At 48.3% G+C, this 144,179-nt stretch overlaps 4 protein-coding genes across 14 annotated transcripts in view; all 4 read left to right on the forward strand.

Annotated features, from left to right (window-relative positions):
* The first annotated feature begins 6,929 nt into the window (after positions 1-6,929).
* Positions 6,930-25,929, forward strand: LOC130204739 (janus kinase and microtubule-interacting protein 3-like). The gene is made up of 13 exons (XM_056431688.1): positions 6,930-7,091; positions 8,578-8,649; positions 9,337-9,441; positions 15,150-15,278; positions 15,373-15,456; positions 16,224-16,286; positions 17,922-18,020; positions 18,537-18,635; positions 19,044-19,097; positions 19,509-19,574; positions 22,282-22,350; positions 24,359-24,436; positions 25,584-25,929. Exons 1-13 carry the CDS (start codon positions 7,032-7,034, stop codon positions 25,827-25,829), a joined length of 1,224 nt encoding a protein of 407 aa, XP_056287663.1. The 5' UTR covers positions 6,930-7,031; the 3' UTR covers positions 25,830-25,929.
* Positions 25,930-33,814: 7,885 nt separating this feature from the next.
* si:ch1073-416j23.1 (rac GTPase-activating protein 1) lies at positions 33,815-50,983 on the forward strand. 11 transcript variants are annotated; one of them, XM_056431503.1, is made up of 19 exons: positions 33,820-34,027; positions 37,822-37,922; positions 38,018-38,220; positions 39,778-39,911; positions 43,107-43,179; positions 43,753-43,806; positions 43,878-43,967; positions 44,928-45,060; positions 45,302-45,393; positions 45,557-45,712; positions 45,831-45,926; positions 46,000-46,195; positions 47,257-47,362; positions 47,445-47,577; positions 47,770-47,884; positions 48,221-48,332; positions 48,565-48,675; positions 50,630-50,669; positions 50,795-50,983. In XM_056431503.1, the coding sequence occupies exons 2-17, from the start codon at positions 37,832-37,834 to the stop codon at positions 48,608-48,610; spliced, it is 1,830 nt and encodes a 609-aa protein (XP_056287478.1). In that variant the 5' UTR covers positions 33,820-34,027; positions 37,822-37,831; the 3' UTR covers positions 48,611-48,675; positions 50,630-50,669; positions 50,795-50,983. The 11 variants fall into 11 exon arrangements, with proteins under 11 accessions (XP_056287486.1, XP_056287478.1, XP_056287477.1 ...); XM_056431502.1 differs by having other exon boundaries at positions 48,565-48,671; positions 50,598-50,669; XM_056431500.1 differs by having other exon boundaries at positions 48,565-48,671.
* An 805-nt stretch (positions 50,984-51,788) lies between these two features.
* LOC130204767 (rho GTPase-activating protein SYDE1) lies at positions 51,789-117,047 on the forward strand. The gene is given in 14 exon segments (XM_056431737.1): positions 51,789-51,978; positions 57,430-57,684; positions 62,232-62,391; positions 62,393-62,541; positions 63,150-63,512; positions 63,733-63,928; positions 68,188-68,351; positions 70,386-70,475; positions 70,885-70,973; positions 97,693-97,830; positions 99,495-99,638; positions 113,996-114,368; positions 115,071-115,334; positions 115,567-117,047. Coding segments are annotated over 14 exon segments (2,652 nt in total). The 5' UTR covers positions 51,789-51,899; the 3' UTR covers positions 115,755-117,047.
* Positions 117,048-125,770: 8,723 nt separating this feature from the next.
* LOC130204768 (transcription factor COE3-like) overlaps positions 125,771-144,179 on the forward strand; it is a 38,404-nt gene continuing 19,995 nt past the window's right edge. Inside the window, exons 1-6 of the mRNA XM_056431738.1 lie at positions 125,771-125,796; positions 131,848-132,004; positions 134,688-134,751; positions 134,873-134,928; positions 135,607-135,680; positions 141,323-141,391. Coding sequence (XP_056287713.1) covers positions 125,771-125,796; positions 131,848-132,004; positions 134,688-134,751; positions 134,873-134,928; positions 135,607-135,680; positions 141,323-141,391 — 446 coding nt within the window. The remainder of the gene's footprint in view (positions 125,797-131,847; positions 132,005-134,687; positions 134,752-134,872; positions 134,929-135,606; positions 135,681-141,322; positions 141,392-144,179) is intronic.

Genomic DNA, 144,179 nt, shown 5'->3' on the forward strand with positions numbered 1-144,179 from the left:
GTTATATATATATATATATCTATAGACCAAACGAAATAGGTTAACCCTGTTTACTGTGACTTAGTGTTTTGTTATGTCATCTTTATTCTTCTAGCCAACATGTTTCTATACAACATTCTTCGAGCCAACATGTTTCTCGACAACATTCTTCTACCCAACATGTTTCTATACAACATTCTTCTAGCCAACATGTTTCTATACAACATTCTTCTAGCCAACATGTTTCTATACAACATTCTTCTTGCCAACATTCTTCTCCCCAACATGTTTCTATACAACATTCTTCTAGCCAACATGTTTCTATACAACATTCTTCTCCCCAACATGTTTCTAAACAACATTATTCTACCCAACATGTTTCTATACAACATTCTTCTAGCCAACATGTTTCTATACAACATTCTTCTCCCCAGCATATTTCTATACAACATTCTTCTCCCCAACATGTTTCTATTCAACATTCTTCTAGCCAACATGTTTCTTGACAACATTCTTCTAGCCAACATGTTTCTATACAACATTCTTCTTGCCAACATGTTTCAAGAGAACATTCTTCTAGCCAACATGTTTCTATACAACATTCTTCTTGCCAACATGTTTCTATACAACATTCTTCTAGCCAACATGTTTCTATACAACATTCTTCTTCCCAACATGTTTCTATACAACATTCTTCTCCCCAACATGTTTCGATACAACATTCTTCCAGCCAACATGTTTCTATACAACATTCTTCTAGCCAACATGTTTCTATACAACATTCTTCTAGCCAACATGTTTCTATACAACATTCTTCTAGCCAAAATGTTTCTATGCAACATTCTTCTAGCCAACATGTTTCTATACAACATTCTTCTAGCCAACATGTTTCTATACAACATTCTTCGAGCCAACATGTTTCTAAACAACATTCTTCTACCCAACATGTTTCTATACAACATTCTTCTAGCCAACATGTTTCTATTCAAGATTCTTCTAGCCAACATGTTTCTATACAAGATTCTTCTAGCCAACATGTTTGTAAACAACATTCTTCTCCCCAACATGTTTCTAGACAATATTCTTCTAGCCAACATGTTTCTATACAACCTTCTAGCCAACATGTTTCTATACAACATTCTTCGACCCAACATGTTTCTATAAAACATTCTTCTAGCCAACATGTTTCGATACAACATTCTTCTCGCCAACATGTTTCTATACAACATTCTTCTAGCCAACATGTTTCTAGACAACATTCTTCTAGCCAACATGTTTCTATACAACATTCTTCTCCCCAACATGTTTCTATACAACATTCTTCGACCCAACATGTTTCTATACAACATTCTTCTAGCCAACATGTTTCTACACAACATTCTTCTAGCCAACATGTTTCAAGACAACATTCTTCTCCCCAACATGTTTCTATAAAACATTCTTCTAGCCAACATGTTTCTATACAAGATTCTTCTAGCCAACATGTTTCTATACAACATTCTTCTCACCAACATGTTTCTAAACAACATTCTTCTCCCCAACATGTTTCTATAAAACATTCTTCTAGCCAACATGTTTCTATACAAGATTCTTCTAGCCAACATGTTTCTATACAACAGTCTTCTCCCCAACATGTTTCTATACAACATTCTTCTCCCCAACATGTTTCTATACAACATTCTTCTCCCCAACATGTTTCTATACAACATTCTTCTGCCAAACATGTTTCTATACAACATTCTTCTAGCCAACATGTTTCTATACAACATTCTTCTCGCCAACGTGTTCCTAAACAACATTCTTCTCGCCAACATGTTTCTAAACAACATTCTTCTCGCCAACATGTTCCTAAACAACATTCTTCTCGCCAACATGTTTCTATACAACATTCTTCTCGCCAACATGTTCCTAAACAACATTCTTCTCGCCAACATATTTCTATACAACATTCTTCTAGCCAACATGTTTCTATAAAACATTCTTCTAGCCAACATGTTTCTATACAACATTCTTCTACCCAACATGTTTCTATAAAACTTTCTTCTAGCCAACATGTTTCTAGACAACATTCTTCTACCCAACATGTTTCTATACAACATTCTTCTCCCCAACATGTTTCTATACAACATTCTTCTCCCCAACATGTTTCTATACAACATTCTTCTACCCAACATGTTTCTATAAAACATTCTTCTAGCCAACATGTTTCTATACAACATTCTTCTAGCCAACATGTTTCAAAACAACATTCTTCTCCCCAACATGTTTCTAAACAACATTCTTCGACCCAACATGTTTCTATACAACATTCTTCTAGCCAACATGTTTCTATACAACATTCTTCTCGCCAACATGTTTCTATACAACATTCTTCTAGCCAACATGTTTCTAGACAACATTCTTCTAGCCAACATGTTTCTATACAACATTCTTCGACCCAACATGTTTCTATAAAACATTCTTCTAGCCAACATGTTTCTATACAACATTCTTCTACCCAACATGTTTCTAGACAACATTCTTCAAGCCAACATGTTTCTATACAACATTCTTCTACCCAACATGTTACTATACAACATTCTTCTCCCCAACATGTTTCTATTCAACATTCTTCTCGCCAACATGTTTCTATACAACATTCTTCTCCCCTACATGTTTCTATAAAACATTCTTCTAGCCAACATGTTTCTATACAAGATTCTTCTAGCCAACATGTTTCTATACAACATTCTTCTCCCCAACATGTTTCTATTCAACATTCTTCTCGCCAACATGTTTCTATACAACATTATTCTCGCCAACATGTTTCTATACAACATTCTTCTAGCCAACATGTTCCTATACAACATTCTTCTCGCCAACATGTTTCTATACAACATTCTTCTCCCCAACATGTGTATATACAACATTCTTCTCCCCAACATGTTTCTATACAACATTCTTCTACCAAACATGTTTCTATACAACATTCTTCTAGCCAACATGTTCCTATACAACATTCTTCTCGCCAACATGTTTCTATACAACATTCTTCTCCCCAACATGTTTATATACAACATTCTTCTCCCCAACATGTTTCTATACAACATTCTTCTACCAAACATGTTTCTATACAACATTCTTCTAGCCAACATGTTTCTATACAACATTCTTCTCGCCAACATGTTCCTAAACAACATTCTTCTCGCCAACATGTTTCTAAACAACATTCTTCTCGCCAACATGTTCCTAAACAACATTCTTCTCGCCAACATGTTTCTATACAACATTCTTCTCGCCAACATGTTCCTAAACAACATTCTTCTCCCTAACATGTTTCTATACAACATTCTTCTGCCAAACATGTTTCTATACAACATTCTTCTAGCCAACATGTTTCTATACAACATTCTTCTACCCAACATGTTTCTATAAAACTTTCTTCTAGCCAACATGTTTCTAGACAACATTCTTCTACCCAACATGTTTCTATACAACATTCTTCTCCCCAACATGTTTCTATACAACATTCTTCTCCCCAACATGTTTCTATACAACATTCTTCTAGCCAACATGTTTCTATAAAACATTCTTCTAGCCAACATGTTTCTATACAACATTCTTCTAGCCAACATGTTTCAAAACAACATTCTTCTCCCCAACATGTTTCTAAACAACATTCTTCGACCCAACATGTTTCTATACAACATTCTTCTAGCCAACATGTTTCTATACAACATTCTTCTCGCCAACATGTTTCTATACAACATTCTTCTAGCCAACATGTTTCTAGACAACATTCTTCTAGCCAACATGTTTCTATACAACATTCTTCTCCCCAACATGTTTCTATACAACATTCTTCGACCCAACATGTTTCTATAAAACATTCTTCTAGCCAACATGTTTCTATAAAACATTCTTCTACCCAACATGTTTCTAGACAACATTCTTCAAGCCAACATGTTTCTATACAACATTCTTCTACCCAACATGTTACTATAAAACATTCTTCTAGCCAACATGTTTCTACACAACATTCTTCTAGCCAACATGTTTCAAGACAACATTCTTCTCCCCTACATGTTTCTATAAAACATTCTTCTAGCCAACATGTTTCTATACAAGATTCTTCTAGCCAACATGTTTCTATACAACATTCTTCTCCCCAACATGTTTCTATTCAACATTCTTCTCGCCAACATGTTTCTATACAACATTCTTCTCGCCAACATGTTTCTATACAACATTCTTCTAGCCAACATGTTCCTATACAACATTCTTCTCGCCAACATGTTTCTATACAACATTCTTCTCCCCAACATGTGTATATACAACATTCTTCTCCCCAACATGTTTCTATACAACATTCTTCTACCAAACATGTTTCTATACAACATTCTTCTAGCCAACATGTTCCTATACAACATTCTTCTCGCCAACATGTTTCTATACAACATTCTTCTCCCCAACATGTTTATATACAACATTCTTCTCCCCAACATGTTTCTATACAACATTCTTCTACCAAACATGTTTCTATACAACATTCTTCTAGCCAACATGTTTCTATACAACATTCTTCTCGCCAACATGTTTCTATACAACATTCTTCTCGCCAACATGTTTCTAAACAACATTCTTCTCGCCAACATGTTTCTAAACAACATTCTTCTCGCCAACATGTTCCTAAACAACATTCTTCTCGCCAACATGTTTCTATACAACATTCTTCTCGCCAACATGTTTCTATACAACATTCTTCTCGCCAACATGTTCCTAAACAACATTCTTCTCGCCAACATATTTCTATACAACATTCTTCTCGCCAACATATTTCTATACAACATTCTTCTAGCCAACATGTTTCTATAAAACATTCTTCTAGCCAACATGTTTCTATACAACATTCTTCTCGCCAACATGTTCCTAAACAACATTCTTCTCGCCAACATATTTCTATACAACATTCTTCTAGCCAACATGTTTCTATAAAACATTCTTCTAGCCAACATTTTTCTATACAACATTCTTCGACCCAACATGTTCCTAAACAACATTCTTCTCGCCAACATGTTTCTATACAACATTCTTCTCGCCAACATGTTTCTATACAACATTCTTCTCGCCAACATGTTCCTAAACAACATTCTTCTCGCCAACATATTTCTATACAACATTCTTCTAGCCAACATGTTTCTATAAACATTCTTCTACCCAACATGTTTCTATACAACGTTCTTCTAGCCAACATGTTTCTATACAACATTCTTCTACCCAACATGTTTCTATACAACATTCTTCAACCCAACATGTTTCTATACAACATTCTTCTCCCCAACATGTTTCTATACAACATTCTTCTCCCCAACATGTTTCTATACAACATTCTTCTACCCAACATGTTTCCATAAAACATTCTTCTAGCCAACATGTTTCTATACAACATTCTTCTACCCAACATGTTTCTATAAAACTTTCTTCTAGCCAACATGTTTCTAGACAACATTCTTCTACCCAACATGTTTCTATACAACATTCTTCTAGCCAACATGTTTCTATACAACATTCTTCTACCCAACATGTTTCTATACAACATTCTTCAACCCAACATGTTTCTATACAACATTCTTCTCCCCAACATGTTTCTATACAACATTCTTCTCCCCAACATATTTCTATACAACATTCTTCTAGCCAACATGTTTCTATAAAACATTCTTCTAGCCAACATGTTTCAAGACAACATTCTTCTCCCCAACATGTTTCTATAAAACATTATTCTAGCCAACATGTTTCTATACAACATTCTTCTAGCCAACATGTTTCTATACAACATTCTTCTACCCAACATGTTTCTCGACAACATTCTTCTAGCCAACATGTTTCTATACAACATGTTTCTATACAACATTCTTCTCCCCAACATGTTTCTATAAAACATTCTTCTACCCAACATGTTTCTAGACAACATTCTTCTAGCCAACATGTTTCTATACAACATTCTTCTAGCCAACATGTTTCTATACAACATTCTTCTCCCCAACATGTTTCTATAAAACATTCTTCTACCCAACATGTTTCTAGACAACATTCTTCTAGCCAACATGTTTCTAGACAACATTCTTCTAGCCAACATGTTTCTATACAACATTCTTCTAGCCAACATGTTTCTATACAACATTCTTCTACCCAACGTGTTTCTCGACAACATTCTTCTAGCCAACATGTTTCTATACAACATGTTTCTATACAACATTCTTCTCCCCAACATGTTTCTATAAAACATTCTTCTACCCAACATGTTTCTAGACAACATTCTTCTAGCCAACATGTTTCTATACAACATTCTTCTAGCCAACATGTTTCTATACAACATTCTTCTCCCCAACATGTTTCTATAAAACATTCTTCTACCCAACATGTTTCTAGACAACATTCTTCTAGCCAACATGTTTCTAGACAACATTCTTCTAGCCAACATGTTTCTATACAACATTCTTCTAGCCAACATGTTTCTATACAACATTCTTCTACCCAACGTGTTTCTCGACAACATTCTTCTAGCCAACATGTTTCTATACAACATGTTTCTATACAACATTCTTCTCGCCAACATGTTTCTATAAAACATTCTTCTACCCAACATGTTTCTAGACAACATTCTTCTAGCCAACATGTTTCTATACAACATTCTTCTAGCCAACATGTTTCTATACAACATTCTTCTCCCCAACATGTTTCTATAAAACATTCTTCTACCCAACATGTTTCTAGACAACATTCTTCTAGCCAACATGTTTCTAGACAACATTCTTCTAGCCAACATGTTTCTATACAACATTCTTCTAGCCAACATGTTTCTATACAACATTCTTCTACCCAACGTGTTTCTCGACAACATTCTTCTAGCCAACATGTTTCTATACAACATGTTTCTATACAACATTCTTCTCGCCAACATGTTTCTATACAACATTCTTCTAGCCAACATGTTCCTCTTCTCTTAGAGGAGGCCGAGCTCTCTGAACGACCTGGACCGGAGCCTCTCCACCAGCCAGGAGGAGAGGGAGATGGAGTTTCTACGTCTACAAGTTATGGAGCAAAAACACATCATCGACGACTTGTCCCAGGTACTTATACTGCTACTACGACTACGACTAATAGTAATACTTTAAATACTGCTACTTCAACCACACATCATCGACGACATGTCCAAGGTACTACTACTTCTATTTAATTCAGTTTATTTTGTACTGCCTTAAATCACAAATTACAAGATTGAAGGTTTACAATCTGTACACCTTCGACATCCCTGACCTTTGACCTTTGGCCTCACATCGGATCAGGAACAACTTACAAAAAAACAGGTAAGAAACCTTCAGGAGAGCAACAGAGGATGAACAATAGATGTCATGTGACCAGGTGAACAATAGATGTCATGTGACCAGGTGAACAATAGATGTCATGTGACCAGATGAACAATAGATGTCATGTGACCAGGTGAACAATAGATGTCATGTGACCAGATGAACAATAGATATCATGTGACCAGATGATCAATAAATGTCATGTGACCAGATGAACAATAGATGTCATGTGACCAGATGAACAATAGATGTCATGTGACTAGATGAACAATAGATGTCATGTGACCAGATGAACAATAGATGTCATGAGACTAGATGAACACTAGATGTCATGTGACTAGAATAAATCATGACTCAATGCATGAATACATGAATCATGACTCCATGAATGAATACATGAATCATGACTCAATGCATGAATACATTAATGACTCAATGCATCATGACTCAATGAATGAATACATGAATCATGACTCAATACATGAATCATGACTCAATGAATGAATACATGAATGACTCAATGCATAATGACTCAATGCATGAATACATGAATCATGACTCAATGCATGAATACATGAATGACTCAATGCATCATGACTCAATGAATGAATACATGAATCATGACTCAATGCATGAATACATGAATCATGACTCCATGAATGAATACATGAATCATGACTCAATGCATGAATACATGAATGACTCAATGCATCATGACTCACTGAATGAATACATGAATCATGACTCAATGAATGAATACATGAATGACTCAATGCATAATGACTCAATGAATGAATACATGAATCATGACTCCATGAATCAATGCATGAATACATGAATCATGACGCAATGCATGAATACATGAATGACTCAATGCATCATGACTCAATGAATGAATACATGAATCATGACTCAATGCATGAATACATGAATGACTCAATGCATCATGACTCAATGCATGAATACATGAATCATGACTCCATGAATGAATACATGCATCATGACTCAATGAATGAATACATGAATCATGACTCAATGAATGAATACATGAATGACTCAATGCATAATGACTCAATGAATGAATACATGAATCATGACTCAATGCATGAATACATGAATGACTCAATGCATCATGACTCAATGAATGAATACATGAATCATGACTCAATGCATGAATACATGAATGACTCAATGCATCATGACTCAATGCATGAATACATGAATGACTCATGCATCATGACTCCTCCAGGAGAGAGACATGTTCCTGAGGTACCGGCGGCAGGAATCAGTCGTGAGGAAAGGAACCTTCAAAGCCTGCCGGGTAAGAACGTCTTCTCCTTCTCTATTGTTCTCCTGCTTTATTGTTTTATTGTTCTCCCGCTCTATTGTTCTCCCACTATATTGTTCTGCCGCTCTATTGTTCTCCTGTTGTATTTGTTCTCCTGCGCTATTGTTCTATTGTTCTCATACTTTATGGTTCTCCTACCCCATTGTTTTCCTGATCTATTGTTCCCATGTTCTGCTTTACTGATCTCTTGTACCCCTGCTCTATTGTTCTCTTGCTCTATTGTTCTCCTGTTCTCTTGTCCCCCTGCTCTATTGTTCTCTTGCTCTATTGTTCTCCTGTTCTCTTGTACCCCTGCTCTATTGTTCTATTGTCCCCCTGCTCTATTGTTCTCTTGCTCTATTGTTCTCCTGTTCTCTTGTCCCCCTGCTCTATTGTTCTCCTGCTCTCTTGTTCTCCTGTTCTCTTGTCCTCCGGCTTTATTGTTCTCCTGCTCTATTGTTCTCCTGTTCTCTTGTCCTCCTGCTCTATTGTTCTCCTGCTCTATTGTTCTCCTGCTCTCTTTTTCTCCTGCTCTCTTTTTCTCCTGCTCTCTTGTCCTCCTGCTCTATTGTTCTCCTGCTCTATTGTTCTCCTGTTCTCTTGTCCCCCTGCTCTATTGTTCTCTTGCTCTATTGTTCTCCTGCTCCATTGTTCTCCTGATCTATCGTGTCCTCCTCATAGGTCATCGAGACGTTCTATGGCTATGATGAGGACGTGTCTGTGGATTCTGATGGATCATCTTTGTCCTTCCACACCGACAGAACTCCTGAAACCGAACCAGATGAGGTACACGGAGCCTCTGGACCCGGGTCAGGTCTCTGGGTCAGAGACCTGACCCAGAGACCTGACCCGGGTCTCTGTAGTCATTACATTACATGTCATTTAGCAGACTCTTTTATCCAAAGCGACTTACAATAAGTGCATCAACCTAGAGTACAAAACAAGAACAACAAGAACACAGGAAGCAACACTTCCTCAACTCAGTCGAACCACAAAAGCACCACAATAAATGCCATCCCAGTGCCACTGAAATGCAAATCTGTGTTTTAATCCAGATAGTCGGAAAAGATGTGTTTTCAGTCTCAGGCGGAAGATGTAGAGACTTTCTGCTGTCCTGATGTCAGTGGGGAGCTCGTTCCACCACTGAGGAGCCAGGACAGCAAACAGTCTGGATGTAGAGTGATGAGCTCGAGGTGCAGGAGGCACAAGACGGTTGGCTGTTGCCGAGCGGAGCGAACGTGCCGGGGTGTACGGTGTGACCATATCCCGGATGTAGACGGGGCCCGATCCGTCTAGAGCACGGTACGCCAGAACCAGTGTTTTGAAGCGGATGCTGCTCCACCGGTAACCATGGAGAGTGGAGGAGCGGAGTGGTGTGGGTGAATTTCGGGAGGCTGAAGACCAGTCAAGCTGCTGCATTCTGGACGAGCTGCAGAGGTCGGATGGCCTTAGCAGGTAGACCAGCCAGGAGGGAGTTGCAGTAGTCGAGGCGTGAAATGACCAGAGCCTGGACCGGAGCCTGGACCAGAACCTGTGCCGCCTTCTGAGTAAGAAGAGGCCGTATTCTCCTGATGTTGTGCAGCATGTACCTACAGGAACGCGTCATCACAGCGATGTTGGCCGTCAGGGAGAGTTGACTGTCTAGTGTCACCCCGAGGTTCCTGGCAGTCGGGGGCGGGGCCAACACAGAGCTGTTGAAGGTGGTAGTCAGGTCATGGGTTTCAAGATTCAAGATTCAAGATTCAAGATGTTTTATTTGTCACATACACACACAGGGTGTGCAGTGAAATGAAAGTGGCAATGCTCAGCAGGAATGTGCAAGCAACAAGTACACTATTTACAAATAAAAACAACACAATATTTACAGTAAGTGTGTGTGTGTGTGTGTGTGCCTAAGAGGGGCAGTTGTGTGGGTCTATGTGGGGGTCCTGGTGAGGTCGGAGTTCACAATCCTGATGGCCTGAGAGCCTTTCCCTGGAAGGAATAGTAGCTCGGTCTTGTCAGGGTTGATCTTCAGGTGGTGAGCAGACATCCACTGAGAGATGTCGGTCAGACAGGCAGAGATTCTGCTACCTGTGTTTCAGACGGTGGAAACGAGAAGATCAGTTGGGTGTCGTCAGCATAGCTATGGTAGGAGAAGCCATGCGAACGAATGACAGAGCCGAGAGAATTTGTGTACAGAGAGAAGAGGAGGGGACCCAGGACGGAGCCTTGAGGAACCCCATAGTGAGAGGAAGAGCAGGGGACCCAGGACGGAGCCCTGAGGAACCCCAGTAGTGAGAGGACAAGGATCAGACACAGATCCTCTCCAAGTTACCCGGTAAGTGCGGTCGTTAAGGTAGAAAGAGAAAAGAGCGAGTGCAGTGCCTGAGATCCCAGGTCCTGAAGGAAAGAGATCAGGATCTGGTGGTTCACGGTGTCAAATGCTGCAGAAAGGTCTAGAAGGATAAGGACAGAGGAGAGAGAGGATGCTCTAGCAGAGTGAAGGATAAGGACAGAGGATAGAGAGGCTGCTCTAGCAGAGTGAAGGATAAGGACAGAGGAGAGAGAGGCTGCTCTAGCAGAGTGAAGGATAAGGACAGAGGAGAGAGAGGCTGCTCTAGCAGAGTGAAGGATAAGGACAGAGGAGAGAGAGGCTGCTCTAGCAGAGTGAAGGATAAGGACAGAGGAGAGAGAGGCTGCTCTAGCAGTGTGAAGCTGCTCAGAGACAGCAAGGAGGCCAGTCTCTGTCGAGTGGCCTTGTCTCCAGACTGGTGAGGGTCAAGAAGGCTGTTACTGTGGAGATAGGAGGACACTTGGCTCAAGATAGCTCGCTCCAGAGTTTTGGAGAGAAAAGGAGGAAGAGAGACCGGTCTGTAGTTGCTGACTCCAGACGGGTCGAGGTGGGTTTCTTCAGGAGAGGGTTGACTCTCGCCTCCTTCAGAGGGAAACAGCCAGTTGAGAGGGAGCTGTTAATAAGATGGGTGAGGAAGGTCAGAAGGTCAGGAGCAATAGCCTGGAGAATGGGAGAAGGGCGCAGGTGGTCGGTCGAGCGGAGGTCACCAAGCTAAGAACTTGATTGGGAGACAAGGGGGTGAAAGAGGAAAGAGAGGGGGATGAAGAAGTTAGTGTTGGTGAGGAGATAGAAGATGGATTAGTAAAGGAGGAGCGGATGTCGTCCATCTTGTTTGTAACGTAGTCACAAAGTGGCAGAAGGGTGGAAGGAGGAGGGGCCAGGGGGGATCAAGGAGGTTGGAAAAGATAGAGAAGAGTTGTTTGGGGTTAGAGAAGGAAGACTGAATTTTGGTCAGGTAGAACGAGCTTTTGGCTGCAGATATAGAGGAAGAGAAGGAGGAGAGGAGAGATTGATAGAAGAGCAAGTCTTCCGCTTGATTCGTTTTTCGCCATTTCCTTTCCGTCGCTCGCAGGGTGGCTCTCTCGGCACGCACCGAGTCCGACAACCACGGAGAGGAGAGGATTACCGAACCGGTCGTGTCTTAAAAGGACAAAGAGAATCAAGAGATGAAGACAGGGAAGAGAGGAGAGTGTCTGTGGCAGAGTTAGGCTGCATGAGTGAGAAGGAGGCAGTTGAGGGGAGAGCAGATAGGACAGAGGAGGCCAGAGAGGAGGCCAGAGGGTGAGAATGTTGCGCCGTACAGGTGCAGAGTCTGTAGATATGGGTGGGTTGTCAGTACCATAGAGCGAGAGAGAGTAAGAGATGAAGAAGTGGTCAGAGACATGGAGAGGAGTTACAGTGAGGTTAGAGGTAGAGCAGCTTCTAGTGGACATGGAGTCAAGGCGGTTGCCGGCTTTGTGAGTAGGAGGGGAGGGACTGAGTGAGAGGTCAAAGGAAGACAGGAAGAGTCACAGGTCACATGACTTCTGTCTGGATGTTGAAGTCGCCCAGAAGGATGAGCGGGGGGCCGTGTTCAGAGAAGTTCGACAGGAGGACGTTGAGCTCTTCCAAGAAATCTCCCAAAGAACCAGGGGGTAGAGAACAACCATGTGGAGTTGAACCGGATGAGTCACCGTCACAGCATAGAACTCAAGTCAGTGGGATAAAGAGTGGCAGCGGGTAGGGAGAGAAACACCATTTAGGTGAGATGAGTAAACCTGTACCTCCACCCCGACCAGAGGGTCTGGTGTGTGGCTGAAGGCCGAGGAGACGTGTTGTCTGCTGTGATCCAGGTCTCAGTGAGAGCCAGGAAGTCAAGCGACTGCTCCATAGCAAAGAGATGAAACCGGCCTTGCGGTTGGCTGACTGACAGTTCCAGAGGCCTCCTGTGACCAGGTGCTGGGTGTGAGTAGAACGGATAGGAAGGAGAACAGAGGAGGGGTTCCGGTACAGGAATGAACGAGTCCTATAGTAACTACGAGTAGAGATACGCACAGGTATGGAAAGTACACACATATTCACTAAATGGTGGAATACACAGCCACGAAGACTCCAAGGGAAGACTCCTATGTCTTTGTCCTCCGAGTCTTGACTCCAACGGAAGACTCCTATGTCTTTGTCCTCCGAGTCTTGACTCCAACGGAAGACTCCTATGTCTTTGTCCTCTGAGTCTTGACTCCAAGGGAAGACTCCGATGTCTTTGTCCTCCGAGTCTTGACTCCAAGGGAAGACTCCGATGTCTTTGTCCTCCGAGTCTTGACTCCAAGGGAAGACTCCTATGTCTTTGTCCTCCTAGTCTTGACTCCAAGGAAGACTCCGATGTCTTTGTCCTCCGAGTCTTGACTCCAAGGGAAGACTCCTATGTCTTTGTCCTCCGAGTCTTGACTCCAAGGGAAGACTCCTATGTCTTTGTCCTCCGAGTCTTGACTCCAACGGAAGACTCCTATGTCTTTGTCCTCCGAGTCTTGACGCCAACGGAAGACTCCTATGTCTTTGTCCTCCGAGTCTTGACTCCAACGGAAGACTCCTATGTCTTTGTCCTCTGAGTCTTGACTCCAACGGAAGACTCTATGTCTTTGTCCTCCAGTCTTGACTCCAAGGGAAGACTCCGATGTATTTGTCCTCCAGTCTTGACTCAAGGAAGACTCCTATGTCTTTGTCCCTCGAGTCTTGACTCCAACGGAAGACTCCTATGTCTTTGTCCTCCGAGTCTTGACTCCAACGGAAGACTCCTATGTCTTTGTCCTCCGAGTCTCGACTCCAAGGGAAGACTCCTATGTCTTTGTCCTCCGAGTCTCGACTCCAACGGAAGACTCCTATGTCTTTGTCCTCAGTCTCGACTCCAAGGAAGACTCCTATGTCTTTGTCCTCCGAGTCTTGACTCCAAGGGAAGACTCCGATGTCTTTGTCCTCCGAGTCTTGACTCCAAGGGAAGACTCCTATGTCTTTGTCCTCCGAGTCTTGACTCCAACGGAAGACTCCTATGTCTTTGTCCTCCGAGTCTTGACTCCAACAGAAGACTCCTATGTCTTTGTCCTCCGAGTCTTGACTCCAACGGAAGACTCCTATGTCTTTGTCCTCCGAGTCTTGACGCCAACGGAAGACTCCTATGTCTTTGTCCTCCGAGTCTTGACTCCAACGGAAGACTCCTATGTCTTTGTCCTCTGAGTCTTGACTCCAACGGAAGACTCCTATGTCTTTGTCCTCCGAGTCTTGACTCCAAGGGAAGACTCCGATGTCTTTGTCCTCCGAGTCTTGACTCCAAGGAAGACTCCTATGTCTTTGTCCTCCGAGTCTTGACTCCAACGGAAGACTCCTATGTCTTTGTCCTCCGAGTCTTGACTCCAAGGGAAGACTCCTATGTCTTTGTCCTCCGAGTCTTGACTCCAACGGAAGACTCCTATGTCTTTGTCCTCCGAGTCTTGACTCCAACGGAAGACTCCTATGTCTTTGTCCTCCGAGTCTTGACTCCAAGGGAAGACTCCTATGTCTTTGTCCTCCGAGTCTTGACTCCAACGGAAGACTCCGATGTCTTTGTCCTCCGAGTCTTGACTCCAAGGGAAGACTCCTATGTCTTTGTCCTCCGAGTCTTCGTCCGATGACGCTAAAGACCCGATCCGGTTATGAGCCCAAGTTGGTGCCAATTACCTCCAGCCGCGTTGACACCACCCCTTGCTCGTTGGTATTCAAATGACACTCAATTGAAACCAGGTGATGAGCGCTCGTCCAATCAGTGAAGATTCAGGTGTCAGTAATCAGGACACACCTCTCTACCAAAACAAATCCTAAAACAGTACAGACCAACAATCCAGCAGCTCTAAACAACAAATACAACAGTAACTCAGCAGATAAACTAATTTAAAGAAGACACTTAGCAGTATCCAAGTAGTCAGTAGTCTCGCCTCACAGGTAGAAAATGCACACTGTCCTGGTCTCTCTCTTCACTGGAGACTTCATAGCAGAATATTCTGCTCCATGTGTTAATGTCTGAGAAATATCCTCTTTCTCTGATGTATCGTGATGTCTCTAAGCCATCCGCACAAAGACCAGGACCAGGACCAGGACCACTGAAGAACAGCTGGTCCTGTGGTTCTTCTACTGACTTGTTTGTGTGTTTCAGGTGTGTGTGCGCGAGGAGGCGGAGTTTCGTTACTGTCAGCTGACTCAGGAATACCAAGCGCTGCAGCGAGCCTACGCCCTGCTGACGGAGACCAGCGGAGGCCACTACGACGCCGAGAAGGAGATCCAGGTCAGCAGAGCAAGGCAGCAACAGGTTGAGGGTTCTATTCTGTGTAATAAAGCAAGGCACCAACAGGTTGATGGTTCGATTCCCTGTCTTACAGACCAGAGAGCAGTTGCTGACTGAAATCAGTCAATATCAAACTAGAGTAGCAGACCTGGAGTCTGCACTGAAACAACAAGGACAGGTAACACACACACACACACACACACACACACGTGTACTACAATAGAGCAGGATTTGGGGTTACCGAGGTAACCCTGTGTTTTTGAAAACGCGATACAAGTTCATTGACGCTTTATCATGTCAGTCCTTGTTGGAGATGAAAGTGATGACAATAAATACTTCATTGATCATAAATACTTTATTGACAATAAATACTTCATTGATAATAAATACTTAATTGATAATAAATACTTTATTGATAATAAATACTTTATTGACAATAAATACTTCATTGATAATAAATACTTCATTGATAATAAATACTTTATTGACAATAAATACTTCATTGATAATAAATACTTTATTGATAATAAATACTTTATTGACAATAAATACTTCATTGATAATAAATACTTTATTGACAATAAATACTTCATTGACAATAAATACTTTATTGATAATAAATACTTCATTGATAATAAATACTTTATTGACAATAAATACTTGATTGATAATAAATACTTCATCAGGGTCAGCTCTAACCCTGACCCCATCAGCCAATCAGGGTCAGCTCTTACCCTGCCCCTGACCCCATCGGCCAATCATCATCTATCATTCATCACACAGCATTTTAGTAATGAATGACCAATTAGAACTTCTTGTTTTACTATGTCTACTGACACTGCTGTCTATCTGTATGTCTGTCCTGTCTGTCTCTCTATCTGTCTGTCTGTCTGTCTGTCTGTCTATCTGTCTGTCTGCCTGTCTTTCTGTCTGCCTGTCTCTCAGGATGTGAAGTGGGTGGAGGAGAAGCAGGCGTTGTATCAAAGGAATCAGCAGCTGGTGGAGAAGGTGAAGAAACATCTTGATATCATCCAGAGTGACGAGTAAAGCCCTGTGTCCCCTCAACGTCCCCTCAACGTCCTCACTGTCCCCTCAACGTCCCCTCAACGTCCTCACTGTCCCCTCAACATCCTCACTGTCCCCTCAACGTCCTCACTGTCCCCTCAACGTCCTCACTGTCCCCTCAACATCCTCAATGTCCCCTCAACGTCCTCACTGTCCCCTCAACGTCCTCACTGTCCCCTCAACGTCTTCAATGTCCCCTCAACGTCCTCACTGTCCCCTCAACGTCCTCACTGTCCCCTCAACGTCCTCACTGTCCCCTCAACGTCCTCAATGTCCCCTCAACGTCCTCACTGTCCCCTCAACGTCCTCAATGTCCCCTCAACGTCCTCACTGTCCCCTCAACATCCTCACTGTCCCCTCAACGTCTTCAATGTCCCCTCAACGTCCTCAATGTCCCCTCAACGTCCTCACTGTCCCCTCAACATCCTCACTGTCCCCTCAACGTCCTCACTGTCCCCTCAACGTCCTCACTGTCCCCTCAACGTCCTCAATGTCCCCTCAACATCCTCACTGTCCCCTCAACGTCCTCAATGTCCCCTCAACGTCCTCAATGTCCCTCAACGTCCTCACTGTCCCTCAACGTCCTCACTGTCCCTCAACTTCAATGTCAACGTCCTCAACGTCCTCAACGTCCTCACTGTCCCCTCAACGTCCTCAATGTCCCCTCAACGTCCTCAATGTCCCCTCAACGTCCTCACTGTCCCCTCAACGTCCTCATTGTCCCCTCAACGTCCTCACTGTCCCCTCAACGTCCTCAATGTCCCCTCAACATCCTCACTTCCCCTCAACGTCCTCAATGTCCCCTCAACGTCCTCAATGTCCCCTCAACGTCCTCACTGTCCCCAACGTCCCCTCAACGTCCTCACTGTCCCCTCAACGTCCTCACTGTCCCCAATGTCCCCTCAACGTCCTCACTGTCCCCTCAACGTCCTCACTGTCCCCTCAACATCCTCAATGTCCCCTCAACGTCCTCACTGTCCCCTCAACGTCCTCACTGTCCCCTCAACGTCCTCAATGTCCCCTCAACATCCTCACTCTCCCCTCAACGTCCTCACTGTCCCCTCAACGTCCTCAATGTCCCCTCAACATCCTCACTGTCCCCTCAACGTCCTCACTGTCCCCTCAATGTCCCCAATATCCCCTCAACGTCCTCACTGTCCCCTCAACGTCCCCTCAACGTCCTCAATATGTATATACATATGTTTATATGTATATACATGGTGGAGTTCATGGTGGACAAAGAGAAACATGTTCTGTTTAAACATTCTGTTTAGGATGAAGATATATGCATGTTCCATATGGAAGAGAACTGATAAATAACTGCTGAGTTGCAGCACCATTGTGAATTAAACAATAATGTATAAATGTATATATCCGTCTTTTGTCATAAATCTTTATGTTCTCAGAGAAATATACCGAGAATATGGGTAATATGTGATTAATCATGATTAATCCACAGAAACCTGTGATTAATTTGATTAACATTTGTAATCGTTTCACAGCCCTAATATATATATACACATATATTTGTGGACCCAATGTTCTGGGTCTTGTGAACCTGTATTCTAACCCCTGCAGGTGAAGCAGGTGGAGGGGGCGGAGCTGCAGCTGGAAGATGAGATCCAGGACGTCAGAGATCAAAACGAACTGCTGGAATTTCGGATTTTAGAGCTTGAGGTAAAAACAGAGTAAACTAGAATGGGCACTCGGTAGAGCGCATACCTTCGCATATCACAAGATTGGGCATTGAATTATGAACATTTTGGCATTAGTTGCATGCCAATTGGATATAAATTGACCGTGCTATGGTAAAAAGATGTTGACCTTTTCATGACCTTGACCTTTGACCCGATCGATCCCAAAATCTAATCAAATGGTCCCCGGATAATGACCAATCATCCCACCAAATTCCATGTGATTCAAGAAGATTTGACCTGTTCATGACCTTTGACCTTGACCTTTGACCCGATCGATCCCAAAATCTAATCAACTGGTCCCCGGATAATAAACAATCATCCCACCAAATTGCATGCGATTCGGTTCAATACTTTTTGAGTTTTGCGAATAACACGCATACAAATAAATAAATAAATACACGGCGATCAAAACATAACCTTCCGGCATTTTCAATGCGAAGGTAACAACAACAAAAACACAATGACAAGGGTGTCTTTTTCTATGCCTGCTGCTCAGGAGAGGGAGCGACGCTCACCTGCCATCCACTTCCAACAACTCCATTTCCCAGAAGGCCTCAGTCCCCTACAGATCTACTGCGAGGCTGAAGGGGTCCCTGTGAGTAACCCTACACCTGTGTACACCTGTAAACACACCTGAGGACATTTGGGGCCATTGCCTTTTTTTAGTTTCTGCATCCTCGATTCCTTTCCTTACCTCCTCTCCTCTCAACAATGTCTCAAAGGACACATTGTTGCCTCACAACGTAAATTGATATATAGACCATGAATATATATACATATATATGTGTGTATATATATATATATATATATACACACGTATATATATGTATCACAACTGTAGCATATATGGTAGCATGGTATCTCATGGTAGCTCCTCCCATCATGGTGGCTCCTGTCGGGTTAAAGCGCTTATTGAAAGGAGACATAGAAGTCCAGTCCACACACCTGAAGACACCTCCCATCACCTGAGTCGTTCCTCTGACCGTGTCTCCTGCTCCCTCAGGACATCGCGATCAGTGAGTTGATGAAGCAGCTGGACATTCTGGGGGATAACGCCGTAAGTGTATGTTGAATTTCATTTGTACATGTATGTGTTTTCAATTGTAATCATCAGGCAGGAGGCGTGAGTTGAGTTCACAGCTGACACGTTGTGGTGTTGTTAGCATGTTGCTAACGGTGTGTTGTTGTGTTCTTGACAGGTTGCTGACGTGTTGTTAGCATGTTGCTAACGGTGTGTTGTTGTGTTCTTGACAGGTTGCTGACGTGTTGTTAGCATGTTGCTAACGGTGTGTTGTTGTGTTCTTGACAGGTTGCTGACGTGTTGTTAGCATGTTGCTAACGGTGTGTTGTTGTGTTCTTGACAGGTTGCTGACGTGTTGTTAGCATGTTGCTAACGGTGTGTTGACATTATGTTGGTTGATATCATTCTATTTTCGTGATGTGTCGCTGTTGGCTGGTTTTCTTGCAGAATCTGTCCAATGAGGAGCAGGTGGTGGTGATCCAGGCCAGGACGGTTCTAACGCTAGCAGAAAAGGTAAGAGTCCAGGCCTCTGTGAGCCTGCTTCAGGGTCCAGGTCCAGGCCTCTGTGAGCCTGCTTCAGGGTCCAGGCCTCTGTGAGCCTGCTTCAGGGTCCAGGTCCAGGCCTCTGTGAGCCTGCTTCAGGGTCCAGGCCTCTGTGAGCCTGCTTCAGGGTCCAGGCCTCTGTGAGCCTGCTTCAGGGTCCAGGCCTCTGTGAGCCTGCTTCAGGGTCCAGGTCCAGGCCTCTGTGAGCCTGCTTCAGGGTCCAGGCCTCTGTGAGCCTGAGGTCCAGGCCTCTGTGAGCCTGCTTCAGGGTCCAGGCCTCTGTGAGCCTGCTTCAGGGTCCAGGTCCAGGCCTCTGTGAGCCTGCTTCAGGGTCCAGGCCTCTGTGAGCCTGCTTCAGGGTCCAGGCCTCTGTGAGCCTGCTTCAGGGTCCAGGCCTCTGTGAGCCTGCTTCAGGGTCCAGGCCTCTGTGAGTCTGCTTCAGGGTCCAGGTCCAGGCCTCTGTGAGCCTGCTTCAGGGTCCAGGCCTCTGTGAGCCTGCTTCAGGGTCCAGGTCTCTGTGAGCCTGCTTCAGGGTCCAGGCCTCTGTGAGCCTGCTTCAGGGTCCAGGTCCAGGCCTCTGTGAGCCTGCTTCAGGGTCCAGGCCTCTGTGAGCCTGCTTCAGGGTCCAGGCCTCTGTGAGCCTGCTTCAGGGTCCAGGCCTCTGTGAGCCTGCTTCAGGGTCCAGGTCCAGGCCTCTGTGAGCCTGCTTCAGGGTCCAGGCCTCTGTGAGCCTGCTTCAGGGTCCAGGCCTCTGTGAGCCTGCTTCAGGTCCAGGCCTCTGTGAGCCTGCTTCAGGGTCCAGGTCCAGGCCTCTGTGAGCCTGCTTCAGGGTCCAGGCCTCTGTGAGCCTGCTTCAGGGTCCAGGCCTCTGTGAGTCTGCTTCAGGGTCCAGGTCCAGGCCTCTGTGAGCCTGCTTCAGGGTCCAGGCCTCTGTGAGCCTGCTTCAGGGTCCAGGTCCAGGCCTCTGAGCCTGCTTCAGGGTCCAGGCCTCTGTGAGCCTGCTTCAGGGTCCAGGCCTCTGTGAGCCTGCTTCAGGGTCCAGGCCTCTGTGAGCCTGCTTCAGGGTCCAGGCCTCTGTGAGCCTGCTTCAGGTCCAGGCCTCTGTGAGCCTGCTTCAGGGTCCAGGCCTCTGTGAGCCTGCTTCAGGGTCCAGGCCTCTGTGAGCCTGCTTCAGGGTCCAGGTCCAGGCCTCTGTGAGCCTGCTTCAGGGTCCAGGCCTCTGTGAGTCTGCTTCAGGGTCCAGGTCCAGGCCTCTGTGAGCCTGCTTCAGGGTCCAGGCCTCTGTGAGCCTGCTTCAGGGTCCAGGTCCAGGCCTCTGTGAGCCTGCTTCAGGGTCCAGGCCTCTGTGAGCCTGCTTCAGGGTCCAGGCCTCTGTGAGCCTGCTTCAGGGTCCAGGTCCAGGCCTCTGTGAGCCTGCTTCAGGTGTCTGTCTCTTGGTCTCTTCTCTCTGCTTGTCGTTGATGTTGTCTGTTTCCCCTTGGAAGACCCTCTGAGACCCCTCCCCCGTCTCTCTCCCCGTCTCTCTCCCCATCTCTCTCCCCCGTCTCTCTCCCCGTCTCTCTCCCTGTCTCTCTCCCCCGTCTCTCTCCTCGTCTCTCACCCATCTCTCTCCCCCGTCTCTCTCCCCCTCCTCTCTCCCCCTCTCCCCTCTCCCCCGTCTCTCCCCGTCTCTCTCCCCTCTCTCGTCTCTCTCGTCTCTCTCCCCTCTCTCCCCGTCTCTCTCCCCTCTCTCCCCGTCTCTCTCCTCGTCTCTCTCCCCCTCTCTCTCCCCCTCTCTCCCCTCCCCCCTCTCCCCCCTCTCTCTCTCCCGTCTCTCCCCGCCTCCCCTCTCCCCTGCCTCTCCCCGTCTCCCTCCTCTCCCCCTCTCCCGCCTCTCTCCTGCCTCTCCCGCTCTCTCCTCGTCTCTCCCCTCTCCCCATCTCTCTCCCGCCTCTCCCCGTCTCTCTCCCTCGTCTCTCTCCCCGTCTCTCTCCCCCGTCTCTCTCCCCCGTCTCTCTCCCCCTCCTCTCTCCCCGTCCTCTCTCCCCGTCCTCTCTCCCCGTCTCTCTCCCCCTCCTCTCTCCCCCGTCTCTCTCCCCGTCTCTCTCCCCCGTCTCTCTCCCCGTCTCTCTCCCCCTCTCTCTCCTCCTCTCTCCCCGTCTCTCCCCTCTCTCTCCTCTCTCCCCTCTCTCCCCGTCTCTCTCCCCCCTCTCTCCCCCCTCTCCCCTCTCTCTCCCTCTCTCTCCCTCTCTCTCCCCTCTCTCCTCTCTCTCTCCCCTCTCCCCGTCTCTCTCGTCTCTCTCCCCTCTCCCCGTCTCTCTCCTCTCTCTCTCGTCTCTCTCCCCGTCTCTCTCCCCGTCTCTCTCCCCTCTCCCCGTCTCTCTCCCCGTCTCTCTCCCCCTCTCTCCCGCCTCTCTCCCTGCCTCTCTCCCGCCTCCCGTCTCTCCCCTCCTCTCCCCTCTCTCCCTGTCTCTCCCCCTCTCTCCCGTCCTCTCCCCTCTCTCCTCCTCTCCCCGTCTCTCCCGCCTCTCTCCTCGTCTCTCTCCCCGTCTCTCTCCCCCGTCTCTCCCCTCCTCTCTCCCCGTCTCTCTCCCCCGTCTCTCTCCCCCTCTCTCTCCCCCCTCTCTCCCCTCCTCTCCCCTCTCCCCTCTCCCCGTCTCTCTCCCCCGTCTCTCTCCCCCTCTCTCTCCCCGCTCAGTGGTTGGAGTCCATTGAGGTGACAAAGTCGGCTCTGCAGCAAAAGATGTTGGACATTGAAAGTGAGAAGGTAAAGAAATGTACTTCACCTCAGCCTCTTGTCTATAAAGTCAAATATATGAAACCCCAAGAACAATCCTGGAATAGAAGGTGACAGCAGAGAGGGATCCAACAGGGATGTGGAGTCGTCTGACCCCTGAAGCACTCACACACACACACTCACACACTCACACACACACACACACGTAACATGTGACATGTGGGGAATGCCTCCTGAAGGCGCTGGGTGTTCACCCTGGAGCATCGTGTTGTCTGGTGGATCCACCACATGAAGCTGATTGTGGCTGAAGTACACAGACAACAGACAGACAACACAAAGGCAACAGACAGACAACACACATACAACAGACAGACAAGACAGACAACACACAGACAACAGACAACAGACAATAGACAGACAACAGACAGACAACACACAGACAAGACAGACAACACACAGACAACAGACAGACAACACACAGACAACACACATATATAGACAATAGATAGACAAATATAAGACAGACAATATAGATAATAGATAGATAATATATATATAAGATAGATAACACATAGACAACAGACAGACAACACAGACAACAGACAGACAATAGACAGACAACACATAGACATACAGACAACACAGACAACAGACAACACACATACAAGATAGATAACATATTAGATATAACATACAGATAACATATAAGATAATAATAGATAGACAATATTAGATAATATATAGACAATACATAGATAACGATAATATATAGATAATATAGACAATAGACAATATAATATATAGACAATAGACATATATATAATAGATAGATAATATTAGATAACATATAATACATAGATAATATATATAGACAATAGATAATAGACAACAGACAGACAATAGACAGACAATAATATACAATATAGATAGACAATAATATATAATAATATTAGACAATAGATAGACAATATACAGACAAGATAGATAACACATACAATAATAGACAATAGATAGACAATAGATAGAACCTTACATAACACAGATAATAGATATAAGATAGATGAATAGATAGACAATAGATAGATAATAGATAGATAATAGATAGATAATATATAGATAAATATACAATAGACAATAGATAGATATTACATAGACAATATAATATATATATAATATATAGATAATAGATAGACAATTAATAACATACATAATATATAGACAATAGACAGAATACAGCCAGATACACACATAGACAGATAAGATAACAGATAGATAGACAATAGATAGACAATAGATAGAATAACATAGATAATAATAGACAGACAATAGACAGATAATATAGAGATAGAGACATACATATTATTAGATAATAGATAGACAACACATACAGCACATAGATAGATATAACATATATACAATAGACAGACAACATACAAACAACATTATAGACAATAGATAGACTAATATTAAATAGATAGACAATAATATGACAGACAACATAGACAAATACACACATAGACAGATAACACATACAACAATAGATGACACAAATACAGACAATAGATAGACAAGACACAGACAAACAGACGATAACACATAGACAACACACAATATTATTAGATAACACACAGACAATAGACGACAACACATAAATAATAGACAATAGACAGACAATACAGACACACACAGACAATAGATAGACAACATAGACAACACACGACAGACAAACACATATATGACAACAACACAGACATAGATAAGACAGACAATAGACAGACAATAGACAGACAACACACAGACAACAGACAGACAACACACAGACAATAGACAGACAACACACAGACAACACACAGACAACAGACAGACAACACAGACAACAGACAGACAGACAACACACAGACAACAGACAGACAACATACAGACCCTCAGCTCTCGTCAGCTGGTCCTCCTGATCGGTTCCAGTGGAGAAACAACAAGTTGAGTCTGAGAGCAGCAGCAGAACCTGTAGTTGACCTTTGACCTCTGTGTTGCTTACCAGGATCTGTTCAGGAAACAGAAAGTTTATCTGGATGAAGAGTTGGACTACCGGAGGCAGTCGATGGAGCAGAATCACAAGGTCAGGCTCCACAACACAGGCAGCTGGTCAGAAGGGGGGGGGGGGTGTGAGGTGTGGTGTGTGTGTGGTGTGTGTGAGGTGTGTGAGGTATGTGGTGTGTGTGTGGTGTGTGAGGTATGTGGTGTGTGTGTGTGAGGTATGTGGTGTGTGTGTGTGAGGTGTTTGTGTGGTGTGTGAGGTATGTGGTGTGTGTGAGGTATGTGGTGTGTGTGTGTGAGGTGTTTGTGTGGTGTGTGAGGTGTGTGTGTGTGGTGTGAGTGTGTGTGGTGTGAGGTGTGTGTGTGGTGTGTGTGTGGTGTGTGTGTGTGGTGTGTGTGGTAGGTGTGTGTGTGTGTGTGTGTGTGTGGTGTGTGTGTGTGTGTGGTGTGTGTGTGGTGTGTGTGTGGTGTGTGTGGTGTGTGTGTGTGTGTGTGGTGTGTGTGTGTGTGTGGTGTGTGTATGTGAGGTGCCTCCTGCTCCGCGTGAGAACAGGTGTGTGTGAAACGTCCTCCTAGGAAACTCAATCCATCACAGATAGAAGCAGGAACAGAACTCCTGCTCTCCTCCTCATGGTGCCATGATCTCCTTGTTGCTGGAGACAGGCAGAGCCCCCCCCCCCCCCCTCATCCTGTCTGCTCTGGAGGCCTTTAGGATCCTGGGATCCACCATCTCAGGATCTCAAGTCCACTTCCAGTTCTAAAGCCAGAGGATCCGGTTGGTTCTGTGTGCTTTGGACCAGCACCAATCAGGACAGCACATACACACCAATGGAGAACATGGCTGGTGGGCCCGCCTCCAGGCTGACCGTCACACCTGAGCTCAGCGCCGGCTCCTCCCCTTCTGGGAACGCCACACAGGCAGAGAAGAGGTCCCCCTGCAGGATGCCCCTCCCAGTCAGACAGATACTTCACACACTTCATGTCATCATCAGTTACCTGAATACGAGCAACAGGTTCATGACATTCAATATGAACTCAGGTATGCAGGACCCCCACAGCAGCACCAGGCACTGATTCATATTATATTACATTTTTAAAAGCATAAATAAATGAAAACAGTTGTTGTCACGACAAATTTCCCCTTGGGGATTAATAAAGTATATATCTATCTATCTATCTATCATGTATTCTTCTGATCGTTTCCTTATCTTCAAATGTTGTTGCCTCAGAGGATCCTGGAGCTGGAGGCCATGCTGTTTGAGGCTCTGCAGCAGGAGGAGGAGTTCAGGATGGAGGGCCTGAAGGCGGAGCAGCGCCGCCTCTCTGCCACGCTGACGGAGGACGAGAAGGACGGCCTGAAGAGAGCCATGGACCAATGGAAACGCTCCGTGATGTGCGAGCTGAGAGAGAGAGACGCCCAGATCCTCAGAGAGAGGATGGAGCTGCTGCACCTCATACAGCAGGTATGCTGCTGAGCCACATGCTGCTGAGCCACAGGCTGCTGAGCCACAGGCTGCTGAGCCACAGGCTGCTGAGCCACATGCTGCTGAGCCACAGGCTGCTGAGCCACATGCTGCTGAGCCACAGGCTGCTGAGCCACATGCTGAGCCACATGCTGCTGAGCCACAGGCTGCTGAGCATGCTGGAGCCACAGGCTGCTGAGCCACATGCTGCTGAGATGCTGCTGAGCCATTACGCTGCTGGAGCCACAGGCTGCTGGAGCCACATGCCATGGAGCCACAGGCTGCTGAGCCACATGCTGCTGAGCCACATGCTGCTGAGCCACATGCTGCTGAGCCACAGGCTGCTGAGCCACATGCTGCTGAGCCACAGGCTGCTGAGCCACATGCTGCTGAGCCACATGCTGCTGAGCCACATGCTGCTGAGCCACATGCTGCTGAGCCACAGGCTGCTGAGCCACAGGCTGCTGAGCCACAGGCTGCTGAGCCACATGCTGCTGAGCCACAGGCTGCTGAGCCACATGCTGCTGAGCCACAAACCCATGCTGTCCCAGGCTGCTGAGCCATGCGCGAGCTGATGGTGTTGAGCCAAGGCCAGCCCAGGGTGCTGAGCCACACCTTGGCCTCAGGGCCGCTGAACCAGACCTGGTCCTCAGGGTGCTGAGCCACACTCGGCCTCAAATACGGTGCTGAACCACACCATGGCCTCAGGGTAGTTGAACCAGACCTTGGCCTCAGGTAGGGAACCACCCCGTCCTCAGGGTAGTTGAACCAGACCTCGGTCCTCAGGATGGGAACCAGACCTCGGTCCTCAGGGTGGGAACCAGACCTTTGTCTCAGGGTAGTTGAACCAGACCTCGTCCTCAGGATGGGGAACCAGACCCCGGCCCAGGGGTGTGTAGTTAAAAACTTTTAACCTCGTCCTCAGGGTAGTTGAACCAGACCCCGGCCTCAGGATGGGGAACCAGACCGGTCCTCAGGGTATTTAAAACCAGACCTCGTCCTCAGGGTGTTGAACCAGAGGTAGGAACCAGACCTCGTCCCTCAGGGTAGGAACCAGACCTGGGTCTCAGGGTAGTTGAACCAGACCGTCCTCAGGATGGATCCAGACCGGTCCTCAGGGAAAGAATCATGACCCTGTAGTTAAACCAGACCTCGGTCCTCAGGGTAGTTGAACCAGCCCCTGTCCTGTGATGGGGAACCAGACCTCGGTCCTCAGGGTAGTTGAACCAGACCTCGGTCCTCAGGGTAGTTGAACCAGACCTCGGTCCTCAGGGTAGTTGAACCAGACCTCGGTCCTCAGGGTAGTTGAACCAGACCTCGGTCCTCAGGATGGGGAACCAGACCTCGGTCCTCAGGGGGGCCCCCAACCCTCCCGGCCTTTTTTGGAGGGGCCCGCCTTTGGCCTTTAGGGAAGTTAACCAATTTGGCCCCAAATAATTTCCCAACCCCTTTCAGGATGGGAAAAGAAAAACCCGGGTTTCGGGTAGTTAAAACCAAGGGCCCGGTTCCCCGGGTATTGGCCAGCCTCCCGGTTTCCCCCCAGGGGGGGGAACCCGGCCTCCCGGGCCTCAGGGTAGTTAACCGGGGCCCCGGTTTCCTCAGGGTTTTGTTGAACCAGGGGGCCCCGGCCCGGGGTTGGGTTTAACCCGATGGTCCCAGGGGAACCCAAGGCCCCAGGGAAAAATTGAACCAGAAAAACCTGGTTAGGGAAGGGGAAACCGACCTCTCCCATGGAACCGGGGCCCCTTTCCCCGGGTTTAACCAGACCTTCCTTTTCCTTCCCGCACCCCAACCTTTTCCTTTCCTTTCCCCTTTTGGCCTGGGAGCTGGTGTGGCCCGGAAGTTCTCCAAGAAAACTCAAATAACCCCAATCCAGGAAGAGCAAATGAAAAAGGGAAAGGTTTTTGGATATGGGAAAAATTTGAGAACCTCATGAAAGGGCGGCACGGTGGCCCCGGGCCCTTTGGCCCCCGCTCCCAAAAAGCTTCCCCAAGGGAGGGGACAGGGAACATTTCCGCCTTCCTCTTAGGGGCCATCATTTTGGGACTGGGGGTTCCCGGGGCAGGGGAACCCCGGTTTAACCTTTGGGGCGGGGTGGAGCTCTTCCCCCGGGGGGGTGTTTACCCAATAAAGTTTTGGTGCTTCCCAGGGGAAAAAGGGCCTTAAAAAGGGATGAACCCCCAGGGGGCAAAGATAAAATTGGGGAAAGGTAAAAGGAAAAAGGGCGGCTCCTTCACCGGCAAAAAACCCGGGGATTCCTGGGTTTCCAACTCCTGACTGTTCCTTTCTTCCGGGGTTTCCTTAATTCCTGGGGGTTTCCTTAATTTTTCTCCTTTTTCCTTAATCCTCTGGGTTTCCCCGGTGGAAGGTTTTAAAAAGGGTTCCCGGGGAAAATCTCCTACGGGTTCCTTGGGGGAAATTCCCGGGGTTGGGTACCGTGGGTAAAAAAAGGGGTAAAAAGTGGGGATTTTGGGTATTGGGTCAATTGGAGTGGGGTCACCTGTCACGTGGGCCCCCGGGCCCCTGTGGGTCCCCGGGGGGCACCGGGGGTCCCGGGGTCACGGGGCTCCCGTGGGCCCCCTGTGGGTTTAGGGGGGTTTTTACCTTGGGGTTTACCTTTTGGGTCACCTTGGGACTTTTGGGGTTTCCCGGGGTCCCCGGGGGCCCCCCCTGTGGGCCACCGTGGGTCCTTTTGGGGTCCCTTGGGTTGGGGGGCTCCCTTGGGGCTCCTTTTCCCTTCTCATTCTCACCTGTTTGGTTGTGGGCTCCACCTGGGGCCACCGTCTTTAAAATGGTGGGCCCCCCTGGGGGTCCAAAAATTGGGCCCCTGGTGGGTCCCCAGGGCCCCGGGGTCCCTTGGGCCCCCGGGGTTACCCCGGGGGTCCTTTTGGGGTTCCCCGGGGAGGGGTCCCTGGGGTTTCCCGGGGGGGCTCACGGGGTTCCCCGGGGAGGGGCTCCCTGGGGTTTCCCGGGGGGGGTCCCTGGGGTTCCCCGGGGGGGGTCCCTGGGGTTCCCCGGGGGGGGTCCCTGGGGTTTCCCGGGGGGGGTCCCTGGGGTTCCCCGGGGGGGGTCCCTGGGGGCTCACCTGTGGGCTCACCTGTGGGCTCACCTGTGGGCTCACCTGTGGGGTCACCCGGGGCTCACCTGTGGGCTCACCTGTGGGCTCACCTGTGGGCTCACCTGTGGGCTCACTTGTGGGCTCACCTGTGGGCTCACCTGTGGGCTCACCTGTGGGCTCACTTGTGGGCTCACTTGTGGGCTCACCTGTGGGCTCACCTGTGGGCTCACCTGTGGGCTCACCTTTTGGGCTCACTTTGGGGGTCCTTGGGCTCACCCGGGGGTCACCTGTGGGCTCACCTTGGGGGTCACCTTTTGGGCTCACCTTTTGGGCTCACTTTGGGGGTCACCTGTGGGCTCACCCCGGGGGTCACCTGTGGGCTCACCTTTTGGGCTCACCTTTTGGGGTCACCCGGGGGTCACCTGTGGGCTCACCTTTTGGGGTCACCTGTGGGCTCACCCGGGCTCCCACCGGGGCTAAAATTTTGGGGGCCAAAATGTGGGGCTCAACTTGGGGCCACCCTTTGGGGCCCACCTGTGGGCCCCCTTTGGGTCACCCAGGGTCACCTGGGGTCCCCGGGGGTCCCTGTCCCCCCGTGGGTTCCCCGTGGCCCCCACCTTTTGGGCCCCCCTTTTTTTGGGCTCACCTTGGGGCCACCCGGGGCTCACCCGTGGGCCCAAACCCGGGGCCCACTTTGGGGCTCACCCGGGCCACCCAGGGGCCCCCTTTTGGGGGGCACCGGGGTCACCGGGGCCACCGGGGGGTCCCCGGGGCTCCTTGGGGCCACCGGGGCCCCGGGGTCACCTGGGGGCCACCGGCTCAACTCCGGGCCACCCGTGGGGGCCACTCGTGGGCTTACCCGGGGTACCCGTGGGTTCATGTTGGGCTAAATGCGGGCTACCTGTGGGGTCCGGGGGGCCCCACCTGTGGGGTCACCCAGGGGAAGGGGGGCTTTATTCCCACTCTGGGCTCCCTTGGGATAGGTTCCCCCTTTTTGGGCTCCCTGTTGGGGTACCCAGGGCTAAAATCCGGACTTTGGGGTTACCCGGGTTTACCGGGGGTCACCCCGGGGCCACCTGTGGGAAAATTGTGGGCCAAAACCTTGGAAACCGGGCTAAACCTCCCGGGGGGGTTTGGGGGCCCCGGGGGCCTCGGGGTCAATTTGGGCCACCCCCGGTTCCCGTTATTGTGGGTTTTACCTTCTATTTTAAGAAAAAAAAGGGGAAAAAAAGGTAGAAGTTTCCCCCGGCAACAAAAATTGGAAAAAGAAGATAACAATTAAAAAAGGGGGAAACAAAAATTTTAAAAAAAGAATTTTTCGTTTTGGCACCCCAGAAAGGGTTTTTTCCTAAATCCCGAACGGTTTTCCTGTGTTTTTTTGCTTTTTCCTTTCACAAACCTGGGGCCCCGGGCCCGGGTTTTTCACCTCCAATCCACTGGGGGACAGGTGCTCCGGCCTTTTTGGGCCCCGGAAAATGAGGAAAAGGACCCCCGGGCTAAAAAAGGCGTTTTTCCACCCTGGGCCGCCCACGGGCCCCCTCTGGAAAAAGGCCCCACGGGCCCTCGGAACCGGTCCTCCCCGGGCCCTCCCCCGGGGAAAAAGGCCCCACCCGGGGCCCCTCCGGAAAAGGCCCCCGGGCCCCTCTTGGAAAAGGGTTTGGGTGCCCACCCCCAATTTACCATTTTACCCCGGGGGTTTCCCAATAAACCCAAACCTTTCAGTGTTTGTAGTTTAACAAAAACCGAGCGGAAAGGGCCCCCTGGGGCGGTGGGGCCTGGTTTCTGGGGGTTGAGGCCCGGAGGGGAAGGGCTTCTCCCCTCTGGCCCCCCTCTTGGGTTTCCTTTTTGCCCCCTTCCCCCTTTCTGTCCCCTCTTCCTCCTTCTCCCCCTTCTGTCCCCCTCCCCTTCCCCCTGTCTGCCCCCTCGGGCCCCCGGGCTGCCTCCTTGGGGTTTGCCCTCTCCCCCTCTGGCCCCCGTTTGTCCCCTTTCCTTTTGTTTTTTCCTCCTTCCCCCTTTCTGGGCCTTTCTGTTTCCGTTGCCTTTGGCCTTTTTTTCCTTTTTTTGTTCTTTTTCTTTTTGTTTTTCCTTTGGTTCCTTTTCCTTTTTTTTTCCTCCTCTCTGCCCTTTTTCCCCTGTTTTTTTTTGTCCCCCTTTTCCTTTTCCCCTCCCCCGGGCCCCTCTTCCCCCCCCCTCCCCTGTTCCTTGTTTTCCCCCTCTTCCTTTTGTCCCCTTTTTCCGCCCCGTCTGGCCCCCTTTTCTTTTCCTCTTTCCTCCCGGCTGCCCTCCGGGCCCCTCTGCCTCCTCCGGGGGCCCTTTTGGCCCGGTCCTCCGTTTTCCTCCCCGGGCCCCCGGGGGCCCTTTTGGCCTCCTCCGGGGCCCCCTCTCGGGGTTTTTTGTTCTTCCTTCCCCTTTGTCCCCCTTTTTCTGGGGCCTTCCCCTTCCTCCTTTCGTTCCCCCCCTTTTTTTGTTTCCGCCCCCTCTCCCCCTCCTGGGTTTCCTTCTGTTCCTGCCCTTCCCCCCTCCTCTCTGTCCTCCTCTCTGTCCTCCTGTCTGTCCTCCTCTCTGTCCTCCTCTCTCTCCTCTCTCTCCTCCTCTCTCTCCTCCTCTCTCTCCTCCTCTCTCTCCTCCTCTCTGTCCTCCTCTCTGTCCTCCTCTCTGTCCTCCTGTCTGTCCTCCTCTCTGTCCTCCTCTCTGTCCTCCTCTCTCTCCTCCTCTCTGTCCTCCTGTCTGTCCTCCTCTCTCCTCCTCTCTGTCCTCCTCTCTGTCCTCCTCTCTGTCCTCCTCTCTCCTCCTCTCTGTCCTCCTCTCTGTCCTCCTCTCTCTCCTCCTCTCTGTCCTCCTCTCTGTCCTCCTCTCTGTCCTCCTCTCTCCTCCTCTCTGTCCTCCTCTCTCTGTCCTCCTCTCTCTCTCCTCCTCTCTGTCCTCCTCTCTCCTCCTCTCTGTCCTCCTCTCTGTCCTCCTCTCTCCTCCTCTCTGTCCTCCTCTCTCCTCCTCTCTGTCCTCCTCTCTGTCCTCCTGTCTGTCCTCTCTGTCCTCCTCTCTCTCCTCCTCTCTGTCCTCTCTGTCTGTCCTCTCTGTCCTCCTCTCTCCTCCTCTCTGTCCCTCCTGTCCTCTCTGTCCCCCTCTCTGTCCTCTCTCTCCTCCTCTCTGTCCTCCTGTCTGTCCTCCTCTCTCTCCTCCTCTCTGTCCTCCTCTCTGTCCTCCTGTCTGTCCTCCTCTCTGTCCTCTCTCTCCTCCTCTCTGTCCTCTCTCTCTCCTCCTCTCTCTGTCCTCTCTCTCTCCTCCTCTCTGTCCTCCTCCTCTCTGTCCTCTCTCTCTCCTCCTCTCTGTCCTCTCTGTCCTCCTGTCTGTCCTCCTGTCTGTCCTCCTCTCTCCTCCTCGCTGTCCTCCTGTCTGTCCTCCTCTCTGTCCTCCTCTCTGTCCTCCTGTCCTCCTCTCTCTCCTCCTCTGTCCTCCTCTCTGTCCTCCTGTCCTCCTCTCTCTCCTCCTCTCTGTCCTCCTCCCTCTCTCCTCCTCTGTCCTCACTCGCTCTCTCGTCCTCCCTCTCTCCTCCTCTCTCCTCCCTCTCTGTGCCTCCTCTCTCGCCTCCTCTCCTCGCCTCCTCTCTCGCCTCCTCTCTGTGCCTCCTCTCTCGCCTCCTCTCCTCCTCTCTCTGTCCTCCTCTCTCTCCCTCTCTCCTCTCTCTCCTCTCCTCCTCCTCTCTCTCTCTCTCTCTCTCCTCTGTCCTCCTCTCTCTCCTCTCTCCTCCTCTCTCTCCTCTCCTCTCCTCTCTCGCCTCCTCTCCTCTCCTCCTCTCGGCGCCTCCTCTCTGTGCCTCCTCTCCTCTCCTCCTCTCTCGCCTCCTCTCCTCTCCTCCTCTCTCTCTCTCCTCCTCTCTCTCTCCTCTCTCTCCTCTCCCTCTCTCTCTCTCCTCCTCTGTCCTCTCTCTCTCTGTCCTCCTCTCTCTCCTCTCTCTCTCTCCTCTCTCCTCCTCCTCTCTCTCTCTCTCTCTCTCCTCTGTCCTCCCCTCTCTCTCCCTCCTCTCTCTCCTCCTCTCTGTCCTCTCCTCTCTCTCTCCCCTCTCTCTTCTCCTCTCTGTCCTCCTCTCTCTGTCCTCTTCTGCTCTATCAGATGAACTAATAGAAGTTTCCAATCACTTAATTGGAATACAAATAGTTATATATGTGCAAAAAATATTTGCCAACAAATGAAAATTGTGTCTGCAGTTAATCTGTTTAGCACTGAATATATTTTAAAGTTAATAATAGTTCAGTGCAACAAAACAAGTTCAAATATTTGGCAATAAAGAGTTTTACTTAGTTGTACACTGCATATCTGTTCAAAACGACAATAATGTGCAACCTTTGCAAAACTAAACGAGTGCAGAGATGTGAGAGTCCTCCCGTGTCCTCATGATGAAACGCTGCAGTGGGCTTTCCGCTATACACCTCTCTTTAAAACGGGTGGCAGGCTGGATATGGCCACTCTCAATAAGGCTCAATGTTGAGCTCTTATTTTGAAGGGCAACAGCAGTGACGCCACTCTCAATAAGGCTCAATGTTGAGCTCTTATTTTGAAGGGCAACAGCAGTGACGCCACTCAATAAGGCTCAATGTTGAGCTCTTATTTTGAAGTGCAACAGCCGGAACGCCACTCTCAATAAGGCTCAATGTTGAGCTCTTATTTTGAAGTGCAACAGCCGGAACGCCACTCTCAATAAGGCTCAATGTTGAGCTCTTATTTTGAAGGGCAACAGCCGGAACGCCACTCTCAATAAGGCTTAATGTTGAGCTCTTATTTTGAAGGGCAACAGCCTGAACGCCACTCACGAAGACACCAGACAAGTCGCCAATAATCTCGGTCGTCGCGCACGCGCAGCGTAACTTGTTAGCACCGTCACGTAAACATTTATGAACGACGATGTTGTATGTCTCTGTACTTTGTAAGATGTTAAGTTGTCAATAAAGCTCTTGAAATAACAGATCGTTCGCCTCGCGCTGCTCCTGAACACTGAAGTAAAGCTTTCACAAGTAGCACGTGTCGGCTGAGGTCTACGCATGCGCAGAAGCCCAGGTTCGCGATCAGGACGCGGTGCGCCAAGCGGCTGCAGCTCGGAGGAGGCTCGGCCTCTCAGCGTTGCTCTGCCGCACGCAGTGCTCTGAGGAGCGGTGAGGTAAGAGCAACTCACGGTGGAGCATGTTTAGTGGTTCTTACTGCTGCTAATGTTAGCTAGCGGGAGTTTGCTAACGGTAGCTAGCCAACGCTAGCTGACTTAGCTTGATCTTACCGTGACATGAGTTTATTGGCCATGTGTTGGCGGTCGCCTCAGGGCTCGATCACACCAAGCGCGCCTCTCAAAAGCGCAGCCGCACCAAAAACGTCTTGTCAAAAACGTGCCGGGCCAAACAGCGCGGCGCTGTGGAGCGGACCTGCGTGCGCAACCAACCGTTGATTTTGGCTTCAAGATATTTAAAAAAGAAAGGAAAGAGTTCGGCGAACACCAGCATCTACTCTGTGAGTTGTGTCTCATGACGAGGTTCAGCTCCCTTCCTGAGCACGAGTCAGTTTGAGTTCAGATTTAGAATGATAAAGATCTTGAAGCCTGAAGTGCCTCTGTAGACAGGAAGTGCCGCTCTACTGACGTTTCGGTGCTTGTAGTTGTTGTAGAATGAATGCAGCTGGCATTATGCCAGCAGTGTAACATAATAAATAGCATTTGGTTTTGTAAATAAGTCAGAGCTGCCAGCTTTTCAAAAAACCTTGGAGTGAGATTTTGTCGGGGGTGACCAAAATGTTGCCGGGCACGCAGCTACACACGTTGGTGGCTCAAAAATCAGGAAATTTGAATTAATGTGGCGTTGTCCCCATGTTGTCCCCATGTTGTACCCACGTTGTCCCCACGTTGTACCCACGTTGTCCCCATGTTGTACCCATGTTGTACCCACGTTGTACCCACGTTGTCCCCACGTTGTACCCACGTTGTACCCATGTTGTACCCATGTTGTACCCACGTTGTCCCCATGTTGTACCCATGTTGTACCCATGTTGTCCCCATGTTGTACCCACGTTGTCCCCATGTTGTACCCATGTTGTACCCATGTTGTACCCACGTTGTCCCCATGTTGTACCCATGTTGTACCCATGTTGTACCCATGTTGTACCCATGTTGTACCCATGTTGTCCCCATGTTGTCCCCACGTTGTACCCACGTTGTCCCCACGTTGTACCCATGTTGTACCCATGTTGTACCCATGTTGTACCCACGTTGTCCCCACGTTGTACCCACGTTGTCCCCATGTTGTACCCATGTTGTCCCCATGTTGTCCCCATGTTGTACCCATGTTGTCCCCATGTTGTCCCCATGTTGTCCCCATGTTGTACCCATGTTGTCCCCATGTTGTACCCACGTTGTCCCCATGTTGTCCCCATGTTGTACCCATGTTGTCCCCATGTTGTACCCATGTTGTCCCCATGTTGTCCCCATGTCCCCATGTTGTACCCATGTCCCCATGTTGTCCCCATGTTGTCCCCACGTTGTCCCCATGTTGTACCCATGTTGTCCCCACGTTGTACCCATGTTGTCCCCATGTTGTCCCCATGTTGTCCCCATGTTGTCCCCATGTTGTCCCCATGTTGTCCCCATATTGTACCCATGTTGTCCCCATGTTGTACCCATGTTGTCCCCATGTTGTACCCATGTTGTCCCCATGTTGTCCCCATGTTGTCCCCATGTTGTCCCCATGTTGTCCCCATGTTGTACCCATGTTGTCCCCATGTTGTCCCCATGTTGTCCCCATGTTGTCCCCATGTTGTACCCATGTTGTCCCCATGTTGTCCCCATGTTGTCCCCACGTTGTACCCACGTTGTACCCATGTCCCCATGTTGTCCCCATGTTGTACCCATGTTGTCCCATGTTGTACCCATGTTGTCCCCATGTTGTCCCCATGTTGTCCCCATGTTGTCCCCATGTTGTCCCCATGTTGTCCCCATGTTGTACCCATGTTGTCACCATGTTGTCCCCATGTTGTCCCCATGTTGTCCCCATGTTGTACCCATGTTGTCCCCATGTTGTCCCCATGTTGTCCCCATGTTGTCCCATGTTGTCCCCATGTTGTCCCCATGTTGTCCCCATGTTGTACCCATGTTGTCCCCATGTTGTACCCATGTTGTCCCCATGTTGTCCCCATGTTGTCCCATGTTGTACCCATGTTGTCCCCATGTTGTCCCCATGTTGTCCCCATGTTGTCCCCATGTTGTCCCCATGTTGTACCCATGTTGTCACCATGTTGTCCCCATGTTGTCCCCATGTTGTCCCCATGTTGTACCCATGTTGTCCCCATGTTGTACCCATGTTGTCCCATGTTGTACCCATGTTGTCCCCATGTTGTCCCATGTTGTCCCCATGTTGTACCCATGTTGTCCCCATGTTGTCCCCATGTTGTCCCCATGTTGTACCCATGTTGTACCCACGTTGTCCCCATGTTGTCCCCATGTTGTCCCCATGTTGTACCCACGTTGTCCCCATGTTGTCCCCATGTTGTACCCATGTTGTCCCCATGTTGTACCCATGTTGTACCCATGTTGTCCCCATGTTGTACCCATGTTGTCCCCATGTTGTACCCACGTTGTCCCCACGTTGTACCCACGTTGTCCCCACGTTGTACCCACGTTGTCCCCATGTTGTCCCCATGTTGTACCCTGCATTCTGACCTGGCAAAAGTCTTTTACGAGGCATCTTTGCTACCGTAAATAGTTAAAATGTTTTTTAATAACTCGACTCATTTACAAAAACATGCCTAATTCTATTGCACAAATGTCCTGTCTTTATGTTAAATTCTTTATAATACATCTTCCTTGTTCAAAGAGCTGTTAGGAACATTTTTGAGAGGGTCCTTTTCCTATGCCTGTAAATAAAGAGATAAATGCTCTGTGGGCCGCCTTAACAAACAATGCTCTGATGTTTTGAGCATGCAGGATACCAAGAGGTTAACAAGGTGCTCTCCTGCTGCTTGTTATGATAGCTGAGTTTACATCACCACACAAAATCACACGCACAAACACAACACATTATTTCAAGATTTAAAGTTTAAGAGAGTGAGAACTTAATTGAACCACATGTCATTAACAGGGCTCTTATGTTTTGAAGACAGGCAAGAGTGACATATCTATCCAGGATGCTTTATTTTCATTGGTTGCTGGATTAAATCTTACCCAGATACAACAGATACGTTTTTTTCTGATTGGCTGATAAGTGGCTCCTCACAGCAGAACTCCAGGGGAGCGCTTGATTCCTCCACGGTGAGGGCAGTGCGGCTCATGTTTGCGTGCTGCGGCACATTAAAACATTAAATAGCCGAGAGTTTTTTCAGCGTGAGAAATACGATATGTGGCGGGAGTGCGTGACGTAAGACCGAAATGCGTGACTGTCCCGCTCAATGCGTGACACTTGAGAGCCCTGCTTTAACACACCGTAGTCTCTGCTGGTTGTGTCTGTTTGAAAATCTTCTTCTGTTGCTGACTCCGGGACTCTTTGGGGTGAATAGGATGTCTATGCAGCGAACAGGTTTATAGATGCGCTCCTTATCTATCGTCGCGGAGTTTGAAAATTAACCAACGTGCCTCGACCCCAAATCAGAATTTATTTTGCCGTGATTTATTGGTTCTGTGGCGTGAGAAAACATGCATAGCGTGTCACACGGCAAAACCGTGAGAGTTGGTAGCTCAGAATAAGTTTTACACTTGACGACATTTAAAACTGCTGCGATACCGAGAGCCAGGAGAACGTCCCCGGAGACAGAAGGTCATGGCGCGGGATGAACAGGGTCACCTCATGACCAATAGCATCAGCAGAAGACCCGCACAGGTCTACTGCTGTGACCTGGGCGATGGGGAACATGACGGGGGGGGGGGGGGGGGAGACAGACAGGTGTGTGTGTGTGTGTGATAACTGTCCCTTCCTGTTGCAGCTGGAGGCTGATGGAGAGCTCTCGGCTCATGGTGGAGGAGGTGTTGGCTCTTTGTCTCCACAGGATCACGATGGAGGACGCCAGCATGAGCACCGAGCGGGGTGAGCCGGCCGGGCCCGACCCGAGCCCCGCATGCTGGTTCTGTGGGGATGGAGCCCGGGCCGCCGGAGGATGACGACACGGTTCCTTCTTTCAGAGACGATGCAGGTGGTGAAGAACCTGGAGGCCGTGAGGAGGCGCTGGCTGCACGCCGAGCTGGAGCTGAAGAAGTACAAGGAGCTGCTGGTGAACTCCGACGTGTCCAAAGCGGCTCTGGAGGTCAAACTGAAACACGCTCGCAACCAGCTGGACGTGGAGATGAGGAAGCGCTACAAGATGGAGGGAGACTTCCACTACCTGGTGAGTCCACGAGCGCTGAGCGCCGCCGCGGCATTAGGACGTCACGCAGAGGACGTCACGCAGAGGACGTCACGCAGAGGACGTCACGTAGAGGACGTCACGTAGAGGACGTCACGTAGAGGACGTCACGTAGAGGACGTCACGTAGAGGACGTCACGTAGAGGACGTCACGTAGAGGACGTCACGTAGAGGACGTCACGTAGAGGACGTCACGTAGAGGACGTCACGTAGAGGACGCACGAGGACGCCACGTGAGGACGCCGTAGAGGACGTCACGTAGAGGACGTCACGTAGAGGACGTCACGTAGAGGACGTCACGTAGAGGACGTCACGTAGAGGACGTCACGTAGAGGACGTCACGTGAGGACGCCACGTGAGGACGTCACGTGAGGACGTCACGTGAGGACGCCACGCAGAGGACGCCACGAGAGGACGCCACGTAGAGGCGCCACGTAGAGGACGCCACGTGAGGACGTCACGTGAGGCGCCACGTGAGGACGCCAGAGGACGTCAAGTAGAGGACGTCACGTAGAGGACGTCACGTAGAGGACGTCACGTAGAGGACGTCACGTAGAGGACGTCACGTAGAGGACGTCACGTAGAGGACGTCACGTAGAGGACGTCACGTAGAGGACGTCACGTAGAGGACGTCACGAGGACGCCAGAGGACGTCACGCAGAGGACGTCACGCAGAGGACGTCACGCAGAGGACGTCACGTAGAGGACGTCACGTAGAGGACGTCACGTAGAGGACGTCACGTAGAGGACGTCACGTAGAGGACGTCAAGTAGAGGACGTCACGTAGAGGACGTCACGTAGAGGACGTCACGTAGAGGACGTCAAGTAGAGGACGTCAAGTAGAGGACGTCACGTAGAGGACGTCACGTAGAGGACGTCACGTAGAGGACGTCACGTAGAGGACGTCACGTAGAGGACGTCACGCAGAGGACGTCACGCAGAGGACGTCACGCAGAGGACGTCACGCAGAGGACGTCACGTAGAGGACGTCACGTAGAGGACGTCACGTAGAGGACGTCACGCAGAGGACGTCACGCAGAGGACGTCACGTAGAGACCATGTGATGAACCTGTTAACCACGTTTTCTACGTTATACTCTTGTGGAAATGCCACACACCTCGTGACATGTAGCGCCCTGGTGTCTGGGGTCATGACGTCACCCGGAGGCGCACTTAGCTCCGTGAATGTCTCCGACGACGTGAAGGACTTCCGCATCCAGCGCCACGTGAGCAGCAGCAGCCAATTAGATTCATCAACAGAGGAGCAGCTCAGCGCTGATTGGCTCTCACAACGCAGCGTTCCGTCTCTCCCTCCGCTCTGGTTTCTCCTGCGCCGCTCTGCGCTTTGTTTATACTCCGTGACTTATTGAGCGCCGTAATAATCGCACGACACAACGAATCGATAATGAAATTCGTTGCCAACTATTTTAATAATCGATTTTATCGATTCGTTGTTGCAGCCCTAGTTTAGACCATCTTGTCTGTAATGCAGTGTGCGGCCTGTAGGGGGCGCTGACTCCCCCTCCTCTCTGATTGGCAGCAGAGGCAGATGCAGCTGATGTGTGACGTCCTGGTCCAGGACAGCCGGGCCAGCTGCCTGAACGCAGAGCAGAAGTCTCTGCTGGCCACCTTCCACCACCAGGGGAACGCCACCCTGCAGCGCAGCAGCAGACGGTCAGTACCCACAGGTAGGCCCCACAGGTAGACCCCACAGGTAGACCCCTCACCCCCACAGGTAGGCCCCACAGGTAGACCCCACAGGTAGACCCCTCACCCCCACAGGTAGGCCCCACAGGTAGACCCCACAGGTAGACCCCTCACCCCCACAGGTAGGCCCCTCAGCCCCACAGGTAGACCCCACAGGTAGACCCCACAGGTAGACCCCTCACCCCCACAGGTAGACCCCACACCCCCACAGGTAGACCCCACACCCCCACAGGTAGACCCCTGGCTACATGAGTGTAGAAGGTTCTCCCAGGTGATGGTCTCGGGCCTTCCAGATGTCCTTGTTGAGGAGTTGTAGACAGGACACTGAGGGGACAACTCACTGTCTACAGACACTGAGGACAACTCAGTGTCTGTAGACAGTGAGTTGTCCCCTCAGTGTCTGTAGACAGTGAGTTGTCCTCTCAGTGTCTGTAGACAGTGAGTTGTCCTCTCAGTGTCCTGTAGACAGTGAGTTGTCCCCTCAGTGTCTGTAGACAGTGAGTTGTCCCCTCAGTGTCCTGTAGACAGTGAGTTGTCCTCTCAGTGTCTGTAGATAGTGAGTTGTCCTCTCAGTGTCTGTAGACAGTGAGTTGTCCTCTCAGTGTCCTGTAGACAGTGAGTTGTCCTCTCAGTGTCCTGTAGACAGTGAGTTGTCCTCAGTGTCTGTAGACAGTGAGTTGTCCTCTCAGTGTCTGTAGACAGTGAGTTGTCCTCTCAGTGTCTGTAGACAGTGAGTTGTCCTTTCAGTGTCTGTAGACAGTGAGTTGTCCTCAGTGTCTGTAGACAGTGAGTTGTCCTCTCAGTGTCTGTAGACAGTGAGTTGTCCTCTCAGTGTCCTGTAGACAGTGAGTTGTCCTCTCAGTGTCCTGTAGACAGTGAGTTGTCCTCTCAGTGTCTGTAGACAGTGAGTTGTCCCCTCAGTGTCCTGTAGACAGTGAGTTGTCCTCTCAGTGTCCTGTAGACAGTGAGTTGTCCTCTCAGTGTCCTGTAGACAGTGAGTTGTCCTCTCAGTGTCTGTAGACAGTGAGTTGTCCCCTCAGTGTCCTGTAGACAGTGAGTTGTCCTCTCAGTGTCTGTAGACAGTGAGTTGTCCTCTCAGTGTCCTGTAGACAGTGAGTTGTCCTCTCAGTGTCTGTAGACAGTGAGTTGTCCCCTCAGTGTCCTGTAGACAGTGAGTTGTCCTCAGTGTCTGTAGACAGTGAGTTGCCCTCTCAGTGTCTGTAGACAGTGAGTTGTCCTCTCAGTGTCTGTAGACAGTGAGTTGTCCTCTCAGTGTCTGTAGACAGTGAGTTGTCCCCTCAGTGTCCTGTAGACAGTGAGTTGTCCTCTCAGTGTCTGTAGACAGTGAGTTGTCCTCTCAGTGTCTGTAGACAGTGAGTTGTCCTCTCAGTGTCCTGTAGACAGTGAGTTGTCCTCTCAGTGTCTGTAGACAGTGAGTTGTCCTCTCAGTGTCTGTAGACAGTGAGTTGTCCCCTCAGTGTCCTGTAGACAGTGAGTTGTCCCCTCAGTGTCTGTAGACAGTGAGTTGTCCTCTCAGTGTCCTGTAGACAGTGAGTTGTCCTCTCAGTGTCCTGTAGACAGTGAGTTGTCCTCTCAGTGTCTGTAGACAGTGAGTTGTCCTCTCAGTGTCCTGTAGACAGTGAGTTGTCCCCTCAGTGTCCTGTAGACAGTGAGTTGTCCCCTCAGTGTCCTGTAGACAGTGAGTTGTCCTCTTAGTGTCTGTAGACAGTGAGTTGTCCTCTCAGTGTCTGTAGACAGTGAGTTGTCCCCTCAGTGTCCTGTAGACAGTGAGTTGTCCCCTCAGTGTCTATAGACAGTGAGTTGTCCTCTCAGTGTCCTGTAGACAGTGAGTTGTCCCCTCAGTGTCCTGTAGACAGTGAGTTGTCCTCTCAGTGTCTGTAGACAGTGAGTTGTCCTCTCAGTGTCCTGTAGACAGTGAGTTGTCCTCTCAGTGTCCTGTAGACAGTGAGTTGTCCTCTCAGTGTCCTGTAGACAGTGAGTTGTCCTCTCAGTGTCTGTAGACAGTGAGTTGTCCTCTCAGTGTCTGTAGACAGTGAGTTGTCCCCTCAGTGTCCTGTAGACAGTGAGTTGTCCTCTGTGTCTGTAGACAGTGAGTTGTCCTCAGTGTCTGTAGACAGTGAGTTGTCCCCTCAGTGTCTGTAGACGGTGAGTTGTCCTCTCAGTGTCTGTAGACGGTGAGTTGTCCTCTCAGTGTCTGTAGACGGTGAGTTGTCCTCTCAGTGTCTGTAGACGGTGAGTTGTCCTCTCAGTGTCTGTAGACGGTGAGTTGTCCTCTCAGTGTCTGTAGACGGTGAGTTGTCCTCTCAGTGTCTGTAGACGGTGAGTTGTCCTCTCAGTGTCTGTAGACGGTGAGTTGTCCTCTCAGTGTCTGTAGACGGTGAGTTGTCCTCTCAGTGTCTGTAGACGGTGAGTTGTCCTCTCAGTGTCCTGTAGACGGTGAGTTGTCCTCTCAGTGTCTGTAGACGGTGAGTTGTCCTCTCAGTGTCTGTAGACGGTGAGTTGTCCTCTCAGTGTCCTGTAGACGGTGAGTTGTCCCCTCAGTGTCCTGTAGACGGTGAGTTGTCCTCTCAGTGTCTGTAGACGGTGAGTTGTCCCCTCAGTGTCTGTAGACAGTGAGTTGTCCTCTCAGTGTCCTGTAGACAGTGAGTTGTCCTCTCAGTGTCTGTAGACAGTGAGTTGTCCCCTCAGTGTCCTGTAGACAGTGAGTTGTCCTCTCAGTGTCTGTAGACAGTGAGTTGTCCTCTCAGTGTCTGTAGACAGTGAGTTGTCCTCTCAGTGTCCTGTAGACAGTGAGTTGTCCTCTCAGTGTCTGTAGACAGTGAGTTGTCCTCTCAGTGTCTGTAGACAGTGAGTTGTCCTCTCAGTGTCTGTAGACAGTGAGTTGTCCTCTCAGTGTCCTGTAGACAGTGAGTTGTCCTCTGTGTCTGTAGACAGTGAGTTGTCCTCTCAGTGTCTGTAGACAGTGAGTTGTCCTCTCAGTGTCCTGTAGACAGTGAGTTGTCCTCTCAGTGTCCTGTAGACAGTGAGTTGTCCTCTGTGTCCTGTAGACAGTGAGTTGTCCTCTGTGTCTGTAGACAGTGAGTTGTCCTCTCAGTGTCTGTAGACGGTGAGCTGAGGTTCTGAAGCTGTTCTCTGGTCCAGGTTGTGTGTGATCGACGAGTCCTCTTTCCTGTCCCACTCCGATATCAGCTACGACCGGACCGACGACGACGTGGTACGGGACCGTCTCCGTGTTGACGTCTGAGATACCGTCTGTCTGCTTTCACTTTGATTTGTTTCCTCATATTGAACTCGAGTTGAGACGCATTCCAGATTAGGGTTGGGTATCGACCGGCGCCACCCGGACCGGAACGCATGTCGGGGCTTCCTCTCGGCGCCTGAGCCGATCGCAATTGAAGAAAAACTATTCTGAACTTCTCGGTGAACTCTGAGCGGAGGCGTGCTCCGTGAGCCGGAGCCCAGCGGGTCAGGCCGGGCGCCACGGGGAGACGATGAAGAGCCGCCTGAACTCAGAGTAGCACCGGGACTAAATTAGCCATTCTAACCATGTGGAAGCTAGCTCGTAGCTAGCGCTAGCTAAGCGCTCCATGAGAACGGCTTTCACAGGGAAACTGGACGAAGAGGTTTTTAAGGTCGTCGTTTTGTGCTTGTTTTTGTTAAAGTATGGGTTCAGGCACCGTTTAGCCCCGGCATCGTAGAAACCCACCGATACCCACCCTCCTCCGGAGAGCGCCCATGAGACACTCGGGTGGCTCCAGGCTCTTGAGTCCGAACTGTGTCGTTTCAGGATCTGGACACGACGTCCTTGAAACCCCTGAGGTCTCGAGCCAGAGAGCGGAGGGTGAGTGTCCCCCCTCTTCCTCACGCTCAGCTACTCTTCGTCTGTTCTGACGTTCTCTTGGGTCTATGCAGCGGTCGTCCATGGGACTGCCCGCCGGACCTCCGGTCGGGAAGCGAGGCGGGGACGTTTGTGCAGAGCTGCTGGAGAGGAAGCCCATCGAGGTGAGCTCATGGGAACCACCTCATGGGAAGCTCTTCCACATGTCCCCACCAACACCTTCCACTTCCTCCTTCGGGGACCAGTCCACCACGGGGTCCTGAGGCATCGGGCCCCTTTGACACAAAGGAGCAGCAGCTGGTCCTCTGGGGCCCGGTCTCTGGGGCTCGGCCCTTGTAGCTTAGTCTCTGGGGCCTGGTCCTCTGGGGCCCGGTCTCTGGGGCTCGGCCCTTGTAGCTTAGTCTCTGGGGCCTGGTCCTCTGGGGCCCGGTCTCTGGGGCTCGGCCCTTGTAGCTTAGTCTCTGGGGCCTGGTCCTCTGGGGCTCGGCCCTTGTAGCTTAGTCTCTGGGGCCTGGTCCTCTGGGGCCCGGTCTCTGGGGCTCGGCCCTTGTAGCTTAGTCTCTGGGGCCTGGTCCTCTGGGGCTCGGCCCTTGTAGCTTAGTCTCTGGGGCCTGGTCCTCTGGGGCCCGGTCTCTGGGGCTCGGCCCTTGTAGCTTAGTCTCTGGGGCCTGGTCTCTGGGGCTCGGCCCTTGTAGCTTAGTCTCTGGGGCCTGGTCCTCTGGGGCCCGGTCTCTGGGGCTCGGCCCTTGTAACTTAGTCTCTGGGGCCTGGTCTCTGGGGCCTGGTCTCTGGGGCTCGGCCCTTGTAGCTTAGTCTCTGGGGCCTGGTCCTCTGGGGCCCGGTCTCTGGGGCTCGGCCCTTGTAGCTTAGTCTCTGGGGCCTGGTCCTCTGGGGCCCGGTCTCTGGGGCTCGGCCCTTGTAGCTTAGTCTCTGGGGCCCGTATTGCCACAGAACCCCCCCAACAGGAGACAGGATGAGCAAATTCCCATCACTCCTCCAACAGCGCTGCACCAGGACAGACCCCCCCATGAGTCGTGGCGGGGCCCTCCTGTGAGGACGGGGCCCCTCCTCCTGTGGGTCTCTTGTTGGAGCAGTGGGAGACTGAAGATGACTGTGCCCCTCAGGAGGTCAACACGTTGGTGAAGCAGCTGTCGATGGCCCCTGAGACTTGGATCAACGTGATGGGAATCGCACCAGAGACCCCCAAAGAGCCCGTCTGTACCCCCACCCGGGAGAGTGCCGGTCCAGTGGCAGCAGGTGAGACCCGGTGGACCTCCTGACCTCTGCATGTGGGCTTCTCTTCCTGTGCTTTACCAGAAAGACGTCCGTGTTGGTAGCCGCAGCACTCGGTGAGGCCGGTGCCATGCTGTACGTGAATAAAAGCCCACATGCTCACTGCATGACGAGACCGTCATGGTCCCAGAAGGTCCTTCACCAGCCACCATGTGTGTGTGTCGAGGTCCTGGTCCTCAGCTCCAGGCCTGTGTTTCTGTTCCAGACCAAACCTCCGTGTGGTTTCCCCGTGACGAGACGGAGGCGTCGATGGAGAGAGCGCAGAAAGCCGTCGCACACGTCCTCCTCTCCAAAACCGTACGAGCACGAGTACTTCTGCTGTCGGGCGGCGGATCTGACAGGACCCTCTGTGGGCAAACAGTGACCGCTGAAGCCTCAGGAAGCGGACCGGGTAGACCGCTCGATGTGAAGTGGCCGAGGTCACAGCTGTAAGACGCTCCTCTTCCTCTGCGCCCTCCAGGTGATCCGGCCCGAGATGTGCCTGCCGTGCGGGAAGAGGATGCGCTTTGGGAAGATGGCCGTGAAGTGCAGAAACTGCGGCGCAGTCGCTCACCCAGAGTGCAAACTGAAACTAAGTGACCGCTGCTCGTCCCCCACGGGAAGCTCGGCTCAACAGGTACGCCGGAGGGAGGAGTCCCAAGGGGGCGGGGCATGCAGGCTTCAATGAGCGAACACGCGTTAGACCAGCGCCGGTTGGGCCTCTCATAAGAAAGCTTTTATTCCATTGTCTTCAGAACTCGTTGGAGGACTTTGCCCCGGCGACGGAGCCCAAAGTGCCTCTTCTGATGGTGGAGTGCGTGGCTGAGATCGAGAGGAGGGGCCTGGAGGAGGTGAGCTGGTCCGCCGCCGCTTCTCCAGCAGGCATTGCTCAGGCGGCTTCACGAGGGGTCCTGCTGTCTGCAGAGAGGACTGTACCGGGTTCCTGGAGGGGAGCGTCTGGTGAAGGAGCTCCGGGAGCGCTTCCTCCAGGGGAAGACTCCGCCGCTCAGGAAGGTCCACGACGTCCACGTGCTGTGTGGCCTGCTGAAGGACTTCCTGAGGAGGCTGAGGGAGCCGCTCGTCCCCTTCAGCCTGCACCGCACCTTCATGCAGGCTTCAGGTTGGAACTCCTCTTTCAGAACTAGTCTGTTAGAACGAGTCTGTTAGAACGAGTCTGTTGGAACTAGTCTGTTAGAACGAGTCTGTTAGAACGAGTCTGTTAGAACGAGTCTGTTGGAACGAGTCTGTTGGAACGAGTCTGTTGGAACGAGTCTGTTGGAACGAGTCTGTTAGAACGAGTCTGTTGGAACTAGTCTGTTAGAACGAGTCTGTTGGAACGAGTCTGTTGGAACGAGTCTGTTGGAACGAGTCTGTTGGAACGAGTCTGTTGGAACGAGTCTGTTGGAACGAGTCTGTTGGAACGAGTCTGTTGGAACGAGTCTGTTGGAACGAGTCTGTTGGAACGAGTCTGTTGGGACGGGTCGTGACGGTCGGGTCGTGGCGGTCGGGTCGTGGCGGTCGGGTCCTGGCGGTCGGGTCCTGGCGGTCGGGTCCTGGCGGTCGGGTCGTGGCGGTCGGGTCCTGGCGGTCGGGTCGTGGCGGTCGGGTCCTGGCGGTCGGGTCCTGGCGGTCGGGTCGTGGCGGTCGGGTCGTGGCGGTCGGGTCGGGCGTGGTCGGCGGTCGGGTCCTGGCGGTCGGGTCGTGGCGGTCGGGTCCTGGCGGTCGGGTCCTGGCGGTCGGGTCGTGGCGGTCGGGTCCTGGCGGTCGGGTCGTGGCGGTCGGGTCCTGGCGGTCGGGTCGTGGCGGTCGGGTCGTGGCGGTCGGGTCTGGCGGTCGGGTCGTGGCGGTCGGGTCGTGGCGGTCGGGTCCTGGCGGTCGGGTCGTGGCGGTCGGGTCCTGGCGGTCGGGTCGTGGCGGTCGGGTCGTGGCGGTCGGGTCGTGGCGGTCGTGTCGTGGCGGTCGGGTCGTGGCGGTCGGGTCATGAGTGGGAGAGTCTTTCCCTGGAAGCAAAAGTATCTTAGTTGGTCCAGGGTTGATTTGCAGGTGGCGGTCAGACCTCCACTGAGATGTCAAGGAGACCTGTGGTCCAGATCGGGGACTCGAGGACCAGTTGTGTGTCATCAGCTGTGGTGGGAGAAGCCGTCTCACGTGGAACATGATCCTCTCCGTCCTGTGTTCTAGAGCTGCCTGATGAAGACCAGGGCTCGGCCGTCATGTCTCAGGCCATTGCTCAGCTGCCAAAGGTCAACAGAGACACGCTGGCATTCCTCATGCTTCACTTGCAGAAGTAAGAGCTTTTCATTTAGTTCAGAGTTCTGCGAGGTCAGCAGTACAGAAGTTTGTGGTTGTGTCACTTCATGATTCTTAAGGGTGATGAGGAGTCCTCAGTGTCAGATGGACAAAAGTAATCTGGCCCGGGTGTTTGGACCGACTATAGTGGGACATGGGATGTCTGAGCCGACTCCGACAACCATCATGAGAGACGTCCACATTCAGCCAAAGGTTTGATTCTTCCTAAACCAATGTTAGAATAAGCTTTGATTGCTTCTTTCATCTTAAAGTTATCAGCTTTCACTTCAAATGTATTTGTATATCTCAAATGACTATTTAGCCTCAGAGGGCTTTACAATGTCATCAACCTGCATCACGGTTAAAGTTCATGCAGTAATATTACTCCTGTTGCTCTCGTCTCAGGTTATCAGCCGCATGCTGTCTCTCCCTGAAGCCTACTGGAAGCGTGTCCTCACCGGCCCGACACGCGAGACGTCGGCCTCCACCAGTAAAAGCCACAGCCTGGATGATGTGCATGGTGGGTCTCTCCGTGAACACTGGTCCTATCACTGGTCTGGTTAGCTTTGTTTTCCTTGTGTTCACAGAACGTTCAGAGTTAGTAAAGCTTTCCCTCCATTAACAGGAAGAAAATAAGTTGTGGTGCAATGGAGGTGGACACATTATCTACAGCCACGCACACAGCTGAAGTCTTTGCTTTAGAGACATGGACATTTCACTGCCTGCTACTTGTTCCTGTTGGCTGTTCTCCTTTTCAAATAAAGTATCTGCAGGGTAGGGTTCGGGTTAGTTAGGGTTAGGGTTAGTTCTGCAGAGTGAGGATGGAGACATTATTGTAATGTACCCGATTTACCAGGTCGGTTGTTTGAGCCATTGACTTCACCGGAGTTAAGCAGCTTCTACAAAACTCCCAGCAGAGGTACTGTGAGGGGCAGGACTCGGTACCAGAGCAACGATCTCCCCAGAACGTAAGACCCGGTTCTACCTTCAGTTCACTACCAACAGCTGTGTGTGATGTATTAACACTTCTAGCTGCTGATGTCCATCTTCAATCTCATCACACAACTTAAAACACGAACTGGTTACCAATATGACACTTTATCATTACGCTAGGTTTTACTTACTGGAATCCTAAATGTTGTTCACTCAGCCATCATGGATTTCAGGTCTTAAGATTCTGTCTGTTCTCTTTTTCTCCAGAGGTCGAGCAGAACCAGAACCAAGGTTCTTTACTTCACCCAGTTGATCCACTGACCTGAACCACAATCGGACTATACAGTCTATACTACCCTCTGATCCTGTATGCAGTAGGTACTACCCTCTGATCCCGTATGGAGTCGAACCTACCCTGTATAGAGTCTATACTACCCTCTGATCCTGTATAGAGTCTATACTACCCTCTGATCCTGTATAGAGTCTATACTACCCTCTGACCCTGTATAGAGTCTATACTACCCTCTGATCCTGTATAGAGTCTATACTACCCTCTGATCCTGTATATAGTCTATACTACCCTCTGACCCTGTATAGAGTCTATACTACCCTCTGATCCTGTATAGAATCTATCCTACCCTCTGACCCTGTATAGAGTCTATACTACCCTCTGATCCTGTATAGAGTCTATACTACCCTCTGAACCTGGATAGAGTCTATACTACCCTCTGATCCTGTATAGAGTCTATACTACCCTCTGATCCTGTATAGAGTCTATAGTACCCTCTGATCCTGTATAGAGTCTATACTACCCTCTGATCCTGTATAGAGTCTATACTACCCTCTGATCCTGTATAGAGTCTATACTACCCTCTGATCCTGTAAAGAGTCTATACTACCCTCTGATCCTGTATAGAGTCTATACTACCCTCTGACCCTGTATAGAGTCTATACTACCCTCTGACCCTGTATAGAGTCTATACTACCCTCTGATCCTGTATAGAGTCTATACTACCCTCTGACCCTGTATAGAGTCTATACTACCCTCTGACCCTGTATAGAGTCTATACTACCCTCTGATCCTGTATAGAGTCTATACTACCCTCTGACCCTGTATAGAGTCTATACTACCCTCTGACCCTGTATAGAGTCTATACTACCCTCTGATCCTGTATAGAGTCTATACTACCCTCTGATCCTGTATAGGGTCTATACTACCCTCTGATCCTGGAGAGTCTATACTACCCTCTGAACCTGTATAGAGTCTATACTACCCTCTGATCCTGTATAGAGTCTATACTACCCTCTGATCCTGTATAGAGTCTATACTACCCTCTGAACCTGTATAGAGTCTATACTACCCTCTGATCCTGTATAGGGTCTATACTACCCTCTGATCCTGGAGAGTCTATACTACCCTCTGATCCTGTATAGAGTCTATACTACCCTCTGATCCTGTATAGAGTCTATACTACCCTCTGACCCTGTATAGAGTCTATACTACCCTCTGATCCTGTATAGAGTCTATACTACCCTCTGACCCTGTATAGAGTCTATACTACCCTCTGATCCTGTATAGAATCTATCCTACCCTCTGACCCTGTATAGAGTCTATACTACCCTCTGAACCTGGATAGAGTCTATACTACCCTCTGATCCTGTATAGAATCTATCCTACCCTCTGACCCTGTATAGAGTCTATACTACCCTCTGATCCTGTATAGAGTCTATACTACCCTCTGATCCTGTATAGAGTCTATCCTACCCTCTGATCCTGTATAGAGTCTATACTACCCTCTGATCCTGTATAGAATCTATCCTACCCTCTGACCCTGTATAGAGTCTATACTACCCTCTGATCCTGTATAGAGTCTATACTACCCTCTGATCCTGTATAGAGTCTATACTACCCTCTGATCCTGTATAGAGTCTATACTACCCTCTGAACCTGGATAGAGTCTATACTACCCTCTGAACCTGTATAGAGTCTATACTACCCTCTGATCCTGTATAGAGTCTATACTACCCTCTGAACCTGTATAGAGTCTATACTACCCTCTGATCCTGTATAGAGTCTATACTACCCTCTGAACCTGGATAGAGTCTATACTACCCTCTGAACCTGGATAGAGTCTATACTACCCTCTGATCCTGTATAGAGTCTATACTACCCTCTGAACCTGGATAGAGTCTATACTACCCTCTGAACCTGGGTACTACAGTGGGTTCTTTCCCAAAGAGACGCTCATATCAGGGGTATTTGATTACGAAGAGGGCGACGTCTGCTTGAATCCATTTAGTAAAGGAAGTTGTATCGCCGGTTGCTCCACAGGGCGTTTTTGAAGTGTCTGGTGTGATCGCGCCCTGATGCGGTAGGTACCACACGTTCAGAAAGTGTTATTAATAATGATGATCATGTGACCTGTTTTGTCATTTGTGGCTGTGCATCCTCAGCTGGGGGACTGGTTAAACTGGTTAAACTGGTCTGCCCTTACAGGTCCAGACGTCTGAACAGAAGAACCAATCACAGGACGGCTTCCTCCTGCTGCCGGCTCTTTAAACTGGACTTGGTGACGTGATTTTTCTGGGTTTTGATTTTATTAAAACACTAAACTCTGAAAAATATAAGCACCTACATGTTTTGGAAGAAACTTGAAATGCACTCAATAAAATATTTGACTTCAAATGATTGTATCATGTTTATCTGATAAACACTTGGAGGGAAACCTGAGACGTATCCATCGTAAGTTAATGTTGGTTATCAATAAGTCCTTTCAGCCTCCTCTTCTACACTTCATCCTTGTGCTCAAATGATGCCCCTCTGTATCCAGAGTCAGCATGGAGCCACATGAGCCTGGCATACTAACCAGAGGTTTTCTCTGGTCTTCATCCAGAAGCTCTCCCAACATGAGAAGCTTCATCTTCCCTGAGCCACGTGTAGTACCTCTCTCTTCAGGGCCGTGCACCCGGAGAGGCTTCCATCTCAGAGCTTTGAGACCCGGTCCAGAGGACCACATCCACCCAGAGAGACCTCCATCTCAGAGCTTTGAGACCCGGTCCAGAGGACCACATCCACCCAGAGACCTCCATCTCAGAGCTTTGAGACCCGGTCCAGAGGACCACATCCACCCAGAGAGACCTCCATCTAAGAGCTTTGAGACCCGGTCCAGAGGACCACATCCACCCAGAGAGACCTCCATCTAAGAGCTTTGAGACCCGGTCCAGAGGACCACATCCACCCAGAGAGACCTCCATCTAAGAGCTTGGAGGCGAATGTTCGTCAGACAGCCCTGATGTCCACACACAGAAGAAGGCATTACTGCTTTTATAGTTATTGAGGAAACAAATTTAATATTGTGAAGCTTGAATCCAGTTTAGTTTGTGGAGACTACATTCCCCATGAGCGCTGCTCTGTCTGGGAGGAGTGGGGGGGGGGGGGGTTGGGAAAGAATGTGTGGAATTCATTTCCTGTTCTGCAACTCAGAGTCGGAGTCATGGCCGAGTGTGAACACTAAGACCTGCACACCATGAAGGAGCGCTGACCCGTCTGCAGCAGGAGGAGCAGGACCTCCACCCAGAGGAGGAGCAGGAGGAGGTCCAAGATGGCCGAGCCCCTGCTGAAGAGAACCTTCTCTAGACTGAGAGGAAAAGAGCGATCCAGAAGGAAGACCGGAATGAGCGGTGAGGAATTCTGATGTATACATCTAGTACTACGACGAGTACTACTGTTAGTACTACTTCTACTGCTGCTGCTACTACTGCTACTGTTACTGCTGCTGCTACTACTGCTACTACTACTACTGCTACTGTTACTACTGCTACTACTGCTGCTACCACCGCTGCTACCACTACACCACTGCTGCCACCACCACTGCCGCCGCTACCGCTGCCACCACCACTGCTGCCACTGCCACTGCCACTGCTGCCACTGCTGCTGCCACCGCTGCTGCCACCACTGCCGCCGCTGCCACCACTGCCGCCACCACCGCCGCCACCGCCACCACTGCCACCACCGCCACCACCGCCACCGCTGCCACCACCACCGCCGCCGCCACCACTGCCATCACCACCGCCACCGCCACACCACCGCTGCCGCCACCACCTGCTGCCACCGCCGCTGCCACCGCCACTGCCACTGCTACCGCCACCGCCGCCTGCCACCACCACCGCTGCCACTGCTGCCACCACCACCACTGCTGCCACCACCACTGCCACCGCCACTGCTGCCACCACCGCTGCCGCCACCACCACCGCCGCCACCACCACCGCCACCGCCGCCACCACCGCCGCTGCCACCACCACTGCTGCCACCACCGCTACACCACCGCCACCACCGCCACCGTTACCACCGCTGGCCACCACCACTGCCGCCACCACCGCCGCCACCACCCACCTGCCGCTGCCACCACCGCCACCGCCACCACCGCCACCACACTGCTGCCACCACCGCCACCGCCACCACCGCTGCCACCACCACCGCTGCCCACCGCCTGCCACCGCTGCCACCACCACCGCCACCACCGCTGCCACCGCCACCACTACCACCGCTGCCGCTGCCACCGCCGCCACCACCACCACTGCCGCCACCACTGCCACCGCTGCCACCACCGGCCACCACACTGCCGCTGCCACCACCACCACCGCCGCTGCCACCACCGCCGCCGCTGCCACCACCGCCGCCGCCACCACCGCTACCACCACCGCTGCCACCACCGCCACCACCACCACCACCGCCGCCACCACTGCCGCCACCACTGCTACCGCCACCACCGCCGCCACACCACCGCTGCCACCACCACCACCGCCGCCACCACTGCCACCACCGCCGCCACCACCGCCGCCGCTGCCACCAGCCGCTGCCACCACCACCGCTGCCGCTGCCACCATACCGCCACCGCTGCCGCTGCCACCGCCACCGCTACCACCGTCACCACTGCTGCCACCATTTGCCGCCACCGCTGCTGCTGCTGCCGCCGCCGCCGCTGCCACCGCCGCTGCTGCCGCGCCACCACCGCACACTGCCACCGCCGCCACCACTGCCACCACCACCGCCGCTGCCACCATCACCACTACCACCACTGCCGCTGCTGCCACTGCTGCCGCCGCTGCCACACCGCCACTGCCGCCACTGCCACCACCACCACTACCTCACCGCCACTGCCACCACTGCCACCGCTGCCACCACTGCCGCCACTGCCACCACTGCCACCACCACTAATGCCGCCGCACCACTACCACTCCCCACCGCCCTGCCACCACCACTACCACCGCCTACCACCACCGCCGCCGCCACCACCACTACCACTGCTCACTGCCACTACTGCTACTGCTACTACTATAGTTGTGTGTGTAACTTTAAACCTGAACCAGGCCTAACTATAGACCTGAACCAGGCCTAACTATAGGCCTGAACCCGGACTAACTATAGACCTGAACCAGGCCTAACTATAGACCTGAACCAGGACTAACTATAGACCTGAACCAGGCCTAACTATAGACCTGAACCAGGACTAACTATAGACCTGAACCAGGCTCAACTATAGACCTGAACCAGGACTAACTCTAGACCTGAACCAGGCCCAACTATAGACCTGAACCAGGCCTAACTATAGACCTGAACCAGTCCTAACTATAGACCTGAACCAGGCCTAACTATAGACCTGAACCAGTCCTAACTATAGACCTGAACCAGGACTAACTATAGACCTGAACCAGGCCTAACTATAGACCTGAACCAGGCCTAACTATAGACCTGAACCAGGCCCAACTATAGACCTGAACCAGGACTAACTATAGACCTGAACCAGGCCTAACTATAGACCTGAACCAGGACTAACTCTAGACCTGAACCAGGACTAACTCTAGACCTGAACCAGGACTAACTATAGACCTGAACCAGGACTAACTATAGACCTGAACCAGGCTCAACTATAGACCTGAACCAGGACTAAATCTAGACCTGAACCAGGCCTAACTATAGACCTGAACCAGTCCTAACTATAGACCTGAACCAGGCCTAACTATAGACCTGAACCAGGCCTAACTATAGACCTGAACCAGGCTCAACTATAGACCTGAACCAGGACTAACTCTAGACCTGAACCAGGCCCAACTATAGACCTGAACCAGGCCTAACTATAGACCTGAACCAGGCCTAACTATAGACCTGAACCAGGCCTAACTATAGACCTGAACCAGGACTAACTATAGACCTGAACCAGGACTAACTATAGACCTGAACCAGGCCCAACTATAGACCTGAACCAGGCCTAACTATAGACCTGAACCAGGCCTAACTATAGACCTGAACCAGGACTAACTATAGACCTGAACCAGCTCTAACTATAGACCTGAACCAGGTCTAACTATAGACCTGAACCAGTCCTAACTATAGACCTGAACCAGGCCTAACTATAGACCTGAACCAGGCCTAACTATAGACCTGAACCAGGCCTAACTGTAGACCTGAACCAGGCCTATAGACCTGAACCAGCTCTAACTATAGACCTGAACCAGGACTAACCATAGACCTGAACCAGGACTAACTATAGACCTGAACCAGTCCCAACTATAGACCTGAACCAGGCCTAACTATAGACCTGAACCAGGCCTAACTATAGACCTGAACCAGGCTAACTATAGACCTGAACCAGGACTAACTATAGACCTGAACCAGGACTAACTATAGACCTGAACCAGGCCTAACTATAGACCTGAACCAGGCCTAACTATAGACCTGAACCAGGCTTAACTATAGACCTGAACCAGGCCTAACTATAGACCTGAACCAGGACTAACTATAGACCTGAACCAGGACTAACTATAGACCTGAACCAGGACTAACTATAGACCTGAACCAGCTCTAACTATAGACCTGAACCAGGACTAACTATAGACCTGAACCAGCTCTAACTATAGACCTGAACCAGTCCTAACTATAGACCTGAACCAGGCCTAACTATAGACCTGAACCAGGACTAACTATAGACCTGAACCAGGCCTAACTATAGACCTGAACCAGGACTAACTATAGACCTGAACCAGGCCTAACTATAGACCTGAACCAGGACTAACTATAGACCTGAACCAGGCCTAACTATAGACCTGAACCAGGACTAACTATAGACCTGAACCAGTCTAACTATAGACCTGAACCAGGACTAACTATAGACCTGAACCAGTCCCAACTATAGACCTGAACCAGGCCTAACTATAGACCTGAACCAGGCCTAACTATAGACCTGAACCAGGCCTAACTATAGACCTGAACCAGGCCTAACTATAGACCTGAACCAGGCTCAACTATAGACCTGAACCAGGACTAACTATAGACCTGAACCAGGACTAACTATAGACCTGAACCAGGCCTAACTATAGACCTGAACCAGGCCTAACTATAGACCTGAACCAGGCTCAACTATAGACCTGAACCAGGACTAACTCTAGACCTGAACCAGGACTAACTATAGACCTGAACCAGGCCCAACTATAGACCTGAACCAGGACTAACTATAGACCTGAACCAGGACTAACTATAGACCTGAACCAGGCTAACTATAGACCTGAACCAGGCTCAACTATAGACCTGAACCAGGCCTAACTATAGACCTGAACCAGGCCTAACTATAGACCTGAACCAGTCCCAACTATAGACCTGAACCAGGCCTAACTATAGACCTGAACCAGACCTAACTATAGACCTGAACCAGGCTCAACTATAGACCTGAACCAGGACCAACTATAGACCTGAACCAGGCCTAACTATAGACCTGAACCAGGACTAACTATAGACCTGAACCAGGCCTAACTATAGACCTGAACCAGGCCTAACTATAGACCTGAACCAGTCCTATAGACCTGAACCAGCTCTAACTATAGACCTGAACCAGGTCTAACGATAGACCTGAACCAGGACTAACCATAGACCTGAACCAGGCCCAACTATAGACCTGAACCAGGCCAACTATAGACCTGAACCAGGATTAACTATAGACCTGAACCAGGACTAACTATAGACCTGAACCAGTCTAACTATAGACCTGAACCAGGACTAACTATAGACCTGAACCAGGCCTAACTATAGACCTGAACCAGGACTAACTATAGACCTGAACCAGGACTAACTCTAGACCTGAACCAGGACTACCTCTAGACCTGAACCAGGCTTAACTATAGACCTGAACCAGGCCTAACTATAGACCTGAACCAGGCCTAACTGTAGACCTGAACCAGTCTAACTATAGACCTGAACCAGTCCTAACTATAGACCTGAACCAGGCTTAACTATAGACCTGAACCAGGCCTAACTATAGACCTGAACCAGTCCTAACTATAGACCTGAACCAGGACTAACTATAGACCTGAACCAGGCCTAACTATAGACCTGAACCAGGACTAACTATAGACCTGAACCAGGCCTAACTATAGACCTGAACCAGGACTAACTATAGACCTGAACCAGGCCTAACTATAGACCTGAACCAGGACTAACTATAGACCTGAACCAGGACTAACTATAGACCTGAACCAGGACTAACTATAGACCTGAACCAGGACTAACTATAGACCTGAACCAGGACTAACTATAGACCTGAACCAGGCCTAACTATAGACCTGAACCAGGACTAACTATAGACCTGAACCAGGCCTAACTATAGACCTGAACCAGGACTAACTATAGACCTGAACCAGGCCTAACTATAGACCTGAACCAGGACTAACTATAGACCTGAACCAGGCCTAACTATAGACCTGAACCAGGACTAACTATAGACCTGAACCAGGACTAACTATAGACCTGAACCAGGCCTAACTATAGAGCTGAACCAGGACTAACTATAGACCTGAACCAGGCCCAACTATAGACCTGAACCAGGACTAACTATAGACCTGAACCAGGACTAACTATAGACCTGAACCAGGCTCAACTATAGACCTGAACCAGGCCTAACTATAGACCTGAACCAGGACTAACTCTAGACCTGAACCAGGCCTAACTCTAGACCTGAACCAGGCCTAACTATAGACCTGAACCAGGCCTAACTATAGACCTGAACCAGGCCCAACTATAGACCTGAACCAGGACTAACTATAGACCAGGCCTAACTAACTAATGACAGCTGATTCCTGCAGATGTTGCAGTAAAGGCTGACACGGTCCTCCAGACGTCTTCATCACCGTCGTCACCCTTGATGAAGACCAGACCCCCCCCAGCAGCAGACCCTGGTCCTCCGTCGCCACAGAACCACTTCACAGAGTCCAAGGAACAGCTGTGGGCCCGGCCGGGTTCTGCAGCTCCGCCCACCTCCATCCCCAGAGACTCTGATTGGATAGACCAGAATGCACCTGGGCAGTCCTGGAGTCACCGGCAATCACCGGATGAGGTATGTTCTCCTCCTGCTAGCTGAACCTCATCTTCATGTTCTCCTCCTGCTAGCTGAACCTCATCTTCATGTTCTCCTCCTGCTAGCTGAACCTCATCTTCATGTTCTCCTCCTGCTAGCTGAACCTCATCTTCATGTTCTCCTCCTGCTAGCTGAACCTCATCTTCATGTTCTCCTCCTGCTAGCTGAACCTCATCTTCATGTTCTCCTCCTGCTAGCTGAACCTCATCTTCATGTTCTCCTGCTAGCTGAACCTCATCTTCATGTTCTCCTCCTGCTAGCTGAACCTCATCTTCATGTTCTCCTCCTGCTAGCTGAACCTCATCTTCATGTTCTCCTCCTGCTAGCTGAACCTCATCTTCATGTTCTCCTCCTGCTAGCTGAACCTCATCTTCATGTTCTCCTCCTGCTAGCTGAACCTCATCTTCATGTTCTCCTCCTGCTAGCTGAACCTCATCTTCATGTTCTCCTCCTGCTAGCTGAACCTCATCTTCATGTTCTCCTCCTGCTAGCTGAACCTCATCTTCATGTTCTCCTGCTAGCTGAACCTCATCTTCATGTTCTCCTCCTGCTAGCTGAACCTCATCTTCATGTTCTCCTCCTGCTAGCTGAACCTCATCTTCATGTTCTCCTCCTGCTAGCTGAACCTCATCTTCATGTCCTCCTCCTGCTAGCTGAACCTCATCTTCATGTTCTCCTCCTGCTAGCTGAACCTCATCTTCATGTTCTCCTCCTGCTAGCTGAACCTCATCTTCATGTTCTCCTCCTGCTAGCTGAACCTCATCTTCATGTCCTCCTGCTAGCTGAACCTCATCTTCATGTTCTCCTCCTGCTAGCTGAACCTCATCTTCATGTTCTCCTCCTGCTAGCTGAACCTCATCTTCATGTTCTCCTCCTGCTAGCTGAACCTCATCTTCATGTCCTCCTCCTGCTAGCTGAACCTCATCTTCATGTCCTCCTGCTAGCTGAACCTCATCTTCATGTTCTCCTCCTGCTAGCTGAACCTCATCTTCATGTTCTCCTCCTGCTAGCTGAACCTCATCTTCATGTTCTCCTCCTGCTAGCTGAACCTCATCTTCATGTTCTCCTCCTGCTAGCTGAACCTCATCTTCATGTTCTCCTCCTGCTAGCTGAACCTCATCTTCATGTTCTCCTGCTAGCTGAACCTCATCTTCATGTTCTCCTCCTGCTAGCTGAACCTCATCTTCATGTTCTCCTCCTGCTAGCTGAACCTCATCTTCATGTTCTCCTGCTAGCTGAACCTCATCTTCATGTTCTCCTCCTGCTAGCTGAACCTCATCTTCATGTTCTCCTCCTGCTAGCTGAACCTCATCTTCATGTTCTCCTGCTAGCTGAACCTCATCTTCATGTTCTCCTGCTAGCTGAACCTCATCTTCATGTTCTCCTCCTGCTAGCTGAACCTCATCTTCATGTTCTCCTCCTGCTAGCTGAACCTCATCTTCATGTCCTCCTCCTGCTAGCTGAACCTCATCTTCATGTTCTCCTCCTGCTAGCTGAACCTCATCTTCATGTTCTCCTCCTGCTAGCTGAACCTCATCTTCATGTTCTCCTGCTAGCTGAACCTCATCTTCATGTTCTCCTGCTAGCTGAACCTCATCTTCATGTTCTCCTGCTAGCTGAACCTCATCTTCATGTTCTCCTGCTAGCTGAACCTCATCTTCATGTTCTCCTGCTAGCTGAACCTCATCTTCATGTTCTCCTCCTGCTAGCTGAACCTCATCTTCATGTTCTCCTGCTAGCTGAACCTCATCTTCATGTTCTCCTCCTGCTAGCTGAACCTCATCTTCATGTCCTCCTCCTGCTAGCTGAACCTCATCTTCATGTTCTCCTCCTGCTAGCTGAACCTCATCTTCATGTCCTCCTCCTGCTAGCTGAACCTCATCTTCATGTTCTCCTGCTAGCTGAACCTCATCTTCATGTTCTCCTCCTGCTAGCTGAACCTCATCTTCATGTTCTCCTCCTGCTAGCTGAACCTCATCTTCATGTTCTCCTCCTGCTAGCTGAACCTCATCTTCATGTTCTCCTCCTGCTAGCTGAACCTCATCTTCATGTCCTCCTCCTGCTAGCTGAACCTCATCTTCATGTTCTCCTCCTGCTAGCTGAACCTCATCTTCATGTTCTCCTCCTGCTAGCTGAACCTCATCTTCATGTTCTCCTCCTGCTAGCTGAACCTCATCTTCATGTTCTCCTCCTGCTAGCTGAACCTCATCTTCATGTTCTCCTCCTGCTAGCTGAACCTCATCTTCATGTTCTCCTCCTGCTAGCTGAACCTCATCTTCATGTTCTCCTCCTGCTAGCTGAACCTCATCTTCATGTTCTCCTCCTGCTAGCTGAACCTCATCTTCATGTTCTCCTCCTGCTAGCTGAACCTCATCTTCATGTTCCTCCTGCTAGCTGAACCTCATCTTCATGTTCTCCTCCTGCTAGCTGAACCTCATCTTCATGTTCTCCTCCTGCTAGCTGAACCTCATCTTCATGTTCTCCTCCTGCTAGCTGAACCTCATCTTCATGTTCTCCTCCTGCTAGCTGAACCTCATCTTCATGTTCTCCTCCTGCTAGCTGAACCTCATCTTCATGTTCTCCTCCTGCTAGCTGAACCTCATCTTCATGTTCTCCTCCTGCTAGCTGAACCTCATCTTCATGTTCTCCTCCTGCTAGCTGAACCTCATCTTCATGTTCTCCTGCTAGCTGAACCTCATCTTCATGTTCTCCTCCTGCTAGCTGAACCTCATCTTCATGTTCTCCTCCTGCTAGCTGAACCTCATCTTCATGTTCTCCTCCTGCTAGCTGAACCTCATCTTCATGTCCTCCTCCTGCTAGCTGAACCTCATCTTCATGTTCTCCTCCTGCTAGCTGAACCTCATCTTCATGTTCTCCTCCTGCTAGCTGAACCTCATCTTCATGTCCTCCTGCTAGCTGAACCTCATCTTCATGTTCTCCTGCTAGCTGAACCTCATCTTCATGTTCTCCTCCTGCTAGCTGAACCTCATCTTCATGTTCTCCTCCTGCTAGCTGAACCTCATCTTCATGTTCTCCTCCTGCTAGCTGAACCTCATCTTCATGTTCTCCTCCTGCTAGCTGAACCTCATCTTCATGTTCTCCTCCTGCTAGCTGAACCTCATCTTCATGTTCTCCTCCTGCTAGCTGAACCTCATCTTCATGTTCTCCTCCTGCTAGCTGAACCTCATCTTCATGTTCTCCTCCTGCTAGCTGAACCTCATCTTCATGTTCTCCTCCTGCTAGCTGAACCTCATCTTCATGTTCTCCTCCTGCTAGCTGAACCTCATCTTCATGTTCTCCTCCTGCTAGCTGAACCTCATCTTCATGTTCTCCTCCTGCTAGCTGAACCTCATCTTCATGTCCTCCTGCTAGCTGAACCTCATCTTCATGTTCTCCTCCTGCTAGCTGAACCTCATCTTCATGTTCTCCTCCTGCTAGCTGAACCTCATCTTCATGTTCTCCTCCTGCTAGCTGAACCTCATCTTCATGTTCTCCTCCTGCTAGCTGAACCTCATCTTCATGTTCTCCTCCTGCTAGCTGAACCTCATCTTCATGTTCTCCTCCTGCTAGCTGAACCTCATCTTCATGTCCTCCTCCTGCTAGCTGAACCTCATCTTCATGTTCTCCTCCTGCTAGCTGAACCTCATCTTCATGTCCTCCTGCTAGCTGAACCTCATCTTCATGTCCTCCTGCTAGCTGAACCTCATCTTCATGTTCTCCTCCTGCTAGCTGAACCTCATCTTCATGTTCTCCTGCTAGCTGAACCTCATCTTCATGTTCTCCTCCTGCTAGCTGAACCTCATCTTCATGTTCTCCTCCTGCTAGCTGAACCTCATCTTCATGTTCTCCTCCTGCTAGCTGAACCTCATCTTCATGTTCTCCTGCTAGCTGAACCTCATCTTCATGTTCTCCTCCTGCTAGCTGAACCTCATCTTCATGTTCTCCTCCTGCTAGCTGAACCTCATCTTCATGTTCTCCTGCTAGCTGAACCTCATCTTCATGTTCTCCTCCTGCTAGCTGAACCTCATCTTCATGTTCTCCTCCTGCTAGCTGAACCTCATCTTCATGTCCTCCTGCTAGCTGAACCTCATCTTCATGTTCTCCTCCTGCTAGCTGAACCTCATCTTCATGTTCTCCTCCTGCTAGCTGAACCTCATCTTCATGTTCTCCTCCTGCTAGCTGAACCTCATCTTCATGTTCTCCTCCTGCTAGCTGAACCTCATCTTCATGTTCTCCTCCTGCTAGCTGAACCTCATCTTCATGTTCTCCTCCTGCTAGCTGAACCTCATCTTCATGTTCTCCTGCTAGCTGAACCTCATCTTCATGTTCTCCTGCTAGCTGAACCTCATCTTCATGTTCTCCTCCTGCTAGCTGAACCTCATCTTCATGTTCTCCTCCTGCTAGCTGAACCTCATCTTCATGTTCTCCTCCTGCTAGCTGAACCTCATCTTCATGTCCTCCTGCTAGCTGAACCTCATCTTCATGTTCTCCTCCTGCTAGCTGAACCTCATCTTCATGTCCTCCTGCTAGCTGAACCTCATCTTCATGCTCCTGTGGGTTCTCCTTCTGGCCTCCTCGAGGCCCCCAGGCCCCCCAGAGCCCCCCCTGATGCCCCGGCCACGTCTCCTGGCCAGCGAGCTTATCTGCAGAGCCTGGATCGCAGCAGCCGAGCCTGGGTGCTGGCGTCTGGAAGAAGCCTGTGGGATTCAGCAGGAGAGCAACATCTGGTACAACCCGATCCCTGAAGAGGAGGACACAGGAGGGCCACGCAGGGAGAAGGAGATATGGAGGAGCAGGGACGAGACGGCCAAGAGGACGGGGTCGGCCCAAAGGCGCAGCGGTGAGCGCCACGCACCAGAGGGCGCTTAGGTGTCGAGTTCAGAAGAGGCCTGTGGGATTCAGCAGGAGAGCAACATCTGGTACAACCCGATCCCTGAAGAGGAGGACACAGGAGGAGGAGGACGAGGGGGAGCAGGAGGATGAGGAGCAGGACTAGAGGCCAAGAGGACGGGTCGCCGTTCCAGAAAGGTGAAGTTAGGTCGGTCATCATACTGATGACATCACCACAGGAAACACAGGTCGCCGACTCCACCCTCTGTCTTCTCCAGGCCCTCTCTCCCTCTCCGCTTCTCTCTTTCAGTGTCTCATGTCTCTTGTTCCTGTTGTGAGGTCAAAGGTCAGGATGTCGTATGTGTACAGATTGTAAAGCCCTCTGAGTTTGTGATTTTGGACAAATGAATTTCCTTTAAATATTTCAGGTCAAAAGTATAATAAATAATAATGTCAGCGACGTGGGTGTGTGAGCAGGAAGACAGCCGAGGCAGAATAAAGACATTCTGGGCTTTACTCATCACTTTAGTTCAGCTCAAGTTCCCTTCTTCCCTTCTTCTCTTCTGCCCCTTCACCCTCACACCTCCAGACGCCTGAACAGCGCCCACTAGTGGTCAGAACTAAAACATGTAATTCCGTTTACATCATACAGTATTTGTTTGTCTCTCACAGATCCCGCCACCTGTGACGATAGCTCCGCCTCCTTGAAGAAAGGGGGCGTGTCAGGTAGCGTCATTGACCGGTTGATGTCTCCTGGTACCATGAGGAAACTCTCCTTTAAAATGAAGAAACTCCCCGAGCTGCGCCGCAAACTCAGCCTGCGCTCTCGTGCCCAACGGCAGGGCGGCGACGAGCCGGCCGGGAAGACGGCGTCGGCCTCTGCAGCCAACCAGAACGTGATCAGCAGGTATCACCTGGATAGCTCCGCCCCTCCAGCCAGACCACTGTGCCGGTCATCGAGAGGCCGCTCGGCAAAAGGAGGTCAAGTATCAACGTATTTCATAAAGAGGGGACGTTCATACACATGAGAACTACATCATACCAGATGACATTTAATAAATATTATATATATATAATAGCAATAATAACCTTCAAGTGTGCAAGTATTAATGCATCTGCCCCCTCGCTAGCTATTGTTAACGAGCTAAACCTCTTGTCATATATGCTGACATTTTTTGGTGAAATATATATTGTCCTTTAGGTTATCTTAGTGATGGGGACTCCCCCGAGCTGCTGCCACGGCAACAGGCGCCTCCTCTCTCAACTTCCCAGGAGGTGGCGTGGGACATGAGCTCCTTCCGACTGTATGTGAACTCCGACCCCCCGAGATGCAGCCAGCGGGTGACGGGCTTACTGACGGTCCACCTGCTGGGCCTGGAGGACATGAAGACCAGCAGGTGAGTTCACCGCCCAGGGGAACTCCTGGAATGGCTAACAGAGGCTAACAGCGGCTAACGCAAGGTTGTTTAAAGCTCGCTGCTCGCTGACAGTTAAAGACTAGATCTCCTGAGAACTGAGCACTGTCTTGGGACGTTTCCATTGACTTCAATAGAGTCTGCGGTGGATTGCAGCAGACTCAGGTGGACATTAGAGGAACTACAGCTCAACAGCCAATCAAATCTGTTCTTATGTCTCTAAATACCCATGAGCAGTGGTCTCCAAACTACGGCCCGCGGGCCGGATTCGGCCCGCCTCCACATTTGGACCGGCCCCCTGAACAATACCAGAGACGCGTTCCGAGTTATTATTGTGTTCACCTGGCCCGCTGCCGTCGAGATTGCAGTGAGACGCGGAGAAAATGTGGAGTGGTGCTCTTCGCAATAGAACATCTTTGATGGGACGTGTCGCGTCTCGGCCAATCAGCGTTCAGATGTCCACAGCGTTTGGGAAGTTAGGTTAGCTTGAATGTTAGTCCGCTACATCTGCTGCTGTCACGCTGCACGGTGTAGCGATGCTAACGAAGTACCCGTACGTTAAACACCATGTGATTTAGCATATTTTTTGTATCGATACTTCATTGAGAGAGCGATCAGAGCGCACGCGCTGCTCCGTTAAATGCTGTCTGCCCAGTGATGCGCGCTCACAGGTGAGCACACTTTCACCCCCCCCCCCCCCCCCCCGCTGGCCCTCCAGCAGACAAGGGAAACATTATGTGGCCCTCTCAGGAAAAAGTTTGGGGACCCCTGCCCATGAGCCTCAACTGCTCTTACCATGATTATGGTTAGTAGATGGTCAGTAGACATGTGGTCAGTCGATGGTCAGTAGACATGTGGTCAGTAGATGGTCAGTAGACATGTGGTCAGTAGATGGTCAGTAGACATGTGGTCAGTAGATGGTCAGTAGACATGTGGTCAGTAGACATGTGGTCAGTAGATGGTCAGTAGACATATGGTCAGTAGACATGTGGTCAGTAGATGGTCAGTAAACATGTGGTCAGTCGATGGTCAGTAGACATGTGGTCAGTAGACATGTGGTCAGTAGATGGTCAGTAGACATGTGGTCAGTAGATGGTCAGTAGACATGTGGTCAGTAGATGGTCAGTAGACATGTGGTCAGTAGATGGTCAGTAGACATGTGGTCAGTAGACATGTGGTCAGTAGATGGTCAGTAGACATGTGGTCAGTAGATGGTCAGTAGACATGTGGTCAGTCGATGGTCAGTAGACATGTGGTCAGTCGATGGTCAGTAGACATGTGGTCAGTCGATGGTCAGTAGACATGTGGTCAGTAGATGGTCAGTAGACATGTGGTCAGTAGACATGTGGTCATTAGACATGTGGTCAGTAGATGGTCAGTAGACATGTGGTCAGTAGATGGTCAGTAGACATGTGGTCAGTAGATGGTCAGTAGACATGTGGTCAGTAGATGGTCAGTAGACATGTGGTCAGTAGATGGTCAGTAGACATATGGTCAGTAGACATGTGGTCAGTAGATGGTCAGTAGACATGTGGTCAGTAGACATGTGGTCAGTAAATGGTCAGTAGACATGTGGTCAGTAGACATGTCAGTAGATGGTCAGTAGACATGTGGTCAGTCGATGGTCAGTAGACATGTGGTCAGTAGACATGTGATCAGTAAATGGTCAGTAGACATGTGGTCAGTAGACATGTGGTCAGTAGATGGTCAGTAGACATGTGGTCAGTAGACATGTGGTCAGTAGACATGTGGTCAGTAGATGGTCAGTAGACATGTGGTCAGTCGATGGTCAGTAGACATGTGGTCAGTCGATGGTCAGTAGACATGTGGTCAGTAGACATGTGGTCAGTAGATGGTCAGTAGACATATGGTCAGTAGACATGTGGTCAGTAGATGGTCAGTAGACATGTGGTCATTAGACATGTGGTCAGTAGATGGTCAGTAGACTTGTGGTCAGTAGACATGTGGTCAGTAGATGGTCAGTAGACATGTGGTCAGTAGATGGTCAGTAGACATGTGGTCAGAAGACATGTGGTCATTAGACGGTCAGTAGACATGTGGTCAGTAGACATGTGGTCAGTAGATGGTCAGTAGACATGTGGTCAGTAGACATGTGGTCAGTAGACATGTGGTCAGTAGATGGTCAGTAGACATGTGGTCAGTAGATGGTCAGTAGACATGTGGTCAGTAGATGGTCAGTAGACATGTGGTCAGTCGATGGTCAGTAGACATGTGGTCAGTCGATGGTCAGTAGACATGTGGTCAGTAGATGGTCAGTAGACATGTGGTCAGTAGACATGTGGTCATTAGACATGTGGTCAGTAGATGGTCAGTAGACATGTGGTCAGTAGACATGTGGTCAGTAGATGGTCAGTAGATGGTCAGTAGACATGTGGTCAGTAGATGGTCAGTAGACATGTGGTCTATAGACATGTGGTCATTAGACATGTGGTCAGTAGATGGTCAGTAGACATGTGGTCAGTAGATGGTCAGTAGACATGTGGTCAGTCGATGGTCAGTAGACATGTGGTCAGGCGATGGTCAGTAGACATGTGGTCAGTAGACATGTGGTCAGTAGATGGTCAGTAGACATGTGGTCAGTAGACATGTGGTCAGTAGACATGTGGTCAGTAGATGGTCAGTAGACATGTGGTCAGTAGACGGTCAGTAGACATCTGGTCAGTAGATGGTCAGTAGACATGTGGTCAGTCGATGGTCAGTAGACGTGGTCAGTAGATGGTCAGTAGACATGTGGTCAGTAGATGGTCAGTAGACATATGGTCAGTAGACATGTGGTCAGTAGACATGTGGTCAGTAGATAGTCAGTAGACAGGTGGTCATTAGACATGTGATCAGTAGATGGTCAGTAGACTTGTGGTCAGTAGACATGTGGTCAGTAGATGGTCAGTAGACTTGTGGTCAGTAGACATGTGGTCAGTAGATGGTCAGTAGACTTGTGGTCAGTAGACATGTGGTCAGTAGATGGTCAGTAGACTTGTGGTCAGTAGACATGTGGTCAGTAGATGGTCAGTAGACATGTGGTCAGTAGATGGTCAGTAAACATGTGGTCAGTCGATGGTCAGTAGACATGTGGTCAGTAGATGGTCAGTAGACATGTGGTCAGTAGATGGTCAGTAGACATGTGGTCAGTAGATGGTCATTAGACATGTTTTCAGTAGATGGTCAGTAGACATGTGGTCAGTAGATGGTCAGTAGACATGTGGTCAGTCGATGGTCAGTAGACATGTGGTCAGTCGATGGTCAGTAGACATGTGGTCATTAGACATGTGGTCAGTAGATGGTTAGTAGACATGTGGTCAGTAGACATGTGGTCAGTAGACATGTGGTCAGTAGATGGTCAGTAGACATGTGGTCAGTAGATGGTCAGTAGACATGTGGTCAGTAGACATGTGGTCAGTAGACATGTGGTCAGTAGATGGTCAGTAGACATGGTCAGTAGACATGTGGTCAGTAGACATGTGGTCAGTAGATGGTCAGTAGACATGTGGTCAGTAGATGGTCAGTAGACATGTGGTCAGTAGATGGTCAGTAGACATGTGGTCAGTCGATGGTCAGTAGACATGTGGTCAGTAGATGGTCAGTAGACATATGGTCAGTAGACATGTGGTCAGTAGACATGTGGTCAGTAGATGGTCAGTAGACATGTGGTCATTAGACATGTGGTCAGTAGATGGTCAGTAGACTTGTGGTCAGTAGACATGTGGTCAGTAGACATGTGGTCAGTAGTCATGTGGTCAGTAGATGGTCAGTAAACATGTGGTCAGTCGATGGTCAGTAGACATGTGGTCAGTAGATGGTCAGTAGACATGTGGTCAGTAGACATGTGGTCATTAGATGGTCAGTAGACATGTGGTCAGTAGACATGTGGTCAGTAGATGGTCATTAGACATGTGGTCAGTAGATGGTCAGTAGACATGTGGTCAGTAGATGGTCAGTAGACATGTGGTCAGTAGATGGTCAGTAGACATGTGGTCAGTAGACATGTGGTCAGTAGACATGTGGTCAGTAGACATGTGGTCAGTCGATGGTCAGTAGACATGTGGTCAGTCGATGGTCAGTAGACATGTGGTCATTAGACATGTGGTCAGTAGATGGTCAGTAGACATGTGGTCAGTAGATGGTCAGTAGACATGTGGTCAGTAGATGGTCAGTAGACATGTGGTCAGTCGATGGTCAGTAGACACGTGGTCAGTAGACATGTGTCTGTGATGTCCTCTCAGGTCCGAGGACAGGAAGGAGGTCTTCCTGGCCATCCAGGTCGACGGGGTGACGAGGGCCCGGACCGCCCTCCTGACCCTGAGAGGCTCCTCCCTCCCACTGAACCACGCCTTCCACCTGGAGCTGGAGAGAGCCCAACAGCTCCGCATCGTGGTGTTGACACCAGGTACTACTTCACTATACGACTATATTACTATTACACTATACGACTATATTACTACTACACTATACGACTATATTACTACTACACTATACGACTATATTACTACTACACTATACGACTATATTACTATACTACCACTATACTACTACTATATTACTACTACTAGCTCTTCCAAGAAATCTCCCAAAGAACCAGGGGGTAGAGAACAACCATGTGGAGTTGAACCGGATGAGTCACCGTCACAGCATAGAACTCAAGTCAGTGGGATAAAGAGTGACAGCGGGTAGGGAGAGAAACACCATTTAGGTGAGATGAGTAAACCTGTACCTCCACCCCGACCAGAGGGTCTGGTGTGTGGCTGAAGGCCGAGGAGACGTGTTGTCTGCTGTGATCAGTGAGAGCCAGGAAGTCAAGCGACTGCTCCATAGCAAAGAGATGAAACCGGCCTTGCGGTTGGCTGACTGACAGTTCCAGAGGCCTCCTGTGACCAGGTGCTGGGTGTGAGTAGAACGGATAGGAAGGAGAACAGAGGAGGGGTTCCGGTACAGGAATGAACGAGTCCTATAGTAATTACGAGTAGAGATACGCACAGGTATGGAAAGTACACACATAATCACTAAATGGTGGAATACACAGCCACGAAGACTCCAAGGGAAGACTCCTATGTCTTTGTCCTCCGAGTCTTGACTCCAACGGAAGACTCCTATGTCTTTGTCCTCCGAGTCTCGACTCCAACGGAAGACTCCTATGTCTTTGTCCTCCGAGTCTCGACTCCAACGGAAGACTCCTATGTCTTTGTCCTCCAGTCTTGACTCCAAGGGAAGACTCCTATGTCTTTGTCCTCCGAGTCTTGACTCCAAGGGAAGACTCCTATGTCTTTGTCCTCCGAGTCTCGACTCCAACGGAAGACTCCTATGTCTTTGTCCTCCGAGTCTCGACTCCAACGGAAGACTCCTATGTCTTTGTCCACCGAGTCTTGACTCCAAGGGAAGACTCCTATGTCTTTGTCCTCCGAGTCTTGACTCCAAGGGAAGACTCCTATGTCTTTGTCCTCCGAGTCTTGACCCAAGGAAGACTCCTATGTCTTTGTCCTCCGAGTCTTGACTCCAAGGGAAGACTCCTATGTCTTTGTCCTCCGAGTCTTGACTCCAAGGGAAGACTCCTATGTCTTTGTCCACCGAGTCTTGACTCCAACAGAAGACTCCTATGTCTTTGTCCTCCGAGTCTTCGTCCGATGAGTCACGCTGACGCTAAAGACCCGATCCTGTTAGGAGCCCAAGTTGGTGCCAATTACCTCCAGCCGCGTTGACACCACCCCTTGCCTTTGGTATTCAAATGCGACTCAGCTGAAACCAGGTGATGAGCGCTCGTCCAATCAGTGAAGATTCAGGTGTCGGAACACAGGACACACCTCTCGACCAAAACAAATCCTACAACAGGACAGACTGACAATCTAGCAGCTTTAAACAACAAATACAACAGTAACTCAGCAGATAAAACTAGTTTAAAGAAGATACTTAGCAGGATCCAAGTAGTCAGTAGTCTCGCCTCACAGGTAGAAAATGCACACTACTACTATACTACTACACTATACTACTAGTACACTATAGTACTAGTACACTATACTACTACACTACCACTACTACTATACTACTACTTTGTTTATTCGGCGGCGGCGAGTGGGCGGGGCTTATCTCTGGTCATCACCATCCACCATGGAAGAAGGAATATTACACTAGTATATATAATATTTATACTAGTAGCCTTGTGTACTGCTGCTGTTACTTCAGCTCCTGGTTCTACTTCCTGCTCAGTATCCTCAGAGGATGAACCCTTGAGATCTTTGATCAGCATCAAGCAGCCATGTTGACTCTGACCTCTGACCCCCTCAATAACTCTGATGCAACAGCTCCAGATACATCAGAGTATTACTATGTTAGTACACAGTTAACCATATGTTTACTTTGCTCAGTTATTGACACTAATGTGTACTTTCTACACTGAGTTACTTTACTGAAGTTTCTTTATGTGGTCCAGCAGCAGGATCAGGGTCTAAATCAGGTCCTGGTCCAACCAGGAACCGGGTCTGTGGTCTGGCAGGAGTCTCCATCCCTGCACTCTTTAAAGGTGCAAGACAAGAGAATTGGGATGTGATTGGTTGGTTGATTGGTTGGTTGATTGGTTGATTGGTTGGTTGATTGATTGGTTCATTGGTTGGTCGGTTGATTGATTGGTTGGTTTATTGGTTTGTTTGTTGGTTGGTTGATTGTTTGGTTGATTGGTTGATTGTTTGGTTGGTTGATTGGTTGGTTGGTTGATTGGTTTGTTGATTGGTTTTTTGGTTGATTGGTTTGTTGATTGTTTTTTTGGTTGGTTGGTTGATTGTTTTTTTGGTTGTTTGGTTGGTTGGTTGGTTGGTTGGTTGTTTGGTTGGTTGATTGGTTTGTTGATTGTTTTTTTGGTTGTTTGGTTGGTTGATTGGTTAATTGATCTACCGTGGTTATTTAAATGTATAAATAATGATGTTCTGTCTCAGGGTGTCAAATTCAACAACTGTGTGTGAAGCTGGAGCCCCGAGGACGACTGTATGTGAAGCTGTCTCTGGAGGAGAGCTGGGACACACAGGTACTACTACGACTGAGGTACACATGTACACTGTACTACTACGACTGAGTACACATGACTACTACGACTACACAGGACTACTACTACTGAGTACACAGGACTACTACGACTACACAGGACTACTACTACTGAGTACACAGGACTACTACTACTGAGTACACAGGACTACTACTACTGAGTACACAGGACTACTACTACTGAGTACACAGGACTACTACGACTACACAGGACTACTACTACTGAGTACACAGGACTACTACTACTGAGTACACAGGTAGACGGGGTCCAGAAAGGTAGACGGGGTCCAGAGACAGGTAGACGGGGCCCGAGACAGGTAGAGGGGGTCAGAGACAGGTAGACGGGGCCCAGAGACAGGAAAGGGGCGGGGTAAGGGGCGGGGAGACGGGGCCCTGAGACAGGTAGACGGGGCCCCAGAGACAGGTAGACGGGGTCTAGAGACAGGTAGACGGGGTCTAGAGACAGGTAGAGGGGGCCCAGAGACAGGTAGACGGGGTCCAGAGACAGGTAGACGGGGTCTAGAGACAGGTAGAGGGGGTCCGAGACAGGTAGACGGGGCCCAGAGACAGGTGGACGGGGCCAAGAGACAGGTAGACCGGGTCCAAGAGACAGGTAGAGGGGGTCTAGAGACAGGTAGACGGGGTCCAGAGACAGGTAGAGGGGGCTAGAGACAGGTAGACGGGGTCCGAGACAGGTAGACGGGGTCCGAGACAGGTAGACGGGGCCCAGAGACAGGTAGACGGGGCCCAGAGACAGGTAGACGGGGTCAGAGACAGGTAGACGGGGCCCAGAGACAGGTAGAGGGGGCCAGAGACAGGTAGACGGGGTCAGAGACAGGTAGACGGGGCCCTAGGACAGGTAGACGGGGTCAGAGACAGGTAGAGGGGGTCCAGAGAGGTAGACGGGGCCCCGGGGTAGACGGGGTAAAAAGGGGTAGACGGGGCCCGGGGTAGACGGGGTCCAGAGACAGGGGGGGAGAGGGGCAGGCGGGAGAGGGGCAGAGGGGAGAGGGGCCAGAGACAGGTAGACGGGGCCTGAGAAGGTAGACGGGGTCCAGAGACAGGGACGGGGCCCAGAGACGGGGGGGTGAGACAGGTGACGGGGTCCGGAAGGGACGGGGTCAGGACAGGGAGGGGGAGAAGGGGGTCAGAGACAGGTAGAGGGGTCAAAGGAAGGTAGACGGGGTCCGAGAAGGTAGACGGGGCCTAGAGACAGGTAGACGGGGTTAGAGACAGGTAGACGGGGTCCTAGAGACAGGTAGAGGGGGCCAGGAAGAGGGGGTCCAGAGACAGGTAGGGGGTCTAGAGACAGAGACGGGGCTAGAGACAGGTAGACGGGGTCCAGAGGGGGGGTCCAGAGACAGGTAGAGGGGGTCCAGAAGACAGGTAACGGGGTCCAGAGAGGTAGACGGGGTCCTAGAACGGTAGGGGGGTTTGAACAGGTAGCGGGCCTAGAGACAGGTAGAGGGGGCGAGACAGGTAGAGGGGTCCAGAGACAGGTAGACGGGGTCCAGAGACAGGTAGACGGGGTCCAGAGACAGGTAGACGGGGTCAGAGACATAGAGGGGCAGAGAAGGAACGGGGTCTAGAGACAGGAGACGGGGTCTGAGACAGGTAGGGGTCTAGAGACAGGAGACGGGGTCTAGAGACGGTAGAGGGTTAGAGACGGGAGACGGGGTCTAGAGACAGAAGGAGACGGTGGGGGAGAGACGGAGACGGGGTCTGAACGGTAGAGGGTCAGGGACGGGTCAGAGACTAGAGACAGGTAGACGGGGTCCAGAGACAGGTAGACGGGACTAGAGGGTCAGAGATAGACGGGGTTAAGACAGGTAGACGGGCTAGACAGGTAGAGGGGTCCAAGAGACAGGTGACGGGGTCTGGAACAGGTAGACGGGCCAGGGGGTAAGGGGACGGGGTCTAGACAGGTGAGGGTCTAGAGACGGAGACGGGGTCTAGAGACAGGTAGACGGGGTCTAGAGACAGGAGAACGGGGTCCAGAGACAGGTAGACGGGGTCCTAGGGGACAGGTAGACGGGGTCCTAGAGCAGGTAGACGGGGTCCAGACAGGAAGGGGTCAGAGACAGGTAGACGGGGGGTTAGGAGACAGGTAGACGGGTCTAGAAAAGGGTAGACGGGGTCCAGAGACGGTAGGACGGTAGAGGGTCAGGTAGACGGGGTCCAGAGCAGAGGGGTCTAGAGACAGGTAGCGGGGTCTAGAGACAGGTAAGGGCGGACAGGTAGCGGGTCCAAGAGACAGGTAGACGGGGTGCGTAGAGGGTAGACAGGTGACGGTCTAGAGACAGGTAGACGGGGTCTAGAGACAGGTAGACGGGTCAGGACAGGTAGAGGGGTCTAGAGAGAGGTAGACAGGTAGAGGGTCAGAGACGGTAGACGGTAGGGCCTAGGAGACAGGTAGAGGTCAGAGACAGGTAAGACGGTAGGCCAGGGTAGAGGGTCAGAGACAGGTAGGGGTCAGAGAGGTCCGAGACAGGTAGACGGGGTTAGGACAGGTAGCGGGGTCTAGAGACAGGTGGGTCTAGAGACAGGTAGACGGGGTTGACATAGACGGGGTAGACAGGAGCGGGTCTAGAGACAGGTAGACGGGGTCCAGAGACAGGTAGAGGGGTCAGAGGTACAGGTAGGAGGAGGTAGACGGGGCTGAGACAGGTAGAGGGGTCTAGAGACAGGTAGACGGGGTCTAGAGCAGTAGAGGGGTCAGGACAGGTAGAGGGAGCGAGACGGGTCTAGAGACAGGAGCGGGTCTAGAGAAGGTAGACGGGGTCCTAGAGACAGGTAGGGCGGACCAGAGACCAGAGAAGGGGGGGTCCTAGAGACAGGTAGACGGGGTCCTAAGGAGAGGGTAGAGACAGGTAGACGGGAGAAACGGGCAACAGGTAGAGGGGCAGAGACAGGTAGACGGGGCCAGAGACTAGGGGTTAGAACAGGTGTGGGGGAAACAGGTAACGGGGTCTGAGAAGAGCAGGGTAGAGACAGGTAGAGGGTCTGGACAGAGACGGGGTAGAGAAGAGGGGTCTAGAACAGGTAGAGGGTACGGAGACGGTTAGACGGGGTAGAGTACGGAAGAAGGGCTAGAGACGGTAGACGGGGTCAGAGACAGGGGGGTCCAGGAATAGAGGGCCAGGAGAGGGGTCCTAGAGACAGGTAGACGGGGCCTAGAGACGAGACGGGGTCTAGAGAAGGTAGACGGGTCTAGAGACAGGTAGACGGGGGTAGAGCCAGAGAAGGTAGACGGTCCAGGACAGGTAGACGGGTCTAGAGACAGGTAGACGGGTAGTGTCTAGAGACAGGTAGACGGGGTCAAACGAGACGGGGTCTAAAGAGACGGGGTTAGAGACGGGTAGAGGAGAGACAGGAGACGGGTTAGAACAGGTGGGACGGGTCCTAGAGACAGGTAGACGGGTAGAAGTCCGAGTGGACAGTAGACGGGCTAGAGAGGGAGGTCCTAGAGAAGGTAGACGGGTACTGAGACAGGTGAGGGTCCAAGACGGTAGACGGGGTAGAGACAGGTGAGGGTCCAGAGACAGGTACGGGTCCAGAGACAGTGGACAGGCTAGAGCCAGGTAGACGGGGCTAGAGACAGGTAGACGGGGTCCAGAGACAGGGGTCAGGAAGGTAGCGGGGTCCTAGAGACAAAGGGAGCAGGCAGTAGACGGGTCAGAGACAGGTAGACGGGGTCAGAGAGACAGGGAGAGACGGTTGAGGTCAAGGTAGGGGACCAGAGACGGTCCAGAGGTACGGTAGAAGGTCAAGGGAGAGCGGTAGACAGGTAGAGCAAGACGGTAGCGGGTTAAGCAGTGAGCAGAGAAGACCTGCAGAACAGGTAGCGGGGTCTAGAGAGTCAAGACCTAGGACAGGTATAGGTAGACAGGTAACGGGCTAAGCGGGTAGAGGTCCTAGGATAGGGGTCTAAGAGAGGGTAGAGTTAGGGTCTAAAGTAGACGAAAAGGTAAGGGTAAAAGCCGTTAATGAGGAGCTAGGACAGTTCAGAGACGGATTTTGAGTACAGAGACGGCTAAGTAGACAGGTGTCAGACGGTAGTCGGTCTATGATGAAGACGGTAGAGCTAGACGGGGGCTTGTAAAGACAGACGTATCTAGACAGGTCGATCAAGAGACGGACTTAAGAGTGACGGAGTCCTCGGTAGACTTCTAGAGTAAGTGAGACACGGGTCCATACGTAACGGGTCAGCCCAGACGTTAAATAGGAGTCCTATGAGACTAGCGTCCAAGAGTAACTCGGAGTAACTTAGACAGCCCTAGGGAGACGGTAAGTTAGGCCAGTGAGTCCTGGATAATAGGACAGGATGTTAGAGGTCCTAGAGACGGACCAGAGACAGGAGTCCTCGTAATGAGTGAACTGACAAGTAGACAGGAGGTCCTAGTTAGGAACCAGTAGACGGTCCGTAGTTAAGGTCCAGGACAGTGAGGATCTGAGTACCTAGACCAGTGACGGCAGAGTCGTTATTTGAGAGACTGAGACTAAGTTAGCCCAGGGTCCTAGTATGAGACGGAAAGTTAGACCAAGGACCTGAAGTGAGACCAGGACAAGCTAAGAGTCCCTGAAGGTAACGGACTAAAGGTAGACGGGAAGTTACGTCAGGGAAGTGCCAGAAGTTAGACAGGCCGTTGTTAGAGACAGGAAAGAGTTAGACCAGGAGTCCTACTGTATTATTGAAAAACCAGAGACCAGAGTCGTTATATTGGCGGGACCTGACTAAGTCTGCAGGAAGGTTATTGAACTGCTAAAGTTAGACAGGAGTCTCTGTTAATTGAGCCTGGAAAAGTTAGACCGGAGTCCTGTTATATTAGAGCTGAAAGAGACCAGAGACCTTGTGAGAGTCCAGTTAGACCAGAGCCCGTCTATAGAGACTGCTAAGTTAGACCAGGATTCGATTGGGACCGGCTAAGTTAGAGTGAGCCTGATAGTAGAGTAGATAGTCGTAATTGAGTCCTGTAGGACAAAGTTAGCAGGAGTCTCTGTTATATTGAGACTGGACAAAGTTAGGACCAGTAACGGTCTCTGTTATATGGACTACTACAGTTGACGGAGTCCTCTGTTATATTGAGACTGGACAAAGTTAGCCAGGGTCTTGATAGAGACGGACCAAGAGAGGGTTAGAGAGTCTGTTAGAGTGCCAAAGAGACCGGAGTCGTCAATGTTGAAGAGCCGGAGTACTTTTAGAGGACCTAACGATTAGAACGAGTCCTCTATGGTTCCGGATGAACCTGGCCCAAAGTTGCCAAGATGTCTGATACAGGAGACTCTAGAGTTAGTAGACGCGCTTTGAGGAGACCTGGTATAAGACGATAGACGGGAACCTAAGCCTGTAAATTCAGAGTACTTATTGAGACCTCGTAATTACGGGCTCAGTTATATCAGAACCTTTTAATTAGCAGGAGCTCTATATTCGACCTGGACCAAGTTACCGGAGTATTAACTATTGAGACTGCTAAGTTAGACCAGATCTGTGACGGTCTAAGTACAACCTGAACCAAAGTTAGACACAGCTCTGTATGATACTGAGACTAGACCAGTAGACGGGTATACTCGTAATGAGACCTAAAGACAAGAGTCCTTATATTGAATGAAAGTTAGTCCAGAGCCTCGTTAATTGAGACTGGGACTAAGTACAGGATTGAATGAGCCTAGTATGAACCTGGACAAAGGAGTCCTTTATATTGGCTACAAGTTAGACAATGCGATTTGTATATATTCAATATCTAATAGTTATGCCCATAACGTTATAGAGAATGCTAAGTAGATAAGTCCATGTATTGTAAAACTAATGGAGAGTTAAAGACAAAATAGTAAGTAGGGATATAAGTTAAGCTTATTGGGGAAAGTCTGCTATAACGGGCTGCGTTGGAACTGACTGCTAAAGTGGACTCGTTAAAGGATGGCGTAAGCCGAAATTAGACGAGGGCTGTTAGAGCAGAATTGTGCCACGGTTCCTACCAGAGTCTATACGAGTGCAATTACCGTTACGGACCTCTGAGATGAAACTTTTGAAAGATGAGAAGAGCTCTCTAAGTAGTCTTTCTAATTCACTTAAGAAGCTAAATGCCATACCAAGTCTCCTGTTTTGCCTATATGAAGCCTTCATAAAGCTGATAGTCTATTTAAACCGAGGGGTGGACCTAGGACTAATGATGATCATATGAGGCTTTATGAGATCCAAGTGCCATCTCCATACTTAGATTAGAGATAAGTACAGTGATTTAAATGTCAAGTTAGAAGATACCATAGTTGACAGGAAGATTGAAGCATTCTGATATTAATACTGTAGATCAGAGAGGAGTGATTATTCTATTTAGAGAAGTACTGTGATTGACTGACAATAAACCTAGGTATAAGGAGCTGATAATAAGCGATTGTATATCACACGATCTTAAGTTCAGGCTGTTAGCTGACACTGTAACTTTTGGTAGAGGACTACTAACCTAGTGAGCTGATCATATACTCTGAGTAATATCTATACTCGTAGGACTACTCGGGGATATCACACTACTCCACAGAGGAGCATCATACTATGGCCTAGTAACATAGTTTAATGATAAGTTAGTAGACAGTAAAAGACTATACTACAGTAGGCTATATACATGAGACAAACAGACTACATAACAAGACAACTTACATACTGGTAACAGGCTAGATATAGGGGATACAGGTACTCACTGAGACACAGTGACTACTAGAGTACAATGACTTACTATGAGTACAGTATAATACTGAGTACACATGACTATCATCATTGAGCACAGCACGATTCACTACTGAGTACACATGACTACTACTACTGAGGTACACAGGACTACTACGACTGAGTACACAGGACTACTACTACTGAGTACACATGACTACTACTACTGAGTACACAGTACGACTACTACTGAGTACACATGACTACTACTACTGAGGTACACATGACTACTACTACTGAGTACACATGACTACTACTACTGAGTACACAGTACTATCATTTACTACTGAGTCCAGAGACAGGTAGACTGGGTCTAGACAGGTAGACGGGGTCCTAGAGACAGGTAGATCTGGGTCTAGAGACAGGTAGACGGGGTCCTAGAGAAAGGTAGACGGGGTCTAGACAGGTAGACGGGGTCTAGACAGGTAGACGGGGTCCTAGAGACAGGTAGACGGGGTCCTAGAGACAGGTAGACGGGGTCCTAGAGACAGGACGGGGTCCTAGAGACAGGTAGACTGGGGTCTAGACAGGCAGACGGGGTCCAGAGACAGGCAGACGGGGTCCTAGAGACAGGTAGACGGGGTCCAGGAGACAGGTAGACGGGGTCTAGAGACAGGTAGACGGGGTCCTAGAGACAGGTAGATGGGGTCCAAGAGACAGGTAGACGGGTCCAAGAGACAGGTTAGGACGGGGTCTAGAGACAGGCAGACGGGTCCAGAGACAGGTAGACGGGTCCAGACAGGTAGACGGGTCTAGAGACAGGCAGACGGGCTCCAGAGACAGGTAGACGGGTCCCAGAGACAGGTAGACGGGGTCTAGAGACAGTTAGACGGGGTCCCAGAGACAGGTAGACGGGCTCAGAGACAGGTAGACGGGGTCCAGAGACAGGTAGACGGGTCCAGACAGGTAGACGGGCCCAGGTAGACGGGGTCCAGAGACAGTAGACGGGGTCCCAGAGACAGGTAGACGGGGTCCTAGAGACAGGTAGACGGGTCTAGAGACAGGTAGACGGGCCCAGAGACAGGTAGACGGGTCTAGAGACAGGTACAAGGGGCCCCAGAGACAGGTAGACGGGGTTCTAGAGACAGGTAGATGGGCTCAGAGACAGGTAGACGGGGTCCAGAGGAGGTAGACGGGGTTCAGAGACAGGTAGACGGGGTCTAGAGACAGGTAGACAACCAGAGACAGGTAGACGGGTTCAAGACAGGTAGACGGGGCTCAGGAGACAGGTAGACGGGTCAGAGACAGGTAGACGGGGTCTAAGAGACAGGTAGACGGGCTAGAGACAGGTAGACGGGGTTCAGAGACAGGTAGACGGGGTCTAGAGACAGGTAGACGGGTCCCAGAGACAGGCAGACGGGTCCAGAGACAGGTAGGGTCCCAGGAGACAGGTAGGCGGGGTCGAGAGAGAGGTAGACGGGGTCCCAGAGACAGGCAGACGGGGTCCAAGAGACAAGTAGACGGGGTCTAGAGACAGGTAGACGGTGTCCTAGAGACAGGTAGACGGGTCCAAGAGACAGGTAGACGGGGTCCTAGAGACAGGCAGACGAGGTCTCTAGAGATGTAGACGGGGTCTAGAGACAGGTAGACGTGGCCCAGAGACAGTAGACGGGGTCCAGAGACAGGTAGACGGGGTCTCAGAGACAGGTAGACGGGGTCCAGAGACAGGTAGACGGGGTCAGAGACGGTAGATGGTCTAGAGACAGGTAGACGGGGTCTCTAGAGACAGGACGGGGTCTAGAGACAGGTAGACGGGGTCTAGAGACAGAGACAGGTAGACGGGGTCAAGAGACAGGTAGACGGGGTTCTAGAGACAGGTAGACGGGGTCTAGAGACAGGTAGAGACGTAACCTAGAGACAGGTAGACGGGTTCAGAGACAGGCAGACGGGGTCTTAGAGACAGTAGACGGGTCCAGAGACAGGTAGACGGGGTCTAGAGACAGGTAGACGGGTCCTAGAGACAGGTAGACGGGGTCCAGAGACAGGTAGACGGGTCCAAGAGACAGGTAGACGGGGTCCAGAGACAGGGAGACGGGTCCTAGAGACAGGTAGACAGTCCTAGAGACAGGTAGACGGGGTCCTAGAGACAGGTAGACGGGTCTAGAGACAGGTAGACGGGGTCCAAGAGACAGGTAGACGGGGTCTAGACAGGTAGACGGGTCCAAGAGACAGGTAGACGGGGTCCAAGAGACAGGTAGACGGGGTCCTAGAGACAGGTGACGGGTCCAAGAGACAGGTAGACGTGGTCTAGAGACAGGTAGACGGGGTTCTAGAGACAGGTAGACGGGGTCTAGAGACAGGTAGACGGGGTCTAGAGACAGGACGGGGTCTCTAGAGACAGGTAGACGGGGTCTAGAGACAGGTAGACGGGGTCCAGAGACAGGTAGACGGGGTCTAGAGACAGACGGGGTCTAAGAGACAGGTAGACGGGGTCTAGAGACAGGTAGACGGGTCTAGAGATAGGTAGACGGGGTTCTAGAGACAGGTAGACGGGCCTAGAGACAGGTAGACGGGGTCCTAGAGACAGGTAGACGGGGTCTAGAGACAGGTAGACGGGGTCTCAGAGACAGGTAGACGTCTTGGAGACAGGTAGACGGGGTCTAGAGACAGGCAGACGTGGGTCCCAGAGACAGGTAGACGGGGTCCCAGAGACAGGTAGACGGGTCCAGAGACAGGTAGACGGGTCCCAGGAGACAGGTAGACGGGTCTAGAGACAGGCAGGACGGGCCCAGAGACAGGTAGACGGGGTCCCAGAGACAGGCAGACGGGGTCCCAGAGACAGTAGACGGGGTCCAGGAGATGTGCAGACGGGGCCCAGAGACAGGTAGACGGGGTCCAGAGACAGGTAGACGGGGTCTCAGAGACAGGTAGACGGGTCTAGAGACAGGTAGACGGGGTCTAGAGACAGGTAGACGGGGTCCTAGAGACAGGTAGACGGGGTCTAGAGACAGGTAGACGGGGCCAGAGACAGGTAGACGGGTTCAGAGACAGGTAGACGGGGTCTAGAGACAGGTAGACGGGTCCTAGAGACAGGTAGACGGGTCCTAGAGACAGGTAGACGGGGTCTAGAGACAGGTAGACTGGGTCCTAGAGACAGGTAGACGGGGTCTAGAGACAGGTAGACGGGCTCAGAGACAGGTAGACGGGGTCAGAGACAGGTAGACGGGGCCCAAGAGACAGGTAGACGGGCCCAAGAGACAGGTGACGGGGTTCTAGAGACAGGTAGACGGGGTCCTAGGAGACAGGCAGACGGGGTCCTAGAGACAGGTAGACGGGGTCCAAGACAGGTAGACGGGTCTAGAGACAGGCAGACGGGGTCTAGAGACAGGTAGACGGGTCCAGAGACAGGCAGACGGTCCCAGAGACAGGCAGACGGGGTCCCAGAGACAGGTAGACGGGGTCCAGAGACAGGCAGACGGGGTCCAAGAGACAGGTAGACGGGGTCTAGAGACAGGTAGACGGGGTCCTAGAGACAGGTAGACGGGGTCTAGAGACAGGTAGACGGGCTCCTAGAGACAGGTAGACGGGGTCCAGAGACAGGTAGACGGGGTCTAGTGACAGGTAGGCGGGGTCCAAGAGACAGGTAGATGGGCTAGAGACAGGTAGACGGGGTCCTAGAGACAGGTAGACGGGTCCTAGAGACAGGTAGACGGGGTCCTAGAGACAGGTAGACGGGGTCCTAGAGACAGGTAGACGGGGTCCAGAGACAGGTAGACGGGGTCCTAGAGACAGGTAGACGGGGTCCAGAGACAGGTAGACGGGGTCTAGAGACAGGTAGACGGGGTCCAGAGACAGGTAGACGGGGTCTAGAGACAGGTAGGATCTCCAGAGACAGATGGGGTCTCTAGAGACAGGTAGACGTCTAGACAGGTAGACGGGTTCAGAGACAGGTAGACGGGGTCCCAGAGACAGGTAGACGGGTCTAGAGACAGGTAGACGGGGTCCCAGAGACAGGTAGACGGGGTCCTAGAGACAGGCAGACGGGGTCGGTGAGACAGGTAGACGGGGTCTAGAGACAGGTAGACGGGGTCCTAGAGACAGGTAGACGGGGTCCTAGAGACAGGTAGACGGGGTCCAGAGACAGGTAGACGGGGTCCAAGAGACAGGTAGACGAGGTCCAGAGACAGGTAGACGGGTCCTAGAGACAGGTAGACGGGGTCCTAGAGACAGGTAGACGGGGTCCTAGAGACAGGTAGACGGGGTCCTAGAGACAGGTAGACGGGGTCTAGAGACAGGTAGACGGGGTTCTAGGAGACAGGTAGACGGGGTCTAGAGACAGGTAGACCCCAGAGAGGACGGGGTCCTAGAGACAGGTAGACGGGGTCAGAGACAGGTAGACGGGGTCTAGAGACAGGTAGACGGGTCCTAGAGACAGGTAGACGGGGTCTAGAGACAGGTAGACGGGTTTAGAGACAGGTAGACGGGGTCCAGAGACAGGTAGACGGGGTCAGAGACAGGTGACGGGGTCCAAGAGACAGGTAGACGGGGTCCAGAGACAGGTAGACGTCCAGAGACAGGTAGACGGGGTCCAGAGACAGGTAGACGGGTCTAGAGACAGGTAGACGGGGTCCCAGGACAGATAGACGGGGTCCTAGAGACAGGCAGACGGGGTCCCAGAGACAGGTAGACGGGGTCCAGAGACAGGTAGACGGGTCCAGAGACAGGTAGACGGGGTCCAAGAGACAGGTAGACGGGGTCTAGAGACAGGTAGACGGGTCCCAGAGACAGGTAGACGGGGTTCAGAGACAGGTGATCGTCTAGAGACAGGTAGACGGGTCCAGAGACAGGCAGACGGGGTCCTAGAGACAGGTAGACGGGTCTAGAGACAGGTAGACGGGACCAGGTGACAGGTAGACGGGGTCCAGAGACAGGTGGACGGGGTCTCAGAGACAGGGAGTCGGGGACTAGAGCCAGGTAGACGGGGGCTAGAGTCAGGTAGATGGTGGCAAGAGACAGGTAGACGGGGCCTAGAGACAGGTAGACGGGGTTCAGAGACAGACGGGCTCAGAGACAGGTAGACGGGGTCTAGAGACAGGTAGACGGGCCCAAGAGACAGGTAGACGGGCTCCAGAGACAGGTAGACGGGTCTAGAGACAGGTAGACGGGTCCTAGAGACAGGTAGACGGGTTCAGAGACAGGTGACGGGGTCCAGAGACAGTAGACGGGGTCCAGAGACAGGTAGACGGGTCCAAGAGACAGGTAGACGGGGTCCAAGACAGGTAGACGGGTCTAGAGACAGGTAGACGGGGTCCTAGAGACAGGCAGACAGGTTCAGAGACAGGTAGACGGGTCCAGGAGACAGGTAGACGGGGCCCTAGAGACAGGTAGACGGGGTCCAAGAGACAGGTAGACGGGGTCCTAGAGACAGGTAGACGGGGTCTAGAGACAGGTAGACGGGGTCTAGAGACAGGTAGACGGGGCCTAGAGACAGGACGGGGTCTAGAGACAGGTAGATGGGGTCCTAGAGACAGGTAGACGGGGTCCAGAGACAGGTAGACGGGGTCCAGAGACAGGTAGACGGGGTCCAGAGACAGGTAGACGAGGTCTAGAGTCAGGTAGACGGGGTCTAGAGACAGGTAGACGGGTCTAGAGACAGGTAGACGGGGTCCAGAGACAGGGTCCCAGAGACAGGTAGACGGGTCTGAGACAGGTAGACGGGTCTAGAGACAGGTAGACGGGGTCTAGAGACAGGTAGACGGGGTCCAGAGACAGGTAGACGGGCCTAGAGACAGGTAGACGGGTCCAGAGACAGGTAGACGGGGTCCTAGAGACAGGTAGACGGGGTCCCAGAGACAGGTAGACGGGGTCTAGAGACAGGTAGACGGGGTCTAGAGACAGGTAGACGGGTCCAGAGACAGGTAGACGGGGTCCCAGAGAGGTAGACGGGTCTAGAGACAGGTAGACGGGGTCTAGAGACAGGTAGACGGGGTCCCAGAGACAGGCAGACGGGGTCCTAGAGACAGGTAGACGGGTCCAGAGACAGGTAGACGGGGTCTAGACAGGTAGACGGGTCCAGAGACAGGTAGACGGCGTCTAGAGACAGGTAGACGGGGTCCACGCGACAGGTAGACGGGGTCCCAGAGACAGGTAGACGGGGTCCTAGAGACAGGTAGACGGGGTCTAGAGACAGGTAGACGGGGTCAAGAGACAGGTAGACGGGTCCAGACAGGTAGACGGGTCTAGAGACAGGTAGACGGGGTCCTAGAGACAGGTAGACGGGGTCCAAGAGACAGGTAGACGGGGTCTGAGACAGGTGCAGACGGGGTCTAGAGACAGGTAGACGGGGTCCTAGAGACAGGTAGATGGGGTCTAGAGACAGATAGACGGGGTCTAGAGACAGGTAGACGGGGTCTAGGAGACAGGTAGACGGGGTCTAGAGACAGGTAGACGGGGTCTAGAGACAGGTAGACGGGGTCCTAGAGAGGTAGACGGGCCCAGAGACAGGTAGACGGGGTCCAGAGACAGGTAGACGGGGTCCTAGAGACAGGTAGACGGGTCTAGAGACAGGTAGACGGGTCCCAGAGACAGGCAGATCTACCAGAGACAGGCAGACGGGGTCCTAGAGACAGGTAGATTTGGGGTCCAAGAGAGGTAGACGGGGTCAGGAGACAGGTAGACGGGGTCCTAGAGACAGGTAGACGGGGTCTAGAGACAGGTAGACGGGGTCCTAGAGACAGGCAGACGGGGTCCTAGACAGGTAGACGGGTCCTAGAGACAGGTAGACGGGGTCCAGAGACAGGTAGACGGGGTCCTAGAGACAGGTAGACGGGGTCTGAGACAGGGACGGGGTCTAGAGACAGGTAGACGGGGTCCTAGAGACAGGTGACGGGTCCTAGAGACAGGCAGACGGGGTCTAGAGACAGGTAGACGGGGTCCTAGAGACAGGTAGACGGGCCAGAGACAGGTAGACGGGGTCCAGAGACAGGTAGACGGGGTCAGAGACAGGTAGACGGGGTCCAGGAGACAGGTAGACGGGAAGAGACAGGTAGACGGGGTTCAGAGACAGGTAGACGGGGTCTAGAGACAGGTAGACGGGGTCCTAGAGACAGGTAGACGGGTCTAGAGACAGGTAGACGGGGTCCAGAGACAGGTAGACGGGTCCCAGAGACAGGTAGACGGGCCCAGACAGGCAGACGGGGTTCAGAGACAGGCAGATCGTCCAAGAGACAGGTAGATGGGGTTCAGGAGACAGGTAGACGGGGTCCCAGACAGGTAGACGGGGTCCAAGAGACAGGCACGGTCCAGAGACAGACGGGGTCCTAGAGACAGGTAGACGGGGTCCCAGAGACAGGTAGACGGGTCCTAGACAGGTAGACGGGGAGACAGGTAGACGGGGCCCTGAGATGGTAGACGTCCTAGAGACAGGTAGACGGGGTCTAGAGACAGGCGGACGGGCCCATGTGACAAGTAGACTGGGGCCTAGAGACAGCTACACGGGGTCCAGGAGACAGGACGGGACCAGACAGGTAGACGGGGCCAGAGACAGGTAGACGGGGTCTTAGAGACAGGTAGACGGGGTCTAGAGACAGGTAGACGGGGTTCTAGAGACAGGTAGACGGGGTCCAGACAGGTCCTAGAGACAGGTAGACGGGTCCAAGAGACAGGTAGACGGGGTCTAGAGACAGGTAGACGGGGTTCAGAGACAGGTAGACGGGGTCTGAGACAGGTAGACGGGTCCAAGAGACAGGTAGACGGGGTCTAGAGATGCAGACGGGGTCCTAGAGACAGGTAGACGGGGTTCCAGAGACAGGTAGACGGGGTCCTAGAGACAGTTAGACGGGGAGAGGTAGACGGGGTCTAGACAGGTAGACGGGTCCCAGAGACAGGCAGACGGGGTCCTAGAGACAGGTTGACGGGGTCTAGAGGCAGGCAGACGGGGTCCTAGAGACAGGTAGACGGGGTCCATGAGACAGGTAGATCGGGGTCCAGATGACAGGACGGGGTCCAGGAGACAGGTAGACGGGTTCAAAGGTACGGGCCCAGAGACAGGTAGATCGGGGTCCCAGAGACAGGTAGACGGGTCTTAGAGACAGGTAGACGGGTCTAGAGACAGGTAGACGGGGTCTGAGACAGTACGGTTCAGAGACAGGTAGACGTCAGAGATGTGTGATGTCCAGACAGGTAGACGGGGTCCCAGAGACAGGTAGACGGGTCCCAGAGACAGGTAGACGGGGTCTAAGAGACAGGTAGACGGGTCTAGAGACAGGCAGACGGGTCCTAGAGACAGGTAGACGGGGTTCAGAGACAGGTAGACGGGTCCTAGAGACAGGCAGATCGGGTCCAGAGACAGGTAGACGGGGTCTAGAGACAGGCAGACTGTGAGACAGGTAGACGGGGTCTAGACAGGTAGACGGGGTCCAAGAGACAGGTAGACGGGGTCTAGAGACAGGTAGACGGGGTCCAAGAGACAGGTAGACGGGGTCCAGACAGGTAGACGGGTCCAGGAGACAGGTAGACGGGTCCTAGAGACAGGTAGGCGGGGTCTAGAGACAGGTAGACGGGTCCTAGAGACAGGTAGACGGGTCCCAGAGACAGGTAGACGGGTCCAGAGACAGGTAGACGGGGTCCTAGAGAGACAGGTAGACGGGGTCCAAGAGACAGGCAGACAAACTCTAGAGACAGGTAGACGGGGTCCTAGAGACAGGTAGACGGGGTCTAGAGACAGGTAGACGGGTCTCAGGAGACAGGTAGACGGGTCCAGAGACAGGTAGACTGGGTCTAGAGACAGGTAGACGGGTCTGGGAGACAGGTAGACGGGGTTCAGAGACAGGTAGACGGGTCCTAGAGACAGGTAGACGGGCCCAGGAGACAGGCAGACGGGGTCCAGACAGGTAGACGGGGCCCAGGAGACAGGTAGACGGGGTCCTAGAGACAGGTAGACGGGGTCCTAGAGACAGGTAGACGGGGTCTAGAGACAGGTAGACGGGGTCCCAGAGACAGGTAGACGGGGTCCTAGAGACAGGTAGACGGGGTCAGAGACAGTCCCGAGAGTAGACGGGGTCCTAGAGACAGGTAGACGGGGTCCTAGAGACAGGTAGACGGGTTCAGAGACAGGTAGACGGGGTCTCAAGACAGACGGGGTCCAGAGACAGGTAGACGGGGTCCTAGAGACAGGTAGACGGGGTCTAGAGACAGGTAGACGGGGTCCTAGAGACAGGTAGACGGGGTCTCTAGAGACAGGTAGATGGGGTCCAGAGAGGTAGACGGGTCCAGAGACAGGTAGACGGGTCCTAGACAGGTAGACGGGGTCCTAGAGACAGGTACGGGGTCTAGAGACAGGTAGACGGGGTCCCAGAGACAGGTAGACGGGTCCAGGAGACAGACAGGGGGTCTAGAGACAGGTAGACGGGGTCCAGGAGACAGGTAGACGGGTCTAGAGACAGGCAGACGGGCCCAGAGACAGGCAGACGGGTCCAGAGACAGGTAGACGGGTCCAGAGACAGGTAGATGGGTCTAGAGACAGGTAGACGGGGTCCAGAGACAGGTAGACGGGGTCCTAGAGACAGGTAGACGGGCCCAGAGACAGGTAGACGGGTCAGAGACAGGTAGACGGGGTCTAGAGACAGGTAGACGGGGTCCAGAGACAGGTAGAGACGGGGGTCTGAGACAGGCAGACAGGTAGAGACAGGGACGGGGTCTAGAGACAGGTAGACGGGGTCTAGAGACAGGTAGACGGGGTCCAACAGACAGGTAGACGGGGTCCAGGAGACAGGTAGACGGGTTCCAGGAGACAGGTAGACCGGGTCCAAGAGACAGGTAGACGGGGTCCTAGAGACAGGTAGACGGGGTCTAGAGACAGGTACGGGGTCCAGACAGGTAGACGGGTCCAAGAGACAGGCAGACGTCTAGAGACAGGCAGACGGGCCCAGAGACAGGTAGACGGGGTCCCTACAGGTAGACGGGTCTAGAGACAGGTAGACGGGCCCAGAGACAGACGGGGTCCCAGAGACAGGTAGACGTCCTAGAGACAGGTAGACGGGTCCAGAGACAGGTAGACGGGGTCCAGAGACAGGTAGACGGGGTCCAGAGACAGGTAGACGGGCCCAGAGACAGGTAGACGGGCTCAGAGACAGGCAGACGGGGTCCAAGAGACAGGTAGACGGGGTCCTAGAGACAGGTAGACGGGGCCCAGAGACAGGTAGACGGGGTCTGTGAGACAGGTAGACTGGGTCCTAGAGACAGGTAGACGGGGTCCAAGAGACAGGTAGACGGGGTCCAGAGAGAGGGAGTCGCGGTCCAGGAGACAGGAAGACGGGGTCCTTCAGACAGGTAGACGGGGTCTAAGAGACAGGTGACGGGTCTAGAGACAGGTAGACGGGGTCTAGAGACAGGTAGACGGGGTCTTAGAGACAGGTAGACGGGGTCCAGAGAGACAGGTAGACGGGGTCTAGAGACAGGTAGACGGGCCCTAGAGACAGGCAGACGGGGTCTCAGAGACAGGTAGACGGGTCTAGAGACAGGGTAGACGGGTTCCAGAGACAGGCAGACGGGTCCAAGAGACAGGTAGACGGGGTCCCAGAGACAGGCAGACGGGACCCAGAGACAGGTAGACGGGGTCCAGAGACAGGTAGACGGGTCTAGAGACAGACGGGCCCAGACAGTAGACGGTGTCCTAGAGACAGGTAGACGGGGTCTAGAGACAGGTAGACGGGGTCCTAGAGACAGGTAGACGGGGTCTAGACAGACGGGCCCAGAGACAAGTAGACGGGGTCCTAGAGACAGGTAGACGGGGTCCCAGAGACAGGTAGACGGGGTCTAGAGATGCAGGTGACAGGGTCCAAGAGACAGGTAGGCGGAATCATAGAGACAGGTAGACGGGGTCCTAGAGACAGGTAGACGGGGTCTAGAGACAGGTAGACGGGGTCAGAGACAGGTAGACGGGCCCAGAGACAGGCGGGCCAGAGACAGGTAGACGGGTCCCAGAGACAGGTAGACGGGTCATAGAGACAGGTAGACGGGCTCAGAGACAGGTAGACGGGGTCCAAGAGACAGGTAGACGTCCAGGAGACAGGTAGACGGGGTTGAGACAGGTAGACGGGGTTCAGAGACAGGTAGACGGGGTCCTTGAGACAGGTAGACGGGACCTAGAGACAGGTAGACGGGCTAGAGACAGGTAGACGGGTCCAGAGACAGGTAGACGGGCCCAGAGACAGGCAGACGGGGTCCAAGAGATAGTAGACGGGGTCCAGAGACAGGTAGACGGGGTCCAGGAGACAGGTAGACGGGGTCCAGAGACAGGCAGACGGGGTCCAGAGACAGATAGACGGGGTCCCAGAGACAGGCAGATGGGCTCCTAGACACAGGTGGACGCGTCCCAGAGACAGGCAGACGGGGTCTAGAGACAGGTAGACTGGGTCTAGAGACAGGTAGACGGGGTCCTAGAGACAGGTAGACGGGGTCTAGAGACAGGTAGATGGGGTCCTAGAGACAGGTAGACGGGGTCCAGAGACAGGTAGACGGGGTCCAAGAGACAGGTAGATGGGGTCCAGGAGACAGGTAGACGGGGTCTAGAGACAGGTAGACGGGGTCTAGAGACAGGTAGACGGGGTCCTAGAGACAGGTAGACGGGTCCCAGAGAGACAGGTAGACGGGTCCAGAGACAGGTAGACGGGGTCTAGAGACAGGTAGACGGGTCTAGAGACAGGTAGACGGGGTTCAAGAGATAGGTAGACGGGTCCAGAGACAGGTAGACGGGGTCCAGAGACAGGTAGACGGGTCCAGAGACAGTAGACGGGGTCTCAGAGACAGGAAGACGGGGGCCTACAGACAGGTAGACGGGGTCCTCAGATTGCAGACGGGTCTAGAGACAGGTAGACGGGTCCAGAGACAGGTAGACGGGGTCCAGAGACAGGACGGGGTCCAGAGACAGGCAGGAGATGGGGTCCTAGAGACAGGCAGACGGGGTCCAGAGACAGGCAGACGGGGTCCAAGAGACAGGTAGACGGGGTCCAGCAGACAGGTAGACGGGGTCTAGAGACAGGTAGACGGGGTCCAAGAGACAGGCAGACGGGTCTAGAGACAGGAAGACGGGGTCCAAGAGACAGGAAGACGGGGTGCAAGAGACAGGTAGACGGGGACCCAGAGACAGGTAGACGGGGTCCAAGAGACAGGTAGACGGGGTCCTAGAGACAGGTAGATGGGGTCTAGACAGGTAGACGGGGTCCTAGAGACAGGTAGACGGGGTCTAGAGACAGGACGGGGTCCCCAGAGACAGGTAGACGGGGCTCAAGAGACAGGTAGACGGGTCCTAGAGACAGGTAGACTGGTCCTAGAGATGGTAGACGGTGGTCTAGAGACAGGTAGACGGGTCCCAGAGACAGGTAGACGGGGTCCAAGAGACAGGTGACAGAGTACAGGTAGACGGGCTAGAGACAGGTAGACGGGTCCTAGAGACAGGTAGATGGGCTCCAGGAGACAGGCAGACGGGGTCCCAGAGAGGTAGACGGGTCTAGAGACAGTAGACGTAGAAGTAGAAACCGCTAAAGAGCACTCACGGCTGATGGGAGAAAGTTCCAAATATACACCAGGCATTCAGAGGTTTCCAAGGCCATTCCACTTGAGGACAGATCACTGGTTCAAGCAAGAGATTATTAATCTTGTCCTCATAGTTAAAATCTTTGATTAAAGAAGTTGATAAAGTCACACTGAGGTCTATAGGAATACTGCCCACAAAGCTGTGACCTGTCAGCTACAGAGCCAAAGAGAAACCTGGGTTGTTCTCTTCATCCTGATGAGTCATCGGCTGCTCTGGCATTACGGAGGGCCTTCTGATAAGTGTTAAGTCTATCTCGCCAAACTAAGCGGGATTCTTCCAGATTAGTTGAACGCTTTAAGTACAAGCCAAGCTGTGACGCTTGTTTAGCTTGAGGTCCGAGGTTATACCAGGAGCAAACCTCCTTCTCACCCTCTTCTTCTTCAGAGGGGCTATCGAGTCCAGTGTCATTCTCAGAGAGCCTATGGCACTGTCAACAAGATGATCAATCTGGAGTAAAGTTAGACCAGGAGTCCTCTGTTATATGGAGACCTGGACTAAAGTTAGACCAGGAGTCCTCTGTTATATTGAGATCTGGACTAAAGTTAGACCAGGAGTCCTCTGTTATATGGAGACCTGACCAAAGTTAGACCAGGAGTCCTCTGTTATATTGAGACCTGACCAAAGTTAGACCAGGAGTCCCTCTGTTATATGGAGACCTGACCAAAGTTAGACCAGCAGTCCTCTGTTATATTGAGACCTGACCAAAGTTAGACCAGGAGTCCTCTGTTACATTGAGACCTGACCAAAGGTAAGACCAGGAGTCCTCTGTTATATTGAGACTGGACTAAAGTTAGACCAGAGTCCTCTGTTATATTGAGAACTGACTAAAGTTAGACCAGGAGTCCTCTGTTATATTGGAGACCTGACTAAAGTTAGACCAGGAGTCCTGTTATATTGAGAACTGGACTAAAGTTAGACCAGGAGTCCTCTGTTATATTGAGACCTGACCAAAGTTAGACCAGAGTCCTCTGTTATATTGAGATCTAGACTAAAGTTAGACCAGGAGTCCTCTGTTATATTGAGACCTGGACCAAAGTTGTTAGACCAGGAGTCCTCTGTTATATTGAGACTGGACAAAGTTAGACCAGGAGTCCTCTGTTATATTGAGAACTGGACCAAAGTTAGACCAGGAGTCCTCTGTTATATTGAGACCTGGACCAAAGTTAGACCAGGAGTCCTCTGTTATATTGAGACCTAGACCAGAGTTAGACCAGGAGTCCTCTTGTTATATTGAGACCTGACCAAAGTTAGACCAGGAGTCCTCTGTTATATTGAGACCTGACCAAAGCTAGACCAGGAGTCCTCTGTTATATTGAGACCTAGACCAAAGTTAGACCAGGAGTCCTCTGTTATATTGAGACCTGACTTGTAAAGACCAGGAGTCCTCTGGTTATATTGAGATCTGGACCAAAGTTAGACCAGGAGTCCTCTGTTATATTGAGACCTGGACCAAAGCAGACCAGGAGTCCTCTGTTATATTGAGAACTGGACCAAAGTTAGACCAGGAGTCTCACATATTGAGAACTGGACCAAAGTTAGACCAGGACCTCTGTTATATGGAGACCTGACCAAAGTTAGACCAGGAGTCTCTGTTATATTGAGACCTGACTAAAGTTAGACCAGGAGTCCTCTGTTATATTGAGACCTGACCAAAGTTAGACCAGGAGTCCTCTGTTATATTGAGACCTAGACAGAGTTAGACCAGGAGTCTCTGTTATATTGAGATCTGACTAAAGTTAGACCAGGAGTCCTCTGTTATATTGAGACCTGACTAAAGTTAGACCAGCAGTCCTCTGTTATATTGAGACATGGACTAAGTTAGACCAGGAGTCCCTCTGTTATATTGAGACCTGGACTAAAGTTAGACCAGGAGTCCTCTGTTATATTGAGACCCAGACTAAAGTTAGACCAGGAGTCCTCTGTTATATTGAGACCTGGACCAGTTAGACCAGGAGTCCTCTGTTATATTGAGATCTGACCAAAGTTAGACCAGAGTCCTCTGTTATATTGGAGACCTGACCAAAGCACCAGTAGTCCTCTGTTACTGGAGACCTGACTAAAGTTAGACCAGCAGTCCTCTGTTATATTGAGACCTGGACTAAAGTTAACCAGCAGTCCTGTTATATGGAGACCTGACCAAAGACCAGGAGTCCAACATATGAGACCTGACTAAAAGTTAGACCAGAGTCCTTCTGTTATATTGGAGACCTGACTAAAGCAGACCAGGAGTCCTCTGTTATATTGAGACCTGGACTAAAGTTAGACCAGGAGTCCTCTGTTATATTGAGAACTGGTATTGAATCAAATGCAGAAGGAATCGCTTCTTTAAATTTAGCTACAATTCAATTCAATTCAGTTTATTTGTATAGCCCAATTTCACAAATTACAAATTTGTCTTGGAGTAAAGCATACTGTACATAGACATCCCTGCCCCAAAACCTCACATCGGACCAGGATGGACAGATGCAATAGATGTAATGTGTACAGAAGGACAGATTTAGAGTTTAAATACATTCAATGAATGTGACAGAGTGTATGAATAGTTCATAGTAGGCATATTCCACGATGGAGACCTCCACCATCCATCAGGCAGATGTATGGCGGAGAGGAGGGCGGAGTCTCAACAGTGGGCGGAGTCTCAACAGGACAGTGGCGTAGTCAGGAGCAGGAATTTACTACCCAGACGCCCATCCATCAGGCAGATAGATCTATGTCGTCTACAGGTTCCGGCGACCCCATGAGACGGAAGTCAAAAGCGACCGGGAGAAAGTTGTGCAGAGTAGTAATGCGGTGATTGAGAGATGAAAATTCATCCTTAAGAGAGAAAAAGCGAGATAGGTACTCAGTGCATCCCAACGCTCCCCGCAGCTATAAGCCTATAGCAGCATAATCAGGGCTGGACCAGGTGAACCTGATTCAGCCCAACTATAAGTTTGTCAAAGAGGAAGGTCTAAGTCTACTCAAACGAGGTGACTGTGTCTGCCCCGGACTGAAATTGGAAGTTGGTTCCAGCAAAAGAGAGCTTGATAACCAAAGGCCTGGCCCCATTCTACTTTTTAAGACTCTAGGAACTACAAGTAGTCCTGACGAGGAGCGAGCTCTAGTGGGGCAATATGGTACTACAAGCTCCTTAAGATATGATGGAGCATCACCAATCACATGGTACGTTAAGAGAAGAATTTTAAAAGTGATTCTGATTTTACTGGGAGCCAGCAGAGCAGCTAGTGCAGGAGTGATGATCTTTTCTTAGTTTTAGTGAGAACACGAGCTGCAGCATTCTGGATCAACTGGAGGGACCTAAGAGATTTATTAGAGCAGCCTGATAATAAGGAGTTGCAGTCAGCACTGTCAGTTGTGTATCATCTCCTCTGTGGTGGAGTTGACTCTGTGTCATCTTCTCTGTGGAGTTGACTCTGTGTCATCTCCTCTGTGGTGGAGTTGACTCTATATCATCTCCTCTGGTGGAGTTGACTCTGTATCATCTCCTCTGTGGTGGAGTTGACTCTATATCATCTCCTCTGGTGGAGTTGACTCTATATCCAATCCAATCCAATCCAATTTATTTATATAGCACATATTAAAAACAGAGGGTTTAATGAAGTGCTTCACAGTAAAGCAGCATATAGTATAAAATAAAATATAATATTACAGTAGTAGATAAAAGGCATACAAACAAAATAGAGAGAAATCAATACAAAACATAGCTCAAACTGACTCAAAAGCTAGGTGAGGTCTGAAGGGACTTTGAAGTTTGAGGTGGATGCTAATTTGACTTGGGGGGCAGGTTGTTCCAGAGCCTGGGGCCAATGAGAAGGTCTGTCTCTAGTACCTTTCTGTTTAGGACTACTAGGAGGAGTCATCAGTCGATCTCAGACCCTTGAGGTACACCTGTATGGAGGTCAGAGATAATTGAGGCCAGTCATTGCCGCTTTAAACAAAACAACAAAATCTTTAAAATGAACTCTAAAGGGACAGGAAGTCAATGGAGGGAAGACAGGACTGGGGTGATGTGATCGCATTTCATGGGTTCCTGTAAGCAACCGAATATAGCTGCCACACCCATATGGCCACGAAGTCTTGTTTAAGCCGGCATAAAGTGTAACAAGGCAATTCAATCACAGAAACAAATGCATGAATTACACGCTAAATCTCAGAAGCGGATAAACCGGTTTAATTTGGACAGCAGCCTCAGGTGATAAAAACTGGACTTCTAACCAGCTAAGAGAGCTTATCTGTTTATCTAATTCTAAAGCACCGTCGATTTTAACTTCAGATTAGAGACCATGGTTTTACACTGTTGCAGGAACCCAGTCGGAGGACATCGCCATTTGGTCCAAACACACCACCTCCGCTTTTTACTCTGGCATTTAGCAGTTAAAGCCACACATCCAGGCCTTTATGTCATTGAGACAACAACCAGGGGCGCCAGAGAGCAGGTGTGCTTAGGGGGGCGAGCATTGGGAGTCGTCTGCATAAAGGTGTAGGGAGACGCTTAAAATGAGCCCAAGGGGAGAAGGTATAAGGAAAATAAATGGGCCCTAAATGAAACCTTGGGGAACCCAGGATAGGGGGCAGAAGACGATGCTAAGTCACCAAGCTTCAATAGAGAAGATCACAAGAATTCAACCAATCATATAAACAATAGGATATGATGAATAATAATCAATAAAAAGCAGCTGTGAGGTCTAAGAGTATTAAGATAGCAGAGTCACCAGAGTTCGTAGTGACCAGGAGGTCATTGAATACTCTTAGCAAGCAGACTCAGTACTGTGAAGCGCTTTAAAACCGGATTGAAACATATCGAAAATATTGTGTGCATGTATGAAAGACTGGTGGAGTTGACTCTGTATCATCTCCTCTGGTGGAGTTGACTCTATATCATCTCCTCTGGTGGAGTTGACTCTGTATCATCTCCTCTGGTGGAGTTGACTCTATATCATCTCCTCTGGTGGAGTTGACTCTGTATCATCTCCTCTGGTGGAGTTGACTATATCATCTCCTCTGGTGGAGTTGACTCTGTGTCATCTCCTCTGGTGGAGTTGACTATATCATCTCCTCTGGTGGAGTTGACTCTGTATCATCTCCTCTGTGGTGGAGTTGACTCTATATCATCTCCTCTGGTGGAGTTGACTCTGTGTCATCTCCTCTGGTGGAGTTGACTATATCATCTCCTCTGGTGGAGTTGACTCTGTATCATCTCCTGCGGAGTTGACTTATATCATCTCCTCTGGTGGAGTTGGACTTCTGTATCATCTCCTGGTGGAGTTGACTTGTATCATCTCCTCCAGGAGTTGACTCTATATCAGCGCCTCTGGTGGAGTTGACTGTGTCATCTCCTCCAGGAGTTGACTATATCATCTCCTCTGGTGGAGTTGACTCTGTATCATCTCCTCTGGTGGAGTTGACTCTGTATCATCTCCTCTGTGGTGGAGTTGACTCTATATCATCTCCTCTGTGGTTGACTCTATGTCATCTCCTCTGGTGGAGTTGACTGCATCATCTCCTCCGGTGGAGTTGATATCACCTCCTCTGGTGAAAGTTGACTTCTGTGTCATCTCCTTCAGGAGTTGACTGCATCATCTCCTCTGTGGTGGAGTTGACTCTATATCATCTCCTCTGTGGTTGACTCTATATCATCTCCTCTGGTGGAGTTGACTCTGTATCATCTCCTCTGGTGAGTTGACTTATATCATCTCCTGGTGGAGTTGACTTGCATCATCTCTGGTGGAGTTGACTCTATATCATCTCCTCTGGTGGAGTTGACTTGTATCATCTCCCCTGTGGAGTTGACTTTATCATCTCCTCTGGTGGAGTTGACTCTGTATCATCTCCTCCAGGAGTTGACTTATATCATCTCCTCTGTGGAGTTGACTCTGTATCATCTCCTCTGTAGGAGTTGGACTCATCATCTCTCCAGGAGTTGACTCTGTATCATCTCCTCTGGTGGAGTTGACTCTATATCATCTCCTCTGTGGAGTTGGACTCTGTACTCCTGGTGGAGTTGACCTATATCATCTCCTCCTGTGAGTTGACTGCATCACTTCCTCTGGTGGAGTTGACTGTATCATCTCCCTCTGTGGTGAGCTGACCTATATCATCTCCTCTGGTGAGCTGGACCTGTGTCATCTCCTCCTGTGAGTTGACTATATCATCTCCTGTGAGTTGGACTCTGTATCATCTCCTCTGGTGGAGTTGACTCTGTATCATCTCCTCTGTGGTGGAGTTGACTCTATATCATCTCCTCTGTGGTTGACTCTATGTCATCTCCTCTGGTGGAGTTGACTCTGTATCATCTCCTCTGGTGGAGTTGACTCTATATCATCTCCTCTGGTGGAGTTGACTCTGTGTCATCTCCTCTGGTGGAGTTGACTCTGTATCATCTCCTCTGTGGTGGAGTTGACTCTATATCATCTCCTCTGTGGTTGACTCTATATCATGTCCTCTGGAGTTGGACTCTGTATCATCTCCTGGGTGGAGTTGAATTTTATATCATCTCCCTCTGGTGGAGCTGACTATATCATCTCTGGTGGCTGAATCTGTATCATCTCCTCCGGTGTGGAGTTGACTCTGCATCATCTCCTCCTGTGGCGTGAGTTGACTCTTATATCATCCTCTGGTGGAGTTGACTTCTAGTCATCTCCTCCTGGTGAGTTGACTATATCATCTCCTCTGGTGGAGTTGACTCTGTATCATCTCCTCTGGTGGAGTTGACTCTGTATCATCTCCTCTGTGGTGGAGTTTGACTTTGCATCATCTCCTGGTGAGCTGACTTATCATCTCCTCTGTGGTGAGTTGACTCATATCATTTCTCCCTGGTGGAGTTGGACCCATCATCTCTGTGGTGAGTTGACTCATATCATCTCCTCTGGTGGAGTTGACCTCCTATATCATCTCCTCTGGTGGAGTTGACTCTGTATCATCTCCTCTGGTGGAGTTGACTCTATATCATCTCCTCTGGTGGAGTTGACTCTGTATCATCTCCTCTGGTGGAGTTGACTCTATATCATCTCCTCTGGTGGAGTTGACTATATCATCTCCTCTGGTGGAGTTGACTCTATATCATCTCCTCTGGTGGAGTTGACTCTGTATCATCTCCTCTGGTGGAGTTGACTCTATATCATCTCCTCTGGTGGAGTTGACTCTGTATCATCTCCTCTGGTGGAGTTGACTCTGTATCATCTCCTCTGTGGTGGAGTTGACTCTATATCATCTCCTCTGTGGTTGACTCTGTGTCATCTCCTCTGTGGTGGAGTTGACTCTGTATCATCTCCTCTGTGGTTGACTCTATATCATCTCCTCTGTGGTGGAGTTGACTCTGTATCATCTCCTCTGTGGTTGACTCTGTGTCATCTCCTCTGTGGTGGAGTTGACTCTGTATCATCTCCTCTGTGGTTGACTCTGTATCATCTCCATTGTCGTGACTCATAGGGTGATTGTCCTCTGCAGCCCAGCATCGAGGCCTCGGGGCCGGCTCACGTGTTCGGGGTTGAGCTGCACCACCTGGTGGAGAAAGAAGAGTCCACGTCCATGATCCCTCTCCTGATCCAGAAGTCTGTGGCAGAGATCGAGCGGCGAGGCCTGAAGGTGTGTTACCACCATTTAAACTACCTGGAGGAACCAACCATCCTCCAGGTCTACCAGCAGCTTGTTGAGTGGAGTAAGTAAAGATCACTCTCTTAAAGGAGTAAGTAAAGATCTCTTAAAGGAGTAAGTAAAGATCTCTTAGAGGAGTAAGTAAAGATCTCTTAAAGGAGTAAGTAAAGATCTCTTAAAGGAGTAAGTAAAGATCTCTTAAAGGAGTAAGTAAAGATCTCTTAGAGGAGTAAGTAAAGATCTCTTAAAGGAGTAAGTAAAGATCTCTTAGAGGAGTAAGTAAAGATCTCTTAGAGGAGTCAGTAAAGATCTCTTTAAAGGAGTCAAGAAGATTTGTTCAGAAGTTAGCTTAGAATATGCTTGACTAATTATTATATTTTCCCCCGCCTTAGGATTAATCGACCCCATTCAATGTTTAATGTCGGTGTTCTTTCGGTAGTCAACAAACAAACATAAAGTGCCTTTAATTTAAACTTGGAAAACAATAATATTCTAATAATTTTCTGGAGGTTTTAATTGCTGGCCAAATTGAACCTTCCAAAGGGTAAAATATGTTAGTAAATATAAAGGTAACAGTAGGGTGAAATATTGAATCGGGCCAAATGACCAAAGGGGGAGGGTGGTTATTGATTCGGTCAAACACCTAAGGCAACACAAGGGTTAAAGGAGTAAGTAAAGATCTCTTAGAGGAGTAAGTAAAGATCTTCATGGCCATCAGAGTTCATTCATTGAAGCCTTTCAATTAATAACACGGTTACACAGCCGAGAGGTTTAGGTTACTGGTACTGGTTCTGACTGGTTTATACTGGTTCTGACTTGTTCATACTGGTTCTGACAGGTTCATACTGGCTCTGACGGGTTCATACTGTTTCTGACTGGTTCTGACTGGTTCATACTGTTTCTGACTGGTTCATACTGGTTCTGACTGGTTCTGATGGGTTCATACTGGTTCTGATGGGTTCATACTGTTTCTGACTGGTTCTGACTGGTTCATACCGGTTTCTGACGGGTTCATACTGTTTCTGACTGGTTCATACTGGTTCTGACGGGTTCATACTGGTTCTGACTGGTTCATACTGGTTCTGACGGGTTCATACTGGTTCTGATGGGTTCAAACTGTTTCTGACTGGTTCTGACTGGTTCATACTGTTTCTGACGGGTTCATACTGTTTCTGACTGGTTCATACTGGTTATGACTGGTTCATACTGGTTATGACAGGTTCATACTGGCTCTGACGGGTTCATACTGGCTCTGACGGTTTCATACTGTTTCTGACTGGTTCTGACGGGTTCATACTGATTCTGACGGTTCTCTGAGGAGAAGTCAGGTGTTTTCTTTGGGCTTCACTAGTCAGAAAAGGGAGGCAACACAGAGGGCGTTACCATCTGTCCACAGAGGCAGCCTGACCTTTGACCTCATCAGGAAAAACTCCCTCAAAATAGGCTTGTGGTTTGCCACTAGGGGGACTGCACTTAAAAACGTCTTGTGATATATTTAAAAAATATTTATTTGTAATATTTAGAGGAGGAAGAAACTACATTTATGAAAACACCTCCTGTCTGTGTCTGTCTCTCTCTCTCTGACTGCATGTCTGTCCCTCTGACTGCCTGTCTGTCCTCCTGCCTGTCCCTCTGACTGCCTGTCTGTCTCTCAGGTGGTGGGTCTGTACAGACTGTGTGGCTCTGCCTCCGTGAAGAAGGAGCTCAGGGATTGGTTTGAGAGGAGCAGCTCAGCGGTGTGTCTGAGCGACGACCTCTACCCCGACATCAACGTCATCACAGGTCAGTCCACCGGCCGGGCCTAAGGGCCCAGGTGAAGGGCCCAGGTGAAGGGCCCAGGTGAAGGGCCCAGGTGAAGGGCCCAGGGGAAGGGCCATGGGGAAGGGCCCAGGTGTGACCCTAACCCACTGGACCTCAGAAGCCTCCTCAGATAGACGGGAGAGACCTTATGGTGAGGGACATGATGGCTTGGACTCAGGGCTGGTCCTGGTTGACCTGCAGAGACTCTGATGGACCTGCAGGACCCTGAAAGCATCCGACACGCATCACAACCACCAACCATGTGCTGAGGCTCGTCTACATTGACACTTCTTCATCCACCTTGTTTCCACTGTGGAGGACCACATGAGGACCCAGAAGCTTCTGCTGCAGTCACAGCATCTGTTCACAGAGCTGAGGGGAACCAGAAGATCCGGATGCTTCTCCTCCATCGATAGAGATTCAATTCAATTCAGTTTATTTGTATAGCCCAATTTCACAAATTACAAATTTGTCCTGAGTTTACAATTCAGAATATAGATTATCCTGCCCAAAAACCTCAAGATCGACCAGGAAAATCCCCAAATAACCTTCAGGGGAAAAGGAAGAAACCTGGAGAGAGCAACAGAGAGGATCCCTCTCCGTGATGGACACAGATGTAATAGATGTCAAAGACTAGAAGGACAATTTAGAAAGAAATATTATTCAATGAATATGACAGTGTATGAATAGTTCATAGTAAGTGGTCTCCATTTATGGAGACCTCTTACCATTCATCAGGCAGATGGCGGTGGGGAGGAGGAGTGGGCGGAGTCTCAACAGTGGGCGAGTCTCAACAGGACAGTGGCGAGTTGTATAAGGAATTCCACGACTCAGACCTCGATGATCCATCAGCAGATAGATTTATGCTGCCTCATAGGGTCCGATGACCCCATGAGACGTGAATAAAAGGACCCGCAGCAGAGTTAGTAACGTGATTGAGAGATGAAAATTCATCCTAAGGAGAGAAAAGAGGAGATAGGCACTCATGCATCCTAAACGTCCTCCGGCAGCTATAAAGCCTATAGTAGAGTCTGGACCAGGTGAACCTGATTCAGCCCCAACTATAAGCCTGTCAAAGAGGAAGGTCTTCATCACTCTAAAGGAGGTGACTGTGCCTGCCTCCGGACTGAAGGTGAAGCTGGTTCCAGAAGAGAGCTTGATAACCAAAGGCCTGGCCCCATTCTACTTTAAGACTCTAGGAACTACAAGTAGTCCTCCAAGATTTAGTGAGCGAGCCTCAGGGCAACATGGTACCACAAGCTCCTTAAGATATGTTGGCATCACCAACTGCTTTGTACGTTAAGAGAAGAATCAGTGATTTTGATTTTATCAGAGCCAGTGCAGAGCAGCTAGTGCAGGAGTGATGATCTCTTTTCTTAAGTTTTAGTGAGAACACGAGCTGCAGCATTCTGATCAACTGAGGACCTAAGATTTATTAGAGCAGCCTGATAATAAGGAGTTGCAGCAATCCAAAATCAAGCAATTCAACGCCAGAACCAATTTTCTGCATCTTTGAGACAAGATGTGCCTGATTTTTGAAATAATACGAGATGAAAGAATGCAGTCCTTGGACGCTTTATCGGGAGTTAAAGGAAGTCCCGATCAAAGCACCAAGATTCTTTACAGTGGTGTTGGATGCCAGGGCAATGCCGCTTCACAGAAAACCACATCAACAGATAATTGATCTCTCTGAGGTGCTCAGGGTCGATTAAAATTATTTCGTTTGTCTGAGTTTAACATCAAGTAGTTGCAGGTCATCCACAGCCATGTCTTTAAGATATTGAATTTTTACCGAGTTACGTTTCGGTTTTATCGATAAATATAGTTGAGTATCATCTACAATAATGAAAGTTTACAGTGTTTCCTGACAATATTGCCCAAAGGAAGCATGTATAAAGTAACAAAATTAACCAAGACAGAACCTTGTGGAACTCCTCCGTGATTAACGTTGGTGGTTATTTATAATAATAAGCTATAAATACAAACCAGATTCGATCCGATAAACAGGATTTAAACCACCAGTGCCGTGCCTGAAATGCCAATCGACTGCTCCAGTCTCTGTAACAGGATGTCATGGTCACGGTGTCGAATGCAGCACTCAAGGTCTAACAAGACTAGACAGAGAGGAGTCTCATCAGACTAAGGTTCAACAAGACCAGCACAGAGAGGAACCTTTATCTGCCATTAAGAGGTCATTTGTACTTTTACCAGTGCTGTCTCGGTGCTGTGGTGTTTTCTAAATCCTGGATTGGTACCTCAAATAAATTGACAGGATGTAGAAAGCGGGGGAACCAGGGGAGGGGCCCGGTTCCCTAACCCCGGACTTGCCTTTGCGGAGGCCAGGGGGCTAGGCACGGGGCCCGGGGCCCAGGGCCCAGCCCCGGCCCGAGCAGGGGAGCTCCCCCCCCTCGGGGGTTTTTAAAATGACATTTTCTTTGGGTTTCCTTGGGTGCTTTATCCCTTGTTCGTGGGGGGTCCTTGTTTTTGGTTTTCTTTTTTTTGGCCCTTTTTCTTTGGGGCCCCGTGCTTTTCCCCCGGGGCATGAAACCTCCCCTTCCCGGAAAAATTCCCCCGGGGGAAAAAATAGGGACAAAAATCTTAATAAAAATTTTTGTTTTGGGGAGGGTAATTTCCCTTTTGGGTTGGGGGAAAGAGTTTGTGAAATTTGGGCCTCCCCGCCCTCCTTTGGGGGGGGGGAGTGGGGCTCCCCCGGGAGCTCAGGATGGTTTAGGGGGCGGGTTTACGACACCTCACCATAACCCTGGGTATCCCCCCGGGCCAACCCCAAAGGGTGAACAAACCCCAAAAAGGCCCAGGTAGCAAACCCGGAGGAAACTATAACCCCCGGGAAAAAGGTTGAAAAGGGGTAAAAGGTGCCCTCAGTTTTTATGAAAATTTAAGAAAAATCCCGGCCCCCAAAAAACTGTTTGAGGTTTGTCTAATTGAATTTTATCCATTGTTTAGGGGGACCCATGGGCAAAGGCTAAAGCCCAGTTTTTTGGGGAAAACCAAAAACGGGTTTTTGGGAAAGATTTTAAAGTTTTTTATAACCCAACAAAACAATTTGGCCCTTTTCATTTGGGAACAGACCCCCGGGAAAACTAAGGACCAGGAAATAAAAACCCTAAAAAAAAGAAACTAAGGAACGGGAACCCTCTGGGGAACAGATCGGAAAAAAGAAAAAAAACAGTTTGGGGAAAAATTAAAGGACAATATGAAAGTTTCGGGGGGAAATCCAGGGAACCCCCAGACCAAAACAGATAAGGGGGGCTAAAACGTTTAAAAACTGCTGGGGGAACAGACCCAGGCACCTAGGCAGAGGGGAAAAACCCCAGGGGGCCCCGGGAAAAAAGACTTGGGGAAACAGATTTAAACGTGGAAAATAAAACATTTAAAAAAAAAAAGGAAGGGACAGACCTGGCCTTTTAAAGGGATCGGGGGCCCGCCCAAAAGGGAACCGATTAGGAAAACCCAAAACCTCGAAACAAGTCAAAAGGTGGGCGTCGAGAAAAGGGTAACGCCAAAAGGGGAATTTTGGAAACTAAAAGCCGGGAACAAACTCGGGAAAGATCAAAAGGCGCCTCGGGGTGGCAACCCCGAAAACTCAAAAAATTTTTAAGGAAAAGTAAAAGATTTCGGAACGGGAAGGAAAGCTAGGCAATTGGACCAGTTTTAGGGGAACAGACTGGGGATTGGACCCTAGGGACCAAAAATTTATGAAGCCATAAAATCAAACAGCTGGGGAAAGTCAGGGAACAATTTCAAAAAACCGGAAAAAACTGGGGGAAAAACCCCAAACGATAGGAAACTAGAAACAGACTCTGGGGGGACCGGCAGCTCAAGGGGAACCACTAAAAGGGAAAGACTCTACCCTCAGGCCATTAAAAACTGGGCAGTTTCAAGGAAAGCCCCGGGCCAGACTCGGGAAAAGACCCCCCGGCCCTTTAAGGGTTTTTAAAAAATAAATTTATATTTTCTTTTTTGGGGCCCCAGTTGGTTTTTTCCCAAACAAAACCCTTGGGGTCCTTTTAATGGGCTTCATGTTTAAAACCAAAACTAAAACCCCGCCCGAAAAGGAAACCAAAAACCCCGGCCCCCGAAACCTGATGTCCGTTCTTAAAAGGGGTCAGGGCTTGGTGCTTTGGCCTGGTTTTTGCCGGCGGGCCTTTTTTGTCCTTGGTCTTTGTTTTGTGCCTTCGGTCTTTGTTTTTTCCCTTTGTGTTTCCTTCTTTGGGGTCCTGTTTTGGCCATTTTGGTTTTTGGGGATTTGGGGCTTATGTTGGAAAAAAAGGGGGGTTTTCGGGTTTTCACTTTGGGGGTTTCTGGCCTGGTTCGGCTTATTTTTGGGGTTTTAGGTTTTTGGCCCTTGTCCCGTTTTTGGGTTCCTTAAGTTTGGTCCCTTAGGGGCCCTTATTTTTTAAAATTTTTGGGGTTTTTTTCCCGGGTTTCTGTTTTGGGTCCTCGTTTTTTTTTTACCGGGTTTTCCGTGCTTTTTTATTTCCTTTTAGGAAAACAAAAAAAGGAATTTAAACGAAACCCAAAAGACATGGCCCGGAAAAGACCAAAACGATTCCTGGGCTCGGGGCCGCTTTGGCCCTTCAGCTTTGGCCTTGGGTCTAAGCCCCCCTTAAAAGGGTTTTCCCTTTGCCCAGAAAGCCAGGCGGGGCCCCCAGAGGGGCTCTGCCCCGGGGCCCTCATGGGTAAAATGGCCTTTGGCGGCCTTTGTGTTTTTGGCGTTTTTGGCTTTGGCGTTTTTGGCCTTTGGGGGCTGGCCGTTTTTGGCCTGGCTAGCGCCTTTTTTTAAAGCCGGTTTGGCGGTGGGTTTTTGGGCGGTCGGGGGCCCTTTTTTTTGGCCCTGGCCCAGTTTGGCGCTTTGGAGTTTTTTGGGCCTTTTCCTGCCTCGGCCTTTGCCCTTCCAGGATTTAGGCTCGTTTGGGCCCGCCCCAAAAATTTTTTGGGAAAAAATTTTTTTGGTTTCAGGGAAAATTTGGGGCCTTTTTTTTAGAAATTTTTGGAAAATTCCGGGTTTTTTGGGGCTTCATTTTTTGGGGGGTTTTAAAAGTCTGCCCCGGGGGCCCAGAACAGCTGGGCTCAGGCCTCGGCCTTTGGGGCTAAAAAGCTAGGCCTGGGGCTCAGGCCTAGGAACAGCCCAAAAAAGCCCAAAGGCCCAATAAGGGCCCAACCAAGGACAACCAAAAAGACCAAAAAGACCAGGAAAAACCAAGGAAAAATGGGAAAGCCCGGAGACCAGGACAGACCAGGAAAAATAAAAAACTCTAAATTTTAAACAATTTAAAGAAGAATAGATTTTGTAAATTTTCAACACCAGCTTCAGCTAGGAACAAAAAGAAAAGAAAAGACTAAAAGACATGAAAGACAAAAGACAGAAAAAAGGAAACATGAAGACTGGAGCCAGAAAGGGCCCGGAGCGGCCATGGGGGTAAGCTGGGGCAAGGCGGCCCCGGCCTGGCCAGGGGCAGTCCAGAGGCCAGCTGGCCAGGGCTGGAAGCTTTGGAAAAAGGGGCTAGGCAGAAGCTGGGCTGGCCATGGGCCATGGGCTAGCCAGACATGGGCCTTTGGGCCGGAGCCATGGGCAGGGCCCCTTTTCAGTGGCGGAAAAAAGCTAGGAACAGACTAGACACAAAAGGACATGGGACCGAAACAAAGACATGAAGACAAAAAAGAACAAAAACATGAGGCCTGGCCAGCGGGCGGCCGGGCTGTTTTTTTTCTTTTTGGCCGGGCCAAAAGCTTTAGAAAAAAACTTGTGTTTGGCAAGAGCTTGGCCAGTTTGGCCGGGGCCCGCTGGCACAAGCTGGCCATTTTGGCCTTGGTTTCCCTTTTTTTTTTGGGGCCCCATTTTTTTTTGGGGCCAGGGGTTTTTTGGTTTTTCTGGCCGGGGCCGTGCTTTTTTTTTTTGCCATTTTTTTGGGGCTTGGGGGCCGAACCGCTTTGGCCCAGCGGCCATTTTTTTGGCCGGGCGTTTCATGGGACCAGCCTTGGTTTTTTTTGGGCCTTTTTTTTGGTCCCAGTTTGGCCACAGGACTTTCCAGGGCCGTGCAAGCATGGCCGGGCGGGCCAGGGTTTGGCCGGCTGAAGAGCCAAGCGGCCGGCAAAGCAGGCGGGCTGGCAGAAAGCATGGGCCACAGGGTCTAGCCGGCTTATGTAGGCTAAGCGGCCGCTGGGCCAAAGCTTGGCCCCGGCCTGGCCAAAGCTGGCAGGGCCCGGGCCATGGGCTGGCCCGGGCTGGCTGGAGGCTAGCTGGCCGCCGCTGGCCGGGCCAAAGCTGGCCGGGCGGCCCCAAAGCGGGGCCCTTCCGGCTAGCCAAAAAAGAATAGCTGGCTGGCTTGCCCAGCTGGCCGTGGCCAAAAAATTTTTTTGGCCAAAGCCAAAAACTAAGAAAAAAAGGCCGGGCTGGCCAAAACGGCCGGCCAGCTGGAAAAAAGCAGACATGGCCAGGCCGGGCATGAGCCAGCCGGCATGGCCAAAGCCAAGACAAAGACATGGACACCGGACCAAGACAGGGCAAAAGACAGGCCCAGCCAAAAGCTGAGCCAGGCCCAAAGCTGGCAGGCCAAAAATCATGAAGCCGGCATGAAGACAAAAGACATGGCAGAAGACAAAAGCTTTGTGCAAAACAGGGCATGAAGACACAAACAAAAGAAACACTTTTGTCCAAAGGCTTTAACAAATAAACGGGGAAATGAAGCCAAAAAAAAACAAAACAAAATTTGCTGAAGAAAAATCTGCATAGACACTGCAAAGACCCACATGCCAAGGAAAAACAGAAGCTTTCAGGGGAAAAAAAATGAAAAAAACTGGAGGACACAAAGAACAGGAGACAGAGCAAGAGAATGACAGAAGACATGGAAAAAACTTTCCAAGACATAGACAAAAAGGAGAAAAGCATAAAAAGCATTTCCCCGGGAAATGAAGCCCCTCCAGACACACAAGAGGCGGAAGAAGACCAAAAAAGGACATGGCAAAGTTTCACAAGCAAACCACAGCAGAGCAGGCACCAGCATGAAGACAAAGCACAAGGACAGAAGCAAAAAGCATGAGAAAAAAAGAAACAAAGACAGAAAAAAAGGGCTTCATGCCGTGCACCCGGGCCCCCGGCTTAAGCCAGCAGCAAAAAAAACCCCCGGACATGAAGACAAAAGGACAAAAGACAAGGCATGAAGACAAGGCCAAAGACATGAAGACCCCAAAGACATGAAACAAAGGACAGGCCAAGCATTTTGGCCAAAGCATGAAGCCAAGACTTTAAACACAACATGAAGACACAAAACACAGGAAAAAGGGCACAAGACATGAGAATAAGACAGGAAACCAAATCTTAGTGAAAACAGACACAAGGGGCAAAGCAAAAAGGACAAAGGGACATGAAGAAACCGGAAAACAAAGGGCATGAAGGAACAAAGCCCAAGAAGCGGGAAGACACAACGGCCTCGGTTCACAAGACATGGGCACGGACATGAAACCAGCATGGAAAAAGGCCCAAAAGCTTGAAAAAAAGGGAACCCGGGGGCCCACAAGGGAAGAAAAAAGGCCGGACCCCGAAAAAGGCCAAGACATGGCACGGTTTTAAAAAAACTGGCCGGCACGAGCATGGCCAAAAACAGGGCCCAAAAACATGGCACGGCAAAAGCAAAAGGACAGCACAAGCTAAGCATGGACAAAGACAAAGACACGAAGACATGAAGACACAAGGACATGAAGACACAAAGACATGAAGACACAAGGACACAAATACATGAAGACACTAGGACACAAAGACATGAAGACATGAAGACACAAGGACCCAAAGACATGAAGACATTAAGACACAAAGACAAAGACATGAAGACACAAGGACACAAAGACATGAAGACACAAGGACCCAAAGACATGAAGACACAAGGACACAAAGACATGAAGACACAAAGACATGAAGACACAAGGACACAAAGACATGAAGACACAAGAACACAAAGACATGAAGACACAAGGACACAAAGACATGAAGACACACGGACACAAAGACATGAAGACACAGACACAAGGACACAAAGACATGAAGACACAATGACACAAAGACATGAAGAGACAAAGACACAAGGACACACAGACACGAAGACATGAAGACACAAGGACCCAAAGACATGAAGACATTAAGACACAGACACAAGGACCCAAAGACATGAAGACACAAGGACACGAAGACATGAAGACACAAGGACACTCATTTATTTGTGTCTTCATGTCTTTGTGTCCTTGTGTCTGTCCTTGTGTCTTTGTGTCCTTGTGTCTTCATGTCCTTATGTTTTCATGTCTTTGTGTCCTAAGGACATTCAATTCAATTCAATTCAGTTTATTTGTATAGCCCAATTTCACAAATTACAAATTTGTCTCGGAGTGCTTTACAATCTGTACACATAGACATCCCTGCCCCAAAACCTCACATCGGACCAGGAAAAACTCCCAAATAACCCTTCAGGGGGAAAAAATGGGAAGAAACCTGGAGGAGAGCAACAGAGGAGGATCCCTCTCCTAGGATGGACAGATGCAATAGATGTAATGTGTACAGAAGGACAGATTTAGAGTTAAAATACATTCAATGAATATGACAGAGTGTATGAATAGTTCATAGTAGGCATATTCCACGATGGAGACCTCCACGATCCATCAGGCAGATGGCGGTGGGGAGGAGGAGTGGTGAGTCTCAACAGGACAGTGGCGTAGTCATGAGCAGGAATTCCACGACCCAGGCGATCCATCAGGCAGATAGATCTATGCCGTCTCATAGGGTCCGATGACCCCATGAGACGAAAGTCAAAAGGACTTCCGGGGAGAAAGCAGAGTTAGTAACGTGTGATTGAGAGATGAAAATTCATCCTTAAGGAGAGAAAAAAGAGGAGATAGGTACTCAGTGCATCCTAAAACGTCCCCCGGCAGCTATAAGCCTATAGCAGCATATCAAGGGGCTGGACATGAAGACACAAGGACATAAAGACACAAGGACATGAAGACACAAGGACACGAAGACATGAAGACACAAAGACATGAATACATAAGGACATGAAGACACAAAGACATGAAGACACAAAGACATGAAGACACAAGGACATGAAGACACAAGGACATGAAGACACAAAGACACAAGGACATGAAGACACAAGGACATGAAGACATAAAGACATGAAGACACAAATACATTAAGACATGAAGACACGAAGACACAAAGACATGAAGACATAAAGACACAAGGACATGAAGACACACGGACACAAAGACATGAAGACACAAAGACACACGGACACAAAGACATGAAGACACAAGGACATGAAGACACAAATACATGAATACACAAAGACATGAAGGCACAAAGACATGAAGACGCAAAGACATGAAGACACAAGGACACAAAGACATGAAGACACAAGGACACCAAGACACAAAGACACAAGGACATGAAGACACAAGGACACGAAGACACAAAGACACAAGGACACAAAGACATGAAGACACAAGGACATGAAGACACAAATACATGAATACACAAAGACATGAAGGCACAAAGACATGAAGACACAAGGACATGAAGACACAAATACATGAAGACACAAGGACATGAAGACACAAGGACACGAAGACACAAGGACATGAAGACACAAAGACATGAAGACATGAAGACAAAAAGACACAAGGACATGAAGACACAAGGACACAAAGACATGAAGACACACGGACACAAAGACATGAAGACACAAGGACACAAAGACATGAAGAGACACGAAGACATAAAGACATGAAGACACAAAGACACAAGGACCCAAAGACATTAAGACACAAAGACAAGGACACAAAGACATGAAGACACAAGGACACAAAGACACAAGGACCCAAAGACATGAAGACACAAAGACATGAAGACACAAATACACAAGGACACAAAGACATGAAGACACAAAGACACAAGGACAGAGACATGAAGACACAAAGACATGAAGACACACGGACACAAAGACATGAAGACACAGACATGAAGACACAAATACACAAGGACACAAAGACATGAAGACACAAAGACATGAAGACACACAGACACAAAGACACGAAGACACACAGACACAAAGACACGAAGACACAAGGACCCAAAGACATGAAGACATTAAGACACAAGGACATGAAGACACAAAGACATGAAGACACAAGGACACAAAGACATGAAGACACAAAGACATGAAGACACAAGGACACAAAGACATGAAGACACAAGGACACTCATGTATTTGTGTCTTCATGTCCTTGTGTCTTCATGTCTTCAATGTCATCGTCTTTGTGTCTGTCTTCATGTCTTCAATGTCTTCATGTCTTTGTGTCTTCATGTCTTTGTGCCTTCATGTCATTGTGTCTTCATGTCTTCATATCACTGTCGCAGCCATCCTGTCTTCATGTCTTCATGTCTTGTGTCATGATGTCTTCGTGTATTGTCTTCATGTCGCAATGTCTGTGCGTTCATGTCTTTATTCATGTCTTTGTGTCTTCATGTCCTTGTGTCTTCATGTCTGTCTTCATGTCTTTGTGTCTTCATGTCTTTGTGTCGTCTTTCTGCCATGTCTTTGTGTATTCATGTATTTGTGTCTTTGTCCAGCATCTTCATGTCTTTGTGTGTTCTGTCTTGTAATCGGTGTCTTTGTGTCTTCATGTCTTTGTGTCCTTGTGTCTTGTGTCGCTGTCTTGTGTCTCATGTTGTGTCTTCATGTCACTTTGTGTCTTCATGTCTTTGTGTCTGTTGTGTCTTCATATCGGTCTTTGTGTCTTGTATGCGTGTCTTTGTGTCTTCGTGTCTTGTGTGTCTTTGTGTCTTCATGTCTTGTAGTCCTTGTGTCTTCATGTCTTTGTGTGTCCGTCTTCATGTCTTCGTGTCTATCCATGTCTTTGTGTCTTCATGTCTTTGTGCTCATGTCTTCATGTCTCATGTCTTTGTGTCTTCGCCAATATCTTCATGTCTTGTGTCTTTATGTCTTCCTGTATCTTTGCATGTCTTCATGTATTTGTGCTCTTCATGTCGTCTTCATGTCTCCTGTGTCTTCATGTCTTTATGTCTTCGTGTCTTCATGTCTTGTGTCTTCATGTCCTTGTCTTTTCATGTCTTCATGTGTCTTTTGTGTCTTTGTCTTCATGTATCCCTGTGTCTTCATGTCTTTGTGTCTTTATGTCTTTGTATCTTCATGTATTTGTGTCTTCATGTCCTTGTGTTCTTGTGTCTCTTCATGTCTTTGTGTCCTTGTGTCTTCGTGTCTTCATGTATTTGTGTCTTCATGTCTTTGTGTCTTCATGTCTTTATGTCTTTGTCTTCATGTCCTTGTGTCTTTATGTCTTTGTGTCTTCATGTCTTTGGGTCCTTGTGTCTTCATGTCTTTATGTCTTCATGTCTGTGTGTCTTCATGTCTATGTGTCTTCATGTCCTTGTGTCTTCATGTATGTGTCTTCATGTCTTTGGGTCCTTGTGTCTTCGTGTCTTTGTGTCTGTGTGTCTTCATGTCTTTGTGTCTGTGTGTCTTCATGTCTTTGTGTCTTCATGTCTTTGTGTCCTTGTGTCTTCATGTCTTTGTGTCCTTGTGTCTTCATGTCTTTGTGTCTTCATGTCCTTATGTCTTTGTGTCTTCATGTCTTTGTGTCCTTGTGTCTTCATGTCTTTATGTCTTCATGTCTGTGTCTTCATGTCTCTGTGTCTTCATGTCATCATGTCTTTGTGTCTTCATGTCTTTGTGTCTTCATGTCCTTGTGTCTTTATGTCTTCATGTCTTTGTGTCTTCATGTCCTTGTGTCTTTTTGTCTTTGTGTCTTCATGTCCTTGTGTCCTTGTGTCTTCATGTCCTTATGCCTTCATGTCTTTGTGTCTTCTTGTCTTCATGTCTTTGTGTTTTCATGTATTTGTGTCCTTGTGTCTTCATGTCTTCATGTCCTTGTGTCTTTGTGTCTTCATGTCCTTGTGTCTTAATGTCTATGTGTCTTCATGTCCTTGTGTCTTCATGTCTTTGTGTATTCATGTATTTGTGTCTTCATGTCCTTGTGTCTTCATGTCTTTGTGTCTTCATGTCTTTGTGTATTCATGTATTTGTGTCTTCATGTCCTTGTGTCCTTGTGTCTTTGTGTCTTCCTGTCTTTGTGTCTTCGTGTCTTCATGTCTTTGTGTTTTCATGTCCTTGTGTCTTTGTGTCTTCGTGTCCTTGTGTCTTCATGTCCTTGTGTCTTTGTGTCTTCATGTCTTTGTGTATTCATGTATTTGTGTCTTCATGTCTTTGTGTCTTCATGTATTTGTGTCTTTATGTCCTTGTGTCTTCATGTCTTTGTGCCTTCATGTATTTGTGTCTTCATGTCCTTGTGTCTTCATGTCTTTGTGTCCGTGTGTCTTTGTGTCTTCATGTCTTTATGTCTTCATGTCTTTGTGTCTTCATGTCTTTATGTCTTCATGTCTTTGTGTCTTCATGTCTTTATGTCTTCATGTCTTTGTGTCTTCATGTCTTTGTGTCTTCATGTCCTTGTGTCTTTATGTCTTCATGTCTTTGGGTCCTTGTGTCTTCGTGTATTTGTGTCCTTGTCTCTTCATGTCTTTGTGTCCTTGTGTCTTCATGTCTTTGTGTCCGTGTGTCTTCATGTCTTTGTGTCTTTATGTCTTTGTGTCTTCATGTCCTTGTGTCTTTATGTCTTCATGTCCTTGTGTCTTCATGTCTTTATGTCTTCGTGTCTTTGTGTCCTTGTGTCTTCATGCCTTTGTGTCTTTGTGTCCTTGTGTCTTTGTGTCCTTGTGTCTTCATGTCTTCATGTCCTTGTGTCTTTGTGTCTTTATGCCTTCGTGTCCTTGTGTCTTCATGTCTTTGTGTCTTCATGTATTTGTGTCTTCATGTCCTTGTGTCTTCATGTCTTTGTGTATTCATGTATTTGTGTCTTCATGTCCTTGTGTCTTTGTGTCTTCATGTCTTTGTGTCCTTGTGTCTTCATGTCTTTGTGTCCGTGTGTCTTCATGTCTTTGTGTCCTTGTGTCTTCATGTCTTTGTGTCCGTGTGTCTTTGTGTCTTTGTGTCCTTGTGTCTTCATGTCCTTGTGTCTTCATGTCCTTGTGTCTTTATGTCTTTGTGTCGTCATGTCTTTGTGTCTTCATGTCTTCATGTCTTTGTGTCTTCATGTCCTTGTGTCTTTATGTCTTCATGTCTTTGTGTCTTCATGTCTTTGGGTCCTTGTGTCTTTGTGTCTTTATGTCTTCGTGTCTGTGTGTCCTTGTCTCTTCATGTCTTTGTGTCCGTGTGTCTTCATGTCCTTGTGTCTTCATGTCTTTGTGTCTTCATGTCTTTGTGTCTTCATGTCTTCATGTCTTTGTGTCTTCATGTCTTTGTGTCTTCATGTCTTCGTGTCTTTGTGTCTTCATGTCCTTGTGTCTTTATGTCTTCATGTCTTTATGTCTTCATGTCCTTGTGTCTTCATGTCTTTATGTCTTCATGTCTTTGTGTCTTCATGTCCTTGTGTCTTTATGTCTTCATGTCCTTGTGTCTTCATGTCTTTGTGTCTTCATGTCCTTGTGTCTTCATGTCTTTATGTCTTCATGTCCTTGTGTCTTTATGTCTTCATGTCTTTGTGTCTTCATGTCCTTGTGTCTTCATGTCTTTGTGTCTTCATGTCTTCATGTCCTTGTCTTCATGTCTCTTGTGTCTTCTGTCCTTGTGTGTCTTGTGTCTTCATGTCCTTGTGTCTTTATGTCTTCATGTCCTTGTGTCTTCATGTCTTTGTGTCTTCATGTCCTTGTGTCTTCATGTCTTTATGTCTTCATGTCCTTGTGTCTTTATGTCTTCATGTCTTTGTGTCTTCATGTCCTTGTGTCTTCATGTCGTCATGTCCTTGTGTCTTTGTGTCGTCATGTCTTCATGTCTTTGTGTCTTCATGTCCTTGTGTCTTCATGTCTTCATGTCTTTGTGTCTTCATGTCCTTATGTCTTTATGTCTTCATGTCCTTATGTCTTCATGTCTTCATGTCTTCATGTCATCGTGTCTTCATGTCTCTGTGTCTTCATGTCTTCATGTCATCATGTCTTTATGTCTTCATGTCCTTGTGTCTTTATGTCTTCATGTCTTTGTGTCTTCATGTCCTTGTGTCTTCATGTCTTTGTGTCATCATGTCCTTGTGTCTTTGTGTCGTCATGTCTTCATGTCTTTGTGTCTTCATGTCCTTGTGTCTTTGTGTCTTCATGTCCTTGTGTCTTTGTGTCTTCATGTCCTTGTGTCTTTATGTCTTTGTGTCTTTGTGTCTCACCGTCAGTGAAATAGTTTCTTCAACATGTAGAGATTTAATCTTTTGTGTCTTAAAAACTTGACAGAAGCTTTTTCTCTGTCGACACGTCCATGTAGCGCTGAGCTATGTTCACCTCCGATTACCCAGAACACCCCTCTCTGTAGGATTACCCAGAACACCCCTCTCTGCTCTCCAGGCCACGCTGGCTCTCCTGCTGGACCACCTCAGCCTGGTGGCGTCCCTCAGCTCCTCCAACAGGATGACGCACCAGAACCTCGCCGTCTGCTTCGGCCCGGTGCTGCTCACCCCGACCCAGGAGGCCTGGAGGGGAGGAGGAGGAGGAGGAGGGGGAGGGGGAGGGGGAGGGAAGGGATTCAGTTCCAGTGAAGAGATGGCGAGTGCGGTGGACTTCAAACGACACATTGAGGCCTTACACTACCTGCTGCAGCTGTGGCCAGGTGAGACATGCTCTGAGGCAGGTGAGACATGCTCTGAGGCAGGTGAGACATGCTCTGAGGCAGGTGAGACATGCTCTGAGGCAGGTGAGACATGCTCTGAGGCAGGTGAGACATGCTCTGAGGCAGGTGAGACATGCTCTGAGGCAGCTGAGACATGCTCTGAGGCAGGTGAGACATGCTCTGAGGCAGGTGAGACATGCTCTGAGGCAGGTGAGACATGCTCTGTGGCAGGTGAGACATGCTCTGAGGCAGGTGAGACATGCTCTGAGGCAGGTGAGACATGCTCTGAGGCAGGTGAGACATGCTCTGAGGCAGGTGAGACATGCTCTGTGGCAGGTGAGACATGCTCTGAGGCAGGTGAGACATGCTCTGAGGCAGGTGAGACATGCTCTGAGGCAGGTGAGACATGCTCTGTGGCAGGTGAGACATGCTCTGAGGCAGGTGAGACATGCTCTGAGGCAGCTGAGACATGCTCTGAGGCAGGTGAGACATGCTCTGAGGCAGCTGAGACATGCTCTGAGGCAGCTGAGACATGCTCTGAGGCAGGTGAGACATGCTCTGAGGCAGGTGAGACATGCTCTGAGGCAGCTGAGACATGCTCTGAGGCAGGTGAGACATGCTCTGAGGCAGGTGAGACATGCTCTGAGGCAGGTGAGACATGCTCTGAGGCAGGTGAGACATGTCCCATGTTTTCCTCCTCAGTGCCGAGTCATCGATTCCCAGCAGACGACCTCCCCGCCCCCTCCCCCTCCCCCACCCCCGCCCTGGACCAGGACCCTCGAGAACAGCAGGACTGGCCTCCTGCGCTGCGATTGGCTGTGAGCCCTCAGAGGGAGGTGGTGGTGTCCCGACGGGGGCGGGGCCTGGCCCGGCTGGAGAGCCCTCCACCAATCAACCGCTACGCAGGAGACTGGAGCGTCTGTGGCCCGGAGGCCGGAGAGGAGGCCGACTACGACGAGGTGGCAGGTAAACTCTTCATCATATCCACGTCTTCATCATATCCACATCTTCATCATATCCACATCTTCATCATATCCACGTCTTCATCATATAAACGTCTTCATCATATCCACATCTTCATCATATCCACGTCTTCATCATATCCACGTCTTCATCATATCCACGTCTTCTTCACCCCCCCACAGTCTGACTGAAGAACCCTTCTTGTCCTCTGACCTCCTTCTTGTTGCCGTTTCAGGCAGTGGGGATGAAGAGGAGGAGAAGAAGGAGGTGTGGTCCGGAGGAGGAGGAGGAGGAGGTCTGTACGTGGACCAGCTGATGGACTTTGACGCTCCCTTTAACTGCCGACTCAGCCTGAAAGACTTCGACACTCTGATCCTGGACCTGGACCGAGAGCTGGCCCAGCAGAGCCACGTCTGCCTGTAGACCAGGTCCTCCTCCTGGGGGTCTGGAGGGAGACCTGGACCCTGTTCTGGTTCTGGGGGTCAGGGCAGCATCCTGCTGGATCCTGGTGGATCCTGCTGGATCCTGGTGCTTAAGCCATACTTTCTCCTTGTGGAGCAGCTCATTGTTCTGCTCCTTCAGACCACTAGCCAATGAGGACTCCACAGTCCATGATGTAGTCCTGCAGGGTTCTAGACTCCGCAGCTGGTCCTGTAACTGGTTCTCTACCCCTGCTGGTCCTGTAACTGGTTCTCTACCCCAGCTGGTCCTGTAACTGGTTCTCTACCCCTGCTGGTCCTGTAACTGGTTCTCTACCCCAGCTGGTCCTGTAACTGGTTCTCTACCCCAGCTGGTCCTGTAACTGGTTCTCTACCCCTGCTGGTCCTGTAACTGGTTCTCTACCCCAGCTGGTCCTGTAACTGGTTCTCTACCCCTGCTGGTCCTGTAACTGGTTCTCTACCCCTGCTGGTCCTGTAACTGGTTCTCTACCCCCTGCTGGTCCTGTAACTGGTTCTCTACCCCAGCTGGTCCTGTAACTGGTTCTCTACCCCTGCTGGTCCTGTAACTGGTTCTCTACCCCAGCTGGTCCTGTAACTGGTTCTCTACCCCAGCTGGTCCTGTAACTGGTTCTCTACCCCTGCTGGTCCTGTAACTGGTTCTCTACCCCCTGCTGGTCCTGTAACTGGTTCTCTACCCCAGCTGGTCCTGTAACTGGTTCTCTACCCCTGCTGGTCCTGTAACTGGTTCTCTACCCCAGCTGGTCCTGTAACTGGTTCTCTACCCCAGCTGGTCCTGTAACTGGTTCTCTACCCCTGCTGGTCCTGTAACTGGTTCTCTACCCCTGCTGGTCCTGTAACTGGTTCTCTACCCCAGCTGGTCCTGTAACTGGTTCTCTACCCCAGCTGGTCCTGTAACTGGTTCTCTACCCCAGCTGGTCCTGTAACTGGTTCTCTACCCCAGCTGGTCCTGTAACTGGTTCTCTACCCCTGCTGGTCCTGTAACTGGTTCTCTACCCCTGCTGGTCGTCAGTATGTTCGCGGTACAGAGATGTTGTGAAGGAGGCCATCGTCAGGGTTACCGATGAAGATGTTTCTCTGTTTACGGTTGGCTCTTGTTTGTTGACAGTATTTCTGTATATATATATATATATATTTATATTTATATTTATATTTATAAATATATATATTGAGGATAATAATCCTGTTCCTGACGGTGTTCCTGACGGTAGTGGTGGAGCACGCCGTCTGAACCAAACCATTAAACACATTCGTAGTCGCCTGAGTTTTATTTTCTGTTTGATCAAAAGCAAAAGAGTGAAAGGAAGAAGTTCAGTTTGAAGCTTCATCTTCATCTTCACATGAAGGGGACAGAGCTCAGGCCTCCACCGCTCAGCAGGTGAGACTCTTATTCTGAAATGTATCAATAATTGATATTGATTATCTGATTCACATGAAGCATCTGTTCATAATGAGGTCACATGACTTCCTGTTGACGTGACCTGTCAACATGTTTCTGGTCAGATTCTCTAAATAATAGTAATATAATTAACGTATATAATGACGTCTAAATCAACAGTTTATGTTGTAGTCTTTTTATTCCTATCTAAATTCTTCCTGTCAGTCCTGCCTCGGCTCTACAGTCTCGTCTCGTTACGCTTTGCATTCTTCTGATTGGCCGAGCCAGTGAGCGCCTTGCAGCTCAGAGCTCTGATTGGCTGCTTCCCTTGTATGGGGCGTATCAGCAGAAAGAAAATAATTAAAATATAGAAAAGAATGAGAAGCAGAGCTAGATGTACGTGACGTAGAATGTTCTAGCTCCTAACCCTACGACCTTCATTTGACCCCAACAGGCTGTGACCTTCATTTGACCCCAACAGACTGTGACCTTCATTTGACCCCAACAGGCTGTGACCTTCATTTGACCCCAACAGGCTGTGACCTTCATTTGTCAACAGGCTGTGACCTTCATTTGACCCCAACCCTTCATTTGACCCCAACAGACTGACCTTCATTTGACCCCAACAGGCTGTGACCTTCATTTGACCCCAACAGGCTGTGACCTTCATTTGACCCCAACAGGCTGTGACCTTCATTTGACCCAACAGGCTGTGACCTTCATTTGACCCCAACAGGCTGTGACCTTCATTTGACCCCAACAGGCTGTGACCTTCATTTGACCCCAACAGGCTGTGACCTTCATTTGACCCCAGACCTTCATTTGGCCCCAACAGGCTGTGACCTTCATTTGACCCCAACAGGCTGGACCTCATTTGACCTCAACAGGCTGCGACCTTCATTTGACCCTTTGACCCCAACAGGCTGCGGCCTTCATTTGACCCCAACAGGCTGTGACCTTCATTTGACCCCAACAGGCTGTGAAGGCTGCAGCCTTCATTTGACCCCAACAGGCTGCGACCTTCATTTGACCCCAACAGGCTGTGACCTTCATTTGACCCCAACAGGCTGTGACCTTCATTTGACCCCAACAGGCTGGGACCTTCATTTGACGCCAACAGGCTGCGACCTTCATTTGACCCCAACAGGCTGGGACCTTCATTTGACGCCAACAGGCTGTGACCTTCATTTGACCCCAACAGGCTGTGACCTTCATTTGACCCCAACAGGCTGTGACCTTCATTTGACCCCAACAGGCTGTGACCTTAATTTGACTCCAACAGGCTGCAGCCTTCATTTGACTCCAACAGGCTGTGACCTTCATTTGACCCCAACAGGCTGCAGCCAACAGGCTGTGACCTTCATTTGACCCCAACAGGCTGCCCAACAGGCTGCGACCTTCATTTGACCCCAACAGGCTGTGACTATTTGACCCCAACAGGCTGTGACCTCCAACAGGCTGTGACCTTCATTTGACTCCAACAGGCTGTGACCTTCAATTGACTCCAACAGGCTGTGACCTTCATTTGACCCCAACAGGCTGTGACCTTCATTTGACCCCAACAAACTGACCTTCATTTGACTCCAACAAACTGTGACCTTCATTTGACCCCAACAGGCTGTGACCTTCATTTGACCCCAACAGGCTGTGACCTTCATTTGACCCCAACAGGCTGCAGCCTTCATTTGACTCCAACAGGCTGTGCTGTGACCTTCATTTGACTCAACAAACTCCCAACAGGCTGCAGCCTTCATTTGACTCCAACAGGCTGTGACCTTCATTTGACCCCAACATGCTGTGACCTTCATTTGAACCCAACAGGCTGTGACCTTCATTTGACCCCAACAGGCTGCAGCCTTCATTTGACTCCAACAGGCTGTGACCTTCATTTGACCCCAACATGCTGTGACCTTCATTTGACTCCAACAAACTGTGACCTTCATTTGACCCCAACAGACTGTGACCTTCATTTGACCCCAACAGGCTGTGACCTTCATCATTTGACTCCACTGTGACCTTCATTTGACCCCAACAGGCTGTGACCTTCATTTGACCCCAACAGGCTGCAGCCTTCATTTGACTCCAACAGGCTGTGACCTTCATTTGACCCCAACAGGCTGTGACCTTCATTTGACCCCCTTCATTTGACCCCAACAGGCTGCGACCTTCATTTGACCCCAACAGGCTGTGACCTTCATTTGACCCCAACAGGCTGTGACCTTCATTTGACTCCAACAGGCTGTGACCTTCATTTGACTCCAACAGGCTGTGACCTTCAATTGACTCCAACAGGCTGTGACCCAGGCTGTGACCTTCATTTGACCCCAACAGGCTGCGGCCTTCATTTGACCCCAACAGGCTGTGACCTTCATTTGACCCCAACAGGCTGTGACCTTCATTTGACTCCAACAGGCTGCAGCCTTCATTTGACCTTCATTTGACCCCAACAGGCTGCCAACAGGCTGTGACCTTAATTTGACTCCAACAGGCTGCAGCCTTCATTTGACTCCAACAGGCTGTGACCTTCATTTGACCCCAACAGGCTGCAGCCTTCATTTGACCCCAACAGGCTGCGACCTTCATTTGACCCAACAGGCTGTGACCTTCATTCAACAGGCTGTGACCTTCATTTGACCTCAACAGGCTGCGACGTTCATTTGACCCCAACAGGCTGTGACCTTCATTTGACCCCAACAGGCTGTGACCTTCATTTGACCCCAACAGGCTGTGACCTTAATTTGACTCCAACAGGCTGCTCATTTGACTCCAACAGGCTGTGACCTTCATTTGAGCTGTGACCTTCATTTGACCATTTGACCTCAACAGGCTGTGACCTTCATTTGACCCCAACAGGCTGTGACCTTCATCAACAGGCTGTGACCTACAGGCTGTGACCTTCATTTGACAGGCTGTGACCTTCATTTGCCTTCATTTGACTCAACAGGCTGTGACCTTATTTGACCCCAACAGGCTGCAGCCTTCATTTGACCCCAACAGGCTGTGACCTTCATTTGACTCCAACAGGCTGCAGCCTTCATTTGACTCAACAGGCTGTGACCTTCATTTTGACCCCAACAGGCTGCCCAACAGGCTGTGACCTTCATTTGACTCCAACAAATTTGACAACAGGCTGTGACCTTCATTTGACTCCAACAGGCTGACCTTCATTTGACCCCAACAGGCTGTGACCTTCATTTGCAACAGGCTGTGACCCCAACAGGCTGTGACCTTCATTTGACCCCAACAGGCTGTGACCTTCATTTGACCCCAACAGGCTGTGACCTTCAACAGGCTGTGACCTTCATTTGACTCCAACAGGGACCTTCATTTGGCTCAACAGGCTGGGACCTTCATTTGACCCCAACAGGCTGTGACCTTCATTTGACCCCAACAGGCTGTGACCTTCATTTGACCCCAACAGGCTGCAGCCTTCATTTGACCCCAACAGGCTGTGACCGACCTTCATTTGACTCAACAGGCTGTGACCTTCATTATTTGACCCCAACAGGCTGTGACCTTCATTTGACCAACAGGCTGACCTTCATTTGACCCCAACAGGCTGTATTTGACCCCAACAGGCTGTGACCTTCATTTGACCCCAACAGGCTGTGACCTTCATTTGACCCCAACAGGCTGTGACCTTCATTTGACTCCAACAGGCTGTGACCTTCATTTGACCCCAACAGGCTGTGACCTTCATTTGACCCCAACAGGCTGTGACCTTCATTTGACCCCAACAGGCTGCAACAGGCTGCAGCCTTCATTTGACCCCAACAGGCTGTGACCTTCATTTGACCCCAACAGGCTGTGACCTTCATTTGACCCCAACAGGCTGCGACCTTCATTTGACCCCAACAGGCTGTGACCTTCATTTGACCCCAACAGGCTGCAGCCTTCATTTGACCCCAACAGGCTGTGACCTTCATTTGACCCCAACAGGCTGTGACCTTAATTTGACTCCAACAGGCTGCAGCCTTCATTTGACTCCAACAGGCTGTGACCTTCATTTGACCCCAACAGGCTTGACTCCAACAGGCTGTGACCTTCATTTCAACAGGCTGTGACCTTCATTTGACCAACAGGCTGTGACCTTCATTTGACCCCAACAGGCTGTGACCTTCATTTGACTCCAACAGGCTGTGACCTTCATTTGACCCCAACAGGCTGTGACCTTCATTTGACCCCAACAGGCTGTGACCTTCATTTGACCCCAACAGGCTGTGACCTTCATTTGACCCCAGCGACCTTCATTTGACCCCAACAGACTGTGACCTTCATTTGACCCCAACAGGCTGTGACCTTCATTTGACCCCAACAGGCTGCGGCCTTCATTTGACTCCAACAGGCTGTGACCTTCATTTGACCCCAACATGCTGTGACCTTAATTTGACCCCAACAGGCTGTGACCTTCATTTGACTCCAACAGGCTGCGACCTTCATTTGACCCCAACAGGCTGCAGCCTTCATTTGACCCCAACAGGCTGCAGCCTTCATTTGACTCCAACAGGCTGTGACCTTCATTTGACCCCAACAGACTGTGACCTTCATTTGACTCCAACAGGCTGTGACCTTCATTTGACCCCAACAGGCTGCAGCCTTCATTTGACCCCAACAGGCTGTGACCTTCATTTGACTCCAACAAACTGTGACCTTCATTTGACCCCAACAGGCTGTGACCTTCATTTGACCCCAACAGGCTGTGACCTTCATTTGACCCCAACAGACTGACCTTCATTTGAACCCAACAGACTGTGACCTTCATTTGACCCCAACAGGCTGTGACCTTCATTTGACCCCAACAGGCTGTGACCTTCATTTGACCCCAACAGGCTGTGACCTTCATTTGACCCCAACAGGCTGTGACCTTCATTTGACTCCAACAGGCTGTGACCTTCATTTGACTCCAACAGACTGTGACCTTCATTTGACCCCAACAGACTGTGACCTTCATTTGACCCCAACAGGCTGCGGCCTTCATTTGACCTTCATTTGACGCCAACAGGCTGTGACCTTCATTTGAGCCCAACATGCTGTGACCTTCATTTGACGCCAACAGGCTGTGACCTTCATTTGACCCCAACAGGCTGTGACCTTCATTTGACCCATTTGACCCCAACAGGCTGTGACCTTCATTTGACCCCAACAGGCTGTGACCTTCATTTGACCCCAACAGGCTGTGACCTTCATTTGACCCCAACAGGCAGGCTGTGACCTTCATTTGACCCCAACAGGCTGTGACCTTCTGACAACAGGATGTGACCTTCATTTGACCCCAACAGGCTGTGACCTTCATTTGACCCCAACAGGCTGTGGCCTTCATTTGACCCCAACAGGATGTGACCTTCATTTGACCCCAACAGGCTGTGGCCTTCATTTGCACACACACACCACCACCACACACACACACACCACGACCACACCACAGGATTCCAGTTCAACACACCCACACACACACACCACACACCGCACACACACACACCACACACACACACACACACCACACACACAATCACATCATTATTATTATATTATTCTGTCTTGGCTCCACAGGAGGAGGTGTTCCTCACTTTGTCCACCAGGTGGAGGCAAAGTTCCAGAAAACAGAAGACTTGAGGCACTGAGTGATGCACACACACATACACACACGCACATTCACACACACGCACATACACACAAACACACACACACGCACATACATACACACGCACACACACATACACACACAAACGCATACACACAGACTCCTGTGAGCTGGTCCCTGGAGGGTCAGGCTTCGTCTTCCTCTTCCTCTTCTTCTTCCTCTTCTTGTTCGTCTTGTTCTTCCTCGCTCAGCTCCTCCTCTGCTCCTCCTCCATCCTCTCCTCTTCCCCATCCTCTACTCTGCTCCTCTTGTCCTCCTCTGCTCCTCCTCCATCCTCTCCTCTTCCCCATCCTCTACTCTGCTCCTCTTGTTCTCCACTGCTCCTCCTTCTTGTCCTCTGCTCCTCCCTTTGTCCACTGCTCCTCCATGTCCTCTGTTCTTTCTCCTTCTCTGCTCCTCCTCTTTTGCTCCTCCTATTTCCTTCTACTCCTCGTCCTCTGCTCCTCCCCAGAGGAGGTGCATACTACATCATAAACATGAAGTTTCTCTTTGATGAAATGAGATCAAAGTTTAAATCTGAATCGTCTTATTAATTATAATTTATATTTGTCATTCATTTTATTTATATTTAGTTCACCAATAACAACATTAATTCATATTATATTATTTATATAACAACGTTAATTCATATTATATTATTTATATAACAACATGAATTCATATTATTTATATAATAACATGAATTCATATATTATTTATATTATAACATTAATTCATATTCAATTATTTATATTATAACATTAATTCATATTATTTATATAACATTAATTCATATTATATTATTTATATCATTACATTAATTAATATTATTTATATAATAACATTAATTCATATTATATTATTTATATAACATTAATTCATATTATATTATTCATATAATTACATTAATTCATATTATTTATATAATAACATGAATTCATATATTATTGATATTATAATATTAATTAATATTATATTACTTATATAATAACATTAATACATATTATTATTTATATAACCATTAATTCATATTTTATTATTTATATAATAACATGAATTCATATTATTTATATAACCATTAATTCATATTTTATTTATATAACATGAATTCATATATAATTTATATAATAACATTAGTTCATCTTATATTATTTATATAACATTAATACATATTACATTCTGTATATAATAACAATTCATTCATATATTATTTATATAATAACATTAATTCATATTAAATTATTTATATAATAACATTAATTCATATTAAATTATTTATATAATAACAGGAATTCATATATTATTTATATAACATTAATTCAGAAATTATTTATATAATAACATTAATTAATATTATATTATTTATATAATAACATTTATTCATATTATATTATTTATATAATAACATTAATTTATATTATTTATATAATAACATTAATTCATATTATATTATTTATATAATAACATTAATTCATATTATTTAATTGTATTTATATCAATTTAAAATGTTACATCTTTCAGCAAAAGTATAAACTTTTCCATTTTCAGCTTTTTGTGACCGTGAGCACGAAATATATCCACATATAATCAATAAATAATCAATATGTACAACAAAATATAATCAATATATATGACAATAAATAATCTATGTACAACAATATATATGACAATAAATAATCTCTATATAATCAATATGTACACTCCTCACTCCTTCCTCCTCTTCTTCCTCTGCTCCCTCCTTCTCCACAATGTAACACAATGTAACTGTTGGCATCTTTACACGGGATCCATCACCTGCAAGTACTGTACCTTTAAGAGAGAGAAGAAAGCACCAGACTAGAAGTTTGGACACAGGGAGAGAGAGAGAGAGATGGAGAGAGAGAGAGACAGAGAGAGGGAGAGAGACGGAGAGAGAGACAGAGAGCGAGAGAGATGGAGAGAGAGAGACAGAGCGAGAGAGAGGGATGGAGAGAGACAGAGAGATGGAGAGAGACAGAGGAAGAGAGAGACAGAGAGAGAGGGATGGAGAGATAGAGAGAGACAGAGAGAGAGGGATGGAGAGAGGGAGAGAGAGAGAGAGATGGAGAGACAGAGCGAGAGAGGGATGGAGAGGGAGAGAGACTGAGAGAGACAGAGAGATGGGGAGAGGGAGAGAGAGATGGAGAGGGAGAGACTGAGAGAGACAGAGAGATGGAGAGAGGGAGAGAGATGGAGGGAGAGAGACAGAGAGAGAGATAGACAGAGAGAAACAGAGACAGAGCATTCTCTGTCTCTCTCTTCAAACACACACCCCCTCTCTCACCTCTCCTATCCTTATATGGTCAGGCCCCGCCCCCTGGCTGTGATGTCATCAGCTTGGAGGAAGACCCGTGGGCTTTTGGGGTTTTGGCGTCCAGTCCTGTGGGGCCACAGGACTGAGAGTTTCTCCTCCGCTCCTCATCCCTCCATCATCGCTCCTGTATCCTCTCTCCTCCTCCTCCTCTTTCTTCCTCTCTTTGGGGAAAAGAAAAAAGAAACTTTGTTCGCGCTCGATTCTGTGTCCGGACTCTTCTTCTTCTCGCTTTTTGTCCTCTGAGGATTTTATTTTAATTGTCCTCCTCCTCTTCCTCTCCTTCAACACGGCAGACAATCATTTAAAAAGTCCTTTTAAAAACAGGAAGTTCCATGAAATGTAAAAAGGAGGAAAAGTTCTCGTCTGAGTTCATCTGCGGCTTTTTGTTTTCTGCTGGACTTTAATATCCTCCTCCTCCTCCCCCCTCCTTCTCCTCCTCCTCCTCCCCCCTCTCCTCCTCCTCCTCCTCCTCCCCCCTCACCTCCTCTCCTCCTTCTCCTCCTCCCCCCTCCTCTCCTCCTCCTCCTTCTCCTCTCCCTCCTCCTCCCCCCCCGCCCCGGCCCAGCATGTTTGGCTCCCGGCCCGGCGCCCCCCGGCCGCCTGAAGGAGGAGCCTCTGTCCGGCCGCTGGTGGCTGCACTCATCCGGCGTGATGGACGCCAACACGGCGGCTCAGAGGTAAAGCCCAGGGGCATTGTGGGAGCTGTAGTCTTCTCTATCAAACAGAAACAGTGATTTGTGTTGGAATGTTTTGACGGTTTCATTTTGATCTCCTTAGTTTCACTTTAGTTCTTCTTTTAGTGGAATCACATGTTAATAAAATAAACAGATGAATGTTGGATTTCAGAGTAAAACAAAATGAAGTATTTATCGATACTAAATATAGTTTATATATATATTTGTATATTTTTATATGACAACATGCTGAAGGTCAAATCTGCATCAGTTCAATAATATAGTTTAAACATAAGAGTTTATATTTGTAGAAATATTTATATATATGTATTTATAAAATGAGTTCAGTATTGGATGTATAAATGTATATATATATATATATATGTATATGTACATATATGTATATATGGATGTTTACATACATACTTTATATATATATACACATACACATATATATACACATATATATATTATATATATATATATATATATTTATTTCTGTAATGCAATTAAAAAAAAACAAAATGTCATGCATTCTGGATTCATTACAAATCAACTGAAATATTGCAAGCCTTTTATTTTTAATATTGCTGATTATGAAGAAAACTCAAATATCCTATCTCTAAATATTAGAATATCATGAAAAAGTATACTAGTAGGGTATTAAACAAATCACTTGAATTGTCTAATTAACTCGAAACACCTGCAAGGGTTTCCTGAGCCTTGACAAACACTCAGCTGTTATAAATCTTTTTTTTACTTGGTCTGAGGAAATATTCAAATTTTATGAGATAGGATTTTAGAGTTTTCTTAAGCTGTAAGCCATAATCAGCTATATTAAAAGAATAAAAGGCTTGCAATATTTCAGTTGATTTGTAATGAATCCAGAATGCATGACATTTTTGTTTTTTTAATTGCATTACAGAAAATAAAGAACTTTATCACAATATTCTAATTTTCTGAGACAGTCCTGTATACATGTGTATATATATACATGTATATATACATATATAAACATGTATATTAATATTGATATAAACATGTATATAAACATGTATATTAATGTTGATATAAACATGTATCTTGATATAAACATGTATATAAACATGTATATTAATATTGATATAAACATGTATATTGATATAATCATGTATATAAACATGTATATTAATATTGATATAAACATGTATATAAACATGTATATTAATATTGATATAAACATGTATCTTAATATTGATATAAACATGTATCTTAATATTTATATTACCATGTATTTGAACGTGTATATTAATATTGATATAATCATGTATACAAACATGTATCTTAATATTTATACAAACATGGATCTTAATATTTATATAAACATGTATCTTAATATTTATACAAACATGTATCTTAATATTTATATAAATAGGTATCTTAATATTTATACAAACATGTATCTTAATATTTATATAAATAGGTATCTTAATATTTATATAAACATGTATCTTAATATTTATATAAATAGGTATCTTAATATTATATAAACATGTATCTTAATATTTATACAAACATGTATCTTAATATTTATATAAATAGTAGGGCTGTCAATCGATTAAAAAAAATTAACTAATTAATCGCACATTTTGAAATTGCGATTAATTAATCGCGATTAATCGCGATTAAAAGGGTTTTTCTCTTCGAAAGACTAAATCTTCTAAATGAACGAGTAATCCTGCAGACAGCGTGTATTTTAGACACTTGTTTAATTGTATTCTTTTTTAAAGACAAAACTTCACACAGAGCTGTGTTTTCAAAGAGGCTCCTACCTATAAAGTGTCAGTGAGGTATTTAATATTGTGGATGATAAATTGTTTCTTCAGTGAAACATTCAGATTAGTAAGAAAAGGTGTATTAGAGATTGGTCCTGTCATCTTTAACACTGAACAGCAGCAGAACCAGTGGCCTTGGTAAACTGACAAATATGTAATGTTAACCCTCTGGAGTCTGGGCTCATTTTCTCGATTTTACAAAAACATGTAAATTCACCTTTTAAAGGCTTTTGCATGTGACACATCCCAGTGTTTCCCCCACCATTCTATCAGGGTGAGGCCCCGCCCCCCTGTAATGTTCTCTATCGCGCCAGATTACAGCAGAAGTAATGTACGGTTATTTTCTTAAAGACGTCTTTGTTCTTTTATTAAACTAAACGTTTGTTGTTGGTCGTCTCTACAGCAGCATGTCATTCTGTCTCCACGTGTCGGTCACTCTTCTCGGCTCTCCGTCTCGCCGCAGAGCTCCATGCCGGCGCGTCTGCGCGCGCATCGGGGCGGAGAAAAAAAAAGAAAGTCCCCTTTCCCTTCCGCCCCGCGTCACCGACACGTCGCCCTCTGCTCCTCTGTGAATATGGAGGAGCAGACGGGAGGAAGGAGGCGGACTGCCGCGGCTTGACACTCACAGGAGTGCAACAACTCCAACGCACACCGGAAGTCAACAAAGTTGCGTTAATTGCGTTAAAATATTTTAGTGCGTTAACGCGGCCAAATTAATCGCATAGATTAACGCGTTAACGCTGACAGCCCTAATAAATAGGTATCTTAATATTTATACAAACATGTATCTTAATATTTATATAAATAGGTATCTTAATATTTATATAAACATGTATCTTAATATTTTTATAAATAGGTATCTTAATATTTATATAAACAAGTATCTTAATATTTATACAAACATGTATCTTAATATTTATATAAATAGGTATCTTAGTATTTATATAAATAATAGGTATCTTAATATTTATATAAACATGTATCTTAATATTTATATAAAAATGTATCTTAATATTTATACAAACATGTATCTTAATATTTATATAAATAGGTATCTTAATATTTATATAAACATGTATCTTAATATTTATATAAATATGTATCTTAATATTATATAAACATGTATCTTAATATTTATACAAACATGTATCTTAATATTTATATAAATAGGTATCTTAATATTTATACAAACATGTATCTTAATATTTATATAAATAGGTATCTTAATATTTATATAAACATGTATCTTAATATTTTTATAAATAGGTATATTAATATTTATATAAACAAGTATCTTAATATTTATACAAACATGTATCTTAATATTTATATAAATAGGTATCTTAGTATTTATATAAATAGGTATCTTAATATTTATATAAATAGGTATCTTAATATTTATATAAATAATAGGTATCTTAATATTTATATAAACATGTATCTTAATATTTATATAAAAATGTATCTTAATATTTATACAAACATGTATCTTAATATTTATATAAATAGGTATCTTAATATTTATATAAACATGTATCTTAATATTGATATATATAGTTATCTTAATATTATATAAACATGTATCTTAATATTTATACTAGTGCTGTGAAAAATAACGCGTTAACTCAGTTAATCCAATTACAGGTTTAACTAGTTATTTATTTTTTACGTATTTAACGCATGCGCAGAATGAGCTTCAATCCGTCTGTTGTTGGTCGTTGGGACGAAAAAAAAGTCACTTGCAAAATGAGCTTCCAATACACCACTTCAACCTGAACTCTGTCCGCTCTCATGCAGACGGTCTGTTCATCGGTAATGATCCTTCCGCAGGTTCACCTCCGGAAACCTTGTTACGACTTTTACTTCCTGTCGATCAGGGTCTCAACACGTCGATCGCGACCTGCCAGTCGATCGCGGCGTAGTGTCGGTAGATCGCATGACATTAAAAAGATTGGCCCGCCCCTGACATGTTCTCTATAGCACGCCTTTGTTCTTTATTAAACTAAACGTCTGTTGTTGATCGTATCTCCACAGCAGCATGTCATCTCTGTCTCTACGCGTTGCGTTAACACTTATCGATCTCCGTCTGGCGCGCCACAGAGCTCCGTGCGCGCATCGGGACCGAGCAAAAAAAAGTCACTTGTCAATCTGTCCACCTTTAGATTGTATCATGGTGGAGTTAATGGTTGACAAACAAGAGAAAAATGCTCTGTTTAACCCTCCTGTTACCTTTACATTTACTAACATATTTTACCCTCGGGGTCAATTTGACCCCAGCAATTTAAACCTCCAGAAAATTATTAGAATTAATATTGTTTCCCAAGTTTAAGTGTGAGGTACTTTATGTTTGTTTGTTGACTACCTAAATAGCCCTTTAAATAAATAAAAAATTGATATTTCTTATATGTTTGACACAGTGAAACACAGCCTGGGGTCAAATTGACCCCAAAGAACACCGACATTAAACATTGAATGGGGTCAAATTGACCCGAAAGGTAACAGGAGGGTTAAACATTCTGTTTAGGATGAAGATGTATTAATGTTCCATATGGAAGAAAACAGCTAAATAACTGCTGAGTTGCAGCACCATTGTATAGAAGAATGTATAAATGTATATATCCGTCTTTTGTCATAAATCTCTATGTTCTCACAAAATATACCGAGAATATCGGTAATATGTGATTAATCATGATTAATCCACAAAAACCTGTGATTAACCCGATTAAAAATTGTAATCGTTTCACAGCCCTAATTTATACAAAGATGTATCTTAATATTTATATAAATAGGTATCTTAATATTTATACAAACATGTATCTTAATATTTATATAAATAGGTATCTTAATATTTATATAAACATGTATCTTAATATTTTTATAAATAGGTATCTTAATATTTATATAAACAAGTATCTTAATATTTATACAAACATGTATCTTAATATTTATATAAATAGGTATCTTAGTATTTATATAAATAGGTATCTTAATATTTATATAAACATGTATCTTAATATTGATATAAATAGGTATCTTAATATTATATAAACATGTATCTTAATATTTATACAAACATGTATCTTAATATTTATATAAATAGGTATCTTAATATTGATATAAATAGGTATCTTAATATTTATATAAACAAGTATCTTAATATTTATACAAACATGTATCTTAATATTTATATAAATAGGTATCTTAGTATTTATATAAATAGGTATCTTAATATTTATATAAACATGTATCTTAATATTGATATAAATAGGTATCTTAATATTATATAAACATGTATCTTAATATTTATATAAACATGTATCTTAATATTTATACAAACATGTATCTTAATATTTATATAAACATGTATCTTAATATTGATATAAATAGGTATCTTAATATTATATAAACATGTATCTTAATATTTATACAAACATGTATCTTAATATTTATATAAATAGGTATCTTAATATTTATATAAACATGTATCTTAATATTTATATAAATAGGTATCTTAATATTATATAAACATGTATCTTAATATTTATACAAACATGTATCTTAATATTTATATAAATAGGTATCTTAATATTTATACAAACATGTATCTTAATAGGTATCTTAATATTATATAAACATGTATCTTAATATTTATACAAACATGTATCTTAATATTTATATAAATAGGTATCTTAATATTTATATAAACATGTATCTTAATATTTTTATAAATAGGTATCTTAATATTTATATAAACAAGTATCTTAATATTTATACAAACATGTATCTTAGTATTTATATAAATAGGTATCTTAATATTTATATAAATAATAGGTAACTTAATATTTATATAAATATGTATCTTAATATTTATACAAACATGTATCTTATAAAACTAAAACTAATAATAATAATAATAATAGGAAGAAGACAAAGAAGATATTTGACGCTGTGTCTTTTCTTGTGAGGCGCGCTTGATTCGCAGCCCATGAGGGGTGGAAACCTTTCAGCCTCTGGCTGTAAAATGATTTCAGACACGTGAATTAGAAATGTATTTCTCCTGAGGAGGGGGCGGAGCCTGCTGAGGGCTCCGAGTCGATGATGTCATTAGCTGCTGGAAATGAAACATTGTTTAACACATGAGCGTGTCTTCTTCTCCTTCTCCCCCTTCTCCTTCTTCATGTTCCTCTGTCAGTGGGCGTGTTAACTCTCGTACCTGAGCGTGCCTCTTGTCTTTCTTCAGCGGGGTGGGGTTAGCGCGCGCTCACTTTGAGAAGCAGCCTCCGTCCAACCTGAGGAAGTCCAACTTCTTCCACTTGGTGTTGGCGCTGTTCGACCGCCAGGGGCAGCCGGTGGAGGTCGAACGCACGGCCTACGTGGACTTCGTGGAGAAAGAGAAGGTTAGGGAGGAGCCGGGCCTCGAACCGAGCGCTCCAACACACTCGTGTCACACGAAACACAAGAGGGACGTGCTGGCTTACGAATCAAGCGCAGTGCTTAACTCCACCCCAACATTGTGGTGCATGGTTGACTTTTAGAATGTCCTCCTTCATGCTGGGGCAGAAAGTCAGGGAGGAGCCGGAGTGGAAAACAAACGCACCCCTGAACTCAAGTTGGATGCACAGTGGTGCACATTGATGCACATTAAATACACATTGATGCACATTAAATACACATTGATACACATTGATGCACAGTGGTGCACATTAAATACACATTGATGCACATTAAATACACATTGATACACATTGATGCACAGTGGTGCACATTGATGCACATTAAATACACATTGATGCACATTAAATACACATTGATACACATTAAATACACATTGATGCACAGTGGTACACATTGATACACATTGATGCACAGTGGTGCACATTGATGCACATTAAATACACATTGATACACAGTGGTGCACATTGATGCACATTAAATACACATTGATACACATTGATGCACAGTGGTGCACATTGATGCACATTAAATACACATTGATACACATTGATGCACAGTGGTGCACATTGATGCACATTAAATACACATTGATGCACAGTGGTGCACATTGATGCACATTAAATACACATTGATACATATTGATGCACAGTGGTGCACATTGATGCACATTAAATACACATTGATGCACATTAAATACACATTGATACAAATTGATACACAGTGACACACATTGATGCACATTGATACAATTTGATGCACATTTATGCACATTGATGCACATTGATACACTTTGATGAATATTGATACACATTGATGCACATTGATACACTTTGACACACATTGATACACATTGATACACAGTGACACACATTGATGCACATCAGTGGCGGGCCGTGCATTTTCTATCTAGGCCTTCAATGCCGTCTTACTACAGCTGAACAACCTAATGTAAGATATTAGTTCACTAGTGTTTCCGGTGCGGGGCTTTTATTGTGAAGAGCAGACGGAAAAAGATAAAGTTGTCGTGTTTCTTGTGTTATTAAGTAACGTAAAACCCTCAGTTACACTGAGAATTCAGAGAATCGTATCGTACATGTATATGTATATTTCTATCGATGTATGTGTGTGTATTTATACACACACATACATCGATATAAATATGATGAAGATGAAAGTTCCTGTTTACCCAAACACATGACACAATTAATGAGTCTTTTCAATATGTCCCTCTTGTTCTTCACCTGTTCATTGTGCAGCTCTGTTGCCGCTTGTTCGTTGATCTGTAGATCCGCTCCGTGTCCCCAAAAGTTGTCAAAGCACCGATGCTTGTAGGTGCCGAGCCGTACTTTGGTGTCTCGTTGCTGCCTCGGTTAGACAACTCAAGTTTGCAAAGCCAGTGTGGCTCCCAACACCAAATCCATCACTTGCAACAGGCATCCCCAGCAGTCCGGTGTGCAGAGCTTCTCGGAGCCTGAGCCATCGGTAGCGCTCGTAGTTGGAACTTTGAAAGTGGCGAACGAACCCCTGTCCCGCCTGTGACGGGCTTTGTAGCGTCGGCGTCGGTCTTAAAGTTCGTTGAGAATGGCCTTATAATTATATCCTCGACCAAATCGATATCTTCTCCTCCTTCCGCCATTGTGGGTTGAACAAACAGCTTAGTAGTACGCGAATTATTTCGTTTATCAAATTCAGTTTCCTAGTTCTGAGGTTCTGAGGTTCTGCATCTACCTGCCCATAGACCCCGCCTCTCAATATTGGTAATCCAATCAAAAGACGTGCAGCACTCCGCCTGCTCGCTGCTCCTGTGCCGGTTCCGGGGCCTTCTCGAAGGCCTAGAGGAGCCAACTCTAAAGCTGATTGGTTGACACAACATCGTCATTCCCATTCACTTGAAGCTACCAGCGCCCGCAATGTTGATTCTGAAGGCCTAATGGCAGATTTGAGCCCCCTGGCAACACACGATGGCTGAATATGATTGGATAAAAGATCTAACATAAAGACCAGCCCTCCAAATCTCAACCTGGCGCTGGCAGCAGCGCAACCAAGAGGAACGCTATGAAATTAAGAGAATAACTCTTACTCTGGGAAATAATTGAATACATATTTGTGGGCAAATATATTTAGAAAAAAATATATATTCTGATGATGTTTAGGCCAGCAGAGAAGGCCTTGCTGGCCCTGACGGCCCGCCACTGATGCACATTGATACACAGTGACGCACATTGATACACATTGATGCACATTGATACACATTGATGCACATTGATACACATTGATGCACATTGACACACATTGATGCACATTGACACACATTGATACACATTGATGCACATTGATACACATTGATGCACATTGACACACATTGATACACATTGATACACAGTGGTGCACATTGATACACATTGACACACATTGACACACATTGATGCACATTGATACACAGTGGTGCACATTGATACACATTGACACACATTGATGCACATTGATACACATTGATACACATTGACACACATTGATACACAGTGACACACATTGATACACATTGATACACATTGATGCACATTGATACACAGTGGTGCACATTGATGCACATTGATACACATTGATCCCATGTGTTGTGTGTAGGAGCCGAGTGGAGAGAAGACAAACAACGGGATTCATTACAAGCTGCAGCTGCTCTTCAGTAACGGTGGGTACGCTTCATTTACTGAACGGTTCATTAAAGAAGCAACAATAGTCTTAATGAGTTTAATAATGTTCATGAAAATATTAATCACAATAATTAATAATAATTTAACTCATGTGTTCAGGGGTAAGAACGGAGCAAGACCTATACATCCGGCTGATCGATTCCATGAGCAAGCAGGTAAGCAGCAGTTGATAGGTCTTCTTCATGTACATATATACATATACAGGACTGTCTCAGAAAATTAGAATATTGTGATAAAGTTCTTTATTTTCTGTAATGCAATTAAAAAAACAAAAATGTCATGCATTCTGGATTCATTACAAATCAACTGAAATATTGCAAGCCTTTTATTCTTTTAATATTGCTGATTATGGCTTACAGCTTAAGAAAACTCTAAAATCCTATCTCATAAAATTTTAATATTTCCTCAGACCAAGTAAAAAAAGATTTATAACAGCTGAGTGTTTGTCAAGGCTCAGGAAACCCTTGCAGGTGTTTCGAGTTAATTAGACAATTCAAGTGATTTGTTTAATACCCTACTAGTATACTTTTTCATGATATTCTAATATTTAGAGATAGGATATTTGAGTTTACTTAAGCTGTAAGCCATAATCAGCAATATTAAAAGAATAAAAGGCTTGCAATATTTCAGTTGATTTGTAATGAATCCAGAATGCATGACATTTTTGTTTTTTTAATTGCATTACAGAAAAGAAAGAACTTCATCACAATATTCTAATTTTCTGAGACAGTCCTGTATATACATACATATATACATATATCTATATGGATATATATATACACATATACATATATATATATACATACGTGTGCGTGTGCTTGCATGTGTGTTAGGCCATCATCTATGAAGGGCAGGATAAGAATCCAGAGATGTGCCGAGTCCTGCTGACTCATGAGATCATGTGCAGGTAAGAACCTGAGACCAGGTCACATCTAGTCACATGACATCTATTGTTCATCTGGTCACATGACATCTATTGTTCACCTGGTCACATGACATCTATTGTTCATCTGGTCACATGACATCTATTGTTCATCTGGTCACATGACATCTATTGTTCATCTGGTCACATGACATCTATTGTTCATCTAGTCACATGACATCTATTGTTCATCTGGTCACATGACATCTATTGTTCATCTGGTCACATGACATCTATTGTTCATCTGGTCACATGACATCTATTGTTCATCTGGTCACATGACATCTATTGTTCATCTAGTCACATGACATCTATTGTTCATCTGGTCACATGACATCTATTGTTCATCTGGTCACATGACATCTATTGTTCATCTGGTCACATGACATCTATTGTTCATCTGGTCTCATGACATCTATTGTTCACCTGGTCACATGACATCTATTGTTCATCTGGTCACATGACATCTATTGTTCATCTGGTCACATGACATCTATTGTTCATCTGGTCACATGACATCTATTGTTCATCTGGTCTCATGACATCTATTGTTCACCTGGTCACATGACATCTATTGTTCATCTGGTCACATGACATCTATTGTTCATCTGGTCTCATGACATCTATTGTTCACCTGGTCTCATGACATCTATTGTTCACCTGGTCACATGACATCTATTGTTCACCTGGTCACATGACATCGATTGTTCATCTGGTCACATGACATCGATTGTTCATCTGGTCACATGACATCGATTGTTCATCTGGTCACATGACATCTATTGTTCATCTGGTCACATGACATATATTGTTCATCTAGTCACATGACATCTATTGTTCATCTGGTCACATGACATCTATTGTTCATCTAGTCACATGACATCGATTGTTCATCTGGTCTCATGACATCTATTGTTCATCTGGTCACATGACATCTATTGTTCATCTGGTCACATGACATCTATTGTTCATCTGGTCTCATGACATCTATTGTTCACCTGGTCACATGACATCTATTGTTCATCTGGTCACATTACATCTATTGTTCACCTGGTCACATGACATCTATTGATCATCTGGTCACATGACATCTATTGTTCACCTGGTCACATGACATCTATTGTTCATCTGGTCTCATGACATCTATTGTTCACCTGGTCACATGACATCTGTTGTTCATCTAGTCTCATGACATCTATTGTTCATCTGGTCACATGACATCTATTGTTCACCTGGTCACATGACATCTATTGTTCATCTGGTCACATGACATCTATTGTTCACCTGGTCACATGACATCTATTGATCATCTGGTCACATGACATCTATTGTTCATCTGGTCACATCACATCTATTGTTCATCTGGTCACATGACATCTATTGTTCATCTGGTCACATGACATCTATTGTTCATCTGGTCACATGACATCTATTGTTCATCTGGTCACATGACATCTATTGTTCATCTGGTCACATGACATCTATTGTTCATCAGGTCACATGACATCTATTGTTCACCTGGTCACATGACATCTATTGTTCACCTGGTCACATGACATCTATTGTTCATCTGGTCACATGACATCTATTGTTCATCTGGTCACATGACATCTATTGTTCACCTGGTCACATGACATCTATTGTTCACCTGGTCTCATGACATCTATTGTTCACCTGGTCTCATGACATCTATTGTTCACCTGGTCACATGACATCTATTGTTCACCTGGTCACATGACATCTATTGTTCACCTGGTCACATGACATCTATTGTTCATCTGGTCACATGACATCTATTGTTCACCTGGTCACATGACATCTATTGTTCATCTGGTCACATGACATCTATTGTTCATCTGGTCACATGACATCTATTGTTCATCTGGTCTCATGACATCTATTGTTCATCTGGTCACATGACATCTATTGTTCATCTGGTCACATGACATCTATTGTTCATCTGGTCTCATGACATCTATTGTTCACCTGGTCACATGACATCTATTGTTCATCTGGTCACATGACATCTATTGTTCATCTGGTCACATGACATCTATTGTTCATCTGGTCTGACATCTATTGTTCATCTGGTCACATGACATCTATTGTTCATCTGGTCACATGACATCTATTGTTCATCTGGTCACATGACATCTATTGTTCATCTGGTCACATGACATCTATTGTTCATCTGGTCACATGACATCTATTGTTCATCTGGTCACATGACATCTATTGTTCATCTGGTCACATGACATCTATTGTTCATCTGGTCACATGACATCTATTGTTCATCTGGTCACATGACATCTATTGTTCATCTGGTCACATGACATCTATTGTTCATCTGGTCACATGACATCTATTGTTCATCTGGTCACATGACATCTATTGTTCATCTGGTCACATGACATCTATTGTTCATCTGGTCACATGACATCTATTGTTCATCTGGTCACATGACATCTATTGTTCATCTGGTCACATGACATCTATTGTTCATCTGGACACATGACATCTATTGTTCATCTGGTCACATGACATCTATTGTTCATCTGGTCACATGACATCTATTGTTCATCTGGTCACATGACATCTATTGTTCATCTGGTCACATGACATCTATTGTTCATCTGGTCACATGACATCTATTGTTCATCTGGTCACATGACATCTATTGTTCATCTGGTCACATGACATCTATTGTTCATCTGGTCACATGACATCTATTGTTCATCTGGTCACATGACATCTATTGTTCATCTGGTCACATGACATCTATTGTTCATCTGGTCACATGACATCTATTGTTCATCTGGTCACATGACATCTATTGTTCATCTGGTCACATGACATCTATTGTTCATCTGGTCACATGACATCTATTGTTCATCTGGTCACATGACATCTATTGTTCATCTGGTCACATGACATCTATTGTTCATCTGGTCACATGACATCTATTGTTCACCTGGTCACATGACATCTATTGTTCACCTGGTCACATGACATCTATTGTTCACCTGGTCACATGACATCTATTGTTCATCTGGTCACATGACATCTATTGTTCATCTGGTCACATGACATCTATTGTTCATCTGGTCACATGACATCTATTGTTCATCTGGTCACATGACATCTATTGTTCACCTGGTCACATGACATCTATTGTTCATCTGGTCACATGACATCTATTGTTCATCTGGTCACATGACATCTATTGTTCATCTGGTCACATGACATCTATTGTTCATCTGGTCACATGACATCTATTGTTCATCTGGTCACATGACATCTATTGTTCATCTGGTCACATGACATCTATTGTTCATCTGGTCACATGACATCTATTGTTCATCTGGTCACATGACATCTATTGTTCATCTGGTCACATGACATCTATTGTTCATCTGGTCACATGACATCTATTGTTCACCTGGTCACATGACATCTATTGTTCACCTGGTCACATGACATCTATTGTTCATCTGGTCACATGACATCTATTGTTCATCTGGTCACATGACATCTATTGTTCATCTGGTCACATGACATCTATTGTTCATCTGGTCACATGACATCTATTGTTCATCTGGTCACATGACATCTATTGTTCACCTGGTCACATGACATCTATTGTTCACCTGGTCACATCTATTGTTCACCTGGTCACATGACATCTATTGTTCATCTGGTCACATGACATCTATTGTTCATCTGGTCACATGACATCTATTGTTCATCTGGTCACATGACATCTATTGTTCACCTGGTCACATGACATCTATTGTTCATCTGGTCACATGACATCTATTGTTCACCTGGTCACATGACATCTATTGTTCATCTGGTCACATGACATCTATTGTTCATCTGGTCACATGACATCTATTGTTCATCTGGTCACATGACATCTATTGTTCATCTGGTCACATGACATCTATTGTTCATCTGGTCACATGACATCTATTGTTCATCTGGTCACATGACATCTATTGTTCATCTGGTCACATGACATCTATTGTTCATCTGGTCACATGACATCTATTGTTCATCTGGTGACATCTATTGTTCATCTGGTCACATGACATCTATTGTTCATCTGGTCACATGACATCTATTGTTCATCTGGTCACATGACATCTATTGTTCATCTGGTCACATGACATCTATTGTTCATCTGGTCACATGACATCTATTGTTCATCTGGTCACATGACATCTATTGTTCATCTGGTCACATGACATCTATTGTTCATCTGGTCACATGACATCTATTGTTCATCTGGTCACATGACATCTATTGTTCATCTGGTCTGACATCTATTGTTCATCTGGTCACATGACATCTATTGTTCATCTGGTCACATGACATCTATTGTTCATCTAGTCACATGACATCTATTGTTCATCTGGTCACATGACATCTATTGTTCATCTGGTCACATGACATCTATTGTTCATCTGGTCACATGACATCTATTGTTCACCTGGTCACATGACATCTATTGTTCATCTGGTCACATGACATCTATTGATCATCTGGTCACATGACATCTATTGTTCATCTGGTCACATGACATCTATTGTTCATCTGGTCACATGACATCTATTGTTCATCTGGTCATGACATCTATTGTTCATCTGGTCACATGACATCTATTGTTCATCTGGTCACATGACATCTATTGTTCATCTGGTCACATGACATCTATTGTTCATCTGGTCACATGACATCTATTGTTCATCTGGTCACATGACATCTATTGTTCATCTGGTCACATGACATCTATTGTTCATCTGGTCACATGACATCTATTGTTCATCTGGTCACATGACATCTATTGTTCACCTGGTCACATGACATCTATTGTTCACCTGGTCACATGACATCTATTGTTCACCTGGTCACATGACATCTATTGTTCATCTGGTCACATGACATCTATTGTTCATCTGGTCACATGACATCTATTGATCATCTGGTCACATGACATCTATTGTTCATCTGGTCACATGACATCTATTGTTCATCTGGTCACATGACATCTATTGTTCACCTGGTCACATGACATCTATTGTTCACCTGGTCACATGACATCTATTGTTCACCTGGTCACATGACATCTATTGTTCATCTGGTCACATGACATCTATTGTTCATCTGGTCACATGACATCTATTGTTCATCTGGTCACATGACATCTATTGTTCATCTGGTCACATGACATCTATTGTTCATCTAGTCTCATGACATCTATTGTTCACCTGGTCACATGACATCTATTGTTCACCTGGTCACATGACATCTATTGTTCATCTGGTCACATGACATCTATTGTTCACCTGGTCACATGACATCTATTGTTCACCTGGTCACATGACATCTATTGTTCACCTGGTCACATGACATCTATTGATCATCTGGTCACATGACATCTATTGATCATCTGGTCACATGACATCTATTGATCATCTGGTCACATGACATCTATTGTTCATCTGGTCACATGACATCTATTGTTCACCTGGTCACATGACATCTATTGTTCACCTGGTCACATGACATCTATTGTTCATCTGGTCACATGACATCTGTTGTTCATCCGGTTCATCTTGTTTCAGTCGCTGCTGCGACAAGAAGAGCTGTGGGAACCGGAACGAAACGCCATCAGACCCTGTGATCATCGACAGGTACAGACACACACACACACACACACACATACATTACATTACATGTCATTTAGCACAGGGGTCCCCAACCCCCGGGCCGCAGTGAATAAATAAATTTTATTTTGTATTTTTTTAATCAGTCGGAAAAATATCTTATTTTGAAAAAGGACCGGATACACCCGTGTGTCTGAGCCGCGTTCAGGAGTCTTAAAGTTTGGGTTTATCGCTGCACGCGAGTCTCACACGCCGAACCCTCTGCTGGCGGCACAGTGACAAAGAATCTTAAAACATATTCAACCTGCTCAATGAATTCTGTCACTTCAGGGAAATGACAACTGTTTTCAAGTTCGCCGATAAAGTCGCTGCTGTGTGGGCGAGTGAACAGCGGAATATTCTACATGTTTCAGACGTTGACCGGGTGGCAGTGGCGTCCCTAGGCTAAAAAGCCCCGGATGTTTTTTAATTAGCCCCGAATGTCAACCTTAGAGTACAAACTAAGGACAACAAGAATACAGGAAGTAACTTTTCCTCAACTCAGTCAAACTACTAAAGTACCATAAGTAAGTGCTATTTAAGAGCCACTGAAGTGCAAATCTGTGTTTTAATCCAGATATAGTCGGAAAAGATGTGTTTTCAGTCTCAGGCGGAAGATGTAGAGACTTCCTGCTGTCCTGATGTCAGTGGGGAGCTCGTTCCACCACTGAGGAGCCAGGACAGCAACAGTCTGGATGTAGAGTGATGAGCTCGAGGTGCAGGAGGCACAAGACGATTGGCTGTTGCCGAGCGGAGCGAACGTGCCGGGGTGTACGGTGTGACCATATCCCGGATGTAGACGGCGCCCGATCCGTCTAGAGCACGGTACCAAGAACCAGTGTTTTGAAGCGGATGCTGCTCCACCGGTAACCATGGAGAGTGGAGGAGCGGAGTGGTGTGGGTGAATTTCGGGAGGCTGAAGACCAGTCAAGCTGCTGCATTCTGGACGAGCTGCAGAGGTCGGATGGCCTTAGCGGGTAGACCAGCCAGGAGGGAGTTGCAGTAGTCGAGGCGTGAAATGACCAGAGCCTGGACCAGAGCCTGGACCAGAACCTGTGCCGCCTTCTGAGTAAGAAGAGGCCGTATTCTCCTGATGTTGTGCAGCATGTACCTACAGGAACGCGTCATCACAGCGATGTTGGCCGTCAGGGAGAGTTGACTGTCTAGTGTCACCCCGAGGTTCCTGGCAGTCGGGGGCGGGGCCAACACAGAGCTGTTGAAGGTGGTAGTCAGGTCATGGGTTTCAAGATTCAAGATTCAAGATTCAAGATGTTTTATTTGTCACATACACACACAGGGTGTGCAGTGAAATGAAAGTGGCAATGCTCAGCAGGAATGTGCAAGGGCAACAAGTACACACTATTTACAAATAAAAAACAACACAATATTTACAGTAAGTGTGTGTGTGTGTGTGTGTGTGCCTAAGAGGGGCAGTTGTGTGGGTCTATGTGGGGGTCCTGGTGAGGTCGGAGTTCACAATCCTGATGGCCTGAGAGCCTTTCCCTGGAAGGAATAGTAGCTCGGTCTTGTCAGGGTTGATCTTCAGGTGGTGAGCAGACATCCACTGAGAGATGTCGGTCAGACAGGCAGAGATTCTGCTACCTGTGTTTCAGACGGTGGAAACGAGAAGATCAGTTGGGTGTCGTCAGCATAGCTATGGTAGGAGAAGCCATGCGAACGAATGACAGAGCCGAGAGAAGAGGAGGGGACCCAGGACGGAGCCTTGAGGAACCCCATAGTGAGAGGAAGAGGAGGGGACCCAGGACGGAGCCTTGAGGAACCCCATAGTGAGAGGAAGAGGAGGGGACCCAGGACGGAGCCTTGAGAGACCCCACAGTGAGAGGAAGAGGAGGGGACCCAGGACGCAGCCTTGAGGGACCCCACAGTGAGAGGAAGAGGAGGGGACCCAGGACGGAGCCTTGAGGGACCCCATAGTGAGAGGAAGAGGAGGGGACCCAGGACGGAGCCTTGAGGAACCCCATAGTGAGAGGAAGAGGAGGGGACCCAGGATGGAGCCTTGAGGACCCCATAGTGAGAGGAAGAGGAGGAAGAGGAGGGGACCCAGGACGGAGCCTTGAGGAACCCCATAGTAAGAGGAAGAGGAGGGGACCCAGGATGGAGCCTTGAGGGACCCCACAGTGAGAGGAAGAGGAGGGGACCCAGGACGGAGCCTTGAGGGACCCCATAGTGAGAGGAAGAGGAGGGGACCCAGGACAGAGCCTTGAGGAACCCCATAGTGAGAGGAAGAGGAGGGGACCCAGGATGGAGCCTTGAGGGACCCCACAGTGAGAGGAAGAGGAGGGTACCCAGGACGGAGCCTTGAGGAACCCCATAGTGAGAGGAAGAGGAGGGGACCCAGGATGGAGCCTTGAGGGACCCCACAGTGAGAGGAAGAGGAGGGTACCCAGGACGGAGCCTTGAGGAACCCCATAGTGAGAGGAAGAGGAGGGGACCCAGGATGGAGCCTTGAGGTACCCCACAGTGAGAGGAAGAGGAGGGGACCCAGGATGGAGCCTTGAGGAACCCCATAGTGAGAGGAAGAGGAGGGGACCCAGGATGGAGCCTTGAGGTACCCCACAGTGAGAGGAAGAGGAGGGGACCCAGGATGGAGCCTTGAGGGACCCCATAGTGAGAGGGAAGAGGAGGGACCCAGGATGGAGCCTTGAGACCCCATAGTGAGAGGAAGAGGAGGGACCCAGGATGGAGCCTTGAGGACCCCATAGTGAGAGGAAGAGGAGGGACCCAGGACGGAGCCTTGAGGAACCCCATAGTGAGA

This window comes from Pseudoliparis swirei, chromosome 14 (genome assembly GCF_029220125.1).
Source record: "Pseudoliparis swirei isolate HS2019 ecotype Mariana Trench chromosome 14, NWPU_hadal_v1, whole genome shotgun sequence".
In the NCBI taxonomy this organism is placed as follows: Eukaryota; Metazoa; Chordata; class Actinopteri; order Perciformes; family Liparidae; genus Pseudoliparis; species Pseudoliparis swirei.

What these genes read in the sequence shown, in the direction of transcription:
- LOC130204739 (XM_056431688.1), top strand. Translation starts at nt 7,032, where the DNA reads ATGGAGTTTCTACGTCTACAAGTTATGGAGCAAAAACACATCATCGAC. An exon ending in ACGCCGAGAAGGAGATCCAG is followed by an intron (nt 15,279 to 15,372) that starts GTCAGCAGAGCA and finishes CCTGTCTTACAG; the next exon opens with ACCAGAGAGCAGTTGCTGAC. An exon ending in TTCTAACGCTAGCAGAAAAG is followed by an intron (nt 19,575 to 22,281) that starts GTAAGAGTCCAG and finishes CTCCCCGCTCAG; the next exon opens with TGGTTGGAGTCCATTGAGGT.
- si:ch1073-416j23.1 (XM_056431503.1), top strand. Translation starts at nt 37,832, where the DNA reads ATGGAGAGCTCTCGGCTCATGGTGGAGGAGGTGTTGGCTCTTTGTCTC. An exon ending in TGGAGAGGAAGCCCATCGAG is followed by an intron (nt 43,968 to 44,927) that starts GTGAGCTCATGG and finishes TGTGCCCCTCAG; the next exon opens with GAGGTCAACACGTTGGTGAA. An exon ending in CAGCCTGGATGATGTGCATG is followed by an intron (nt 47,885 to 48,220) that starts GTGGGTCTCTCC and finishes CCGATTTACCAG; the next exon opens with GTCGGTTGTTTGAGCCATTG.